Source organism: Sus scrofa, chromosome 3 (assembly GCF_000003025.6).
Source record: "Sus scrofa isolate TJ Tabasco breed Duroc chromosome 3, Sscrofa11.1, whole genome shotgun sequence".
Taxonomy (NCBI): domain Eukaryota; kingdom Metazoa; phylum Chordata; class Mammalia; order Artiodactyla; family Suidae; genus Sus; species Sus scrofa.
This window is the reverse complement of record NC_010445.4, coordinates 93,058,051-93,202,229: the sequence shown is the minus strand read 5'-3', so window position 1 is coordinate 93,202,229 and position 144,179 is coordinate 93,058,051. Positions and strand designations below refer to the sequence as shown.

The 144,179-nt window shown below is 41.5% G+C and overlaps 2 protein-coding genes and 2 pseudogenes across 2 annotated transcripts; 3 read left to right on the top strand and 1 right to left on the bottom strand.

Moving 5' to 3' along the window:
- On the bottom strand, positions 345 to 1,716 carry LOC100625098 (annotated as a pseudogene).
- On the top strand, positions 17,009 to 32,430 carry EPCAM (epithelial cell adhesion molecule). The gene is given in 9 exon segments (NM_214419.1): positions 17,009 to 17,095; positions 20,720 to 20,827; positions 21,109 to 21,349; positions 22,719 to 22,784; positions 23,891 to 23,954; positions 25,798 to 25,899; positions 27,198 to 27,398; positions 29,760 to 29,804; positions 31,977 to 32,430. Coding segments are annotated over 9 exon segments (945 nt in total). The 5' UTR covers positions 17,009 to 17,019; the 3' UTR covers positions 32,019 to 32,430.
- On the top strand, positions 38,674 to 119,272 carry MSH2 (mutS homolog 2). The gene is given in 16 exon segments (NM_001195357.1): positions 38,674 to 38,918; positions 47,243 to 47,397; positions 51,306 to 51,584; positions 52,756 to 52,902; positions 55,870 to 56,019; positions 56,491 to 56,624; positions 70,313 to 70,512; positions 82,605 to 82,714; positions 103,024 to 103,147; positions 104,826 to 104,976; positions 106,413 to 106,510; positions 109,075 to 109,320; positions 110,648 to 110,852; positions 113,000 to 113,247; positions 115,620 to 115,795; positions 118,951 to 119,272. Coding segments are annotated over 16 exon segments (2,805 nt in total). The 5' UTR covers positions 38,674 to 38,707; the 3' UTR covers positions 119,122 to 119,272.
- Positions 126,972 to 133,501, top strand: LOC100521660 (annotated as a pseudogene).

Here is a 144,179-nt window from a genome sequence, read left to right as displayed (position 1 = left end):
ATGCTAGTCGGGTTCGTTAACCCCTGAGGCACAATGGGAACTCTGCCCCCCTGTTTTGAATGCCTTTCCCATGTGTTGACCTGACAAAATTCCTGTTCGTCTTCAGGATAATTTGAGCATCTTCTTATCTGAAAAGGCTTCACTGTGCTCTCATGGTAACTTGACATTTCTTTTTTTTTTTTTTTTTTTTTTTTTTTTTTTTTTTTTTTTTTTTTTTTGCGTACCATATGAGTCCACTTGATCAGCTTCACGGTACGAAACAGAAGCAATTGAGCTCTGAACACACACTCACCAACCACCACTACAAGGAAACCGACCTATTTCTTACTAACCACTGCCCACGGTACCTTCTACTGCCGTCATCTTGACCTGCCTGAGTCCTGACTATGAATTCCTTGAGCTGCCTGACCCTGTCAGGCATGGAAAATATTTGATATAATGTTAAAATTCAATATACAAAACTATATACCATGTGATCAAAAATTTTTAAACAAAATGTTCTGCAACATTCTAAATATGAATAAGCAAATATTCTAGAAAAATAAATACATATATCTGGAATTATGGGTAATTACGGTTTTCTTCTTTTTGTATGATTTTCTTCTCTATGCTTTTAGATATCTTCCAAGCATATATGTATTTTTTAACTATAAATCATAGCATTCCCACTGTGGTGCAGCAGGATCGGTAGAGCACTGGGACAGAGGTTTGATGCCCAGCCCTGGGTTAAGGATCTGGCATTGCCACTGCTGGGCATAGGTCACAACTACTGATCAGATCTGATCCCTAGCAGGGGAATTCCATATGCCACAGAGCAGCCAAAAAAGAAAAAAAATTATAAATCAGCTTTGGGATTGTTTTTGTCTTCTGCCTGTTGTGTGCCCCCTGGGGGTTCACAGAATTTCCTGGGCCAGATATTCAACACGTACCACAGCAGTAACAATGCCAGATCCTTAACCACTCGGCCACCAGGGAACTCCTTGGTCGTTTTGTCAATTGATTTAAAAGATTGATTTAAGCATCTGCAATGATGACTTCAACCTCGACTTCTGGTTCAGTACTGATGCAACTGATCTGCTTAACAATCTCAGACAGACTGTGCAGGACAATGAGCCGCTTGTGGATTTTCATCTGAAAATGATCCCAAGTCTTAGACCTTCATCACAAGTAGTTTTCTCTGTAGTTACTCTCAGAGTCTTAGTAGGCATCCAGAGGAGTCCTTTCACTTTGAGATTGTTTTCCTTTGTGCCTCCGATCAAGTTAGCACTTACCTTCTCCAAAGACTTCACGTTGCAATTGGTTAGAGTGAGTCTAACTCAGTGAACTGACACCTCTGGCTCCACGGGAGTCTTTCTGGTGTCTTTAATAGCCATGGCTGTGGCACAGCTTGTTCCTTGGTGAGAGTGAGCTTGTGGCCAGGGCTCCACTGTAGCAGTGACCAGCGACCGTGTCTTCCTCAAAAAGCCAGTTTTGTTTTTTTCGACCCAATAGGATTGAGAGGAAGCTCAAGTCTACGTAGAGATGAGATCCATCAAGAAAAGCTGACTGCCCAGCAGGTGTCTGCTGCCAATCTTCACCTCTAAGTTTCACATCTACTGGAGATGTGTCAGTTACCAGCATCACTAGGAAACTGCTTCCATGGAGTTCCTGTTGTGACCCAGCAGAAACGAATCTGACTAGTATCCATGAGGATGAGGGTTCAATCCCTGGCCTGGATCAGTGGGTGAAGGATCCATTGTTGCTGTGAGCTGTGGTGTAGGTTGCAGACTCAGGCTCGGATCTGGCGCTGCTGTGGCTGTGGTGTAGGCTGGCAGCTACAGTTCTGATTTGACCCCTAGCCTGGGAACCTCCATATGCCGCGAAAGCGGCCCTAGAAAGACAAAAAAAAAAAAAAAAAAAAAAAAAAAGGAAACTGCTTCTAGCAGCCGGGCATCACTCTTGGGCAGTAGTACGCTGGGTTCCTGCCTGCTCTGCTATGCTCTTCCACTCTCTCTACTCTTGGGAAACGACCTGACTGCCCTGCCTGTGTTTATAAAATGAAGGCAGTCATGGTAATACCTGATACCGATTTCAAAATAGGAAAGTCCCCTGTACAGATGAGTGCTCAATTACAAGCTTCATTAGGAGTTGGTCAGAAGTTATTAAGTGCCAGAGTTTATCTGATACACAAATAAGCATTTCTGTTAGCCTTCATGACTTAGACATAAACTTTAGGGTTGACAACAGCATTCAGTGAGTTAATGCATATATTTAAGTTATGATTTCACAAATTTTTGAAATGTTGTCGTTTAAGGTCTAAATTTTTACAATTTCTTAGAATTGGACTTGCAGGAGTTCCCGTCGTGGTGCAGAGTTTAAGAATCCGACTAGAAACCATGAGGTTGCGGGTTCGATCCCTGGCCTTGCTCAGTGGGTTAAGGATCCAGCGTTGCCGTGAGTTGTGGTGTAGGCTGCAGACGTGGCTCGGATCCCTCGTTGCTGTGGCTCTGGCGTAGGCCGGCGGCTACAGCTCCGATTCCACCCCTAGCCTGGGAACTTTCATGTGCCGCAGGAGCGGCCCTAGAAAAGGCAAAAAGACACAAGAAAAAAAAAAAAAAAAAAGAACTGGACTTGCAGGAGAAATTAAAATATAATAATATGGTGCTTAATTATTAGCCAAAATGCTCTCTCAGGTGAAATGCATACTCACTGGTCTGCCATGAATGTGTTCAAATCAGAATCACTTTCTTTGCTGGTAAGGAGAAGGTCAGTATCTGGACCGAACTTTGGAGCCCTGAAAGAAAAGCAATTAACCTCCCGGAAAGCTTCTTCTTAGGATTTGTTTAGAAACTTCCCAGAATTTTGGCACCACAATGTATCTTTCTTCTGGAAAGCTCAATGGTGTACTTGTATCATTGTCCGGTATTAATAAGTAGCTCTTTATTTTTTAACTTCACCTGTGTCTGATTTCTCCCAACCAGGCTGGAGGTTCTTGAGAACAGGCCCTGTCTTTTACTTCCTGGATGCCATTAAAGCTTAGTACAGAGTTGTATAATTTAAGCACTTAGTATTAAGCATAAGTATTAAGTAAACAAGTTACAAATTAATCCCATTTCAAAGCCCTGTGCTTTACTGAAAAGCCACACTAATGTGTGCTCAAGGACAAAGATTTAATAAAATGATTGTATTGCCATGCAAAGACAAAAAAAAAAAAAAAAAAAAACCAAAAACATGCTAACTTAAACACTTCCCTCAAAGACATGCTTCTGTGCCTAAGATTCCTAACATCATTTGCATCTTTTGGATAAAAATGGTCTCAAGAAGGCCTGTATTAAAGTGTAAATATCTAGGAGTTCCCGTGTGGCTCAGTGGATTAAGAACCCAACATAGTGTCTGTGAGGATGCAGGTTAGATCCCTGGCCTCGCTCAGTGGGTTAAGGATCCGCTGTTGCCACAAGCTGTGGCATAGATCTCAGCTACAGCTCCGATTCAAACACTAGCCCAAGAACTTCCATATATCGCCGGTGTAGCCATAAAAAGAAAAAAAAAGTAAATATCTAACCTGGGAGATGTCACTCACTGGCACATTGTCTTTAATAGTTTCCTAGCAGGGAGGCTGGGCCTAGGATTGTGTCCCAGGAAAGAGCCAGAGAACCTAGCGTCCCACTGGGTTGGGGTGCAGACTGGGTGGACCACCCCATTGTCAGGCGTGACAGATGAGGGGTGGAGCCTAGAGCAGGAGTCCACTGGGCTGGGCCTCTGTAGGGTAGGGCCAGGAGTGCCTAACCAGGCCAGAGGGCATCTCCTGAATTCATCTGTAGCACAGAGCCTTTGCAAACTAACCCAGCACTGCTGGGTATGAACCAAGTATTAGAATGATTTCCCATGACCAAGAGGGACAAGGGACTGGCCCAAGGTTACACTCAGTGAGTGTTGTCTGACTGGGGACCAGGAGCTAGGTCAATGCTCTTTGCAGGCTGCTCGACTTTCAGAATGAGTGCTGATTCGGAGTTCCCTTCGTGGTGCAGTGCAAACGAATCTGACTAGGAACCATGAGGTTGTGGGTTCAGTGCCTCGCTCAGTGGGTTAAGGATCTGGTGTTGCCGTGAGCTGTGGTGTAGATCGCAGATGCAGCTCGGATTTGGCGTTGCTGTGGCTGTGGATACGCTGGCGGCTGTAGTTCAATTAGACCCCTAGCCTGGGAACCTCCACATGCCACGGGTGTGGCTCTAAAAGAAAAAAAAATAAGTAAGTGCTGATTTCATTGCAGTTGCAATGAGAACCAACGCAGGAAAGCAGTAGAGAATCAATCTGGGAGGGTTTTATTTATTTACTTATCTATTTATTTTGAAGCAAAGAAAGGTTTATTATAGGGGCAAACAAGAACGGTGGCTCATGCTTAGAAACACAAACTACCAGAGGGCTTCGCAAACTTAAGCCCTCAAGAGTGTGGTGTGGCCCTTGACCCACAACCAATATAATGTCTTTTTTTTTTTTTTTTCGTCTTTTTGCCATTTCTTGGGCCACTCCCGCAGCATATGGAGGTTCCCAGGCTAGGGGTATAATTGGAGCTGTAGCTGCCAGCCTACACCAGAGCCACAGCAACTCGGGATCCAAGCCGTGTCTGCAACCTACACCACAGCTCATGGCAATGCTGGATCCTTAACCCACTGAGGAAGGGCAGGGACCGAACCCACCACCTCATGGTTCCTAGTCGGATTCGTTAACCACTGCGCCAGGACGGAAACTCCGATATAATTTCTGAATTCTGAGAATTCTGTCCATAAACATACCTCTGCTCATGTGCAACATACCTATGCCTAAGTGTATATATATAATTCCAAGTTTGTTTGTTTTTTTGCTGTTTAGGGTCGTACCTAAGACATATGGAGGTTTCTGGGCTAGGGGTCAGATTGGAGCTGCAGCTGCTGGCCTACGCCACAGCCACAGCAATGTAAGATCCAGCCGAATCTGCAACCTACACCACAGCTCATGGCAATGCCAGATCCTTGACTTACTGAGTGAGACCAGGGAGCAAACCCTAATCCTTATGGATACTAGTCAGATTCGTTTCCACTGTGCCACTACGGGAACTCCCAAGGTTTTTTTCTTTTTCTTTTTTCTTTGGCCTCACCTGCAGCATGTGGAAGTTCCCAGGCTAGGGATCAAACCCAAGTCAGAACAGTGACCTGAGCCCCTGCAGTGATAACAGTGGATCCTTAACCCACTGTGCCACAAGGGAACTCCCAAGATTTTCTTCTATCAGCTGTCTGCTAGGGTGGTGGGCAGGAGTCAGAAGTCATCAGCATCCCAAAGTGAGTGGGAAGGTCATGGCTGCCAGACAGGGTCCCCGTCCCCTCTACCAACCCCCAGCAGGAAGCAGACAGGGAGGGTTCCTATGGTTAAAAGGGCTTGGCTGCTTTATCACCTTCATTCTTATGAGCGTTTTTTACAACAAGTAAGCAAAGTACAAAATATTTTATAGCCTCTGGGTTAGAAAGTACGACATCTCATTTCTAAGAATGAAGGCCCTCTGTAAAGATAAGCCCTAGAGCTCATTTGTGCCACAAATGTTTATTTCGCTAAGTTTTGGCTTCTAAGACATAAGCTTTGGGGTTGATGGCACTGAAGCTATGCAGTATGGGGAAAGAGTATGGGTTTTGGGGTCACACAGACCTTGGGTTAAGCCTTAGCTCCACCTTTCACCAGAGAGATTTTGGGCGTGACTTTGCTTAACCAGTTCTCTCATTTGTAAAATGGAGATAAGCGATACCTCTCTGTGAAGATTAAATGAGATAATGAAGAAAGCACCTTATGAGTATGGACTGAATGTTCATTTTCTTTGCTCTTCCTTTCTTTTTTTTTTTATTTCCCCCCTTTATTTATTTTATTTTTTGTCTTTTTGCTATTTCTTGGGCCGCTCCCTCGGCATATGAAGGTTCCCAGGCTAGGGGTCTAATCAGAGCTGTAGCCACCAGCCTACACCAGAGAAACAGCAACTCGGGATCTGAGCAGCGTCTGCAACCTACATTACAGCTCACGGCAACGCCGGATCGTTAACCCACTGAGCAAGGGCAGGGACCGAACCCGCAACCTCATGGTTCCTAGTCGGATTCGTTAACCACTGCGCCATGACGGGAACTCCTGCTCTTCCTTTCTAAATGGTCAGCTGAATTAACAAACCACTAAGGAAGATTTCTGACCATTGGCCAAATAAGGCTCTGAAAACCCTTGAGGGTAAGAAGAATCTAAAAAATAAGCTTAGGGGAGTTCCCGTTGTGGCCCAGTGGTTAATGAATCCAACTAGGAACCATGAGGTTGCAGGTTTGATCCCTGGCCTTGCTCAGTGGGTTAATGATCCGGCATTGCCGGGAGCTGTGATGAAGGTCGCAGACACGGCTTGGACCCCACATTGCTGTGGCTGTGGCTGTGGTCGGTGGCTACAGCTCTGATTGGACCCCTAGCCTGGGAACTTCCATATGCCGCGGGAGCGGCCCAAGAAATGGCAAAAACAAAAACAAACCAAAAAAACCCAGCATCATTTTATCTCTTCTCCTCGACGATTGGTTCTGAAAAACCGTTAGATAATTTTGGATCCCCTTAAGGCTTACTCATAGGCCAACTCTCACATCTTTGCCCCCAAGCATGCATCAGATAAACTTCTGTCTTTTTTTTTTTTTTTTTTTTTTGTCTTTTCTAGGGCCACTTCCCGCAGCATATGGAGGTTCCCAGGCTAGGGGTCGAATAGGAGCTGTAGCCGCCGGCCTACACCACAGCCACAGCAACGCAGGAACTGAGCCGTGTCTGCAACCTACACCACAGTTCACAGCAACGCCGGATCCTTAACGCACTGAGCGAGGTCAGGAATCAAACCCGCAACCTCATGGTTCCTAGTTGGATTCGTTAACCGCTGTGCCACGATGGGAATTCCTTACCTGTGCTTTTACATGGACTATTTCTCAGGGGTGAACCAGTTTGGGGACACACAGACGGAGCTGTGGCTGTGTTCTTATCTATATTTGGGTAATTCCACCAGTTAGCAAGCTCCATTCAACAGACCTGCTGCTTTCTCCTACAAAGCCTTTTGTCCCTAAGGATGGAAGCAAAGTGTGATATCCTGCATGTTAAGATGGCTTCCTAACCCTTCATCATTCTGAGATAGTCTTTGAGTTATTTGCAGCCTTTACACCCACATGCTATTTTTTTTCTGGGCTGTCTTTTTGACCAAAGGGGAGGTAGAAATTGGCCCTTAACAGTGCTCTAACTGTGTAAGGAGACTCAACTTACCACGCATCAGCTCCTAGCTGTATTCTAGCAAGTTCTGCCAGCTGCTGACCATGGGCGGGGGAGTTCTAACTGTAGGTTTGCTCTCTACAGGACTTTGCTTGTTTGTTTTTGTCTTTTCTAGGGCTGCACCCTTGGCATATGGAGGTTCCCAGGCTAGGGGTCCAATAGGGGCTACAGCTGCTGACCTACACCACAGCCACAGCAACACAGGATCCGAGCTGTGTCTGCAACCTACACCACAGCTCATGGCAATGCCAGATTGTTAACCCACTGAGCGAGGGTAGGGATCAAACCCGCAACCTCATGATTCCTAGTCAGATTCATTTCTGCTTCGCCACAACAGGAACTCCCCTACAAGACTTTATATCACCATCACCACCATCCCGCCCACCCCTATTGTAACCCGCTGCTAGTTCACCTGATTAATCCTGTGTGGAAATGGAAATATGGTCATTACTTTATCACAAAACTTTCCTACAAACTCCTGGAACTTCCCCTTCTTTTCTGACAAACCAGGAACCAAGGAAGACGGGACACATCCTCCCTCACCTCTTCTCTATCCGCTTCTTTATTTCCTTCTTTCACTTCCTTCTACCAATTCAAGGCAATCATTCTCTTACTCAGGCAGCCCTCAGTGACTACTGATCCTTAGCAGAAGGACAGGGGACAGCCTGGACTCCCCGGAACATTATCAAACTGGGTACATTCTGAGTCAGTATTGTGTACAGTGATGTGCGTTGTATGTGGTTCAGCTGGACTCTGACACTTGATAATTCATTCATCCTGCGTAGGAGTACCAGTGAAATGAAGTTTGTGACACTTAGTTCATTCTTATCATACATCTTGATTTTCTAGGGACATCTTAGGAGTTCTTATGGGAACATACAGATAATTTTAGAAAGGAAAGCAATCTAAGTGTGTGGTTTTTTCCTTTGTGGTTTCCTTATCATGCCTTGCATGGTAGAGAGACACTCACTGCCTGTGGTGGCCTGTTCCCTTCCTCTACCACCCGTCCTTTCTCTCCCAGTGAACCGTGGCTCACATATTTCATCTCTTGCCAAATAAGAGTCCTCTCCTTGCTGGAGACTACAAGTGGGGGCGCAGTGGGCCTAGAACCCAGGGGAGCAGACTTAGGGGTCCTACCTTAGGGGTCTCCTACTTAGTCTCAGGTCCTAAGACCCCTGTTCAAAAAAAACCTGCCAATGCATTCGTTCTCAACTAGCAACACGAGAACTCAAGGCTGCAGTCCTGTTGGACCCTGTCCAATTACCAGGAGAAAGAACTTCCTCACAATGGTTCATGTATACTCTGTTGCTTCAGAGATGTCACTAAACTGTCTGAAAAAAAAAAAAAAAGCTCTCAGGTTTCATAAGGGCTATTGCCAACACCATAAATGACCTGTCATAAAGACCCCACCCCTCTCCGAACCTGATAAGGCAAAGGTTAAGGTCCATCTCTGTTAGCTACACTCTTATTTCCTTCTGTCTAGGCCAGAATACAATTTCTGGAACAAACCAGTTCCTCTCTTAAGTGTCTCTAAGAACAGTATATTCTTTTTACCACTGTTGAATGGTTAAGTCGGAGTTTCCATCATGACGCAGCAGAAACAAATCGACTAGGAACCATAAGGTTTCAGGTTGGATCCCTGGCCTCGCTCAGTGGTTAAGGATCTGGCGTTGCTGCGAGCTGTGGTGTAGGCCGGCAGCTGTAGCTCCAATTTGACCCCTAGCCTGAGAACCTCCATATGCTGCTAGTGCAGCCCTGAAAAGCAACAACAACAACAACAACAACAGAAAAAGAATGGTAAAGTCATATGCAAAGTAAATGCACGGTACTTATTAATGATCATGACTTACTCATTCAAGTGACTCATGCATTCATTTAGCTAAGATGGGTCACCCCATGGCCCCTACTTTACCATATCCTTTCAGAGAGACCACATCTCCCACTCCCAAGATTCCACCACCACCACACTGTGGGGGCGGGCTGTCACCGTGAAGTTCCTGGACCTTCTTACTAACTATTCAAATCCACACAGCTCAGGCTGATTTCCAATCTCCCTCCCAGAACGTGTTAGATCAATCCCATCATGCTTTCTATCTTATTCTCCTCAGTCACTGCCAGAAGAACAAGCCCTCTGGGTCAACATTGGCCATTCATCCCAGAATCCCCAAGCATCACCTAATCTACTCCATCCCCTCCCTGCCCTCCCCAAACTCTTCCACCGTGCCCTTTCCAACTCCAGATCCATCACTATCAAACATTCCAGTAGCCTCCTCTCCTTTGAACATTCCCTCCATGTCCTGGCAGTAAGCGGACCTGTCAGTCCCTGATTATCCCATCTGCTCTGTCGCCCTTTCAGCTAGAAGGTACTGACATCCCAGGCACTTGAGGACCAGGGGGATGTGGTAGCTGTGCTGCTTGTCATTTCCAAGTGATTTCTTTCCTTCCCTGCTTCTGAACATCCAGCTCCTTTGAAGCCCCATCCTACCCTCTCTCGTCCTTCCAGCTCACGCACTCAAGAACTCCTATGGTAACCCACTGAGCAAAGCCAGGGATTGAACCCACAACCTCATGGTTCCTAGTCGGGTTCGTTATCCACTGTGCCACGACGGGAACTCCGTCTTTCTCCCTTTCTCAATGCAGTCCCTCCTTCAGTTATTCCTGGTCTCCCTACCCCATCAGTCTCCCCTCTCTCCTGGATCATTTAATCACTAACATATAGAAACATGTTATAGTCTCCCTCAGATCAATAAGAACCTTCCTTGAGCCCTCATGTCTCCATTTCACTATCCTATTTCTCTCATTATCTTGGAAAAAATTGTGCAAGAGTTACCTGCATCTGTTCTCCCTCCTTCCCTCTCCTCTTTCTCTCCCCACCTCCAGCTCCTCCTCCTCCTCCTCCTCTTCTCCTTCTTCTTGCCATACCTGAGACATGTGGAAGTTCCTGGGCCAGGGATAAAACTCACACCACAACAGTAATCCAAGTTGCGGCAGTGACAATGCCAGATCCTTCACTTGCTGAGCCACAGGAGAGCACCTGTTCTCTCTTCTTCTTTTTAGGGCCACACCCATTGCATATGGAAGTTCCCAGGCTAGGGGTCGAACTGGAGCTACAGCTACCAGTCTATGCCACAGCCTCGGCAACATGGAATCTGAGCCTCGTCTGCGACCTACGCCATAGCTCATGGCAACGCCAGATCCCTAAGCCACTGAGCAAGACCAGGGAAGGAGCCTGCATCCAGGGAAGAGCCTGCATCCTCATGGACACTAGTCGGATTTGTTTCCGCTGCGCCACGATGGGAACTCCGTCTCTTCTTCTTGACTGCTATTTCCTGTCAATATCTCTCCAAGATGGCTGAGATACCACTGGAACGACCAAAGCCAATGGACTCTTCTATGTCATCTGTCTTGATTTTTCAGCAGCATTCAGTACAGTTGACCATTAACTGTATTTTGAAAACCCTTTCCTCTTGATTTTTGTGATACCCCTCCTAGCTTATTCCTGCTCGGTTGGCCACTGCTCCTCCATGTTCTTTCCTTGCTCCTCCTCTTCATTTCAACCCCTAAGTGATAGATTACTTGTCCTGAACCCTTTTTTCTCTATCTCCACTCTCTCCCCAGTTGCTTCATGTACTCCTGTAGAATTTAGTCTTACACATGCTACACCCTACTTGACATCTCTGTTTGATTAAAGGATCACTTGGATTTCCCCATCCCCACCCCAAGTCCTTTCCTTCCCCAATTTTCCCCTTGTTGGCAAATGGCACCATCATCCCCCACAGCTGCTTAAACTAAGAGCCAAGGACTCATCTTTTTTTTTTTTTTTTTTTTTCCCAGTACCCATAGAAGTTCCCAGGGCAAGGATTGACCCCATGTCACAGCAATGACCTAAGCCACAGGCAGTGACAACACTAGATCCTTAACTGTTAGGCCACCAGGAAACTCCAGGAGTCACCTTTGATTCCTCACCCTCATAGCCCACATTGGCATTAGCAAGTCCTCTTTGCTCTAACTCCAAAAATCTCTCTCTCAGGTATTGATACTTCTCTCCATCTTTACTGCCACCACCTCTGTGCAGGTTAACGTGATTTCTCACCTGGGTGAAGCCATAGCCTTTCAATCCATCTCCCTTCTCACACCTGGCACACTTACAATGCATTCTCTACAAAGCACCTAGAATGTCTGTCCCTGCTTCTCTCCTTGCATTGGAATAAATGTCAAGGAGTTCTTTTTGAGACCCATTGGGTTAAGAACCTGACATAGTGTCCGTGAGGAATCAAGTTCGATCCCTAGGCCTCACTCAGTGGGTTAAAGATCTGGCATTGTCACAAGCTGTGGTGTAGGTCACAGATGTGGCTTGGATTCGACCCCCTAGTCTGGAACTTCCATATGTCGCAGGTACAGCCATAAAAAGAAAAAAAAAATGACATGCTTGTGTACATGTTAGATCCTAAGAAATCTACCAAAAAAAAAAAAAAAAGAGCTTCTAGAACTGATAATGAATTTAGCAGGATATAAAATCTATATAGAAAAGTAGGTAGGCATTCCCATCATGGCGCAGCGGAAATGAATCCGACTAGGAACCATGAGGTTGCGGGTTCGATCCCTGGCCTCGCTCAGTGGGTTAAGGATCCGGCGTTGCCATGAGCTGTGGTGTAAGTCTCAGATGCGGCTCAGATCTGGTGTTGCTGTGGCTCTGGCATAGCCCGATTGGACCCCTAGCATGGGAACTTCCATATGCTGTGGGTGCAGCCCTAAAAAGACAAAGGGCAAAAGACAAAAAAAAAAAAAGAAAAGAAAAGAAAAGAAAAGTAAATTGTATTTAGAGAGTTCCGACTGTGGAGCAATAGGATCTGTGGTGTCTTGGGAGAACTGGGACACTGGTTTAATATCCAGCCAGCAGGAGCCATCCTGGCTCAGGGGTTAATTAATCTGACTAGCATCCATGAGGATGTGGGTTCCATCCCTGGCCTTGCTCAGTGGGTTAAGGATCCAGTGATGCCATGAGCTGTGGTGTAGGTCGCAGACACAGCTCAGCAGCTCAGATCTGGCCTTGCTGTGGAGTAGGCCAGCAAGAGGGGTTTGCTGAGTGGTGGTCCGATTAGACCCCTAGTCTGGGAACCTCCATATGCCTCGGGTGTGGCCCTAAAAAGACAAAAAAAAAAAAAAAAAAAAAAAGGAATCAGGATGAAGAAAGGAGCTTCTATTTTTTTATTTTAAGCTTCATAGTACTATTTGACTTTTATGCTATCTACATGCTTTTCTTTGATAAAAGCAAAACCTTTATTATTTTATTATTTTAAATTATAATAGATATCACTTAATAAGCATCTACACATTAATGTCTAAACAGTGTGCTGAGAGCTTATTATGTATTGCTTTATATTTTACAAAAGAATTTCCAGGATAGAAAGACACGAAAGGATTTTTTTCATGGTTAGGCGTTTTGCTTTGGAGACAAAGTTAATTTTTTTAATGACAAATAAAATGACACGATAAAAAATTATATACAAAAACATACGCATATGTAGGAGTTCCCGTCGTGGCACAGTGGTTAACGAATCTGGCTAGGAACCATGAGGTTGCAAGGTTCAATCCCTGCCCTTGCTCAGTGGGTTAACAATCTGGCGTTGCCGTGAGCTGTGGTGTAGGTTGCAGATGCGGCTCAGATCCCGCGTTGCTGTGGCTCTGGCGTAGGCTGGTGGCTGCAGCTCCAATTCAACCCCTAGCCTGGGAACCTCCATATGCTACAAGAGCGGCCCAAGAAATAGCAAAAAAAGACAAAAAAAAAAAATACACATATGTAATAAGGCAGACTCTGACTATACAAATGCAGGCTATTTTTATAAACCTAATCCAAACTAAGTAATATAAGAGTACAGCCTGTGAAACCAGGTTCTTTAGGTTCTGTGAAAGTCATGAACAAGTAGCCTGAATACTAAACTGTTAACAAGGATTATCTAGGAGACAGAGGGGTTTGCTGAGTAATGGTCAAGAAGAACTTTGCTTCTTCATTCTAAGTGATATACTATTGTTTTCTGCTTATGTATTATTAATGAAAAAATCACAATTTAAAAACCAATAATCCTTTAAAGCAAATGTTTACACATTATACTTTCCACTAGCCATCTGCAAAAATAATATTCATTCCATTCTAGCTTTCATTAAATTACATCACACACACACTCTAAAATTTATGTTATGAAACTATGCTACAGAATATTAAATAAGTAATTTTCTTAAATAGCATCCCCATTTTTTTTTCTTTTTAGGGAACATGATACTAACTTTTCTCCAACTCTGTTTATATGTAACATATCTTTTTGACTTAGAAGCGTCTGTTAATATTGAAGAAAGTAATAACAAAATCTCTATTCTAGCAATACTTTGGATTAACCCATTACATCTTTTCTTAACCTGTTTCTCTCCTTTTCTATCCATTCTTTGGCTTTCCTGTTGGTTTTTAAACTGGGTTCTTAATTGATGGACTACAGGAATTTAGTAGAAAACTTTAGATACAATTTTAAATCTTGTATTTCTTTTTTAGTCAGATATTATATATCAAATTGACTATTGTGAAAATTAAAAAGCAACAACTGTAAAATTTAAGAACACTTTTAAGAGTATACTTGGGTAGGAACTCTTGCAAAAATATTAAGAAATGTTCTTAAATATGGCACTGGAACTACAAAAGAGTCTCAAAGCATAAAATGAGAGCAATGACAAATTGAGAAGGTGTTAAAGAGCTATAAAAATAAACGGTTACCTTGGATATATACTCAGATACTATGAGTCAGACTGGTGTGGTGTTTTGTCATTTATTTAATAATCATGCTTACTCAATTCACTTTATTGAAATTAATGTAATAAACAGCTGTCAGGTTATAAAAAGATGAGGTTTCTTTTGATTAGGTAACAGATTTAGAACTGGCAATGGAACATTTTGCAAACAAAGCCATAATAACCGGTTAGATTAATCTTGAGAAAAGTATGTCTAATTTTAGGGTTGGCAGTGTGCAACTTCCTGAAAAGATCCAAAATGCAGAAGATATTGTTCCTGATTTGATAGTATTACTCTTTTCACTTAAAGATTTTTTAAATTATGTTTTTATTTTTGGCTGTGCCCATGGCACGCAGAAGTTCCAGGGCCAGGGATTGAACCTGCACCGCAGCGGCCACCCAAGCCACTGCAGTGACAATGCCAGATTCTTAACCTGCTCTGCCACAAGAGAATTCCAGAAATTCTTTAACCTATCACGAAGTCCCAAAACTAGGTCTTGCTCAGATTTACAGGTTTAAAACATTGACAGGATTTCCTTAAGATGTCAATAATCAAATAGTTAAATAGGTTATTTAATGTCCAAGTAGAATCACATTATGCTGGTATTTACTGTATCAGTGTGATTATTTACATTAATCAAATAGCAATGGGAGAGTACAATACATAAATTATTGCTCTGTAAAAGTATAATTTTTGACTTTATATTTGTAAAGATTAATCAAATTTAGTTGAATCTTTATTTTTTCTCTTTTTTTTTAGGGCCTCATAAGGGCATATGGAAGTTTGTGGGCTAGGGGTGCAATCCTGGCCTATACCACAGCCACAGCAATACCAGATCTGAGCAGTGTCTTTGACCTACACCACATCTCACAGAAACACTGGATTGTTAACCCACTGAGCAAGGCCAGGGATGGAACCCACATCCTCATGGATGCTAGCCGGATTCATCACTACCGAGACACGATGGGAACTCCATTTTATTTATTTTTTGTAATTGGGCCTTTATTTTTTTTTCTTTTACTTATTTATTTTTTAATTTTCCCACTGTACAGCAAGGGATCAGGTTATCCTTACATGTATACATTACAATTACATTTTTCCCCCAGCCAATTGGGCCTTTAAATTGATTTTTCACTTTTCCTTTTTTGAACACTTTCTCCAATGATTTAAACAGAAAACAAACCTTAAAAAAAAAAAAAGCAGAAAATAATGATATTGCAGCTAACAAAAATAACACTAAAAATACTTAATACTTTACTAGTTTTTTTTTCTTTAAGGGCCGCACCAGGCCATATGAAGTTCCCAGGCTAGGGGTAGAAGGGAGCTGCAGCTGCTGGCCTTCACCACAGCCAAAACAACAGCAAAGGCAGATCCAAGCTGTGTCTGTGACCTACACAATAGGGGATCCTTAACTACAGAGGTGGGTGAGCAATTGAATAATCCACATCCTCATGGATACTAGTTGGGTTCTCTACCGCTGAGTCACAATGGGAACTCCCAATACTTTAATAGTTAATAAAAGCTTCAAGTTATTACAATTATTCCAAGAGTGTAACGGACAGCATGTTGTAATTTGAAGTCATTTGCATTGAAATAAATTATTGTCCTTTGTTTTCACTTCCTATATTTTCAAAGTACTCATCAATATTATTCTCTAATATTAATCAAAACCAAATAATCTCAGTTCCCAGCATTTGGTTCTATGGGAACACCTTTTCTTACACCTTCAAGTAATAAAAATACTCAAAAGAAATGAAAAGTATACATACCACCATATATAAAAGATGGATAGCAGGGACCTACTGTACAGCATAGGGTAATCTACTCAGTATCGTGTAATGACTTAGATGGGAAAAGAATCTGAAAAGGAATAGTTATATGTGTAACTGACTTACTTTGCTGTACACCTGTAACTAACACAACTTTGTAAGTCAACTATACTCCAATAAAAAAAATTTTTTTAAGGGAGAAAAGGATTATTGAGAACAATTATAAAGAACACACAGGAGTTCCCTTCGTGGCGCAGTGGTTAACGAATCCGACTAGGAACCCTGAGGTTGCGGGTTCGATCCCTGCCCTTGCTCAGTGGGTTAAGGATCAGCATTACCGTGAGCTGAGGTGTAGGTCGAAGACGAGGCTCGGATCCTGCGTTGCTGTGGCTCTGGTGTAGACCTCGCCTGGGAATCTCCATATGCCACGGAAGCGGCCCTAGAAAAGGCAAAAAGACAAAAAACAAAAAAAACCCAAAACCACACACACAAATGTGTCACCTCTAGATCTAGGGAGATTTTTTTTTTTTCTTCCAGTTTTAAAGGAGTAAAATTAAACGGCCAGGTAAGGTCAAAGGTCTTTTTTATTGTGGTAGGGAAGGTTCTCTGGCTTCCCTTTGTATTCCACTTCCATCTTCCTCTTCCCATCCCCTTCACTCTTTCCCCCAAGCCCTATTCTTCAAGGTTTCAGTGTCGTACTTTCTCTGATAAGAAGAAAGTCTCAGTATTTTCAAACTTTCTCCGTGGCCACCGCAAGAGGAAGCACCTGGCGGCGACTCCTTTCCAGCGCACACCTGGGAAGGGGGTGGCTCCCCTGCGGCCGCGCCCGGAGTGGGGGGAGGGGACGAGAACCTGTGGCCACCTCCTCCCTGCCGCCCCGGGCGGTGACTCACCGAGAACCTGCCCTCAGAGGTGAGCAGCCGGGGGCAGGGGCTGGGAGGCGGGGCCACCAGGTCGGCCAGGTCTGCTCCGCCCCGCCGCGCGCCCAGAACGCGCAGAAGGTCGGCAGGCTCGCATCTTTCCTCCAGCCCCAGGGCACCTCGCCGCAGTCCTCCCGACGCGGACCCACGCCTTCCAGGTTTCCTCACGCCGCCCCGCCGGCCAGCGAGCGCCCGGCACCCCACTCCGTCGGGGCGTCCTCCCGCGAGCCCCCGGCCAGCCTCGCGTCCCGAGCGCCCTGGTCCTCGGCGCCCGCGCACCATGGCGCCCCCCCAGGTCCTCGCGTTCGGGCTCCTGCTCGCCGCGGCGACGGCGGCGGTGGCCGCGGCCCAACAAGGTGAGGAGTGGAGTTGCGGGGTTAGGAAGACCGGAGGGTAGCGACTCTCAGCTCCCAAGGCGGAGACTGTAGGGAAGGGGCGGGCGGCCAGGCTTTCCCGCCGAGAGACGGACGGCGCCGGGCTGCTGGGGCCCAGGCCCTCTGCGGTGGGAGGCGGCGGGAAGGCGCCCACCTGCGCGGGCTGGAGGGAGCAGCCTCACTTGGCGCTCTGCGCGCCTCCCTCGGGAAATGGCTCGGCCAAGGCCGGAGGGGCAGACGGGGAACCGAGTGGCAGCGGACCTGGACTCCTCGACGCGCCCACCTCCAACGGCCCAGGCTCACTTGGGATTTTGGCGAGGCGGAAACTTGCTCCGGCCGCGAGGGGACTCCTGCGACAGCGACCTGAGGCCCCGCCCCTCCCCGGGCACCTGCGGCTGGCCCCGGATGTGGGTCTCGGGCGGGGATAAGTGGTTAAGGTGAGGCCTCCGGGGCCGTTGCGCACCTGTGCGCGGGAGGACGTCCTCCTGGGCCTAGACTACGAGGTGTGTGGGTCTTTTCCCTTTAAGGATCGTATCAGGAACGAGCAGTTTATTGTAGGGAACCCCGATCGAGCGATAATCCTAGAGTAAAAAATGTCGGCGTAATGCCACCACTTAAAGAGAATCCTGTAGTTAATAATAAGGTATATTTTTCTTTAGACATTGCTCTAAACATTGCCCTAAGCCTCAACACAGTTTTATATCTTAATTTTTCCCCTATATAATATCCAGAGTTTTTCGTTCTCTTTAGTTTTGAAAAGCACAGGTTTAAATTGTACAGAGCACTCTATAGCCTAAAGGTCGTACCGTTAATCCAAAATGTTGGACGTGTAGGTTGATTCCAGTTTTTCTTACTCGGGAATAAACATCTTGGCTGTCATCTTTTGATTTATTTGTAACGTAGTGGCTAACAGTGAAGTGTCAGCCAAAGCTTTCTGGAAAGACTTTTTTTTTAAAGGCCTCAGCGCACCTGCCCCCCCGCCCTCCGCACATAGAAGTTCCCAGCCTCTGGTTCAAATCAGAGCTGTAGCTGCTGGCCTACACCACAGCCAGAGCAACGCGGGATCCCAGCGGAGTCCGGGATCTACGCCACAGCTTAAGGCAATGCGGGATCTGAGCCATGTCTGCGATCTGAGCCACAGCTCACAGCAACAGCAATGACAGATCCTTAAGCCACTAGCGAGGGATCAAACCTTGTCCTCATGGATGCTAGTCAGATGCGTTTCCACAGAGCCACAAGAGGAACTTCTGGAAAGGCTTTTATATCCTCCCCCCCCCCCAACTGGCCTAATTCATTATACTTTCAAAATAATGCAGTTAGGTCAACTCATGTTTTTTCAGCTTCAGTCTGAGGCTAAATACTTAATCTTACATTGCTTTAAAGTGATATTCTGTAGGAATATGTTCGGAAAATCTGTACCTGCTTGGTCTCTTGTATTTCACATAGTTGAAGTGTAAATATGTACTCTGAGCAGGTATAGCATACTGCTGCATAAAATTTTAACTCTTTGAGGACAGCCATTATACAAAACTGAGTTTGGTGCTGGACAGATTATATGGGTGGTTCATAATGATTATACTTTAAACAGTAAAATTAAAGTCAACCTGAGATAGGAAGGATCAATATAAAAATTCTTTGGTCTGTCATAACAGGTTTTTGTTTTTAATGATTGTACTTGCTTAGCTAGACAAGTAAAAGAAATTAAATGGGGTTGCCAATTTTAAGTTAAAATGAACTTTTGAGATAGTCAAAGATAAAACTGTTAAACTGACATCAGTACCCAGGATGGGCTGCCTAATAGCACTTTCAAAATTGAGTGCTAGGTTTTAATTTAGGAAACCTGCATACAGAGGTGTCTCCAAATACAACTGAAAGTATGATTTTTCTAAGACATAGAGTTACCCAAGGGTTGAATATGTGCCCATTAAGGTGTTTTTTTTTTTTTTTTTTGGTCTTTTTGCCATTTTCTTGGGCCGCTCCCACGGCATATGGAGGTTCCCAGGCTAGGGGTCCAATCAGAGCTGTAGCTGCCAGGCTATGCCATAGCCACAGCAACACGGGATCTGAGCCGCGTCTGCAACCTACACCACAGCTCACAGCAACGCCGGATCCTTAACCCACTGAACAAGGCCAGGGATCGAACCCACGACCTCATGGTTCCTAGTCGGATTTGTTAACCACTGCGCCACAACGGGAACTCTGGTGCCCATTAAGTTTTAAAACAAGCATCTCTTATTAAGAAAATGGGTGAGAACAGAAGGGAAAGGTGAGTTAGTCACAGATCCTAGAACTGGAAATGCTGATTTTGGAGACGAGTCCAAGACTGACAGGCAGGTGTTCATCTAGCAGGACAAGAGAAGGAAGGAAGCTGAGTCTGGGAGTATTATGAAGGCAAAGCTGAATCTGGTGTTTGGAGGGTTTATTCCTGGTTTAAAAAATAAAAATGGGGGAGTTCCTGTCGTGGCTCAGCTGTTAACGAACCTAACATCTGTGAGGAGCCAGGTTCAGTCCCCGGCCTCGCTCAGCAGCTTAAGGATCCAGCATTACTGTGAGCTGTGGTGTAGGTTACAGATGCAGCTCAGATCCCATGTTGCTGTGTCTCTGGTTACAGCTCCAATTTGACCCCTAACCTAGGAAACTCCATATGCCATGCCTGTAGCCCTAAAAAAAACAAAAAAATAAATAAAAATGGGAATGTGTGCAAATTAGACTGTCCATACCATTTTCTTTTTCTTTTTATGGCCGTACCTGTGGCATTTGGCAGTTCCTAGGCTAGGGAGAGAGCTAGAGAGAGCTCCAGCTGAGGCCTGTGTCACAGCCATGACAACACCAGATCCAAACCACATCTGTGACCTATGCTTGCAGCTTGTAGCAACACCAGAACCTTAACCCACTGAGTGAGGCCAGGGATAGAACCCTCACAGAGGGTATCAAGTCCAAATCCTCACAGAGACAGTATCAGGTCCCCTACCTATCGAGCCATAGTGGCAATTCCTAGCCCGTGTGTATAATATTTGTAGTATTTAACATGGTGTCAGCCTCTCAAATTATAGCTGAAAAATAAAACATTCAGGACTTTTTTTTTTTTTTTTTTTTTTTTTTTTGTCTTTTTGCCTTTTCTAGGGCCACTCCTGTGGCACATCGAGGTTCCCAGGCTAGGGGTCTAATTGGAGCTGTAACCACCAGCCTACGCCAGAGCCACAGCAACTCAGGATCCGAGCGTGTCTGCAACCTACACCACAGCTCATGGCAACGCCGGATCCTTAACGCTCTGAGCAAGGCCAGGGATCGAACCCACAACCTCATGGTTCCTAGTCGGATTCGTTAACCACTGTGCCACGACGGGAACTCCAGGACTACTTTTTTTTTTTGACCATGCCTACGCATGTGGAAGTTTCTGGGCCAGGGATCAAACCCACGCCACAGCAGCAACCAGAGCTGCTGGCAGTGACACCAGATCCTAACCCACTGCGCTACAAGAGAACTCCCAGGACCTCTTTTTAAGGCTATGTGTCCCTGTAATTTGGGTACTGTTGCCAGAGCATAATTTAGCTGGGACGTCAGAGTTGGACCTTCATTTTTAAGCTGGATTTTTTTCTTCCCCAGGATGTGTGTGTGAAAACTACAAACTGACCACAAACTGCTCTTTGAATGCGCTTGGTCAGTGCCAGTGTACTTCAATTGGTGCACAAAATTCTGTCATTTGCTCAAAATGTAAGTAGAATATTATCATTGCCTTTAAGCTTTATTTTGACCTACACTTCTTGAGTGGATGTGTCTTGACTTGGAAAGTGTTTTTTGGCCTCAAATCAGGATCATGTTATTTTGTCAAAATTATTTCATCTCTGCAGCGTCTTAGGATTTAAAAAGGGACCATGGGAACTTGTATGTCTACCATAATCCTTGGCCATGGGAGTTTGGAGTAAACTAAATTATTTTTCCTTGAGCATAAAACTGCAGTTACTTTTCAGTTTGACATTAAGCTTTCTTTTCAGTGGCTTCCAAATGTTTGGTGATGAAGGCAGAAATGACTGGGTCAAAGGCTGGGAGAAGACTGAAACCAGAGAATGCTATCCAGAACAACGATGGGCTCTATGATCCTGACTGTGACGAGAATGGGCTCTTCAAAGCCAAGCAGTGTAATGGTACCTCCATGTGCTGGTGTGTGAACACTGCTGGGGTCAGAAGGACCGATAAGGACTCTGAAATATCCTGTTTGGAGCGAGTGAGGACCTAGTGAGTTGGGGTGGTGCCTATGTATTATTTGTTTTCACACTTTTCAGATTTGCTTGATTAAAAATTTTTTTTTTTTTTTTTTTGGTCTTTTTGCCGTTTCTAGGGCTTCATTTGGAGGTTCCCAGGCTAGGGGTTGAATCGGAGCTGTAGCTGCCAAGCCTACACCAGAGCCACAGCAACGCGGGATCCGAGCCACGTCTGCAACCTACACCACAGCTCATGGCAACGCCGGATCGTTAACCCACTGAGCAAGCGCAGGGACTGAACCCACAACCTCATGGTTCCTAGTCGGATTCGTTAACCACTGCGCAACGACGGGAACTCCCAGAATTTAGTTTTGAGTATATAATATGACTTCATGATTTAGATTTCAAAAGAGAAAAGACTAGACAGTTTAAAGCCCCCATCCCATTTCATTCTCCCAGCTTCTCAGTTTACCTCCACTGAACTAATGGTCACCAGTTTATTCCACAACTTTCCAGAGATCTTCTGTGAATTTACTAGCGATGTATATTTTTATTTAAAAATTTTTTCTTATGGTAGCATGCGCAACATAATTTTCCTTTTACATTTCTACTTAGCACTGTTCAGTATTTTAAAGTTGGATTAGTGCTGAATGTATATGAATAATTTAAGCTATTTGCTCACATTTGCTCATTTATGATGTTTTAAAGCAGGATAGGGTTGTTTTTAGAGATTTTGTAATAAAAAGGAATGGAAACACATTCTAGCTAGCTTAAGCCAAAAAGATTTTATTGGGAACGACTAGAAACTGGAAAGTTGTCAAGATCAAGGCAGGCAGTCTCTCCACTTCCGTCTTCTGGAGCCTCATGGCCACTTCTGTTTCTCTCAGTACCTTTTTGTCTCTTCACTTGAATATGGCCCAGCATGACCAGCTAAGCCTTAGCTTTATGTGGTCTTGGTTGTGGTGGCCAGAGGGTCCATGTCAGAAAGGATGAGTGGTTTTTTTTTTGGTCTTTTGTCTTTTTAGGGCCGCACCCACAGCATATGGAGGTTCCCAGGCTGGGGTCTAATTGGAGCTGTTGCTGCTGGTCTACGCCAGAGCCACAGCAACGCCAGATCCTACACCACAGCTCATGCCAACGCCGAATCCTTAACCCAGTGAGCAAGGCTAGGGATTGAACCGACAACCTCATGGTTCCTAGTCGGATTCATTTCTGCTGCGTCACGACGGAAACTCCAGAAAGGATGAATTCCTTATGAATAATGTGAGAAAGCCAAGGAAGGAACGAAGGACATATGTATAGAATAGACACTTTTTCTGGTAATTCTCCTGTAATTCCACTTGGGAATTTTGATAATTAGCTTATTGGGGTCAATCTGTTTTTTTTTTTTTTTTACTTTTTAGCTGGATCATCATTGAACTAAAACACAAAACAAGAGAAAAACCTTATGATGTCACAAGTTTGCAGAAGTAAGTGCTATTAAATGCCTTATATTTGCATAGTTGGTACTCAGATCTTCTATCTTGTCCTATTAGATAAGCTAAAACGAGTCTCAAAGCTTTTTCATATTTCCAAAAAGTGAGATACTATAATAATATTTTAACTTTAAAAAAGAGATGCAAGAATCATAGAGATTCCCATAGTATCCTTCATTCCTTCACCAAAGAATATATTGCCACATTTTCTTTTTATATGTGTGTCTACTTTCTATATCCATTTGAGCATGTATCAATGTTTCTCCCAGAACCATTCGAGAGCCAGTTCTGGATATCATACATCTTGACCCTAAATATTGTGGTATATGTTTTCCTAGGAACAGAAGGCATTCTCTTATGTAACTACTGTACAATTATCAGATTTAGGAAATTTAACGGTAAACCACATTCTGCCAGTTTTCCCAGTGTCCTTTGTGGCAGTTTTTTCCCCTCGAACCCAGGACCCAGTCTAAGGTCCTGCATTTAGTTGTTATTATAAGTGTTTGGTCTCTTTAAATGTGGAACAGTGCCTTGGCCTTTCTTTGTCTTTCATGACACTGATTTTTTTTTCCCATAAAATTAAATTTTTCATATTTAAATTATAACCCTTAACATTGATATTTTTTGAAGAGTATGGGCAAGTTGTTTTATAGAATGTCCCTCAATTTTGGATTTGTCTGTTTCCTCATAATTAAATACAGGTAATACACTTTTGACAGAAAAACTATTTAAGGTGATTTGTGTCTATTTCAGTACTTTGAGGTGGGAGGCACATGGCATTAGCTTGTCCTTTCACTCCTGATGTTAACTGTGGCAGGTGGTGTTTGCCAGGTTGCTCCACCTCTTCATAATTAAATATAATCTGTAGGTAGGTACTTGGCTACTGTGTAAATATCCTGTTTCTAGTCAAACTGGAACTCAACAGTTTTTGCATCTACTATTCTGAATCAGTTATGATGATAGTTGCAAGATGGCATAAAATTTTTTACAAGTTTGGTTAATGACAATTCTAGACCTCGAGCTATATGCTTTGTTAAAAATAAGTTTCTTAATGTTGTGTAGGACAGGCTTTTAAAAAACAGCTTTTTAATTATTTACAGTGCACTCAAGGAGGTAATCACGGATCGTTACCAACTGGATCCCAAATATATTACAAATATTCTGGTAAGATTTTTTTTTTTTTTTTTTTTCCTTAAGCAAATGGGCTTTAACAGAAAGTTGGTTGGACAGTGTAGTTTGGGTATGGTTTTTTGTTTTTTTGGACAATACTCAAAGCATGTGGAAGTTCTAGGGCTAGTGATTGAACCTGTGTCACAGTGGTAACTTGAGCCATAGCAGTGGCAATACCGATCCTTAACGTGCTAAGCCACAGGGAACTCCTAGGGTATGATTTTGATAGTGGTTTAAATTGCATTTGAATAAATTTTAGCCCTAAGCACTTATTCCTGCAAATCCCCTATTGTTGTTTTCCTTTCACTGTCTTTGAAAATCTCGGTTTACCCTTAAAGAAAATGTAATGTATCTTAGTATCCCCAACACATGCCAGTCTTTTTACTCTGGAAAAGAGTTCTGTGGTTGCTTTTGGCAGTTCTTTCTTTAAAATGCTTTGTTCTATTTTCTCTGGGTTTAGCAGTTAGTTTTTAACTAGCTAGCCCTTCCTTAACTCTTAAAACTCTGGTCAAAAAAGACAACTCTGATTGAAAAATAGTGTGATGGAAATCTTGCAAGACAGAAAATTGAAGTCATTTTTAAAATTACTTTTTGGAAGGGGTATAAAAAGTAATTTTATAAAAGCAGCACATGGTAAATATTACTGGGTTTTGGATTGTATTTCTTTATTTTAATTTTAATTTTTATTTTTGGCCATACCCATGGCATGTGGAAGTGCCTGGGCCAGGGATCATATCCCAGCCACAGCAGTGACAAGAGCCACCGCAGACAATGCTGGATCCTTAACCCCCTGAGCCACCAGGGAGCTCCAGGATTGCATTTCTTTAGCATTTTACATTAAAGTAGTTCAAACCAAATAAGATACTTTAATACTTTGTTTTAAAATTTAAAAATTAAAAATTTTTCATGGGTGGAGTTCCCTCTGTGGTGCAGTAGATTAAGGATCTGCTTTGTTTCTAAGGCAATGTGGGTTTGATCCCCAGCCCAGTGCACTGGTTTAAGGATCCAGTGTTGCCGTAGCTGTGGCTTGGACTCAGTCCCTGGCCCAGGAGTTTCCATATTGATGTGGGTATGGCTGAAAGAAAAAAAAAATCTTTTCAAGGGAATTTCCACATGTTGTGGCTATGGCCAAAATTTTTTTTTAATTTAAAAAGTAAAATCTTTTCAGGAAAAGAAAATTTTCTCTTTTTCTTCTTTTTTTTTTTTTTTTTTGCTATTTTAGGGCCACACCTGCAGCATATGGAGGTTCCCAGGCTAGGGGTCCAGTTGGAGCCTCAGCTGCCAGCCTATACCACAGCCATAGCAAAGTGGGATCCGAGCTGTGTCTGCAACCCACACCACAGCTCACGGCAACGCTGGATCCTTAACCATTGAGCAAGTTCAGGGATCAAACCCGCATCGTTATGGATACTAGTCTGGTTGGTTAACTGCTGAGCCACAAAGGGAACTCCAGAAAATTTTCTTTTGAATAAAAATTGTAATCATATTTGGTTGCATTGCTATTTTAATTCCCTTGGATAGATTTTAAAAACATCTCTAGGATTTTAAAATTATTAGTAATATGGAGTTCCCCAGTGGCTCAGCTGGTTAAGGATCTGGTGGTGTCACTGCTGTGGCACAGGTTCAATCCCTGGCCTGGGAACTTGCATATGCCATGGGTATGGCCAAAAAGAAAAATAAAATTATTAGTGATAAACTCAGTTACCCACTAATGGAAAGAAACATTCATACATGTAGATTACAGAAAAAAAAATCAAACAGCAAATATTCTGATTATTGATCAATGATATTCCTTGGTTATATTGTTAATTTGTATTTTTCATTTTTTTCTCCCCAGTATGAGAATGATATTATCACCATTGATCTGGTACAAAATTCTTCTCAGAAAACTCTGAATGAAGTAGACATAGCTGATGTAGCTTATTATTTTGAAAAAGATGTGAGTATGATCTTCATTTTATTTCGGTGTTTAGAAATGTAATATGTCTATCATGCCTCAGTGAATTCAAGATTATTTTATCTATTTCTCTATTAACAGATAAACTATATGAATATTCTCAAGTAATTCTCATACTGTGATTAATTTTGTCTTCCCTTTTGTTCACATGTACTTTCTCACTTGTTTGTATATTTTTGTCTCATCACCAAATTGTTCTGCCTAGAATATCTTCTCTCTTATGATTCTTCTTACCTCCTTGGCAGTTAGTTTGTGAGTATAGCTTTCCCCATGAACAAGAGACTATGTAAAAAATGCCGTGCAACTGGTACAATTAAAATCTTTGTTTAAACAGATTTACTGTATGTATACTATAGTGAGCTGTTTTCTTTTTCTTTTTTGCCTTTTCTAGGGCCGCTCCCACAGCATATGGAGGTTCCCAGGCTAGGGGTCGAATCAGAGCTGTAGCCACCAGCCTATACCACAGCCACAACAATGCGGGATCCGAGCCGTGTCTGTGACCTACACCACAGCTCCCAGCAACACCAGATCCTTAGCCTACTGAGCAAGGCCAAGGATCGAACCTGCAACCTCTTGGTTCCTAGTCAGATTCATTAACCACTGTGCCCGACGGGAACTCCCAAGTGAGCTATTTTCTGATGAAATCTGGGATTTGCTTCAAACTAAACAGGCCTAGGAGGAGGCTGGGTGGTCTGGGAGGATAGAAAGAAGAATAGATAGAATAAGGTTGGCCATGTGTTTATGTATTATTAAATCTGTGTAATAGGTGCATGGCACTTCATTATACTTCTGCTTTTTTTTTTTTTTTTTTTTTTTTTTTTTTTTGTCGTTTCTAGGGTCGCATCTGCGGCATATGGAGGTTCCCAGGCTAGGGGTCTAATTGGAGCTGTAGCCACCGGCCTACACCAGAGCCACAGCAACTCAGGATCCGAGCTGCATCTGTGACCTACATCCCAGCTCATGGCAACGCTGGATCCTTAACCCACTGAGTGAGGCCAGGGATGGAACCTACAACCTCGTGGTTCCTAGTCCAACCTCGTGGATCCTTAACCACTGAGCCATGATGGGAACTCCTACTTCTTTCTACTTTTTATAGGTTTTAAAATTCCCTGTAATAAAAGTTTTTGTTTTTGTTTTAATGTTTCAGTGGATGACATTGTTATCACCAAAACCATAAAAGATTTTGGCTGCAGTCCTTTTGGAATATGATTGGCATGTAACTCTATATGGCCATGGTAGGTTTCCTTAAATATTTTAAATTTTTCTCCTTCTCAATATAGGTTAAAGATGAATCCTTGTTCCATTCCAAAAGGATGGACCTGAGAGTAAATGGGGAACTACTGGATCTGGATCCTGGTCAAACTTCAATTTACTATGTTGATGAAAAACCACCTGAATTTTCAATGCAGGGTCTACAGGCTGGTATTATTGCTGTCATTGCAGTTGTGGCGATAGCGATTGTTGCTGGCATCATTGTGCTGGTGAGTATAGGACAAGTAAAATTTCATTTAAGGGTCTGTTCTTTCAAGAAAGGTGATAATGTGAAAAAGCCATGACTATGTTTCAAGACCCATTAACGAAACAAAAATCTTCATTGTTTATAATTCTGTGTACTGAATGAATCTATTGCATTTCTGATTGTAAGATAGTCACTTTGTGAAGCAAGAAGGGATGCTGATCTGAGAAAAGCTTGTAGCTGAACACGTCACGGGTCAGTTACGTTGCCATCAAATAGCAAATGTCCTTCAGTTGTCCTCACTGCACACGTTCTGACACTCTTGCCAGGACTAGTGCGAAATACCTGAACTCCCAAACCATTCAGTGGGATGAAACTATAGAACACAAAATTAAGGTTAACATACAGAAAGTTAAAGTGGAAAAATAGGAAGTAGTAGTTCTAAGGAAAAGGTTAGTAAGTTGAATTTAGCAGTGCTTCATGAGACTATTATCACCTGGACAGGCAGGATTTGTTCTAGATATGTAAGCTTGCCTCAGCATCAGGAAATCTTACCAGAACAACAGAATTCAGAACGTGACTTGAGAGTATATGAGAACTTACATTTTGGTTCAGTGGAATTATCTCACAGGGCTCTCTATCTGGAAGAAAACAAAAGTTGGATTCCTGCTTCACCCTACCAGGGCTGGCCATGCTGCTCAACTGTGTGAGTGGCACATTCTGCAGCATGGCAGTGGGAAAGGAGTCAGGCAGTGCAACTGTGTTCAAACACAGATTTTAGATGGACTATCGTTCAAAGTGGTGAAAAATAAAACAAGTCTCATAATGAATTTAGGAAATGTTTGTACAACCTTGTGGTAAAAGAAACCGAGTAAGGCAAGAAATCTGGAATCCATGAAGGAAGAGATACATATTTGACTTCATTGAAATTAAATATTTTGTATGGCAGGGATACTGTAAAATGAAGAATGTCAATGATAGACTCGGGGAGAATATTCACTTTGCATAAAACAAAAAAGGTGGGAGTTCCCATCGTGGCTTGGTGGAAATGAATCTGATTCCATGAAGATGGTAGATTCGATCCCTCGCCTCGCTCAATGGGTCAGGGATCTCTCATTGCCATGAGCTGTGGTATAGGTCACAGATGTGGCCCGAATCCTGCATTGCTGTGGCTGTGGTGTAGGCTGGCAGCTGCGGCTGGGCTTTGACCCCTAGCCTTGGAACCTCCGTATGCCTTGGGTGTGGCCCTAAAAAGCTAAATATATAAATAAAACAAAAAAGGTTATTATGCATACCATATAAAGAGTTCTTACAAACTGATGAAGGAATTAAAAAATGGTAACAGGTGTGAATGGACAGTTTATAGAAAAGGAATTCCAGATGGCAAATACGTGATGATAGAAATCTGATTGTCCTATAGAAATGAAATCACAAGTCTACAGGTCACAACCTGTGCATACATCCAGAGGAGAATGGATGAGTAAACTGGGGTATCCATGCTATGGAACAAAGTGGCTGTTAAAAAAGAGTTCAGTGTATAGCTTTTGATCTGGAAGGATTCCTGTGATAGTGGTACAGGCTGTGCGAAGAGGGAGATGATATTGCATGATCTCACTTTTTTAGACCAACAAAAACTTATTTGCATATAAACATATGTTTGTATTAGGATGGAACATGATGTGGAAGAATGCACACTAGGCTGTTAAGTTTCACTAAAGATTATTTAGTGTTTTCCCTGTAAAAGAAACAGTGTCTATGGATAGATTTTAAAATTAAATTTGTTCAGGAGTTCTCATTGTGGCTCAGCAGGTTACAAACCAGACTAGAATCCATGAGGATTCGGGTTTAATCCCTGGCCTTGCTCAGTGGGTTAAGGACCCAGCATTGCCGTGAGCAGTGGTGTAGGTCACAGTTTAGACCCCGAGTTGCTGTGGCTCTGGCGTAGGCCAGTGGCTATAGCTCTGATTTGACCCCTAGCCTGGGAACCTCCATGCCTCGGGAATGGCCCTAGAAAAGGCAAAAAGACAAAAAAAAAAAAAAAAAAAAAAAAAAAGTAAAATTAAATTTGTTCAGGAGTTCCCATTGTGGCTCAGTGGGTTACAAACCAGACTAGTATCCATGAGGATTCAGGTTTAATTCCTGGCCTCCTTCAGTGGGTTAAGGATCCGGCGTTGCTGTGGCTGTGGCCTAGGCCGGCAGCTGCCCTCTGATTCGACCCCTAGCCTGGGAACTTCCATATGCTGCAGGTGCAGTCCTAAAAAGCAAAAATAAATAAATAAATTTGTTCAGATCAGAATTATCTCCATTAAAAGCATATATGTCACTTTAGACTAATTTTTTGTTTGGGTAGCAGTTCTCAAATAGTAATCATATTTTTTCCATTTAGATTGTTTCCACGAAGAAAAGAAGGGCAAAGTATGAGAAAGCTGAGGTAAGTGGGTTATTTCATTAAAAGGCTCTTAATCACTAAACCTTCCAGACACTGATGGGTCTCAGTTACACTTGAGTCCCTTTATCGTATCATCTTTAGGGTCTCAAGAGTCTCATGATGCGAATTCTCTTGCGCAAGTTCCACAGCAGACCAGAATATATTGATTTCTGCCTCAGAATAGTGGATACGAAGCCTATGATTTTTATTTTACAAAGAGTCAACAATTAGTAGAATCTTTGGGAGGCATACTCTAGATTCACATTAGAGAAACTCAGTATGATTGATAACCTGATATAATAACTGTCTCTATGCCAGAGACATATAATCATTAAAAGTGAACTTGGGGAGTTTTCCTGTGGTTTAGTGGGTTCAGGATCTGGCATTGTCATTGCTATGGCTCCAGTTTGATCCCTGGCTCAGGAACTTCCACATGCTAGGGCGGGGAATTCCCTGGTGATCCAGCAGTCAGAACCTGGCACTTTCACTGCTGTGGCCTGGGTTCAATCCCTGGTCTGGGAATTGGGAACCCACATCAAATTGCTGCCAGAAGAAAAAATAAATAAGGTGAACTAGTACTAAGTAGTCCTGTACACTAGGTGTGGAAACCAAGTGTGAGATTGTTAGTGTGTTTCAGTCCCTTGGAATTGGCTATGAACACATTTGTCAATAACGTTTTCAGAGTCCCCACCGATTATTATTATTATTTTTTAGGCTGTGCCTGTGGCATGCGGAAGTTCCCTAGCCAGGGATTGAACGTGAGCTACAGCAGTGACAACGCCAGCTCCTTAACCCACTGAGCTACCAGGTGCTCCTCCCCACCAACTTTTGTATGTTGATTTGCAATTTATATGTGCTATATAGTAATATTTTACCAAATAGCATAGAAATGTAACCATACTGAAAAACATCCAGTAGAACTACAAAGTTCTAACATTAACTTCCCATGCCACAGTCATCTGGCTTACTTGGTTTGGTGACCACAGGTCTAGGGGATGGACTATCCCTGAACTGAATTGTATCCCGTAAGTGGGAATGACAGTGTAGTGTTGTGGTTAAGGGGAGTGTAGACCTGGGTTTGACCACTTAATAGCTGGGTGAGTTATTTAACTTCCTTTAAGCCTCCGTGTTTCCTTTGTCTGTAAGATGGGGATAATAGTAGAGGACCATTACAAAGATTAAACAAAGTCGTCTGCCTAAAGTGTCATTCCCAGGCTTGCCACACAGCAAGATGTTTACCAGTTGTTGTAGTTGTCATCATCTTGTCTCGGTTCTTCCTATAATTAATTGTGTGGCCTGAGACAAATCATCTAATTCTGAACTTCAATTTCCTCACCTATAGAATCAAAGATTGATAATAGAAAACGAATTGGGGAGTTCCTGTTGTGTGTGGCTCAGCAGAAACGAACCCTACTAGTATCCATGAGGATGTGGGTTTAATCCCTGACCCAGTTCAGTGGGTTAAGGATCTGGTGTTGCTGTGGCTGTGGCATAGGGCAGCAGCTGCAGCTCCAGTTTGACTCCTAGCCCGGGAAATTCCATATTGCCGTAACTGCGGCCCTTAAAAAAAGGAAAAAAAGTGAATTAAATTGGTTATTAATGTAAGAATGGTATACATTCATAAAAATCTTACCCATTCTTTTGTTTTGCTTGTTAGGGCCATACCTGCAGCACATGGACGTTCCCAGGCTAAGGGTTGAATCAGACCTGCAGCTGCCGGCCTACACCACAGCCACAGCAATGCCAGATCCAAGCCACATCTGTGAGCTACACCACAGCTCACAGCCTCACCAGATCCTTAACCCACTGAGTTGAGGCCAGGGCCACGCTGGATCTTTAACCCACCAAGTGAGGTCAGGGATCGAAACCTCAACCTCATGGTTCCTAGTCAGATTGGTTTCCACTTTGCCACAACAGGAACTCCCTTACCCATTCTTAAAGATGTAGCTTTCTGCTATATCCACCTGTCACTTTGGCCATCTTATGTCTAAAAAGCAATTTTTGAATCATGTACTCAATGTGTGCTTCTTGCAATATACCTTTTGAAAGATTTTTAAGTCATAAATGTGGAAGAGAATTTTCTTGCTTTTCTCTTTAATTTTAAAGCTATTTTCCAAATGACCAAAAGCCTGGAAAATTATTAAATATTTTTATCTCTTTTTCCCTCTATTTCAGATAAAGGAGATGGGCGAGATGCATAGGGAACTCAATGCATAACACCGTAATTTGAAGGGTAACTACAAGAAGGGAAATTAGCACAGGCTCAGATTACTAATGTGTGGGGCAAAGAGAAGATCTTTGAGGACCACTATTGTGTTAGTTAACATCGTATGTTTGTGATAGTTAAACCTGCATTTAAAATAGAAGCAGCTTGAAATTGACTTTACTAATCTTAAAATTTGACCACAGATGTCATAAGTATGCAGATTTGATATTAAACCCAGCATTTGGACTGCATAGTTTGAATTATTTATGCCTAGCATTGAAAGGTATGCATTAAATATGCTTCCACAGTAGAGTCTGAATGACTACTGTCTTACCCATTTGTGATTAAATGTTTGCCTGTTTACTTTGAGTCTTGTACATATAAACTTTTTTTATGAACTACAAAATAAAACATTTAAAAAATTATTTTCCTAACTTCATTTGAATCCTATTGAATCAAATTTCATAGTACACCTATAAGGCAATAGGTTAAGAAATACTCTGATGTTCGCTACAAATTAGAATTTGCATGAGTCCTTATGATCATGTATATTCAATATAAAATGTATAACCTGTAGTGTGTAATTTCTTTCCAGGAAAACCAAACTGTTTTATTCTGAACGCAACTAAGTTTCTATTTTAGACAAACTGGTATTTTGGTAGACGCTTAATTCCTTGAGACAGAATTTATGGATAGCATTATGAACCATGAATTCCATGGTTGGTTAAATTAGAAGCATCAGTTTTTCAACTGAATAATTATAGTGCATCCATGTTGTATTTTATATGAAGTTAAAGTATCCTGAAATATTTTGCTTTTGATAGGAAATTTTTAAAAGAACATTAAAAAAAATAGAAAAACTAGATTCAAACATTTACCTATGATTTTTAACCTTTCTGTAGTATATGAAAAGAACATTAAAGAACATATAAAAACTAGATTCAAACATTTCTATGATTTTTAACCCTTCTGTAGTAGGCAGAATTCTAGAATGGCCCCCAAGATTTCTTACCCCGGATATATTTGCTCTATGTAATCCTTTTCCCTAGAGTGTGGGCAGGGTCTGTGCATATGATGGGCTATCACCCCCAAGATTGTCCTATGGCAAAGGTGAGGGGATTTTGCAAATGTATTAAGATCCCTTAGGAGTTCCTGTCATGGCTCAGCCATTAACCCAACTAGCATCCACAAAGACCCATGTTCAATTCCTGGCCTTGCTTAGTGGGTTAAGCATCTGGTGTTGGTGTGAGCTGTGGTGTAGGTTGTACATGAGGCTCGGATCTTGAGTTGATTTGGCTGTGTCGAAGGCCAGCAGCTACAGCTCCATTCGACCCCTAGCCTGGGAACCTCCATGTGTTGCGAGTGCAGCCCTCAAAAAGACAAAAGACAAAAAAAAAAAAAAAAAAAAAAAAAAAAAAAAAAGATAAATGTTGTAATTTGTTAGGCACCAACAAAAAGTAGTAGAAAGTAATGAGAACTTTAAAGACAATAGCAATAGCAGATGTAAGGAAAAGCCACCACCCCAGGGCTGAGACTGCATAGAGAAGAGACCCTCTACTTCTGCTAAGCCCCATGCCCTGGGCTGGGACCCAGACCTTGTGGGTGAGGAGATGGTGGCTGCTGAAGAGCCGAGAAGTTGCTGGGGTGCTACAATGGCAGAACTTGTTGAAAACCTCTCTTGGGGAACTTGCTGGAAAAGTTTGCCCTTGAGGGTGGGAATCATCAAACTACACATGGCAACCTGGTCCACCACCTGTTTTCACACTGTCTAGGAGCTAAGAATGGTTTCTGCATTTTTAAGTGGTTGAAAAAAAATTGAAGGAATATTTTATGATATGTGAAAATTACATGGAATAAAAGTTTTATTGGAACACAGCTTATACTCATATTTATTGGGACTCATTATTATACTCATTTATTATACATTGTGTGTGGCTATTTTGCACTCCTGTGGTCATTGAGTAACTGACAGACCAAATGGGAGGCAAAGCCTAAATATTGCTTTAGTCCTTTACAGAAAGTTTCCTGATGGAGAGCTGTTCATAGGGAGGTAGCCTGCCATGGAAGACACTGTCTAAAGCTGCCTTTTAGAGTTGGGAGTGTGGGGGAGGTGCTCAGGGAAGCTGCTGGCGACTGTCTAAGGTTGGCGTAGCCCTGGTGCTGCTGGAGCTGGGCACTGGGGAAGGAGCAGGCGTCACAAGGGACACAATACCCTTTCCTCTTTCAGTGTCTTTCCAGTGCCCTCTACCGGCAGAGCTTCAGAGCAGGCACAAAGGGTGACTTTGGAGCTAGGAGGCAATAAATCTGTAACCCGATGCCTTCTAGGTTCTGTCCTAACTTCCGAAGCCACTCCTGCTAAAAGTAAACATTGACCAGCTAATAGCCAACTTCCCCAGTGCTGAATTGTTTGATCTCTCCACAGCTCACCACCACAATGACTACCCCATTTCCTACCCCTTGTGTGTTGCCTTCACATTTTCTTTGGCTTCACTGGCTTTAGTCCCCACCCCACCCCCTTTAATTTTTGTTTGTTTTTCTTCTACTGACTCTGAAATAGCGATGTTCCCAGGGTTTATCCTTCTATATTTCCTCTCCTCTCCTCTTGTTTTCTTCCTGGAGGATTTCATCATTCCATTGCTTTAGTTACCGTCCAAACCTAGATGATAACAAATAGCATCTCTATTCTTGGCCTTCATCCTGAGTTCTCCACCAAACTATGTTTCACTTAACTTGCCATTAATGATCTCAGCATCTTCCTCCAAAAACCTGGTTCATCTCTTATAGTCTCAGAATCTGTTAATGGCTTTGTCACCATGTACCAAGTTCTTTATTCTCTCTTATCTTCTCCATAATTTTAGTCACAGACCCTGTCATTCTCCATCAGGAGTAAATCTGCCTCTAATCTGCCTTCTCTTACGCATTTTCACTGATGTCTTTGCCATCAATCTATTCCCTCTCTAACCCAAATCCCACATTGCTCCCAGAATGATTTGCCTAAAGCTGATCATAGCACTTTTCTACCCCTCCCCCTGCCAGTCTAGCCCTGAAATGGATACTCTGCCCTTTTTTCGGCCCAGCATCTCATCCCCTCTTCCATCTGGGGAGAATGTTATGGAGCCAGTCTCCACCTCCCTCTGCTCTGAGCCTCCAGGGTACAGGAACGCCCATCTAGGACTTGGAATCTTGTGGTAAAAAGGAAGAACAGTTGGGGAAACTCTCATAGGCAGGGATGGGCTGAGACCAATGGCAGCCACAGGACTGTTGAGGGCTGGCCTCCCAGGCCTCTAATTATGATCACTGCCTGGCCTCCCTTGGTTCCTCCTTACTGTCCATTGCCATTACCCTGTTCTAAAACTACCACTTGCCAGAGTTCCCGTCATGGAGCAGGGGTTAACGAATCCAACTAGGAACCAGGAGGTTGCGGGTTCGATCCCTGACCTTGCTCAGTGGGTTAAGGATCCAGCGTTGCCATGAGCTGTGGTGTAGGTTGCAGACATGGCTCGGGTCCCGCGTTGCTGTGGCTCTGGCGTAGGCTGGCAGCTACAGCTCTTGATTAGACCCCTAGCCTGGGAACCTTCATATGCCACGGGAGTGGCCCAAGAAATGGCAAAAAGACAAGAAGTAAATAAATAAAAAATAAAACTACCACTTGCCTGGATTAATGTAATTTTTGGCTTCCCTTAATACCAAGCTTTCTTCACTCTCAATCCTTCTTCTGTATTATTCCCAGAACAATTAAAACAGTCACAATCTACCTTATGTCCCATTATACTCCAATATATCCAATTTTGCTGCATTCAAGTTTTTCTTCCCGTTCACCAAGTGTTCCTGTTCCTCAGCCTTTTATACCTTGCTTGAGTTTGACCATGCCTTTGATTATGTTCTTTATGTTTTTTTAAATTTAATTTTAAAATATTTTTATTTTTTTAACTCAAGGTGTAGTTGATAAACAATATTATCAGGTATACAATAGTGATTCACAATTATTTAATTTTTTAAGTCACAGTTTTTTAAATCTCACCTTTTTATTTTTTTGCTACACCCATGACATGCAGAAGTTCCTGGGCCAGGGATCCAACCCACACCACAGCAGTGGCCCAAGCCACAGAGCGGCAAGGCTTGATCCTTAGCCACTAGGCCACCAGGGAACTCCTAAAGGTTATATTCTTAAGTTCTTTCTTATGTCTGGAATATCCTCTACTTAGTCAAGTCCCAGCTTGACATCCCCTTCTTTCATGGAGCCTTTCTTAACACTTCAACCTCAGTTCTTTCTACTTTCAACATGAAGGGCAACAGGATATACTACCCACCAATATGCCACTTGAGCATAAGGATTATTATTATTATTTTTAGGACCTGCATCTGAGGCATACGGAGGTTCCCAGGCGAAGGGTCGAAACAGAGCTGTAGCTGCCAGACTACACTGCAATGTCAGATCCGAGCTGCATCTGTGACCTATACCACAGCTCACAGCAATGCTGGATCCTTATCCCACTGAGCGAGGTCAGGGATTGAAACTGCATCCTTGTGGATGCTAGCCAGATTTGTTTCTGCTGAGTCACTGTGGGAATAAGGATTATTTTGAGCTAAAGGCATCTGAGTCAACAGATGGAGAAAAAGCTCTCTTGCCTCTGCCTAAAAGGAGGGCATAAATTTCCCTTTGTGAAGGTATTTCCCCTGAACCATCACCAGAAATGGAGCAAAAAGAAAAACAAACAGGCATGTGAAACAGGAAAGGGGACAGATGCACTGACACTCAAGGCCACGTTATTACATAGAAGTGGTTATTGTGGAGTTCCCACTGTGGCGCAACTGGATTGGTGACATCTCCTCTGGAGCACTTCGATTCAGGTTCAATCCCCAGCCTGGCACAGTGGGTTAAGAGCTGGCATTGCCACAGCTGTAGTGTAGGTCGCAACTGCAGATCAGATCTGACCCCTAGCTGGGGAACTCCATATACTGCGGAGAGACCAAAAAAAAAAAAAAAAGTGGTTATTTTGATGCAGAACTCATTCATTTACAAACATTTCCTGTGCACCTAATACGTGCCAGGCCCTCTGGTGCACAGATGGTTAAGCTTACAGAGTCTGGAACTCTAGCTCTATCACTTACCATTAGCTCTGTGACCTTGGGCAAGCCACTTCACATCTCCAGGTTTCAATTTCCTCATTGTAAAATAAGAGTAACAATAGCTCCCAACATTTAGAGTTGTGCAGATTAATAAAACAGTAAGCACATGTAAAAATAGTCAATAAGTGCTAACGAACATTAGCCATTAATATAAATGAACATACTCATCTATGCTCTTTCCAGGTGTTTAGTAAGAGAGATAGGCGAACAGATATGTCTAAACCAATGCTGCAAATATTATAATAGAGATGTAACTACAATGGTACTCCAGAAGGTAACAGAACCAATTACACCTGGGGGACTGCAGGGCAGGGCCCTTCCAGAGCAGAGGGACAAGTCTGTGTTGGAGCCACATGTGTTGAAAGGGAAGGAAGATGATTGCTCCAGATCAAAGAGTTGGGGTAAGAACAGGGGGCACTGCAGGGAGTGGGAAATATAGTCAGCAGTCAAATGGTTCAAACTTCCTCTACTTCTGAAGCTATTTGAATTTTAACAGGCCAGTGGTCCAGAGCGTCCAGGGAGCTTTCTTGAAACATCTCAAGACCCCATCTTCCAAAATTCCAACCCATTATATGTGGGCGGGGCCCCAGAACGCCTCTGAAAAGCCCCCAGGGTAATTGTGCTGCTGAATCAGGGTTTGGGGACTGCTTTTCTGGGTGGATGGTGAGCCAAACAGGAGAGTGCAATAGCTTTTGTAAGGCAGCTTACTATGCAGGACATATTCTGATCTCCAAGTCTTTGTTCAACATTAAAAAACAAAGAACAACAACAAAAAACACTGATCCATTTTTATTTTTCACCTAAACACGTTATCTTCTAACAGTTTACTTGCTGCAAGTTTACTTAGTGTATTATCTGAATCCATTCATTAGAATATAAGCTCAACTAAGGCAGTGGCTTTTTTCTTTCCTCAGATCCTAGAAGTCTGGAACACAGTAGGTCTTAAGTTTTTGATTGAATGAATCAATTAAGGAACGGACGACATGAGAATTAGGCTAGTACGGAGCAGTAGGGAGGTTGTGGAGAAGAAACCTCTAATATTGATGTAGGCAGTTTTGCCTGAAAAGGAAAAGGGACGCGATTGGAGAGAGGGGCACAGGTCTAAAAAAAATACCGATAGAGTGGAAGGCTAGGTTTTCCTTGTTTTCAAGTTTCTTTCTGATTTCATGCTCTTGCTTCCGGGGCAGATAATATATTCAAAACCTGCCAGAATGTCCCACCTGGTCTTCTAATCTAGTTATCTCTCCACCTGGTTCCTTGCTCAAGCACGGAGAAAACCCGGAGAACTGAACTCTTTAAAGGATGGGCTTCTGGCAGGGTCGGCGCTCGACCTAGGCTCAAGCATGCGCAGTAGACAGAGTCACCAGCGTGCGCGGGAAGCTGGGCCGCGTCCGATTATGATTGGCTGTCACGGCGCACTCCCACCCACCGAAATACAGCGCTGAATGCTGATTGGGTACCTCCGCAGAGGCTGGACGCCGCACGGGGGGCGAGGGAGGGGAGGCGGGAAACAGCTTAGTGGGTGCGGGGTCGTGCAGTTCCCTCAGGCTGTTGGCAGAGAGATTCCGAAATGGCGGTGCAGCCGAAGGAGACACTGCAGCTGGAGAGCGCAGCCGAGATCGGCTTCGTGCGCTTCTTCCAGGGCATGCCTGAGAAGCCGACCACCACGGTGCGCCTTTTCGACCGGGGCGACTTCTACACCGCGCACGGCGAGGACGCACTCCTAGCTGCCCGGGAGGTGTTCAAGACCCAGGGGGTGGTCAAGTTCATGGGGCCGGCAGGTGAGGGCGCGGACCGCATGGGCTCTGGGGGAACCCCGCGGAGGGGGCTTCTTTCAGGAAGTGGGAGGTGGGGAGGCACTGGGGCGGGGACTTTGGCGCTTCGTGGGGCACTGCGCTTGCTCCTGGTCGAGTGGGGCGCCACCCACCGTCTGCCCTGGGTCTGCCCCTCTGCAGCTGTCCTGAATGGGAACTATAACAATCACTAGGTTGCCAGGCTTCGAGGCGTTTTAACACATTGTTCTATTTAATTTTCCTGCAGCTGGCGTGGGTGTCTGCTTCTCGGCCCGGGCCCCTCCTTGGCCCAGGGGAATCTCATCGCACACCGCCGCCAAACCTCTTTATCACAAATTCCATTCCAGGAGTGAGATTTAGAATAGAAGGGGTTTGGGAAGACCGTTTTATGTCACCAACGTGATTTTGCTTGTTGGGCGAATGTGGTTTATACCGCCCTTCAGCGCAGGGTTCTGTAGTGTCTGCTGTTGATAGGCGGTATCGCCAGGTGGTCAGGACCTCGGACCCTGGAGCCAGATTGCCTAGAGTCAAGTTGCGGCCCCTCCACTTACTAGCTGTGTGGCCTCGGGCTAGTCCAGTATGTCTGTGCTTCCTCTCGGCATTCAGTGCCTTCCATGACCCGTCCTTATGTTTCTAACATCTCTCTCCCTGGAAAGCTACAAACTTCTCAGCCTCTGTGAGTTAGATGTTCTCGATGTTTTTGTTAATCTTTTTTTTCCCCTGCCTGCGTTGTGATAATGGAATGAACATTCTAGGAGGAATAAGACATAGTACTGCCTCTGCCACATGCAGATGGGATGTTACTGACAAAAGATGTTCTTTCATTAGGTAGACATTCATTGAGTGCTGCCGGTATCAGGCAGGGTTATGGACACCAGGGGTACCTAGATGGAAAGGCAGTACCATATCCCCGCCTTCACAGAGCTCCCCCTAGTGGAGAGCAAGGCAGAAATAATTCCAATTCCAGGTCAAGAACTGTGGAGGATGATCCACAGCAAGTTGCTGAAGAGGCATAGAGGCAGGATTGCCCATGACTGGGCATGACGGGAACTGCGGGAGTTCCTGTTGTGGTGCAGTGGGAAACGAATCCCATTAGTATCCGTGAGGATCCAGGTTTGGTTCCCTGGCCTCGCTCAGCGGTTTAAGTATCTGGTGTTGTGAACTGTGGTCTAGGTCGCAGACGTGGCTTGGATCTGGCGTGGCTGTGGCGTCGGCCGGCAGCGGTAGTTCCCATTACACCCCTCGCCTTTGGACTTCCATATGCCAAGGGTGCGGCCAGAAAAGCCAAAAGAAAAAAAAAAAAAGGCATTATATGAAGGCTAAATTTCATTTGAGTCCTGAAGGAAACCCTGTATCCATTGGCAGTCAATTCCCCTTTTCCACCTGTCTTCTAAACCCAGGCAACCACTAATCTGCTTTCTGTCTCTAGATTTGCTTATAATATTGGTCTTTTGTGAATGACTTCTTTCACTTAATTTTTTCGTTTTTATTTTTGTGTTTTTTTTTTTTTTTTTTTTTTAAGGGCTGCTCTTGTGACTTGTGGAAGTTCCCTGGCTAGGGGTCATATTGGAGCTGCAGCTGCTGACCTATACCACAGCCACAGTGACACAGGGTCCAGGCCTTGTTTGTGACCTACACCGCGGTTCATGGCAGCACCAGGATTGAACCCTCGTCCTCTTGGACACTAATCGGGTTTGTTACCGATGAGCTACAATGGGGACTCTTAATATTTTCAAGGTTCATATGTGTTAATCAGTACTTCATTTCTTTTTATTGCCAAATAATATTCTATTGTATGGACATACCATATTTTGTTTATTCATTGGTTTATGAACATTTTGGTTATTTCTTGAACATATGCTTTTAATTTCCTGTACCTACTCTTTTTTTTTTTTTTTTTTTGTCTTTTTGCTATTTCTAGGGCCCCTCCCGCGGCATATGCAGGTGCCCAGGCTAGGGGTCCAATCAGAGCTGTAGCCGCCAGCCTACGCCAGAGCCCCAGCAACTCAGGATCCGAGCTGCGTCTGCAACCTACACCTCAGCTCACGGCAACGCCGGATCCTTAACCTGCTGAGCGAGGCCAGGGATCGAACCCGCACTCTCATGGTTCTAGTCGGATTCATTAACCACTGCGCCATGACGGGAACTCCCCTGTACCTACTGTTAACCTTCCTATCATGCCAGTGATGTGATGAGTCTTTTGTGGTGGTCTGGATCCCATATCCTCTTTTCATAGATGGTTTCCTGTTGATCATTTTTTCTCTCTTTGACTGGTTCGTTCTGTTTATATTTAGACTTAGTCGTATCTTTTTAGATACTTTTACTCTCTAACAACTAGTGATATGTTATTATAATAAAGCCTTGTGAGATGGGTTAGTATCTAGCTTCAGTTTATAGATAAGGAATCTGAGTCACTGAAAAGGAAGTCCTTTTGCATCCTTTGCTGCCAGAACTCAGCTTAGAAGCTATCTTTTCTTAAAAGCCTTTTTTTTTTTTTTTTTTTTTTGTCTTTTTAGGGCTGCACCCACGGCATGTGGAGGTTCCCAGGCTAGGGATCTAATCGGAGCTGTAGCCGCTGGCCTACGCCACAGCCACAGCAACAGCAACAGCAATGCAGGATCCAAGCTACATCTGCGACTTACACCACAGCTCACGGCAACGCCAGATCCTTAACCTGCTGAGCGAGGCCAGGGATCGAACCCGCACCCTCATGGTTCCTAGTCGGATTCATTAACCACTGAGCCACGACAGGGACTCCTTGAAAGCCTTTCTTAAGGCCCATGTTAAGTCTTACCTGGTTAGCTACCTCTCTTAGGTCCCCCACTCCCCCTACCAGGATCTTCTCCCTACCCTAGACACAGCATTTATTCTTTCTGTTTGTCTTTTTAGGGCCGCACCCACGGCATATGGAGGTTCCCAGGCTAGGGGTTGAATCGGAGCTATAGCCGCTGGCCAACACCACAGCCACAACACCCACCACAGCCACAACAACACTACATCCGAGCCGCGTCTGTGACCTAAACCATGGCTCACGGCAACGCTGGATCCTTAACCCACTGAGCAAGGCCAGGGATTGAACCTGCATCCTCATGGATACTAGTTAGATTTGTTTCTGCTAAGGCACGATGGGAACTCTGACACAGCATTTATTCTATTCTGTTGCCAATGGACTGAAAGCTCCCAGAGGGCAGCAAGTGTCTTAACTAGTCTCTGCCTCTGAATCCCAGCACCTGGTGCAGTGCCCACTTGTGGCAAACACATTGTCAGCTGAATGAAGATGAGGCCTCCAAGTTGTTCTGTACCAACCTTTGGTTTTTCTTCTATGCCAGGTGGAGGATGTGTAGCTCTCTTCCATTTCTCCTTACTTTACACTGGGAGGTCAGTCTTACTTCCCAGCTTTCAGACTTATAGCCAAGCTCTTCACCAGGAGCACAGATTATCTACCATCTGAATTTATCTGTAAATAAAACTTAAAATGCTTTGCCACCCAGTGTGTCACAGGAACTCCTTTGAGAGAAATAGTATCTTTGGAGGATAACCGGGATGGTTGGGCAGGCTCTCTGTAGATTAGTAATGGAAGTAGGGGAGCCCATGGGAGGAGGGGAATCACCTCTTTTGCCTCTTCACCCACCCCCTCTTAAGAAACAGGTTCACTGTTGTGAACCTGTTCCTGTTGAGTGTGTCTATAAAAAGACTGAAGTTTGCTGTGGATCCCTCTGCCCTGGGCCAGGCAGATGACATCGATGTGCAAAGTAGTCAGTAATAGGGAGAGGTGGTGCTTGTGGTTCTGAGAGTACTTGCTAAGCATTCCAATGCCAATGCTTCAGTGCTGGGTGTTCTACTGGACTGATTCAGGAACTGTTTCAGAATTAAGGGCTAGACCAGTGTTTTCTTCCCTCTCCTCAGAATTGTTTTTGCTGAGTTAGACTTCACATTTTGTCCCCCCCCTTTTTCTTTGGCCACGTCTCTGGTGTGTGAAGTTCCCAGGCCAGGAATCAAACCCATGCCATAGCAGCACCCCAAGCTGCTGCAGTGACTACGCCAGCTCCTTAACCCTCTGTACCACAAGAGAACCTCACGTTTTGCCTTTTATTTATTTACTTATTTTTCTTTTCATGACCATACATATGGCATATGGAAGTTCCCAGGCTAGGGATTGACTCAGAGCTGTAGCTGCCAGCCTATGCCACAGCCACGTCTACAACCTACGCTGAAGCTTGTGGCAGTGCCAGGTCCTATGCCCATTGAGCAAGGCCAGGGATCAAGCCCACATCCTCACAGACAGTATGTTGGGTTCTTAACCACTGAGCCACAATGGTAAGTCTACACATTTTGCCTTTTAAATGAAAGGATAATATAACAGTTGAAACTTATTGCTGTATTCATCAGAAGTTGCTGACTGATATTTGCAGTGACATTTATAAATGTCTCTGGGAGAATTTGATTTTGTATTAACTCCGGTTCAGTGTTTTCCTTAAGCAAGTTTTTTTTTTCTTTTCTTTTTTCCATTTGGCCACACGTGCAGCATTGGAAGTTCCTGGGCCAGGGATTGAATCTGAGCCACACCAGTGATTTATACCACTTATCCCCATTGCACTGGGCCAGGGATCAAGCCCTTGCCTCAGCAGCGACACAACACCGGATCCTTAACGGGCTGTGCTACGGTGGAAGCTTTTTTAATGATAATATTCCATCATATGAATAATGTTATTTATGTAGAACTGGATAGGCTGATAGGGTGTCCAGTCATTCTGGTTTACTTGAGACTGAGGGGGCTCCTGGGATGCTGGACTTTCAGTACTGAAACTGGGAGAGTCCTGGGCAAAATGGGATGAGTTGTTCACCTTGTGTGCTAGGCAAAAACAGGAAATAATTTAAATAGAGCCTATCATTCCACTGAGGTTTTAGCCCGGAGTGAGTCTTAATTGGGAGGTGTGTGTCTTTTGCAGCCTGGAGAGGCTTAGATCCCACGTATGCCTCAGAATGTGAGTACAGGCTTTGCTGAATGAGTAGCATTCAGAGTAAGCAGTTTTCATGCAGCTTGCTTTCTAAATACAAGCTAAAGAAACAGCATTCTGTTCAAATCTGTAAGGAAATGTTGCTGTGTTAAACTTGCTGAGTTGAAAACTGGCCTAAATAGAGTTTTCTTAAAAGTTTGAATTGATTGCCTATATTTTAAAGATTTGGGGGGGTTTCATGAAAAAAATTCAGATTTTGAGCTTCTTTTAAAATTCTGCGAATTTTTGCACTTGAGAATTCCTTGAAAGTCTGGAGTGACCAGGCTGACCTCTGCTCTCTGGCCTTTTCAATGGGAATGTAAGCTTCTAATTTCCTTTATTAAATGGTTTCTTATTCAAAATGCAAAAAAAAAAAAAAAAAAAAAAAAAATTCCGCGGAGTTCCCGTCGTGGCGCAATGGTTAACGAACCTGACTGGGATCCATGAGGATGCGAGTTCGATCCCTGGCCTCACTCAGTGGTTTACGGATCCAGCGTTGCCATGGGCTGTGGTGTATGTTGAAGACACAGCTTGGATCCCACGTTGCTGTGGCTGTGGTATAGGCCGGCAACTGTAGCTCGAAATCAACCCCTAGCCTGGGGAACTTCCACATGCCACGTGTTCGGGCCTAAAGAACAAACATAAAATAAAATAAAATTCTCCACAGTTGGAAACTGGATAAATTAGTGGGTTGGAATTGATGGCTTCTTCTTCTGACCCAGTGAGTCTAGGTTTTTCCTAAAGCCTGATGTACTTTCCTCCTTTTGTCACCGTTCCACATTCCATGTGGTTTTTTTTCTTTCTTTTTTTTGGCTTTTGTCTATTTAGGGTATCCTTGACGGGTCCCATCAGAGCTACAGCTGTGGCCTACACCACAGCCACAGCGACATGGGATCTGAGCCGCATCTGCAAACCTACACCGCAGCTCACAGCAATGTCGGATCCTTAACCCACTGAGTGAGGCCAGGGATCGAACCCATGTCCTCATGGATGCTAGTCAGGTTCATTAACCACTGAGGCAGGGTGGGAACTCCTCCAGGTTGTTTCTTGAAGTCACTTGTCATCTGTCATTTGTGTTTTCGTCTTTTGGTGTTCTCTGCTCATTTGATACCTGCCTGGTTTCTGTAGATAAATGTTTGCCAGTTCTGGATTAGATCATAAAAAATGTTCTAGGGAGTAAGTTTGGAGAGACAAGATTTGAGCCAGTTGTCAGAATGTCTGTGACAGTGAGGATTCTTTTCTAGTACTTAAAACTAATGAACTGATACTGAAAGTATCAGCTGTGTTTTGCTATACAAAACAATCATGTTATTTAATTAATCTTTAAGCTTATTTCTATTTGATATTTGTACTTGATATGATCTGTTGTTAAATTAGGTTAACTCTTTAAGATCTAGAATTGTCAGAATAATCTACAGGTATATTCTGGATTACCTTTAGGTGATTAATTGGTATTACCTACGTTATATGAACAGTGAGTTTTAATTCCATTTGATGATGTGGGTGATTTTATGTATAAAGAAATTGGTATTTACAAATCAAAACTAGGGTGAAACACTGTATTGCATCTGAGACGGGTTCTCAACTTTGGCACTGTTGATGTTTTGGACTCAAGAACTAATTCATTGCTGTGAGGGGCTGTTCTGTGCATGCTTAATAGCATCCCTGCCTCTGCCTGCTAGATTCCATTATTACTCCCTTTCCCCCAGTGGTGACAACCTAAATGTCCCCCAGACATTGACAGATGTCTGCGAGGGGAGCAAGATCATCCCAGCTGAGAACCAGTGATGTAAGATGAAGACCAGAAAGTCTGAAAACTCTGTGGACTGAATAGGGGAAATAGATGCACTCATACTTTATGGATGGTAGGGTTCATTGGCACAGCCAACCAACAGGCAATGTCTATCAGAATCACACATATTATCCTTTGATAAAACCAAGTTGGAGGGTTTTATCTCACAGATATACTGTTTGGAAAATGAAACACAAGGTTATTCATGCACCATTTTGTAATAATAAAGGTTGGAAGCATATATGTCTATCAGTAAGCTAAGTGAATTGTAGAAGTTCCTTAGAGTCGTTGGAACATTTGCAGCTGAAACAGGAGCTGATTATGCACTGATGAAACTTTCTCCAAAATACTATATCAAAGTTTAAAAAAAGAACAGTGTGTGTAGTATACAATTATTTATGTAAAAGGGAAAAACCGGTGCTTTATATTTGCATATGTGTGCATACATAGACTGAACATTTTCTATAAACTGGGAATGCTTGGGGGATGAATTAGATGTATGGGGACAGTGGTGAAAGGGAAGTTTCCTTTGAACCTTTGATTTTTTTTTTTTGGTCTTTTTAGGGCTGTACCTGCAGCATTTGGAAGTTCCCAGGCTAGGGGTCAAATTGGAGCTGTAGCTGCCGGCCTATGTCACAGCCACAGCAACACAGGATCCAAGCTGCATCTGCGATCTACACCGCAGCTCACGGCAATGCCAGATCCTTAACCCAGGGAGCCACAAGGGAACTCCCCCTTTTTCTGATCTGTTTGAGTTTTGATTTGTGTTTCTCTAATAATTAGCCGTGTTTAGCATCTTTTCATGGGCGCTTAATTTAGCCCATCTGATCAATAGGCTCTTAACCATACAGGCAGGACCAAACTGCACTCATTTTATCGAAATGCCACACAATCAAAAATTTTTTTTTAATCATAGGGCTGGACATGCAGCCTATGGAAGTTCCCAGGCTAGGGGTTGAGTCAGAGCTGCAGCTGCCAGCCTACACCCCAGCCACAGCAATACAGGGTCCGAGCTATGTCTGTAACGTACACCACAGTTCATAGCAACACCAGGTCCTTAACCCACTGAGTGAGGCCCGGGATCAAACCCGCATCCTCATGGATACTGGTTATATTCATTTCCACTGAGCCACAATATAACACCTTATGTAAAAATTTTATTCAAATTTGTGAAAAATAAATAAGGGACACGTAGGGTTAGCTAAATATTTGTTTACTCGTTTTTTATCTTTGTATCATCTCCATTTTTTATTTTGATATGTAGGGTCCACGGGTATATGGATGTGTGTGTGTATCTACACCACTTTATACCCTTCATCTACTAAAGTCCCTAGGATATGTAATAAGTGCTTGATAAGCAGTTTATTGAGTGAATGAATTACTGGGAGAATAACGTAGCTTGAGGAGAGAGCATTGTCTTAGGTCTCAAACACGTAGGACTTCAAATCCTCAAATCTGTAACAGGGTTTGTTTTTTTTTTTTTTTTTTTTTTTGTAACATGTGTTTTTAATATTTCTCTTTAGGAGCAAAGACTCTGGAGAGTGTTGTGCTTAGTAAAATGAATTTTGAATCTTTTGTAAAAGATCTTCTTCTAGTTCGTCAATACAGAGTTGAAGTTTATAAGAATAGAGCTGGAAATAAGGCCTCCAAGGAGCATGACTGGTATTTGGCATTTAAGGTAATTATCTTCCTTTTAAATTTAGTTGTGTTTTTTAAGAGTAGAGAAAATAAAAATGTGAGAAAATTCTGTGTTGCTTTAATGTTTTAACCAGACTGTGACAGTAATATGCTTTCAGAACTCTAATATTCTTTAGCATGTGTTTTTTAAGATCAGTTTAATAGCAGTTCAGAAATTCAGTAAATCCTTATTATGAGTATGAGTACTTTGAGTTTTGTCATTGTCCCTGAAACCTAAATAATAAATAGCCTGTACATAAAGCTGAATACCCAAGATTTGGTTTTACTATTTTCGAAGTAATACCACACAAATTTACATATCCCAAATATCTCATTTATAGACATTTGTAATGTGTTCATATCTTTGTATGTGTCTTTCATTAGATTGTATTTTTTTTTTCTTTAAGGTCTGAACCCGTGGCATATGGAAGTTCCCAGGCTAGGGGTTGAATTGGAGCTGCAGCTGTTGGCCTGTGCCACAGCTACAGCAACTCGGGATCTGAATTGCCTCTGCGACCCATGCTACAGCTCGCAGCAACACTGGATCCTCAACCCACTGAGTGAGGCCAGGGATTGAACCCTTATCCTCATGGTTACTGGTCAGGTTCTTAACCCGCTGGGCCATGGTGGGAACTCCTATTCTCGAAAGGGGGTAAATATGTGGTACAGGGTACAGTACTATGGGCTTTAGTTGGGCAATCTCATTTCTTTTGTCCTTTGTCCCTCTAGGTGACCTTCACAGATTTCCCAGCCTTCTTGTGTATCTTTTTTTTTTTTTTTTAAAGAAACATGGCATTGGCATGTGGATGTTCCCAGGCCAAGGATCGAATCTGTTTCTTTATGAATAGTAAAATTAGAAGGTTTTTAAGATGTTTTCTGTCCTGAAAGTCCTATGAAAGTTTTTTGTGAAGTTTAACACAGTATTTAAACATTTGATGTTGGTGCTGCTCCAGATATAATATTCTTCAATATTAGTTCCATATTGCCTCCCCTCAACCCCCACCTTTGTAAATTTAGACATTTACTGAAGAGTATATCTGAGAGAATTGAGCATTCTACTGTAATGGAGTTTCCTTGAATTTTCATTGTTACTTTTTTTTTTTTTTTTGGATTTATGGCTGCATGCGTGGCATATGAAGTTCCTGGGTCAGGGATTGAATCCTAGTCCAAGCCACAGCTGTGACCTATGGCACAGCTGTAGCAACGCTAGATCCCACTGCACTGGGCTGGGAATCAAACCCATGCCTCTGCAGTGACCCTTGCCATTGCAGTTGGATTCTTAACCCACTGCACCACAGCTAGAACTCCTCATTGCTAGAATCCCTCATTATTGAGAAGAGTGGAACTTAGGGTTTTATCTTATGTTTTGAAAGATTGTAATGAAATTGAGGGTATAGCAAAGTGATGTTTTTCTTTCTCATTCATCACAAAATTCGGTTGGCAGTAACCACCAAAATGTGGAATTGTGACTGTCAGCCCATCGCACCTTATCTCCTTTGTGTAACAACAGAATCCTTCCAGATGAATTGTTTTTATTTCCTGTCAGGGAAAAAAAAAACTTAAAATATGTTTCTTTATCGGATTAGAAGGTAGTATCTTTATCCTAATATTTTAAGAAGTTCAGATCTAAAACTGCTAAAACATTTTATTTTACAATTTTTAGCTCTTTGATTTTATTGTAAAGTATTAGTGATATTCGGAGTCGTTGACGTTTAGGATTGTCATGTCCTTCCCTCCCCCCATGTTCTCAGTAGTATGTTCAGAGCAGGAAAGGACCTTAGATACAGGCTAGTTCGGAAATTATCAGTCTAATCATTTTCAAGAACCCTTGAGACCCAATTTTATTAGCTACTGATTCACGTTTGAGGGTTTTTGAAGGTGTGCTTCATAACCTGTGCTTGTAAATCCAAAGCATGTGTGTGAAAATGTGTTCACATTTGCCGTTGAATCAGTGCTTTGAAAATTTGAATATCATATAACACAAGTTGGTCATTTCATTTTTTTTTTTTTGTATTTCTCCTTTTTATTTTTTTTAATTTTAATTTTTTTGTCTTTCTAGGGCCGCATTCGTGGCATGTGGAGGTTCCCAGGCTAGGTGTCTAATTGGACACCTACATCTGCCAACCTATGCCACAGCCACGCCATAGCCATGGCAATGCCAGATCCAAGCCGAGTCTGCGACCTACACCACAGCTCATGGCAATGCCAGATCCTTAACCCACTGAGTGAGGCCAGGGATCGAACCGCAACCTCATGGTTCCTAGTTGGATTTGTTAACCACTGAGCCATGATGGGAACTCCCCATTTCATTTTTAATCTAGATTTTGTTTGTTTATTTATTTACTTATTTATTTTTTTGCCATTTCTTGGGCTGTTCCCACGGCATATGGAGGTTCCCAGGCTAGGGGTCTAGCTGTAGTCGCCGGCCTATGCCAGAACTACAGCAACAGAGTCACATCAGCGTGGGATCGAGCCGCGTCTGTGACCTATACCACAGCTCACGGCAGTGCTGGATCCTTAACTCACTGAGCGAGGACAGGGATCGAACCCGAAACCTCATGGTTCCTAGTCGGATTTGTTAACCACTGAGCCACGACGGGAACTCCTTGATCTAGATTTTAATCAACAATCCAAAGAGTTACAGGATATTCAGAACCACATTTTGAAAAGGTAAAACAATCATGATTATGATGCCAAAGACAGTTAAGAACTGTTGATGTCTTCTGGTTGCTTAAATTTTGCTGTCACTGTGCTTGTTTGGACGATTTCTGATTATCTCACGGTTCATCAGTTGCCACAGAAATGCCTCATGTTAATAACAACCTGTCAGCTTCCGATCATGTTGAAGAACTGTCACCCACCCACTTATCACAGGTGGAGCCAAAAGCAAAGGAACTTGACCCTTTAGTTAGCTTGTACAGTCTTAAAGACACTTGTAATCTTTTTGAAATATCGAAAATAGATCAAGGACCCTTTATTTGGAAATTGTTGATCTAGAACAGTTTTTGCATTTTACAAATAAATACATTGATATAGAGAGATGACTATCCAAGGTTAATATTTAAGCTAATAATACTGCTCTCTTGTGTAGTAAGAGTGAAATTGCACTCTGAAAATTCTGATATGTGCAGCCAGTAGGTTAGTTTGGCAGAATGTAGAAATTTAGGCATACTATTCAGAGGATTATCACTTTGGGTGCCTTAATGATGGTGTGAATGAGTATAAGCCTAGCTGCCAAATTTCAAACTGAAAATCACTTGGATACTATGATTTTTATTTTATCTTATATGTAAATATAAATATGTACATATATTTTTGTTTTTTTGTCTTTTCTAGGGCTACATCCGTGGCATATGGAGGTTCCCAGGGTAGGGGTCTAATCGGAGCTGTAGCTGCCAGCTTACACCATGGCCACAGCAACACGGGATCCAAGCCACGTCTGCAACCTACATCACAGCTCATGGCAATGCCGGATCCTTAACCCACTGAGCGAGGACAGGGATCGAACCCACAACCTCATGGTTCCTAGTCGGATTCATTAACCACTGAGCCATAATAGGAACGCCTATTTTATATTTTTATATTTTTTATTTTTGTTTGTGCCCATGGCAAATGGAAGCTTGTGGGCCAGGGATCAAACCTGTGCCACAGCAGTGACCCATGCCACTCCAGTGACAATGCCGGATCCTTAACCCACTGCAGTACAAGAGAACTCTGATTCTGTTATTCTTAGATATGGCCAAGTGTTCTGAAAATAATTGGAAAAGTAGGGAGGGCGCCTTATAGGAAATGTAGTAATGATAATTGGAATACTGAAATAAAGTTCTTTTAGGTTGGGTAATTTTTATTTGCTAGTAAAATTTTAAAGTACATTCAGCAGTTTCTTAAAATTTTTCTTCATTTGCTTAGGCTTCGCCAGGTAATCTTTCTCAATTTGAAGACATTCTCTTTGGTAACAATGATATGTCAGCTTCCATCGGTGTCGTGGGTGTTAAGATGTCTACAGTTGATGGCCAGAGACAGGTTGGAGTTGGATATGTTGACTCCATACAGCGGAAGCTAGGACTGTGTGAGTTTCCTGATAATGATCAGTTCTCCAATCTGGAGGCTCTCCTGATTCAGATTGGACCGAAGGAATGTGTTTTACCAGGAGGAGATACTGCTGGAGACATGGGAAAACTGAGGCAGGTAAGGGAACTGAGTCTAGTAATAGGGAAGAATCCAAGGCCAGGAATGGTTCTAATTAACATGATACTCCTTTATTTAAGGAAAAAAATAACGTAAAAGTAAAAAAAAAATTTTGAAATCTAATTACAACAATGTTTTGAGGAATGTCTTGATGTTTGACAGAAACTTTGTGTCTTGTTTGTTTGTCCTTTTTTTAGGGCCACACCACGGCATATGGAGGTTCCTAGCCTAAGGGTTGAATCGAGCTGTAGCTGTTGGCCTACACACAGCCATAGCAATTTGGGGTCCGAGCCGCATCTGTGACCTACACCACAGCTCACAGCAATGCCAGATCCTTAACCCACTGAGCAAGGCCAGGGATCGAACCCACATCCTCACGGATACTAGTCGGGTTTGTTTCTGCTGCACCTCAATGGGAACTCCTGATAGGACTTGTTGTTTAAGACTTGTCCTACCTCAGATCATTTCCTCCTCACTACTGCCCCTCCCCTCCCCTTCTTTCCAAAAGAGTAACTAATGCCATCTTAAAGGGATCATAGTTGGTGAAAGGTGTGCTTTCATAGCTGGGGAGGTGCAGATTGAGGGAGAGGTAACTTAGGACCATTTAAAAGAAAATTGACTGTTTTAGCATAAGTATGTCATATAAGTGCAATTCTTCTGGATTATTTTTTAATAGTTCTAGTGAAACTTTAGCTTCTTATTTTAACAAATTCTGAGTGCACTGTTTATTTGTATGTCGTTTATTATTTAGATATTTAAGGGGTGTTGTATCCCCTAAAGATTCTTTTCCTCTTTTGGGCCCCAAATACCATAAGAACTGCTTGAGAGATGGTAAACCTATGATGGGTATTTTTAGTGTAGACGGTATCTAGGTAACTTTCTCTAGGTGTTATTTCGTTAGAGTTTTTATTATTGAGGCTGTTCCTTGAAAGCTTTATGTGAGCCTGATTTTTAGAAGTTTCCATGAAAATTTCTTATATAGATTTTTAAAATACATGTTAATGTGTAGGTTACCAACGTCTTCTTGCATGTTGTGTAAAAATTTAATTTAGATTAATAATTTGTTATTAAGCTGTTGTTACTTTATATTTTTCAATGATATTGCTTTCCTTTTCTTATTGCTTTCTCATTCCTTTTCTTCTACTAATTTAAAATATTTCTTATAAAATAGGTTATTCAGAGAGGAGGAATTCTAATCACAGAAAGAAAAAGAGCTGACTTTTCTACAAAAGATATTTATCAGGACCTCAACCGGCTGTTGAAAGGCAAAAAGGGAGAACAGATGAATAGTGCTGTATTGCCAGAAATGGAGAATCAAGTATGTAGATTACAAATGTGAATTTACTCTTAAATGGTGACTCTTTAGAAGGTTACCTGTCATCTATATCTCAAAGCTGAAACTGTGGATCACTAATAGGCAAGCTTACTTTGTCTATGATGAAGCTTATGAAAAACTGAAGGAATGACTAGAAAAATTTAAACGTAACCTTAAATATAATTTTATTATATTTCTACAACATGTATCCTTGGGATGAGGAAGAGTTTATTGTTGTATTGGTCTCACCTGAAAGAGCTTGACTCCTGTCCACCTAAGCAGGTGAGGTACCATATTTGTTTTAGGGGGAAAAAGATCTCTCAGAGTTTTATGAGAGTTCCCGTGGTAGCTCATCAGTAGTGAGCCTGACTAGTATCCATGAGCATGTGAGTTTGATCCCTGGCCTTTCTCAGTGGGTTAAGGATCCAGTGTTGCTTGGATCCCACATTGCTGTGGCTTTGGTGTAAGCTGTCAGCTGGAGCTCTGATTTGACCCCCAGCCTGGGAACTTCCATATGCTGCAGGTGTGGCTGTAAAAAGCAAAAAAAAAAAAAAAAGTTTTATAATGTATGAGTTAGGGGGTCTTTAATAAATCACTTCACTTTTCTGAGAGGTATTTTCATAATCTGTCTTAAAGGATTGTTACAGAGATTGGGAAGTAATAAGAGTAAAATATATACAACATACTTGCCTAATCAATGTTACATTTACACAGTTTGACTCAAAAATTGGCACCGATGATGTATGTTCAGTGGTAGAAATGAATATGCAAACAATGTAACTTTTATGGGATTTTCAGTGGTTGAAGTTTATCTTCAGTGTTTCAAATCTTCTAGGTAAATATGGCTTGAGAGATTTACGGTGAGAGTAGAAACTTGATGGGTTATTTGTGGATCACTGATAAGTAAAATGAAAAATTGTTTATTTATGTAAACAGAGCAAGCTATAACGTCTTCTAATTTTCAGAATTGATTTCAAACTGGAATAAACTGAGACTATTATGATTTTACAGTGATTATCTATGTCTGATCTTTATAAATTAAGTTTATCTGTTTTACATTTTTATGTGTGACATAATCAAAAGCCAAAATATGTGAGCAGTCATTCCTGTATAGAGATTTCTTGACTTATGATGCTTCAACTACAGTTTTTTTTACTTTACAATGGTATGAAAGTGATATGCTTCAGTAGAAACTCTGCTTTGAATTTTGACCTTTTCCTGGTTAGCAATATTTGGTCAAATCTTCTTATGATGCTGATTAGAGCAGCAAGCAGGCAGAATATTGAGCGGCAGCTCCCAGTCAGCCATGGGATCACAAGGGTTAAACCACCGAACTATGCTGTACCCATAGAACCGTTCTGTTTTTTTAGTACGGTATTCAATAAATTATGAGTTATTCAACTTTATTGTAAAGTAGGCTTTGTGTTAGATGGTTTTGCCCAGCTGTAGGCTAATGTAGGTGTTCTAAGCACACTTAAGGCAGGTGAGGCTAAGCTATGCTCTTCAGTAGGTTAGGTGTATTAAATGAATTTTCCATTTGAGATGGGTTTACTGGGATGTAACCCCATCATAAGTCAAGGAAGATCTGTTTTAGAGAAACTTACTTCATTGTTGAAAATTGAAAAAGAAGCTTTCAGGGATACTAAAAGGTGTTTTTTTTATCTGTGCCTTGTGTTAACATGGCAGGAGATTCTTTCTTTTCTTTATTTTTAGGGCCACACTGGAGGCATATGGAGGTTCTCAGGCTAGGGGTCGAATCAGAGCTACAGCTGCCAGCCTATACCACAGCCACAGCAATACCAGATCCGAGCCGTGTCTGTGACCTGTACCACAGCTCACAGCAACACGGGATCCTTAACCCACTGAGCAAGGCCAGGGATTGAACCCTCGTCCTCATGGATGCTAGTTGGGTTCATTAACTGCTGAGCCATGACGGGAACTCCAGCAGGAGATTCTTTGACAATCTTATATATTTGTTAAAGTTTGTCAAAGGCAGGTAAAATCTTCAGTTAGGAAATATACGTACACTAACAGTGAATCTAGTATCCATTGTAAGTAGAATTTATCTTTGGGCTATCAGTTTGATGTCCTTTGCTTCTTTATTTAGTGTTTAACAACATTGGCAGTTTATTTAAACTTATTTAAATATACATATAGGAAAGTGCATATGTCATAAGTCATAAAATTTAAGTATCCAAATACACAGCATCAATGAAAGAGTATAGTATTAGTATTAGGATATTAAAGACCCCCCCTTTTTTTGTCTTTTTATCCTTTTAGGGCCACACCCACAACAAAGGGAGGTTCCCAGGCTAGGGGTCGAATTGGAGCTGTAGCTGCTGGCCTATGCCACAGCCACAGCAATGCCAGATCTGAGCCAACTCTGCGACCGACACCAAAGCTCACGGCATGCCGGATCCTTAACTCACTGAGTGAGGCCAGGGATCACTCATGGTTCCTAGTCGGATTTGTTTCCGTTGTGCCAAGATGGGAACTCTTTAAAGACCCTTTAGATGTTTCCTTCCAGTTGTTACCTCTATCAAGGGTAACCTGGTTCTTACCTCTGACAGTGTGGATTAGTTTGGTTTCTTTCATTCAGTATTATGGTTGTAAGATTTATTTATACTGTTGCATGTCATCGTGGATTGTTTGTGCTTGTATCTGTTGTTGTGTAGTGCTCCACAGTGTGAACATGCCAGGCTTTATCTGTTTTACTCTAGATGGACTTCTGCATGATTTCCACTTTTCGCAATTATAAATAGTGTTACCGTTACAGTAAGTTTTCTTTCTGAAAGTCATTTTCTAGTCTTAAAAGTTTATTTAAACTTCATCTGATTTTCTTGCTTTGGATTGGGAAAGAATACCAGGGAAAATGATAGTGCTCAAGATTTATTTTCATTTTGCTATTTGTTTACTGAAAATCTCTAGAATTCTAGAAATAGCCATCTTTTGTTTTAAATTCTTCCTTAGGTTGCAGTTTCTTCATTGTCTGCTGTAATCAAGTTTTTAGAACTCTTAGCAGATGACTCAAACTTTGGACAGTTCGAACTGACTACTTTTGACTTCAGCCAGTACATGAAATTGGATATGGCAGCAGTAAGAGCCCTTAACCTTTTCCAGGTAAAAAAATACATGGATTGAAAATATTGAATGGTATAAAAGTGTTTCCTTTGATACATATATTGAAGACTCTTATTAAGGAATTTAAATATTTTGAAATGATATCATACTTAAAATAGACAAATAGTTATATTTTTCTAATTGCAAGCTGTATAAATAGTATTTGTCCTAGCTTTATGAATAATTGTGTATTAACTGCAGCTTTTGAAAATTAAATCCTAAAAAGTTTTATGTCTAAAACTGCAGTAAATTATAAAGTGGCTTTGGTTTAGGGAAAAACAGAGTAGAAAAATCAGATCTAACAGGTTGAAAGTTTGATTTTAGGATGAGAAACTTTTGTGTACATTTCTCATTTAATATTTGAAGAATGTTAAGTGTTCTTGTTCCCAAAATTACTTAATCATTTTTCATGGCATAGTAAGGTTTTCCTAATGAGCATGCCATTCTTCTGTTTCATTTTTCATTCACTAGGGTTCTGTTGAAGATACTGCTGGCTCTCAGTCTCTGGCTGCATTGCTGAATAAATGCAAAACCCCTCAAGGACAAAGACTAGTTAACCAGTGGATTAAGCAGCCTCTCATGGACAAGAACAGAATAGAAGAGAGGTATATTACTCACGTACACTTTTGTAAGCTCTGAGAAACTTACTCCGTGTGCTTATACTACTTGTTGTAACATGCAATTTGGCACCTATATTTTATTATTTTATCATCTAACTGCCCAGAAAGCTAACAAAGTAATAGAGTAGCAATGATTTAGATAGGTTAAATAACTAATTTTTTTTTTTTAGGGCCTCACCCAAGGCATATTGAAGTTCCCAGGCTAGGGGCTGAATTGGAGCTGTAGCTGCCAGCCTACGTCACAGCCACATCAACGGTGGGATCTGAGGCTTGTCTGCAACCTACACCACAGCTCACGGCAGTGCCAGATCCTTAGCCACTGAACAAGGCCAGGTATCAAACTTGCATCCTCATGGATACTAGTCAGATTTGTTTCCACTGAGCAGTGACAGGAACTCTCCTTGTTTTCTTAATAATGTTTTTTTTCCCACTATGAAAAGGTAAAATTTTATTAGAGAGATGGTGTGATAATGTCCTCGAGCATGAAGTTGGGAGTCAGATTACCTTGGTTCATATTAAGGCTCTGCCACTTATTAGCTGTGTCATATTTGGTGTTATTCAACTTCTGTGTGTCAGTTCATTTTTAAAATGACAGTAATAACACATCCACATCATAGGGTTGTTTTGAGGATTGATGATTTTATGAGGATAATGATTTTATCATTTAATGAGTTTATGTATAATGTACTTTGAACAAGGTTTGGCACATAGGTAGCATGTACTCTATTATTCTAGAAAGAATTTAAAGCAGCCTATGTATTTCAGAGAAATCTTTTTATTTTTTGGGCACACCCACAGCATATGGAAGGCCAGGAACTAAACCCTAGCCACTGCAATAGCAGTGACAGTGCCAGATCCTTAACCCATTGTGCCACAAGGGAACTCCTCAGGAAAATCTTTAAAATTGAGGGGAAAAAAGTTATATAGTTCTGCTGTCCTAATATAATTAGTATTGGAGTACATTTTATTTTTATTTTTGTTTTTAATATATGTTTTAAACTTCTCAGTGAAGTATAATGTACATAAGAGCACAAATCCTAGGTGTGCAGCTTGAAGGATTTTTACAAGGTGAACACCTTGGTAACAACATACAAGTCAAAAAACAGCATAACTAGCATCCTGGAAACTCCCCTCAGTTCTCCTGATAGTTACTACCGCTGTCTTACTCCAAGAGTAGTCACTGTCCTTCTGATATAGGTTAATTAGTTTTGTTTGTTTTTGAATTGTATGTAAATACTTTTTTTTTTTTGTCTTTTCAGGGCTGTACCTGTGGCAAAGGAGGTTCCCAGGCCAGGGGTTGAATCAGAGCTGCAGCTGCCTGCCTAAGCCAGAGCCACAGCAGCACCAGATCCAAGCCGTGTCTGTGACCTACACCACAGCTCATGGCAATACCGGATCCTTAACCCACTGAGTGAGGCCAGGGATTGAACCCACGAACTCATGGTTACTAGTCAGGTTCATTAATCACTGAACCACGATGGGAACTCCTGCATGTATATAATTTTGAATAGTGCACTCTTATGTTTGACAGTTTTTAAAAAAACATAGCTATAATCCTAATAGTTTTGTACCCTAGTTTTTTTCTACTAGTGCCTATTGTATTTTTTAGTCCTGTTCATATTCAGTATTTTAAATAAGTACATGATATCTTACAGGATATACTTTATATTTTTCAATAATTAGGTTATTTCTGTTGTCCTTATTGTGTACCTAATGTATTCAGTTTGTTAAATTAAGATAAATTGCCAGAATGGGTAAGAGAGTCAGTATTTTTATGGCTTTGATGTTGTGAAATTGTTCATGAATTTGCATACCTATGAATTCTGAAGGTATACAAAAGCATGATGATCCTTGATTATATATATGGGACTATACGTATGCCATGCAAACATAATTGATCAGTTTCATAAGAAACCCTATAGATAATTACCAAGCTAAGTCTAAAGGGTCTTCCAATAAAAGTAACAGGGAGTTCCTGTGTGGCTTATCAGAAACGAATCTTACTGGCATTCATGAGGATGCAGGTTTGATCCCTGGCCTCAAACAGTGGGTTAAGGAACCGGCGTTACCATGAGCTGTGATGTAGGTTGCAGACGTGGCTTGAATCTGGTGTTGCTGTGGCTGTGGTGTAGGCTGGCAGCTGTAGCTCCAATTCGATCCCTAGCCTGGGAACCACCTTATGCCTCGGGTGTGGCCCTAAAATTAAAAAGCAAAAACAAAAACAAAACAATCACGAGGTTAGAGAATTGTGAGTATGTTGATATTTCATTGAAAATACAGGAGTTCCCATTGTGGCACAGTGGTTAACGAATCCGACTAGGAGCAATGAGATTGCGGGTTCGATCCCTGCCCTTGCTCAGTGGGTTAACGATCCGGCGTTGCCGTGATTTGTGGTGTAGGTCTCAGACGCAGCTCGGATCCTGCGCTGCTGTGGCTCTGGTGTAGACTGGCAGCTACAGCTCCAGTTGGACCCCTAGCCTGGGAACCTCCATATGCCACAGGAGTGGCCTAAGAAATGGCAAAAAGACAAAAAAAGAAAGAAAATACAGAAGTTGAAATGCTAGGGCAATTTTCTGAAGTCTGGTTTGTTGGGAAAGAGTGGGATTTAGTAACTTAAGAAGTAGGAAGGCTTGGAGGAGTTCCCACATGGTGCAGAAGGTTAATGACTAGGTACTGTCTCTGTGGTGGCATGGGTTTGATCCCCAGCCTGGCTCAGTGGGTTAAGGATCCAGTGTTGCCATAGCTGTGGCATAGCTTGTAGCTGTGGCTCAGGTTCATTCCCTGGCCTGGGAATTTTCATATGCCACAGGTGCAGCCAAAAAAAAAAAAAAGAAATTTGGAAGGCTGGATTACTTGCATGTAATTGAGGCAGTTTGCAATTTTTATTTTAATTATTTGTGAATAAGTAACTATATTTACATGTGTCAAAATCGACCAGAACGGACCAGAAGGCTATTCGGGGATGGGTCTCTTACTTGTGTTTCCCAGTTTCCCAGGACCTTCCTCAGTGCCTCTGTTCACAGCTTCAGGGACGCATTTCCTGCTGTGCGTTATGTAAATTGCCAACACCTGCCCTGGGAGCAGCCAATCTTAATCAGTTTCTTGAGTATCCTACCATGGAAAGTCTGTACCTAGACAAATAAAAGTTTGTCCTTTCTCATCTTTTAGCTTTTCTTAAAAAAAATTAGGTAATTTAAATAATTCTTGGAGTTCCTGCTGTGGTGCAGCAGAAGTGAATCTAACTAGTATCCAGGAGGGTGCAGGTTCCATCCCTGGCCTTGCTTAGTGGGTCGGGATCTGGAGTTGTTATGAGCTGCAGTGTAGGTCACAGACCCGGCTCAGATCCCGTGTTGCTGTGGCTGGGGCATAGGTCAGCTGCCACAGCTTTGATTCAACCACTACCCTGGGAACTTCTGTATGCCACAGGTGTGGCCTAAAAAGCAAAAAAAAGAAAATAAGTAAAATAAAATTTAAAAAAATAATTTTTAAGCTCTAGGTCATTGGTTGTATTTTTAACTTTGGGCTTGTGGGAACAGAGCATGTGTCAGTGGTACTTTCTGGCTTAACAGCTAGAGCATGAGTGTATTTAGACCCTTCAAAAAAACCTCAGATGTCACCTATTTACTATTAGCAAAATAACAAATTACTCAGAAAGCAAGATATCAAAATTTGGCTTTCTTTTTTTTTAAGTGTAAGTAAAGGTTACTTTCATAGGACATAGCAGTAATTTCCAAAATCTGATGGCCTTCCAAGACTTATTAATTGGAAATAACATTTGTACGAATGGCTTTATGATCAGAATATGATCTGCTTTTCTGCACTTGAGGGATAAGAGGAAATGTTTCTTCTTTTTATATATATTTTTGGTCTTTTTAGGGCTATACCCTCGGCATGTGGACGTTCCCAGGCTAGGGGTTGAGTCAAAACCACAGTCGCAGCCACACCAGATCCGAGCCACATCTTCGATCTACGCTGAGGCTTATGGCAATGGTGGATCCTTAACCCACTGAGTGAGGCTAGGGATCAAACCTAGTCAGATTCTTAACCCCCTAAGCCACAATAGGAACTCCTCTGTTTTTTGTCTTGGGAGAATCTCTTTTTTTAAACCAGCAGTTAGGAAGACCTGTGGTTTTCAAGGCCAGAAACTTGAAAGGAATTCCACAGAGTAGGAAGAAAAAGTTATACTCCTTAAGGCAGGCTTTTGTTGGGATATTCTCCTTTTTTTGTCATCCTTTCTTAATTCCACCTACTGTGGTATCTCAAGCTTTTCTAGTTTAAACCTTCCCGAGGTTCTCAGGGCAAATCTGTTGTTTCCCTCTCTAAGCATGTCAGGCTGATCTTTCTTCAGAATTACACATTAAATCAAGTTTTTTCTCTTTCTTACTGTCATTGTTTTGGGGTGATTTTCCATCCTCTTGAAACTCTAAGTGAGAAGTTAATTTTAAAGTATGTGGCTGTGGGGTGAATTCTGCTAAGGAAACTGAAGACATCTCTTTTCCTTCTGTTTTATTAAAGCAGACATAGCGACAGTTGTGACTAGATCTTTGAGTTCAATGCATACATCTTATCCAAGACTGTAGCCCAGGGACAGGTTTAGGAATAATGATGAAATTAGGGGAGTTCCCGTTGTGGCGCAGTGGTTAACGAATCCGACTAGGAACCATGAGGTTGCGGGTTCGGTCCCTGCCCTTGCTCAGTGGGTTAACGATCCGGCGTTGCCGTGAGCTGTGGTGTAGGTTGCAGACGCGGCTCGGATCCTGCGTTGCTGTGGCTCTGGCGTAGGCCGGTGGCTACAGCTCCGATTAGACCCCTAGCCTGGCAACCTCCATATGCCGCGGGAGCGGCCCAAAGAAATAGCAAAAAGACAAAAAAAAAAAAAAAAAAAAGAAATTAGGATTACTTGGAAGTTCCCCTGTGGCACAGCAGGTTAAAGCTCTAGTGCTGTCACTGCAGCAGCTTGGGATCTTCTACATGCCACAGGTGCAGCCAACCCTCCCCCCCAACACATACACAAAACAAAAGAAAATAGGATTACTTTTTTGAAAGTTGTTGTCAAGCTATTAGAAGGAAGAGAAGACTGGTATCTACTTTATGCCTGGCACTTTGCTAAGTATCCCAGGTTCGTTAGCTGTGACACGGTGGAGACTGGCTTTAAAGTTAGGCTGGCTTGAGTCCAGACCCCATGCCCCTACTGAACTATATTCTTGCCTTTATCAATTGTATTTACTTTGTTTCAAGTTGGAGTTTAACATTAGAAATGAAATGGGAGTTTCCTGTTGTGGCTCAGCAGAAATGAATCTGACTAGCATCCATAAGGACATAGGTTCCATCCCTGGCCTTGCTCAGTGGGTTGCTGTGGCTATGGCGTTGCTGTGGCTATGGCGTAGGCTGGCAGCTGCACCTCCGATTTGACCCCTAGCTTAGGAACCTCCATATGCTGCAGGTGTGGCCCTAAAAAGACAAAAAAGAAAAAAGCAATGTATTGTTTTGGCTTTTATTTAAGTTATATACATGGAATCCCTTTATGTATTATAGTGCTTATTTTTCCATTCATTAAAGCCTATTTGAGAGTTCCCATTTTGGCTCAGCAGTAACTAACCTGACTAGTATCTGTGAGGATGTGGGTTCGATCCCTGGCCTCACTCGTGGGTTAAGGATCCTGCGTTAAGGAAACTCCTTTTTTTCTGTTTTCTGGGCTAATCTGTGGTATAGGTTGCAGATGTGGCTTGGTTCTGGCATTGCTGTGGTAGCGGCATAGGTTGGCAGCTGTAGCTCCCTTTTGACCTGGGAATTTCCATATGCTGAGGGTGCAGCCCTAAAAAGACACACACACACAAAATAAATAAATAAAGCCTATTTGCACTGAGACTACAAATACTTTTTATTTATTTATTTATTTATTTTTTTTGTCTTTTTGCCTTTTCTAGGGCCACTCCCACGGCATATGGAGGTTCCCAGGCTAGGAGTCTAATCGGAGCTGTAGCTGCCGGCCTCCGCCACAGCCACAGCAACATGGGATCTGAGCCACGTCTACGACCTACACCACAGCTCAGAGCAATGCCGGATCGTTAACCCACTGAGCAAGGCCAGGGATTGAACCCGCAACCTCACGGTTCCTAGTTGGATTTGTTAACCATTGCGCCATGACAGGAACTCCTACAAATACTTTTTAGCTAATAGCTTAAATAGTTTAATCTCCAGTGAGAATTGATGTATTATTAGCTTTTAGAAGTTATTTTCTAGATAGTTCTTCCTTTTGTGTTTTATCTAACAATCAAATTAGAAATTATAGTTAAAAATGCTATCCATATTGCTATTTTTTCACTTATTTTCTAGTGGGTCCCAAGAGTCCTCATGTTTGCTTCCACACTAGGACTATTGTTATTATTACTGTTTTTGGTATCTTTCTGGAGATTCATCTGAAGCCTTGGTAATTTTCCCATGTTTTTTCAGTTAGACTTCTTCAAGAACATTGAATATATGTTAGCATATGAAGTAGTTCACTCCTGAAATTGCTGATACAATCATATGCGTATGTTGAATTTGGTGTTCTCACTGCCCTCTAGTTAAAACTGAATATTTCTTTTTATGTGAAATTTAATATGATTAATGTAGAAGTCTAATCTTATTAAAAATATGTCTCTAAATAAAAGTGACTCCTATAAATGTAGAGATGATGGTGCTACTTATGGGATAATATGTCTTGCTTCCTAAATCAGTGTACTCCCAGGATTTCTAGACTTCCTCCAGGCTATATTAAGTATCTTCTTGTGCAAGGATATCTTTAGTTTGTAGTCTGTATTCTGTGCAGACTGAGAGGTCTGGAGGTCATACAGTGAGTGTAGTTTCTTTACAACAACAAAGCGTGACTCTGGCCTCTGAGGAAGAGCAGGAGAGCTCTCACTCCACTGCTTTCCCACCACCATTTTCTCTGTTTCCAAATCAAGTTTAGTGGAAACTCCTTTTTTTCTTGTCTCTGGGCTAATCTGCTGGTCCCTTTGAATTTTATTTGCCTTTCGATCCAGTCTGTACCACAAAGGCAGCCTTTTTACCAGTGCTTTCCTGGGAGGCCATAGACCTTGCCCTGTTGGTCCTTTGTCATCCTTGCCTCTTTTCCTTGAGCTTTCTTTCTCAATTAAAAGCTGCTGGAGTTGCTGCAGGTGTGACCCTAAAAAAATAAATTTCAGTTTCAAAAGGTTTAAAAAAAAAAAAAAATAAGTTGCCAAAGTTGTCTTGTGGTACAGCAGGTTAAGGATCCAGTGTTGTCACTGCTGTGGCTTGGGTTGCTGCTGTGTGGGTTCGATCCCTGGCCCTGGAACTTCCACATGCTGTGGGCATGGCCAAAAAGAAAAAATTATTAGTGGTAAACTCAGTTACTCATTAATGGAAAGAAACGTTAATATATGTAGATTACAGAAAAAAATTGAACGGTGACTCTTCTGATTATTAAACAGTGATGTTTGTTGTGGAAGATCACACAGTGCTGATTGGACCCACTGTACTTTCAAGCTGTCTAGCTTTCACGCTGCCTGGTATTACTTTACTTACCTGGCTCATGGCCGTGACCATTCCAGCATTTTTTACCCTTTCCCTTCAGCTGCCTGCTGCATGTAAGCATATGATCTCAATGATTGTTACAGTCAAAAAATGTATCTATGTATTTTCAGCCTTTTACTCCCTGGCTCTTTCTCAGAAGAGGAAATAATGCTATTTCCTTTCCACAGCCAACCTTCCCATTTTGCCTCTGGTTAGTTTTTTTTCCTTCCCATTCCTCTGCTTCAGTTTCCTTCCAGTGCATCCTGTGCCTTTCTTCCTTCCAGTCTCTGCTATTGCTGCCCCACCCATCCTTCCCAAATATTTTCCTGAAAATTCTGTTTTTAAATCCCCTCTATTCAAAATATAGACAGATGAAATACTCCCTAAATGTGGTTCCCCAGCTCCCATAGGAGTCCTCTGCTTTCTTATTCGTACTCATTTCATTGCTTTTGTATTTCACTTGTAGCTCAGCACTAACTGTGAATTGGAACGTGTCCTTCTCTTCCGATAGACTGAATATTCCCTCTCTTTTATATTTTGCCATGCTTTTAACCCCCCCTTTTGTAATTTTCTCAAGCCTACCTAGCAGATTATCTGCTATTTAATGTATCAAATGAGTGGTCCTGTCTCATTATGTCATGTGAATATCAGATGAAGAAGAGACTCGGAGTTCCCGTTGTGGGGCAGTGGAAATTAATCCGACTAGTATCCATGAAGATATGGGTTCAATCCCTGCCCTCGCTCAGAGGGTTAAAGATCCCACATTGCTGTCGCTGTGTTGTAGGCTGCCAGCTGAGGCTCTGATTTGACCCCTAGCCTGGGAATTTCCATATGCCATGGGTGCGGGCCCCCCCAAAACAAACAAACAAACAACAAGAAACTGACTCAAAAACTTATAGTTTAGGTACCAGATTTGGTTTTAGCCATATAAATATCCTGTCATGAAAGTCTGCTCAACTGTTTTTACAGTAAGAGATCAGAGATGCTAGTTTTAAAGAATGGACAGAATGTTGATTTACTAAAATGCCAAAAATTTTAAGATCGATTTCATGATTTTTTTCTTTTGGAATTTTAGAGATTAACTGACCCTAAAAATTATCTTGTATTCCAGTCAATTTGCAAGTTAATATATCAAATTGTGACAGCTGAGTAATGCTGAGTAGGATTGACAGATATTTTCTGCTATGCCAACAATAACTTTGGTACTTCCGAAATTGTGATTTAAAAGTGATTGTCATGGAAACAGTTAGTAGAACAGTCTTTTTAAAAAAACCTTTTCTTAGCCAGAACACAAACTAATACTGTAATTATTTCTGAAATGGCATATCAAATGAATTTGTGAAACTAGCAATTTTTTAGACTCTTAATGATATCCAGACCAAAGACTGAGGGGGCTGTGTATCTTGCCTCATGCTATGTATTTTAGAAGCTTTTTTATTCCCTTGCTATTTCACGCTGTGCTCATATTGGAGTTTGATGCTCTTGAACAATGTTGGTTACTTGTGATTCTGTGGTCAGTTTGAGAGGGAACAATGATAAGATACTTGGAACAGGAAAGAAGCATAGGGAGATTCTTGATCAGAAATACTTTTTTTCCTTTCCAGGCTGCACCTGTGGCATATTGGTGTTTCCAGGCTCGGGATTGAATCAGAGCTGTGGCTGAGGCCTACACCACAGCCATAGCAACACCAGATCCAAGCTACCTCTGTGACCTACCCCACACATTGCAGCAAAGCTGAATCCTTAACCCACTGATTGAGGCAAGGCATTGAACAGGCATCCTCTCAGACACTATGTTGGGTTCTTTCTTTTTTTTTGCTTTTGCTTATTAGGGCCATACCTACAGCATATGGGAGTTCCCTGGCTAAGGGTCGAATTGGAGCTGCAGCTGCTGGCCTACACCACAGCCACAGCAACATGGGATCTGAGCCACGTCTGTGACCTACACTACAGCTCACAGCAATGTTGGATCCCTAACCCACTGAGGAAGGCCAGGGATTAAACCCACATCCTCATGGTTACTAGTTGGGCTCATTACCACTGAGCTATGATGGTGGGGGGAACTCCCTATGTTGGGTTCTTAACCTGCTGAGCCACAACAGAAACTCCAGAAGTATCTTCTCTACGGATTCTTACCATTTACTGAGAGTGGCCTAAAGATAAAGGGAATTTTAGGATAAGAAGAGACGGAGTTCCCACTGTGGCACAACGGAATTGGCAGCATCTCTGTAGCATCAGGATGCAGGTTCAATCCCAGGCCCAGTGCAGTGGGTTAAAGGAGCCAGCGCCAGTGCAACTGCAGGAATTGTTGTTGCAGCTGTGACTTGGAACTGATCTCTGGCCCAGGAACTCCATGTGCTGAGGGCAGCAAAAAATAAAGCATAATAATTTTTAAAAACGGGTAATAGAAAAAGATAGATGAGGAGGTAGGTCAGCCAGCATTAGGTTTCCTTCATCCTTTTCTTGACCCCCTTAAGCCTCTTTTCCTGCTTTATCATGAGAATGCAGCAATTTCTCACGATTGTTAGGACTGAAAACTTTTCACACTGTTCCTTAAAGAAGAATCACTTGAGAAGCTCATTGCAGTTTCACATGTGGGCCCCAACTCCCTCTGGGGATTCTGGATTATCCACCTGCACCTCTGAATGATTTTGATGTAGGTCATCTTGGATCAAACTTAGAAGCAGAGGCTTAGGTAGCAAGGCCCAGATTCACATTATTGGATTGTGTGGTTTGGCTACATCCCTTACTCAGTTTTGCTTTGTTTTTAAAATCTATAGTACAAGCCATAGAAATCTTTTTTTTTTCTTTCTTTTTTTTTTGTCTTTTTGCCATTTCTTGGGCCTCTCTCTTGGCATATGGAGGTTCCCAGGAGAGGGGTCTTTTTGGAGCTGTAGCCTCTGGCCTGCACACCAGAGTCACAGCAACTCGGGATCCGAGCCGCGTCTGCGACCTACACCACAGCTCACGGCAACGCCAAATCCTTAACCCACTGAGCAAGGCCAGGCATCGAACCTGAAACCTCATGGTTCCTAGTCGGATTCGTTAACCACTGCGCCACGATGGGAACTCCCATAGAAATCTTTTTAAGAGCATTAAGTGCCAGAATTACTCTCTTTGTTCGTAGCCTGTGACTGGTTCTTAATACAAGTTTAGTAGCAGATTCTGACTGGTGTGAGATGATACTTAGTAGTTTTGATTTGCATTTCTCTAAAAATCCATGATGTTGAGCATCTTTTCATGTGCTTTTAGGCCATCTCTCTGTCTTTTTTGGAGAAATGTCTGTTTAGATCTTCTGACCATTTTTTAATTGGATTGTTTGTTTTAACCCTTGAAACCCTAATCTCTGGCAAAAAAAACCCCAAAAAACAAATAATGGTCCATTTCTTCTTGGGAGACTTATGCTTTAATCTTCCCCTCCTAAGAAGGCAAAGGTAGGTAAAACTTAGACCCACCCAGCAATTAGTGTTCTACTAATTTATCCTATTTGAAATGACCCATGAATTCTCTTCATTTAACTTAGTTTAGTTTCAGGTTACCAAAATCTGGAGAGGCTCTTATAGATAGACATGCCCAAAATATAAATATTTCTATAGTTTCCCTAAAAGCCCTGTTTTCTCTCTCACTCTTAGAGATCATATAAGGTTAGAGTTCCAGAAAGCCCAAATAGATTATTAACATCTTAAAAGCACAAGAAATACCAACTCCTTCAAGACAGAGAGCCTAAACAATTACAGAAGACTCATCTTGGTACTATAGTGGAGCCTTTAGGGACCATTATTCTCCAAATCTCTTGGCAGCCCTTATTCTTGAAAGACAGGCACCATAGGGCCCCACATACTAGCAGACAACCACCCTGGGATTGCCCCCTAGGTTCTGGGATCAATCCTGTAACTTTTGGGCCCCCCATGATAGTGGACAGCCACCATGGGATCATGCCCACAACCTTTGGGCCCCACAACTTTCCACTCCCTGTCCCTGTCTCTGTGCTCACAGAAGTTTCCTCAGTCTCCTGGTTGGCTCCGCCAATTGTCGGGCTGTACCCACAGGCCCGCAAGGCCCTGTGTTTGCCCAGCTTCAAGACTGAAGAAAGAGCCTGGAGTCAGCTACAGAGATTTCAGTGGTGTAATGGATGGGGGATCTTATACATCTCAAACAAGGTCCCAGAGTGATACCTTACCCTACCTGCAGCAGATAGCAAGCAGGACGTGGTGACAGCCTTCACTAAGGGGATGTGTTTTAAGGAGGATATTTTGCCTCCTGCGATATTTGCACATGTGTGTGTTGGGCCATAATGATACAAACGTATTTCTTGGAGTTCCTGTTGTGGCTTAGCAGTAACAAATCCAGCTAGTATCCACAAGGTCTTGGGTTTAATCCTTGGCTCTGCTCAGTGGGTTAAAGATCGGGCATTGCTCCGAGCTGTGGTATAGGTCACAGACCTGGCTCAGATCTGGCGTTGCTGTGGCCGTGGTACAGGATGGCAGCTGCAGCTCTGGCTCGATCCCTAGCCTGGGAACTTCTATATGCTGCAGGTGTGCCTCCCCCCCAAAAGACCCCACGTATTTCTTGCTGTGGATTACAGGGAAAAGATGGAAAGTCACTGACTCCAATACATTACAAAAGCAGTGTGAGCTGTTTATAGGTTTTTTTTTTTTTTTTTTTTTTTTTTTTTGTCTTTTTAGGGCCACACCTACGGCATATGGAGATTCCCAGGCTAGGAGTCTAATCAGAGCTGTATTTGCCGGCCTGTGCCACAGCCACAGCAACGCAGGATCTGAGCCACATCTGCGACCTATACAACATCTCATGGCAACGCTGGATCCTTCACCCGATGAGTGAGGCCAGGGATTGAACCTGCAACCTCGTGGTTCCTAGTTGGATTCTTTTTCACTGCACCACGATGGGAACTCCTGTTTATAGTTCTTGAAACAAGGTTCTTATATATTGATTTTTGGGAAGTAATAAACTTATTTCAATTTTTGTTAGAAAACTTTGGCTTTTTGCTCTGAGGTAATTTTAGAATATACTTTGAATTTATCAGACCTTCTGATAGAATAAGTATTGGATTTGGCAACGTTCTTGGATTGTAATTCTCCTTCATTTAAGATCATTATTTACATGTGCAATAATGTGTCAGTATCAACAGTGTCCCAATAATGAGATTCCTCTTTTTAAGACACCAATTTGGAGTTCCTGTTGTGGTTTAGAAGGTTAAAAACCCGACTGGTATCCATGAGGACATGGGTTTAATCCCTGGCCTCATTCATTGGGTTGGGGATCTAGTGTTGCCGTGAGCTGTGGTGTATGTAGTTCGCAGACAAGGCTCGGATCTGTTGCTGTGGCTATGATGTAGGCTGGCAGCTCTGGCTCTAATTCCACCCCTAGCCTGGGAACTTCTTTATGTGCCAGGTACTGCCTTAAAAAGACAGAAAGAAAGACAGACAGACAGACAGACAGACCACCCGTAGCCTGGGAACTTCTTTATGTGCCAGGTACTGCCTTAAAAAGACAGAAAGACAGACAGACAGAAAGAAAGGAGGAAGGAAGGAAAAGAAAGAAAGAAGGAAATTTCAGTCAAACCCGAGCCCTCTTGATACTGAGCCATGATGGGAACTCCAAATAATGTCAGTTTGATGAAAGGCAAACAAAATTGGTGTTTATTTGTTTGCTTTTTAGGGCCACACTCTCAGCATATGGAGGTTCCCAGGCTAGGGGTTGAATCGGAGCTACAGCTGCGGGCCTACACCACAGTCATAGCAATGCAGGATCCCAGCTGTGTTTTTGACCTACACCACAGCGCATGGTAACGCCGGATCCTTGACCCACTGAGCAAGGCCAGGGATTGAACCCACAACCTCATGGTTCCTGGTCGGAGTCTTTTCCACTGTGTCACGATGGGAACTCCATGGGTATGTTTTAGTATTATGTGATACCACCTAACTAATCAGAAACTGCTTAGATCACACTGTTGTCGAAGTTTCCGTCCTCCACAAAAAGCTGACGTTTCAGAATAAATTCAAGCTTCTTACACCGAGCTTTTTGAGTTTATCTAGTTGAGGCATATATATACCTTGTTGACAGATTTTAATTTCATACTAAAATGCTAAGATTAATTCTAGTATAATTTATTTCAGATTAAATTTAGTGGAAGCATTTGTAGAAGATGCAGAATTGAGGCAGAGTTTACAAGAAGATTTACTTCGTCGATTTCCAGATCTTAACCGACTTGCCAAGAAATTTCAAAGACAAGCAGCAAACTTACAAGATTGTTACCGACTCTATCAGGGTATAAATCAACTCCCTAATGTTATTCAGGCTATGGAAAAATATGAAGGTAACAAAATGATTTTGTTTTTGTTTTCCTTCCCTCTCAGTCTACTTAACAAATGTGCTATCCTTATATAGTTGATTCTCTGACTCATATTTATTTTTCTAATAACAGGTTTATATTGACCTTATCTACATTGAAGAAGCCAGGAGTCGTGAGACAATTTAGAATTTGTTTTTTTCGAAATGGATATTAGGGTCGTGGGGTTTATCAATAAGCCTGTTGCACTAAGAATAGCAGTTGAACAGGGTTTGATTATTGAAGAGGACTCACAGGACCCCAAATGACAGTGCTTACAAATGTATGGTTTATTACAGGAAAAGGATGTAGTCTAGCAGCCGTGCTAAAGTCAGGATAATCCATCGCAGACAGAGACTGTCACAGCAAGGAGGCCAGGGAGGTCAGGTGCAGTTACCTGTGGAAAGGTCCTTAGTGAGATGCACCTCCTCAGATTAGGGACCACTCATTTGCACAGAACACTTTGGAGTTGGAGAGCCTAAAATAGAATCTTGCTGGGCTTTTTTTAATATATTGCTGGTCTTGCGGGTGTAGTCCTGTTCTGTGACTGGCTTCCATGGCAGAGCTTCTTGGGGCCTCACTGAGACCAGGGGCAACTCATCAGTCACAGACAATGCTGGTGAGCTGAGTGAACCACTGTGAATGTCCTTGGACTTATGATTACAAAACAATATGATTAGTATGTTTTATGCCTCTACCAGGGATCATTGCCATGTAGAAACTTTAAGAAAACAGTGCAGGCGAATTCAAGGCCTATTGGAATTAACCCTTCCAGCACGCTTGTGAAGGAAGGTTAAGATAGAATGTCTTGGTGGTTAACAGTTGAAGTCAGAGTGTAGTTACCTGAAGAAAGTAAGAAAAGTCGCATATTAGTTAACCAATATAGGATTGGTGGATAAAAGCACTTGCTATTCAAAGCATGGTTTTTACGTGAGCATGTTTCTACAACAAATATCTTAGTAAGTCAAAGTTATATGTCTGATACATATAATATCCACTGGTGGCCTAACAGTTAAAGACTTGGCATTGTCACGGGAACTGCCCTTTCAGTATTATGAGAAAGCTGTATAAATATTTTCATGGGTAGACTTTACAAAATATGACAGGTACAAGATAAGTATAGATTTAATTTAAATTTTATGGTAACCTTTCCTCTTATTTATCTAGCAAAGTGTAAAAGGGTAGCTAGCTGCGTAGCTTTTTGGGGTACCACTGTATAAAAAGTATTCTGATTCTAGTCAGGGCTTCTCATTAGACTGATAGGGCTTAAATGCCCTTGCATTTAGTTCCACCAAAGGGAAATTAAAGAAATGGTCTTTAATCTTTTTCTGTATCACGTATGTTTAGTGTGGTTTAATTTCCTGCCTTGTGCCTCAATTTCCTCATCCTATAAATGATTATCTTCTGTTGCTTTGATGTTCGGACTCTGTCTCCTCTGGCCTCATTTCAGTAGAATCAGCTGGAAGAGACAAGGGGGTTGACCAGCATCAGGGATGTAATCAGAATGTAATCTTGGAGACAGGCTCTCTAAACAATTCACTCTTAACCACCTAACATCAGCTGTTTTTAAATTTTTTTCTTTTTTTTTTTTTTTGGCCACACTCACGGCATACAGAAATATCCTGGTCAGGGATTGCACCAAGCCTTAGCAGAGACAATGCTGAATCCTTAACCACTAGGCCACCGGGGAACTCCCTATGCTACGTTTTCTTTTCTTTTTCTTTTTTTTTTTTTTACGTTTTCTTTATCAGTTGTCTGTTGATGGACACCTAGGTTGCTTCCTTATCTTGGCAATTTTAAATAATGCTGCTAGGAATATTGGGGGTGGATCTTGTTAAATTGGTGTTTTTGTTTTCTTCAGATATATACCCAGCAGTGGAATTGCTTGATCATATGGTAGTTCTATTTTTAGGTTTTTTTTTTTTTTTTTTTTTTTTTTTAGGTACTGTTTTCCATAGTGGCTGCACCAATTCACATTCCAACCAACAGAATACGAGGGTTCCCTTTTCTCTACATCCTTGCCAACATTTGTTATTTGTGGTCTTTTGGTGATGGGTGTGATTGTACTCTGACAGGTGTGAGGTGATATCTCATTGTGGTTTTGATTTGCATTTCTCTAATGCTTAGCAGTGCTGAGCATCTTTTCATGTGCCTTTCTGTTTTTTGTTTTTTTTTTTTCTTTTTTTAAACTAGAATGGCATTTTGTGGAGTTTAGTACAGCTCCTTAGCCTGCTGATTTCATAGAAAAAGCCGTGAGGGTGATTTATGAGGAAAAATCAAATGCCCTGTGTTTAAAAGTAAAATCATGAAATTATTAAAATTTTTTAAAAATATATTTGCTGGAGTTCCCATTGTGGTGGAGCAGAAATGAATCCGACTAGGAGCCATGAGGTTGCGGATTCGAACCCTAGCCTTGCTCAGTGGGTCAAGGATCTGGCGTTGCTGTGAACTGTAGTGTAGGTCGCAGACGTGGCTGTGATCCTGCGTTGCTGTGGCTGTGGTGTAAGCCGGTGGCTACAGCTCTGATTTGACCTCTAGCCTGGGAACTTCCATATGCCACGGGTACGGCCCTAAAAAGCAAAAATTAAATAAATAAGTAAAAAATAAAAAATATATTTGTATATTGCTAGAAATTGAATGTGTTCTGCTATCTTGTGATGTTTTTGGTTTTGATTAACTCTCAGTTTAATATTATTTTAATGTTATTCCTGGCGAAGGTAATAAAGTAAATTCACAGACAGCAGAGGGCAGCAACAGTATAGAAAGTAGATTTGTGTTGAGTGATAAAAGCTCTCCTCTAAATAATCTTTCTCCTATAACAAAAAGCTATTTGAAAAATATACTTGGCATCCCTTATTTCTCATGTCTTTTTTTTTTTTTTTTTTTTTTTGCCACACCAGCGGCATATGGAAGTTCCCAGACCAGGGATCAAATCCAAGCCAAAGCTGTGACCTACACATCACAGCTGCAGCAGTGCTGGTATCCCTAACCCTCTGCACTGGGCCAGGGATCAAACCCACCCTGCTGTAGAGATAACATTGAATCCTTAACCTACTGTGCCATAGCAGGAGCTCCTATTCCTCATGTCTTTTAAAATTAAAAAGTGAGGAATTCCTTGGTAGCTCAGTAGGTTAAGGATCAGGTATTGTCACTGCTGTGGTGAGGGTTCGATCCCTGGCCCCGAAACTTCTGCGTGCTGTGGTTGGGGTTAAAAAAAAAAATGTTGGCATTCCCGTTGTGGCTCAGCGGAAATGAATCTGACTAGCATCCATGAGAATGAAAGTTCGATCTCTGGCCTAGATCAGTGGGTTAAGGATCCGGCATTGCTCTGAGCTGTGGTGTAGGTCGCAGATGCAGCTTGGAACCCATGTTGCTGTGGCTGTGGTGTAGGCTGGCAGCTACAGCTCTAATTCGACCCCTAGCCTGGGGACCTCCATATGTCTTGGGTTGGGCCCTAAAAAGCAAAAAAAAAAAAAAAAAAAACCCAACAAAAAAAACCAAACAATTCCTAAGTATCCAGATTATTTTGGTCCAGAATTTTATTGTAATAGCTGTCATACTGCTCACACCCAAGTAGTGATCCTTTTCTGTTTTAATATATTTAAAAACCTTACGTGTGATGTTTTCCCTCCCGTAGTCTGTGCATCCTCTTCATTGAACCCATATTAATCTTTCTGAGCACATCTGATCATGTCATTTCTTCCCTCGGGTTCTGAACACATTAATTTGCTTCCCACGACCTATCAGAAGAAGCCCCATTCCTGTGCCCAGCTGCCTGCTGCTACTTCTCAGTCAGCCCCCCTTATACTCCCTTCCCTCCCCTTGTCCTCACTGTCCTGGTTCCCTGTCTCGACTGCTATGGTCTCTGCTGCATGTTTTCCTTTTGTCTTAAATGCCCATTACTGCCGTGTCCACTTGATGAACCCCTACTAATACTAAGATTGAGCTCAAATGTCACCCTTTCTGTGACACCTTCTCTGACCTCCTCGTGCAGTTAGAGGTTTTTTTTCCCTCTGGTTTTCATAGCACCTTGTGTTTATCTTCCTTGCTTTTTAACTCTAAATAAAACATAGTAAGTTAGTCTAATAATAATTCCCCCTTTTAATCTGATGGCTCAGTTTTCTTCTAAATGGAAGATAAGGATATGAAAGCAATTTATTTGGCATTTCTGAAAAGGAATCTGTTTTACTAATGTAGCACTTTTTAAACATTAACCTATAAAGCTATAATTTAAGATCTGGTTGGATTTTGTACTTTCTTTGAATTTCTTTCTTTAAATTTCTCTTTATTAGTTTATAAAAGCAGAGTAAATTCTTTGTAGTAATTATTCTACCATCCAGAGGTAGTCATTATTAATATTTTTGTATATTTTGTTTCAGTCTTGAAATAAAATTGGACACAGTTTGCTATAATAACTTACTTTGACAATGAAGACTTATTCTAATGTAGTTCATATATTAGGAAACAGTTTGAGTATAATGTAAATTTTGTGTTTCTTGTGCACATTTTGCCCATGGGAAACACTGGATGAATGCCGAAAATTGCACGCAGCTGAGCCGAGCGGTGTAGGAATACACAGAATGTACACACACACACACACACACCCCTCATACATCTGCCCTGACTTCAGTTCACCTTAATGAGCCACACTCATTGGCGTTTTGTGTTAGAACTTTGCTTCAGACGACTCTCACCATTTCATAGTAACTCGCAAGCTGCAGCGTTTTCGAAGTCCACCTTCATAATTAAATATCTTGTCTTTTGTGAGGTAAAGTGCATTATTTATTGTAGTATTTATGCATTGTTTATCCATTTAATTTGTGTAAAACTGTATAACTTACTTTGCTCCTCTCCTTTAAAATTTTTTTTTTTTTAATCTTTTTCTAGGGCTGCACTCTTGGCACATGGAGGTTCCCAGGCTAGGGGTCTGATTGGAGCTGTAGTAGCTGGCCTACGCCAGAGCCACAGCAACGTGGGATCTGAGCCACGTCTGCAACCTACACCACAGTTCACGGCAACGCAATATCCTTAACCCACTGAGCCAGGCCAGGGACCGAACCCACAATCTCATGGTTCCTAGTTGGGGTCATTAACCACTGAGCCACAATGGGAACTCCAAAGTTTTATTCCTTTTTATTACAGTTGATTTACAATGTTCTTGTCAATTTCTGATGTCACAGCAAAGTGACCCAGTTATACATACATATATATATATATATACTCATTCTTTTTTTTTTACATTATCCTTCATCATATTCCATCACAAATAGTTAGATATAGTTCCCTGTGCTATACAGCAGGATCTCATTGCTTATCCATTTCAGATGCTGTAGTTTGCACCTACTAACCCCAAACTCCCACCCCCTCCCCACCTCTGATGTTTCAAATTTGTGTTTTTCTGTTAGTGAATTCCTAAAACTTTTTCTGGGTCAGGTCAACTCCCAGTCTAACTCTAGAAGAGAAAACTCTGTTTATCTTTTTATCCATCCAGACTTTTGCCTGCTTGTCTGCATTTCAATGGCAAATAATTATATATTGACAAATTGCTTTTCCAGGGAGGTTTTACTAATTTACACTTCTAGTCACAAAGTTTACAACATCCTCACCAGCACTGTTTTCTGCGGCATGCAGAAGTTCCTGGGCCAGGGTTCAAACCCTCACCACAGCGGCCATCCAAGCCACTGCAGTGACAATGCCAGATCCTTAACCCACTGAGCCACCAGGGAATTTCCACTTTTTTTTTTAACGGTGATTAGTTGGTGTGTTTTGGTGATTAGTTAATACATCTTGTTGGAAGTGTTTAGTGGAATTGGGGTGCAAGGTCTTTTGAATGGAAGCACAGAAATGCAGAGATAATAGGACTATTGGCTCAGAAATAGAACTGGGAAGTGAAAACTTATTAAAGGTAAGATTAAAGATGGTGAAGGTAATGATCTAAGTATTAACGGGAGCACAGGAACAAAGACATTTAAATCAAACTCTAACAAGGTAAGATGAGAACATTGCCATAAGAATTGATGTGTGAGAGGAAGGAAAAATAATGTCAGGAGGTCAGGAGTGTAAAGGAAAACTGCCTTCCCCCCGTCCTCACATCGTTCTGAGTCTTTCTCCGGTATGTCTCCTTTAGAACTGACACACAGCACTTCACCTCTGGTCACCAAACGTGTGCAGGTTTTCCCTCAGACCAAGTGATTTTCTGTGACACTTCCTGGGTGTTCGACGGTTTAACTCAATTCGACTGCCTCTCTGGAGATGGCATCAGAACCCACAAGTTAGGGGCTCAATCCCACAAGATTGGCACCCCCCCCTCAATCCCCACCACACACATAGACGCACACTTAAGATGCTGGTCTCAAGCCCAGGTATAACCTGTGCTTCTGACCAACCGGTTATAGATGAGGTCCCAGTGACCCCTGCCTGGGTTTAATTAATTTGCTAAAGCAGTTCACAGGACTCAGGAAAAGACTAACATTTACCCGTTTTTTGATAAAGGAGACAGGCGAACAGCCAGATGAAGGGACACACAGGGAGAGACTGGGAGGGTCCTGAGCACAGGAGCTTCTGTCCTGTGGAGTGGGGGGGCATCCCCTTCCTGGTGTGTATGTGTTTGCCCACCTGAAAGCTCTCTGAACCTACCCCCTTCCCCAACCACCGGGATTTTGGGAGGCTCCCTCATGTAGACATGATTAACCCCATTTCCAGCCACTCTCCCCACTCTGGATGATGAGGTAGGGGAGGGAGTGAGGGTAGAGCTGAAAATTCCAAGCTCCTGATCTTGGTTTGGTCTTTCTGGTGACCCGCCTGCATCCGGGAGGTATTCTGGAGCCCACCTCCGGTCACCATATTAGAACAAAAGATACTCCTCCTTCTTTTATCATGTAGGAGGTCACAGGGCTTTTAGGAGTCTTGTGTTAGGAAGGGTCAAAGACGGATACTAAAACAAGAGATGCTCCTAGTGTTCGTATCACTTAGGAAATTTACAAGAGTCTTAGGTGCTTTGTTTCAGGAACCAGGGCGGGGCAGGACAGAGACCAGTATATATTTTCTGTTATCTCACGGAGACTAGCTTAGTGTAAAATGATGCTCTTAACTAATCAGTGGAATCAGAAGTCCTCATGGGAAAGAAAATTATTGTTTTGTCAAAATGATAGTAGTAGTAAAGGAAAACAAGGGGTGTCCAAGGAAGTATTTGCAAATGAAGGAACCAGGACAAGGGGCTGTGCTCAACAAAAGGGACCGTGTGACCAGAGAGTCTGAAGAGAAGATGAGTAAAGGGAGAGGGCCTGGGTGCTGAGGGAGGATGAAAGGCCGAAACTATGGGGTGGCAGTGAAGGAGTAACGGAGATGCCCCTGTGTTGCAGGTCATTATTCAGAGCGATTAAATTATTTCGGTATTTTACCATGATTCACTGGCACTTCTGCTGTTGGCTTCTTTGCTAATTTGGTAATTTGTTAGCTCCAGCCTCATAGTTGGTGAATAATGTAACCTTTCATTAGTAGCATCTTGCCAGCCTTTTTCCCACTTACATGGATTTTTAAATCCATTTCATAAATATATTTAAAGGGTCAAGTAAAGTTTAATTGTACTTTAAGTTTCTGGATTGGAATTAATAGTACAAGAAAACTATGTTAGATAGTCAAGGGCACGTGGGTGTAGAATAAATTTTTAAATCTTTGTTAGTTGAAACTCATATCTGTTTATTGGCATTTACCCAAATATTTATTAGAACAGGAATATTAGTACTAACTTTATAACTAACTGTAGACTTAAGGTGGGTTTTCCCAGTCATAGACTATTTGGAAAGTCTGATTCAGTAGATTTTGTGACTAGTGGTAGGCCTCAGAGCTGAGTTAGTGTCAGGAGGACACGTGTAGGGAGACACTGCATATCTGTTACCCAGAAGTATCCTATAGTTCATTTTGATTTTAGTGTTACTTGCTCATTTAACTTGATTAGAAAGTCTTAGTATCTTTTTCTTAATTATTTTGCCAGCCATTTCCAGTTACTTCTCAGTTACATTAAATAAAATGTAAAAGATTTGTGAGAGAAAGGGTTTACCAGTAATTTAGGTGCAGTTACAGCCAGTATACCTAGCAATCTCACCTTGGCCAGGCACAGATCTAGGAAAAGATCTTGTGATGGGAAGTAGAGTGCCTGGAATGTCGTTGGTGTCTGCCTGTGTTCATGAGACCAGGCATTGCAAACACAGGTGTTTAAAGGGGCCCAGCAGTTTGTAGATATCTATTTTGGATATTAACCCCTTATCAGATAAATGGTTTGCAGCTCTCCTCTTCCATTCCATAGGTTGGTTTTTCACATTGTTGTTTCTTTCTCCTTTTTTTTTTTTTTTTTTTCTGTACCCACCAACATTTAGAGGTTTCCAGGCCAGGGATTGAACCTGTGTCATAGCAGCAACCCGAGCTGCTGCAATGAGAACACCAGGTCCTTAATCTGCTGCACCACAAGGGAACTCCATCACTTTGATTTTCTTTTGTTGTGCAGAAGCTTTTTGGTTCGATGTAGTCCCACCTGCTTATTTTTAATTTTATTGCTCATGCTTTGGGTGTTATATCTAAAAAATTGTTGCCAAGACTTATGTCAAAAGGCTTTCCCCCAATGTTTTCTTTTAGGAGTTTCATGTTTTCAGGTCTTAAAAATTGAGACATTTAATCCATTTTGAGTTAATTTTTCTGAGTGGTGCATGGTAAAAGTCCAGTTTCATTCTTTTACATGTGAATATCCAATTTTCCAGCATGGTTTATTGTAGAAGATTCTTTTCTCCATTGAATATTCAGCACCATTCTTGAAAATGAAATCTTCAAGGAGTTATAAATGAATCTTCAGGGGCTGACAATGAATTGAGTTCTTAGAGAAATTATTTAATTTGATTACCTGGTCATTCCACATTTTGATGCATCTGAGAAGCTAAAAATTATTTCCCTGTGCAATCTTTGGTATTTTGCTAGTTGACTATTGTGCATATCAGAAGTATGACCAGTGACTGATTGCTTCATCAATCCCTTCGTAAAGTCATTCGTTTGGCATACAGATATCAGTTGCCTACTTTGTGCTAGGCATTGTTCTGGTAGGTACAGTGGTAGATGTGACAAGTGAGGTCCTTGTTCTAATGGCGTTCTGTAATAGTGGAAGGGTAGAGGGAGGCAAACAACAAGTAAATCAGCAAGAATTTCATATAGTAGTAAGTACAATAAAGAAAGCACAGGAGTTACCGTTGTGTCGCAGTGGTTAACGAATCCGACTAGGAACCATGAGGTTGCGGGTTCGATCCCTGCCCTTGCTCAGTGGGTTAACGATCCGGCGTTGCCGTGAGCTGTGGTGTAGGTTGCAGATGCGGCTCGGATCCCGCATTGCTGTGGCTCTGGCGAAGGCCGGTGGCTACAGCTCCGATTCAACCCCTAGCCTGGGAACCTCCATATGCCGCGGGAGCGGCCCAAGAAATAGCAACAACAACAAAAAGACAAAAGACAAAAAAAAAAAAAAAAGAAAAAGAAAGTGTCTATAGCTTGACCTGTGAAGGAGTGAAGCTAGGGTGATTAAACACAGAGCTAGAGGATAAGGGCACTGTTAGGAGGTGAGGCTTGAGGTTCTTTTTCTGTGCTGTGGACCTTTTTAGCTTCTAATAAAGTCTGTGAATCCTTCTCACAATAGTGTATTTAAATGCATAAAATAAAACACAGAGTTGCCTCGGGAGTGGCTCAAGAAAAGGCAAAAAAAAAAAAAAAAAAAGAAAGAACACATAGAGTTAAATAAGAAACCAATTATATTGAAGTATACTTAACCAAAATATAAAACAAATTCTTGAGAAATATGTCCTTTTTATTAATGCATTAAATAACATGATTTGAGTGAAGTTCTACTCATTTCTTTATTAAAAAAAATTTTTTTTTTCTTTTTTGGGCTGCACCTGGGGCATATGGAAGTTCCCAGGCTAGGGGTCAAATCAGAGCTGCAGCTGCTGGCCTGTGCCACAGCCACAGCAACTTGGGATCCAAGCCGTGTCTGCGACCTATGCCACAGCTCACGGCAATGCTGGATCCTTAACCCACTGAGTGAGTCCAGGGATCGAACCCGCAATCTCATGGTTCCTAGTCAGATTCGTTTCCGCTGCGCCGCAACAGGAACTCTGAGCTATTATTTTTAATTAAAACCATAACTAGTTGAGAAAAAAAAAAAAAAACCCAATTGGAAATTGGCGATTGAGGCTAGTACAAATTACAAATACGGGAAGGAATTCAAGATGTTAGTGAAGACTTGCAGGATATGGAGCAGGTGAGGAGAGAAGAGCCCTTAACTTGGAGAAGTGCTGCAGCAAGGTGGACCTGTGTGTTTGAGGGGCTACAGGACATGTTGGGGATGACAGGTTCTGAAGTTTATACAGGTATTTCTGTAATAATCCTGCTTGTATTTTCTTGGAAAACCTTACCTTCTTCAATGTCATGTGCTGGAAAACAGAACTCACATAAAAAATAAATCAGGTAGAACTCAACTTATATGAAAATTTTAAAATGATTAAAATTTAGGAAGCATTAACAGACTTCAGTAAAAACAGTAGCCTCCATTGCATTTGTACTCAGCACCAGCATCGGGTGACTGTTTGCATCCTTCAAGTCTGGGGCTCTTGTTTCCTCCTTTCAGATAGATGCCCTTTGAGAGTATTTTTTTTCTAACAACAGTCAGTTTCAGCAACGTTAAAAAGATCTGAACCAGGGTTTATAGAATTCAGTTAAAAAATAAAATTTAAACACTGGCAAATGTTTTTGTACCCTTCGTCTGTACTCAGCCTTTCCACACATTTTAACAGTAGAAAGTATAATGGCCATTAAGCTAGCTACTCTGAGGTCTTTGTGTGTTGCTAAGCTTAATCTTTAATTGGATGAAAGCTTGCCCTTTTCTCTTTGAAACTTTAATGAGCTAGGGAAAAAAATCATTCATGAATCAATACCACTACTGTTTTGCTGCCATCTTTACCAGTAGCGTATGAGCTAATTCAGAATAAAGAACTGGGCATTGTAGCACCACAGACATTATGTGGGCAAAGTGTTGTTTATAGACTAATGTTTCACACATAACGTACTATTTTCTAAATGTGTCTAGATACTGTTGTGATTAATAATAAAATATGAGTTTTTGTAATGGTTTTGCACTGACTTCCATCCTAGCTTTTTCATCCTTTTCTCAATCAGAAACTACCGATACCTCTGGAAAAGGTTGGAAACAGTTGCTTTGCTGTGAAATGCAGTATGCTAGAGATCACTTGCGGAGTTCTTCTGAGGGAATGTGTTAGAGATCAAAAATAAATAAATAAATAATAATCCTTGTGTTAAAACCAGTAATAATACGTGGTAACTCTTGCCAAGCTTCTGTTAAGTGTCAAGTAGTGTACATACAAAGTGTTACCTCGTTTATTCATCTTCTGGGTGGCTGTTATTATTACTCCCATTATAACAGACAAGGAAAAGCAGGCTCCAGATCACAGAGCCAGTCGGTCCCAGAACAAGGATTGGCTCCTAGATCTCTGCTTGTGCCTTTCACACTGTAGACTCTGCAGTTCCCTTCTCACATAATTCCCAGGCTATGCTCTTCAGTAACATCAAGCAAAGTTCCAGTGTAAATACTTGGCTTGATTTAACCTCTGTTAATTGGAACACTGTATTGTTCATGGAAATTAGGGATTTATAAGGTAAGTTAGAGGTATTTTATTTTAATGACTCCGACTTTGGGTTATTAAATCTATAAAGAAGTGCATTTCCCTTGGTTGTAATTAATGTCACATTTCTGCATCTGTAGTACCTCTTATGAAGGAGATTACAGACATGCAGGGGAGGCAGTGTTTTATTGGTAGGAAGCTTTGAGTGCCAGATCACCTCGCTCTCTCTACAAGTACTAAACACATTTGAATTAAGATACCTGAGTAAGTAGTAGCTTCAGAGATTTGCTGCCCTGTTTGTGCTTTTTGGATCAAATGCTTCTCATTACCACAGTCAAATTTTTATGATTTATAGTTTTCTATTTTAAAGATAGGACCTATTTATTTGCTTTTATTTTTGCTTTCTTTTAGGACAACATCAGGCATTGTTGTTGGCAGTTTTTGTGACTCCTCTTATTGATCTTCGTTCTGATTTCTCCAAGTTTCAGGAAATGATAGAAACAACTTTAGATATGGATCAGGTATGCAATATCTTCTTTGATTCAAGTAGCAGAATAGTTTTGAAAAGCCAAGGCACATCAGAAAACTTTTCAGAGTTCTCTTTTTAGTATTTAATTTTGGCATTTTTGCAAGGTACCTTTGAGACAGTGGATGTAAGATTAAGAGACGGGAAAAGGTTTTTAAACTTTTTTTTCCTTCATAACAGTCATTTCAATAGATGCAAATGAAAAAAGTTTTTAGGAGCTCCCTGGTGGTTCGATAGGTTAAGGATCCAATATTGTCACTGCCGTGGCTCGGGTTTGATCCCTGGCCCAGGAACTCCGTCATGCTGCAAATGCCACCAATAAAAAAAAGGGTTTTTTTGTTTTTTAAATAATCATTTCAGTGGATGAAAATTAAGAGAGGGAGTGACTATTGGGCATAAGTGGTCTGGTTAAAGGAAATTTCATAAATAAAATATCTCACATTTGCAAGCTGAGTTATGTTTTAATTCCAAGAAAGAAGGAAAGTTATAGTCACTGGGAAAGGGGAGAGGATAGAGGTAAAATAAGGAACATAAGAGAAGTCTGCCTCTCTCGTTTGTTTTCCATGTAAATGCAGGGCGGGTTAGAGCATGTGTGTGTCTGTCTCCTGAATAGTTGTTGATATACGAAAAGTTAACCGTGACTGTAAATACTAATATGTTGAAATTTTTCTACACTAAACTTCCTGTTAAAAATGATTGTGTGGGGAGTATGTGCTTACATTATTTTTATTAAAGAGTAGATTCTTTCCATTCTTCTTAATAATTAGATTTATTGGAGTTAACATTTGCCATATGTGATGTTGGTTTGTTTTTACTGGATCACTAACTTTAAAGAAATTAAACCTCATTTACTCTGTGCTTTTTGGATTTTAGAAGCACACGAGTGTGTGTGTAGGTATAAACGCTTTTCTGGTAATACTTTTGTCAGTGATAGGGCACTCTTCCATTTACTTGTCGGTTAAGCAGTCAGAAAACTTTCTTCATTCATCCTTTGTTTAGAAAAACTTGTGTTTTAGCTCTTTTTCCTCTGTAATGCTGCTTTTAGTAGAATGGTTTTAAGTGCACCACTGTGATCATTGGGCGGCAGAAATACTGTTCATCTGGACATTGAACACTGCTCCCTGCAGCTGAGGGTGTGGCCTTACCTGTGATTGGGCAGAGCTGGATATTTGTAAACAACCCTTTAAGTGAAAGTATGTAAATGTGCAGCTCCTGATGGCTAACGAAATTCTAATTAAAATAGGTGGGAAAACACAATTTGAGCGTTTCTGTATTCCCACAGCTGTACACACTTGAAGAAACCCCAGAGGCCAGGCAAAGCTCTGATGAAATGCTGCAGCTGATTTTGCCCTTGTGGCCACCACCACCATGGAGTTGCTATCTCCCTGCCTTAACACTGTGGGTCTCAGCTGAGTGCCTATCAGAATGACCTGGTGGGCTTGCTAAACCAGATTGCTGGGTTCCATTGCAGAATCAGATTCTTTAGTTCTGGGATGGGGTTGAAGAACGTACATATCGAACATACACCCAAAAGATGCTGCCTGTCTGGGGACCGAACTTTGAGAACTACTTAATACCCTTAAAGTGCAGTCAGATCTCAAAGTGAGAGGAGAATGAGTGTGTGATTTCTTCCCACCATTTTGTAACCTGTCTGAAATGCTGTCCTCTCTGGCAGTCACGGGGCATTATCTGGCCCCAAAATTGGTTTGTATAGCTGAGAATGTTTAAGGGTTTCTTAAAATTTGTAGCCCCCCTATCAGTGTACAGATTGCCCTGCAGCTATCTTCTTATCTGGCCTGTTGGCCTTCACACCTTTATAGCCTGCCCAGCAGATGCAGAGGCCCTGCCTTTTAAGCCCACCCTCTTCCTCCCCCTTCCCCACTTTTGGACAGTAACAGTTGTTTTTCTGCAATAAACAGTTTTATCTTCATCATGTGCAAGGTAATAGCCATATTACTATGATGATTACAAAAGGCAGCAGAACGATAAAATCTTGGATACTTTTACTTTATATTAAGCCTTTGGTTTTTTTTGTTTTGTTTTGTTTTGTTTTGTTTGTCTTTTTGCCTTTTCTAGGACCGCTCCCTCGGCATGTGGAGGTTCCCAGGCTAGGGGTCTAATCGGAGCTGTAGCCACCGGCCTACGCCATAGCCACAGCAACGTCGGATCTGAGCCTCGTCTGCGACCTACACGACAACTCACGGCAACGCTGGGTCCTTAACCCACTGAGCGAGGCCAGGGATCAAACCTGTGTCCTCATGGATGCTAGTCAGATTCATTTCCACTGAGCCATAACGGGAACTCCTATATTAAGCCTTTGGGATCCCTCCCTCCCTCTCTTCCTTCCTTCCTTCCAACTATATAGATCCAGCCCTTGGGGCATATATGTGCTTGACAGCAAATAAGCCAAAACATTCTCTAAAAAATGATATACAATTGGTGGGATTTTGTTTGTTTTTGGCCATGCCCGTGACATGAGGAATTTCCTGGGCCAGGGATCAAACCACCATAGTGATCACACTACATCCTTAACTTGCTGAGCTACCAGGGGTCTCCACTTGGTGATTTATTGACCTCTCCTTTGTAGTTTTCATATAGTGTGCTTGTGGATAGTTTTTCAGAAAGATACTGAAAATACTAGAATCCAAGTTCCCTAGTGGCCTAATGGTTAAGGATTCAGCGTTGTCACTGCTGTGGCTTGGGTCAGTCCCTGGCCTGGGAACTTCTGCATGCACGTGGCAGAAGTTAAATAAAATAAAACACAGAATATAAATTTTTTATTTTTATTTTTATTTTTTTTTTGTCTTTTTGCTATTTGTTGGGCTGCTCCCGTGGCATATGGAGGTTCCCTGGCTAGGGGTCGAATCGGAGCTGTAGCTGCCAGTATACACCAGAGCAGCAACGCTGGATCCGAGCCGTGTCTGCAACCTACTCCACAGCTCACGGCAACGCCGAATCGTTAACCCACTGAGCAAGGGCAGGGATCGAACCCGCAATCTCATGCTTCCTAGTCGGATTTGTTAACCACTGCGCCACGACGGGAACTCCAGAATATAAATTTTTTAAGTGTTTTCTTTTGTCTTTCTTCCTTTCTTTTTCTCTCTTTTGCTTTTTAGTGCCACACCTGCGGCATATGGAGGTTTCCAGGCTAGAGGTCTAATTGGAGCCACAGCTTCTGGCCTACACCACAGCCACAGCAACACAGGATCTGAGCCACATCTCTGATCTACAGCACAACTCACGGCAATGCCAGATCCTTAACCCCACTAAGCAAGGCCAGGGATCGAACCTATATATATCTTCATGGATACCCATTGGGCTCATTACTGCCGAACCAAAATGGAAACGTCCTTAAATTTTTTTTTATTATTTGATGATTTTCTCCTCACAAATGTAACACATGGTATTAGAACAGGTGGAGCCATATGATGCAAATATACAGGCAGAAATGACCATCCTTGATAATGTCTCCTTCCATCTTTTCAGATGAACAAAATTAGTAGCCTGGTGTGCTTCCTTCATCAACTCCCTTATGTTATCCTTATTGTGGGTTAAGGATTTTCACTTTGATCTGAAATGCTTAACACATATCTGTTATACTAGAATTTGCTGTGACTGTAAAATAGTAGTCATTGTTAATTCTTGAATGATGCTGTGGGATTAGAGTGTTTTAAGATTTTATAAGTATCTGGAAGAGCTTGGATTTTGGGAAGGTAAGCAGTGCAGTTGGAATGATATAGACTGGAAAAGAAGAGGTATTTTGTCCTGATTTCATTATTGTCACTTTAGGTATGACCAGCCCCAAGTTTTTAATCCAGGAAAGTAGAATATTAAGTAGTTAACTTTGTAGAGAAAAAACTTAGGTTCATTGTTTAGGGAACTGCCTAACTAAACTGACAAAAAAAAAAAAAAAAAAAATGGCAAGAGAACAGATTTTTTAGGTAACCAAAGAATGTGTCTCAAGGAAGCTGTTAGACTTTGGGACTTATATGCTATCTTAATAGAGGACGGGAAAGGGAGAAAAGAAACTTACTGGAAAATAAATGGCTTTTAGGAAAGATAAATGAGCCTTTTGGAGAATAGATGGAAGATATGGTAGTTTTATTTGACTTCCCTGGTTGTGAGACTTTTGACAGTTGAATTATTTGTGCTTTTTAAGGAGATAAGAGAGTTCAGAAATAATGTCTACTCTCAGATGCTTTCATCTCAGTGTAATTTTTATGCCACAATAGCATATTCTGGACCCCTTCACGTTAAATACTGTGGTGATAAGTCGTGAGTTGTGGGTTTCTTTCCTTTTTTTCTGAGTAGATTATTTGGGATTAAACTTAATATCAATTAGGACTCTTTATTTTGCTGGTAACCTAAAACTCAGTATACCTTGACTTCTAAAATTTAAAGTCTAGAGATAGGGTATGCTTTGTTTAGAGTTGCTTTATTCAGCAGCTTGGTGAGGCCATCCAAAGGACCTAATTTCTTAGTCTCCTTTATTTTTTTATGGTTCTAATTTTGACATAAGATTGATTCCTCTTGACTGTAGGATGGCTCCCTACCAGTAGCAGTTTGTGCCACATCCCAAGAGTCCTGCAGTTTGCCTTGATGGAACTGTTTAAGCAGTGACTGTGGCCAGCTCAATAGAACATGCAAACTAGTGCATTTGGAGTGGATAAGCAGTGAGATCCTGCTGTATAGCACAGGGAACTATATCTAGTGACTTGTAATGAAACACGGAGGATAATGTGAGAAAAAGAATGTGTGTATATATACATACATACACATGTATGACTGGATCACTTTGCCATACAGCAGAAATTGTCAGAACATTGTAAATCAACTATAATAAAATAAAATAGGATGTGGTGGTTGACTTAAGATAACCAGGGGTAGATTATTTCTCTAGTTGGAGATTTACAGCACTGTCAGGAAAGGGAAGGAGGGAGATAACTGTTATAAGACCCCCCAGCCGTGTCTCCTAGAATTCTGTCCTGTAACTGTAGGCTTTCCGTTTTAGGATCTTTTAAATGAATCCGATTTCTAGTTAAAACCTGTTCTGGAATCTCTAGGGAGTTGATCTAGTATAATAATCTTCTTTATTCTCAGTTACAAATCTTCAGACTTAGCTTGGGTTATAAGGTGAATTCAACCCTTCAATGTCATTCTAGATATTTGTAATGAGTTGAGGCATTTCAATTACATGACTCAGAACCACTTTGAGAAAACCTCAAGAGGATATCAGTTGTTTCGTGTATGATTTCATATTTTCCAGCTCTGCACCTAGGAGTTCATGTGATGAAGGGAACAGTCATTTATATGAGTGGGTTAATTTTTATTTTTTTCTAGGCTTAGCTTTTTATTTATTTTTTTTATATAATGATTTCTATTTTTTGCATTATAGCTGGTTTACAGTGTTCTGTCAATTTTCTACTGAACAGCATGGTGACCCAGTCACACATACATGTGTAGGCTTAGCTTTTTATATAAATGCTTAGATGTTTTTGTAATATCTTTTTTTTTTTTTATTTTTTATTTTTTTGGTCTTTTTGCCTTTTCTAGGGCCACTCCCGTGGCATATGGAGGTTCCCAGGCTAGGGGTCTAATCCAAGCTGTTGCTGCCGGCCTACACCAGAGCCACAGCAACCAGGATCTGAGCCGTGTCTGCAACCTACACCACAGCTCACGACAACGCCAGATCTTAACCCACTGAGCAAGGCCAGGGATCGAACGTGTAACCTCCTGGTTCCTAGTCAGATTCATTAACCACAGCGCCATGACGGGAACTCCAGATGTTTTTGTAATATCTACAGATTTTCTATGTTTTTGTTTGTTTGGTTTTTGTTTTTCTTTGTCTTTTTGCCTTTTCTAGGGCCGCTCCTGCGGCACATGAAGGTTCCTAGGCTAGGGGTCCTATCGGAGCTGTAGCCATTGGCCTTTGCCAGAGCCACAGCAACATGGGATCCGAGCCAAGTCTGTGACCTACACCACAGCTCATGGCAAAGCTGGATCCTTAATCCACTGAGCAAAGCCAGGGATCAAACCCACAACCTCATGGTTCCTAGTCGGATTGTTAATCAGTGCGCCACGACGGGAACTCCCAGATTTTCTATTTTGAAGTAAACATAGAGCAAAACTACCCCAACAGGGTTCCAAAAAATCGATGATTTTTCTTGAAAATAGTAAGCAATAGTATGGAATTCCCTGTGGCTCAGCAGATTAAAAATCTGCTGTTGTCTCTGGTCATTGCTGTGGCTTGGGTCCCATCCCCGTCTGGAGAACTTCTGCATGCTGTTGGCATGGCCAAAACGAACAGGTAGACAATATTAGTTTATTGGGTGATTTGAAGATGTATTACATTTTTTAACCTTTTTATATATATTTGGACTGTTTTATCTTGAGTCTTAGTTTTCACAAATACTTATTTTTGATAGTTCATCTACTATTGGAAAAGTAGTAACTTCACATAAATTTTTATTGAAAATACTGGGACGGGAGAAATTGAGATATATTTTAAAAGCCGCAATTGCATAATCCTGATACAGTTATATTATTGAGTAAGTTATAAAGATACTGCATATAAATGCTTTAAATTTTTTGTTCTTGGGGGAGTTCCTGTCGTGGCTCAGTGGTTAATGAATCCCACTAGGAACCACCAGGCTGCGGGTTCGATCCCTGGCCTCACTCAGTGGGTTAAGGATCGGCATTGCCATGAGCTGTGGTATAGGTTGCAGGTGTGGCTTGGATCCCACGTGGCTGTGGCTGTGGCTCAGGCTGGTGGCTACAGCTCTGATTAGACTCCTAGCCTGGGAACCTCCATATGCTGAAGGTGTGGCCCTAGGAAAAGGCAAACAGACCAAAAAAAAAAAAAAAAGACGCAGGGTGGCAGATTGTATAAAAAAGCAAGAGCTTACAAGATGCTGCCTACAGGGCTCACCTTAGGGCAAAGGATACATACAAATTAAAAGTGAGGGGATGGAAAAAGATATTTCATGCAAATGAAAAAGACAGGAAAGCAGGAGTTACAATACTCATATCAGACAAAATAGACTTCAAAACAAAGGCCATAAAGAAAGAAAAAAAATTTTTTTTTGTTCTTGGAAACAAAAAGAAGTACAAAAAAGGGAAGTATTCATATTCTACCACCTAGAATTAACTGTCAAAACATGTTGACATTTTTGCTTATAATTATCCTTTTAAAAACCACACTTTTTGTAAAACTGATAACCTATATAAAGCAATCAAGCAGTACAGAAAGGTAGATCAAAGTTTAAAATATCCTCCACAACTACCACTCCAAAATAACTGTTATTAACATTTAGTCTCTTCTGAAGTATGGGCAGTATTGAAGGTTTAGAGGACAGATATTGAAATTTTGTGTTTTAGTCCCTTACAATGAAGTATTGTTCCACTCAAAATCCTAGCAGTGCCCCCATTGAGAGACAGCTAGTGTTACAGCTAATGGTCTTTTTATGGTTATGTACAGACGGATGCATAGATAAATTAGAGAAAGGAGCTCATACTTCAGATGTTACTTTTATTTTTATTTTTTATTTTTTTTAGGGCCGCATCCACAGCATATGGAGGTTCCCAGGCGAGGGGTCCACTTGGAGCTGTAGCTGCTGGCCTGTGCCACAACCACAGCAATGCAGAATCTGAGCCGTGTCTGCGACCTACACCACAGATCATGGCAACGCCAGATCCTTAACCCACTGAGCGAGGCCGGGATCAAACCCGAAACCTCATGGTTCCTAGTCGGATTCGTTTCTGCTGTGCCACAAGGGGAACTCCACTTTTAATTTTAAAAGGATCCAACCTAGTGTAACAGGAAAAAAATTGTGGGAATTGTTGAGCTTCAGATGAATGCTTTTTTTTCACCAGTAGAGCAGGAAAATAATCTAAAACATAGGTTAAAAGAAACTTAAATAATGGGAGTCCCCATCGTGGGTCAGTGGAAACGAGTCTGATTAGTATCCAAGAGGACACAGGTTCGATCCCTGGCCTCTCTCAGTGGGTTAAGGATCAGGCATTGCTGTAAGCTGTGGCGTAGGTCAACAGACTTGACTTGGATCCCGAGTTGCTGTGTGGCTGTGATGTTGGCTGGCAGCTACAGCTCCAATTCAGACCCTAGCCTGGGAACCTCCATATGCCGCAGATGTGGCCCTGAAAGGAAGGGAAGGAGGAAGGAAAGAAGGAAGGAAGAAACTAACTTAAATTAGCAGTTCCCATTGTGGCTCAGACAGAGAGTTAAGACCCTGACTAGGATCCATGAGGATGAAGGTTCAAGCTGTCACATGCTGGGTGTAGGTTGCAGACTAGGCTGGGATCAGGTGTGGCCCTGGTGAAGGCTGGCAGCTGCAGCTCTGATTCCACTCCTAGCCTGGGAACTTCCATGTGCCGCAGGTGTGGCTGTAAAAAGAAAAACATAAATTAGAAGGAATATGAAGATAGGAGATTTCAATGTTTGAATTTTGGAGAGTATTAATTACCTGCTCTGAAAGTTGAGCAGCTGATCATTCTTATGTATGTGCTTCCACAGAACTTCCCTCATACCTTTAGGTTTTTAATTGTTATATTTTTACATTGCCCAGGTCTAAAATATGCACAATATGTCTATAGCCTTAAGTCTAGTTTCCAAGCTTTCTAATGTTCATGTTTATATGTAAATAGGTTCAGTCCTCACCATATCCTTTTACCATGGCCTCTTCATTCCTGAGTTTATTTTTTTGTCTTTTTTTTTTTTAGGGCCACACCCCTGATATATGGAGGTTCCCAGGCTTGACATCGAATCAGAGCTGTAACCTCTGGCCTACAGCACAGCCACAGCAACTCTGCATCCAAGCTGAGTCTGCGACCTACACCACAGCTCACAGCAATGCCGGATCCTTAATCCACTGAGGCCAGGGATGGAACCTGCATCATGGGTGCTAGTCAGAGCCACAATGGGAACTCCCATTCCTGAGTTTAAAATGTTTGATTCCACTTTTATGTGGCTAGATTTGTTTTTCAGGTGATTTGAGTTTTTTAAAAATTAATTTTTTTTTTTGTCTTTTCTTGAGCCGCTCCCGCGGCATATGGAGGTTCCCAGGCTAGGGGTCTAATCCGAGCTGTTGCTGCCGGCCTACACCAGAGCCACAGCAACGCAGGATCCGAGCTGCGTCTGCAACCTACACCACAGCTCACGGCAACGCCAGATCCTTAACCCATTGAGCAAGGCCAGGGATCGAACCCGCAACCTCATGGTTCCTAGTCAGATTTGCTCACCACTGAGCCTCGACGGGAACTCCAAAAAAAATGTTGATGGATGTTGTAGTCCTTGAATTAGTTCATGATTAATAAGAGTACCTGTCTTTCAACTTTATTCGCAAACAAATCATTATTATAGTTACGGCCTTCCTAAACTTTGATGGTGATGCACTGCTGTCTTCTGACATTTGGTGTTCATGTAATGTCTCTTACCGCTTTGATTTACCGCCACTTCCTCTGCCCCACCCCCTCCCATCCCTGCGTTCCAAATGGTCTGCTCTTCCTGCCTGGACTCCTGAAGAATTACTTGTTCCTGTTTTCTTCCCTTCCTCCCTTTCTTTTCCCACTTCCAACTAACCCCTTTCCTATCTGGCCCCCTCGGTATTTACCCTTTATTCCTTCCTTCCCCTTTCTTTATTTCTATGCACTTCCTTTCTCAGTTTCTCCACCCACGTCCTTCTTTTTGAGGTATTTGAAAAGTTTAAAATTTGATTGTAAAATACTTGTCATACTAATATAATCAACATTTGTATGCTCACTGCAAAATCTTGTTTGCATACATCCCTCCACAGAATTTCATGCTGTCCTGGAATTGGTATTTATCATTTTCATTCATTTCATTACTCTGATATGTACTATTGATTATTTCTAAACTTTATAAATAATACTGTCTTGTCAGTATTTTGACTGAAATTGCACTTAATTTAAGGATTAACTTAAAGGAGAATCAATATCATTATAATATTGAGTCTTTCTATCCATGAACATTATATCTTCATTTTTTTTCCTTTCCAGTGATTACATTTTTGGAGGTGAATTTGCATAAATTTAACCTTTTTTTGGGCCATGTCCGTGGCATGTGGAGGTTCCCAGGCCCGGGATTGGATTCTTGCCATAGCAGTGACAACGCTGGATCCTCAACTGCTAGGCCACCGGAGAGCGCCTACAATTAACCATTTTGTAATAGTATTATGAAATAGTAGCATACTATTCATTGGTATTTAGTACATTTACACTGTTGTGCAACCACTACCACTTAGTTTTAAAGTATTTTCATTACCACCAAAAGAAAACCCATACCCATTAGCAGTTACTCTTTGACATAAGTTCCCCAGATGCTGACAACCAGTAATCTACTTTTTGGTCTTTGGACTTGCTGTTTCTAGACATTTCTTACAAATGGAATCATACCATATGTGACCTTTGTGACTGGCTTCTTTTACTTAGCATGACATATTCAAGGGTCATCCACATTGTAGCTTATATCAATACTTCACTCCATTTTATGGCTCAATGATATTCCATTGTATAGATATATTGTTTATTCACTTGTTGATGGACATGTAGGTTGATTTTACCTTTTGGCAATTATGAATAGTACTCCTTTGAACAGTCATGTACAGGTATTTGCTCAGTTCTTTTTATGTATACACCTAGGAGTGATATTGCCAAGTCATATAATAATTTAATGTTTGACTCTTTGAGGAACCAGTAAACTGTTTTCCGTAGTTGCTGTACCATTTAACAGTCCCACTAGCTATGAGGATTCCAATTTCTCCACATTGTTGATAATACTTGTTATTTTCTGTGGGCTTTTTTTGTTTTTTGTTTTTCTTTTTACGGCCGCACCTGCAGCATATGAAGCTCCCAGGCTAGGGGTTGAATCAGAGCTGCAGCTGCTGGCTGACGCCATAGTAACGGCAGATCCGAGCCACATCTGCACCCTACACTGCAGCTTGTGGCAGTGCTCGATCCTTAACCCCACTGAGTGAGGCCAGGGATCCAACCTACCTCCTCACCGACACTATATCAGATTCTTCACCTACCGAGCCACAACGGAAACTCCTATTTTGTTGTTTTAATAGCCATCTTAGTTGGTGAGGTTGTATTTTATTGTGGTCTTGATTTTCATTTCTCTGATGTTTAATGATAAATAATCATCTTTTCATTTCTTTGTTGATCATTTTATGTATTCTTTTTTTTTTTTTTTTTTTTTTTTTTGTCTTTTTGCCTTTTCTAGGGCTGCCCCCATGGCATATGGAGGTTCCCAGGCTAGGGGTCTAATCGGAGCTGTAGCCACCGGCCTACGCCAGAGCCACAGCAATTCAGGATCTGAGCCACGTCTGTGACCTTCACCACAGCTCACGGCAATGCCAGATCCTTAACCCACTGAGCAAGGCCAGGGATCGAACCTGCAACCTCATGGTTCCTAGTCAGATTCGTTAACCACTGTGCCACGACAGGAACTCCCATTTTATATATTCTTTGGAGAAATATCTATTCATATCCTTTGGTCATTTAAAAAATTTTTTTAAGTTTTTTTTTTTTTTTTTTTTAATCTTTTTAGGGCTGCACATGCGGCGTATGGAAGTTCCCAGGCTAGGGGTTGAATTAGAGCTGTACCCTCTGGCCTACGCCACAGCCACAGCAGTACCAGATCCAAGTTGCATCTGCGACCTACACCATATTTCATGGCAACACTGGATCCTTAACCCACTGAGTAAGGCCAGGGATTGAACCTGCGTCCTCATGGATACTAGTCAGGTTGATTACCGCTGAGCCATGATGGGAACTCCCTCCTTTGCTTATTTTAAAATTGAGTTATTTGTTTTTCTGTTGTTGAGTTGTAAGCTTTCTATTTATATATCTATATTTTTTGACCGCACCTGGGGCATATGGAAGTTCCTGGGCCAGGGATTGAATCCAAATCACAAGTATGGCAACCCCAGATTCTTAACCCACTGTGGTGGGTCAGGGATTGAACCCAGCTGCCATAGAGGCCACACTGGATCCTTAACCTGCTGTGCCACAGTGGGAATTCCCTCTTTATATTCTTAATACTAGACCCTTTTCCTAGGAGATATATATTTCTTTCTGAGTTTTTCTGTTGCCAGAAGTTATTCATACTGATTGCGTGTTATTTTAATTTTTTTATTTTTATTTTTTATGGCTGCACCCACAGCATATGGCAGTTCCCAGGCCAAGGATTGAATCTGAACTGCAGCAGCAGCCTATGCCACAGCTAGAGCAACCCGGATCCTTTAACCCACTGTGCTGGGTCAGGTCCTTTAACCTTCCACCACAGCGACCTGGGCCACTGCAGTCAGATTCTTAACCCACTGTGCCATAGTTGGAACTCTACTTATTATTTTTGAAAGCACTGCTGTATTTGCAGATAGATTCCCTATTTATTTTCAATATAATTTGTTTATGCTTCTCCTGACACTTCCCCCTTTTCATTGTTTGTTAGGGAATGTGTTACTTTTAAAATCCCGTTTTGTATCTTTTTTTTTTTCCATTAAATTCCATCCTTACATATATATATTTCATCTATTTTGGTTTCTTTGCAACCTCTTAGTTGAGTGTTCACTGGTTTTCCAGCCTGTTCTTTTTTAGTAAGCATTTAAAGATTATACTTTTCCTTCTCTGTGTTGTTTTAGCCAAATGAATTCTATAGATTTTGAGTTACAATTTCTTATTCAATTTTAGTCCTTTAATCCTTCATCATGTGATCTTTGGTTTGTCATTTGCTTAGAAATTAGTTTTTTAAATTCCAAGCTTGTTTTATATGTCAGTTTCATAAAAGTTTTACGTGTATTTGTGATTATATGTACTCCCTAATTTTGGTTGCAGAGTTCTCTATATGTCCATTAGATGAAGCTTTAGTTATTTTGTTCATGTTGTCTGGACACTTGCTAATTTTTGTTCTGCTGAGTTACTGAGAAATGTAGATTTCTTCATATAGTTTAATTCATTCATTTTTGCTTCACATGTTTTCAAGGTACAGAGCTGTCTTTTTTTTTTTGGTTGAGTTGAACTTTTATCATTTTTTAGGGACATGTAAATGAAAGTAATGTTTGTATTATGTAACACTTGCTTGGGACTTTTTTTGTCTGACAGTAAGAATGCAATGCTAGAGTCCTTTTTTCGTTTTTACATGGTATACCTTTTTCTGTCCTTAGTCTTTATGGTTTAGGTAAAACTTATAGCTTTTTTATTTTAAAATTTAATTTGATAATTTTTTTTTTAAGTGGCAATTTGGATTTATTTCTACCAAATTATTTTGTGATTCCTGTTCTCCCTGGTTCTTCTTTCCCATTCTCTCTGTCTTTTATATTTGGGTTTTAAAAATTGCCATTTTTGCCTCTTCTCATGTTCCTCCTCTATCCTCTTACACATGACTGGTTTGAAGTTATTTACAATTTTTTAAAAATGTGTGTATTAATTCATCAAAGTCAGAAACCTATCAGCATCTTCTCATTTGTCTCCCCAGATACTAGGACCTTAGGATACCTTAGATTACATTTCTTCATTATTGACTGGTTTTTTTTGTTTGTTTGTTTTGGTTTTTTGGTCTTTTTGTCTTTTCCAGGGCTGCTCCTGAGGCATATGGAGGTTCCCAGGCTAGGGGTCCAATTGGAGCTGTTGCTGCTGGCCTATGCCAGAGCCACAGCAACGCCAGATGTGAACCATTTCTGCGACCTACACAACAGCTCATGACAACGCCAGTCCTTAACCCACTGAGCGAGGCCAGGGATCGAACTGGAGACCCCATGGTTCCTAGTCGGATTCGTTTTCTGCTGTGCCACAACAGGAACTCCTGGCTGGTGTTTTAGTTCTATCTTTTTTACTCCTTAGATTTCACTTTCTATAGTCTCTAGATTTGACTATGTGCTTAGCATTTTCTTTGCTGTCCATTTCTTCTCCCTGGGTATTCTCTAGGAGTTCCTTTATTGAGGGGTCTGTTAGGTTTTGTGTATTAGAAAATGTCCGTACTTCACCCTTGTTCTTGAAGGATATTTTGTCTGGTTGACCAATTCTACATTGACTGCTGCTTTTCCTTAGTACCTATAAATTGTGTTGTGCTGCCCTTTGGTTTACCCTATTATTGTTTCTTAGACTTGGTCCCAGGTATTGGTTCCTTTTTACTATTCTGGGTCCAAAAGAGGATTTCTTTTTTATTTTTCCTATTTGGATTTCCTCTGTTTTCTTAATCAGAGGATTCATGTCTTTTATCAGTTCTGGAAAATTATTAGTCCTTATCTTTCTGAATGTTGTGTTCATTCTCTTTTTCTAAAGCTGTGCTAGGACAGGTGTTAGGCTTCACATTCTTTTTCTGCTGTGTGTCTATGCTGCTCTCTTTGTGATTACTTCAGATGGTCTGATTTTTTCAGTTCTAGTAGGTTGTTATTGTTTTTTTGTTTTTTGTTTTTTGTCTTTTTGCCATTTCTTGGGCCATTCCCGCAGCATATGGAGGTTCCCAGGCTAGGGGTCTAATCGGAGCTGTAGCTGCCATCCTATGCCATCCTAAGCCAGGCCACAGCAACGTGGGATCCGAGCCGCATCTGCGACCTACACCACAGCTCATGGCAACGCCTGGTCGTTAACCCACTGAGCAAGCGCAGGGACTGAACCTGCAACCTCATGGTTCCTAGTCGAATTCGTTAACCACTACGCCACGATGGGAACTCCCCTGTTTTTTTTTTTATTTTTTTATTACTCAAATGAATTTATCACATCTGTATTTGTGTAATGATTATAACAATTTGATTCCACAGGATTTCCACCCCACAGCCCAAGCATATCCTCCCTACCCCAAACTGTCTCCTCCAGAGACCATAAGTTTTTCAGTGTCTGTGAGTCAGCATCTGTTCTGCAAAGTTCAGTCTTCCTTTTTTCAGATTCCACATGTCAGTGAAAGCATTTGATGTTGGTGTCTCATTGTATGGCTGACTTCACTTAGCATGATAGTTTCTACGTCCATTCATGTTGTGAAAAATGCTGGTATTTCGTTCGTTTTAATGGCTGAGTGATATTCCATTGTGTATATGTACCACATCTTCTGGATCCACTCCTCTGTCGATGCACATTTAGGTTGTTTCCATGTTTTGGCTATTGTAAATAGTGCTGCAATGAACATTGGAGTACATGTATCTTTGTGAGTTGTGGTTTTTCTCTGGGTAGATGCCCAGCAGTGGAATTGCTGGATCAAATGGTAGTTCTATGTTTAGTTTTCTGAGGAATCTCCATACTGCTTTCCACAGTGGTTGCACCAATTTACATTCCCACCAACAGTGTACTAGTGTTCCTTTTTCTCCACACCCTCTCCAGCAGTTACTGTTTGTAGACTTTTTGATGATGGCCATGCTGGCTGGTGTAAAGTGGTACCTCAGAGTGGTTTTGATTTGCACCTCTCTAATAATGAGTGATGTTGAACATCTTTTCATGTGTTTCTTGGCCATCTGTATGTCTTCTTTGGAGAACTGTCTGTTTAGATCTTCTGCCCATTTTTTATGGGTTGTTTGTTTTTTGGTATGGAGTGCAGAAGGTGTTTATAAATTTTGGAGATAATCCCTGTCAGTTGATTCATTGCAAAGATTTTCTCCCATTCTGTGGGTTGTCTTTTTGTGTTGTTTAGGATTTCCTTTGCTGTGCAGAAACTTTGAAGTCTGAGTAGGTCCCATTTGTTTATTTTTGTTGTCAATACTCTGATAGGTGGATCTGAGAAGATGTTGCTGTGGTTTATGTCAGAGAGTGTTTGGCCTATGTTTTCCTCTAAGAGTTTGATAGTGTCCGGTCTTATATCTAGGTCTTTAATCCATTTGGAGTTTATTTTTGTGTATGGTGTTAGGGAGTTTTCTAATTTCATTCTTTTCCATGTGGCTGTCCAGTTTTCCCAGCACCGCTTATTGAACAAGCTGTCCTTTCTCCATTGTATAGTCTTGCCTCCTTTGTCATAGATTAGTTGGCTGTAGGTGCATGGGTTTAATTCTGGGCTTTCTATCCTGTTCCACTGATCTGTATTTCTGTCTTTGTGCCAGTACCATGCAGTTTTGATGATTGCTGCTTTGTAGTATAGTTTGAAGTCCAGGAGCCTGATTCTTCCAGCTCCATTTTTCTTTTTCAGGATGTCTTTGGCTATTGTGGGTGTTTTGTGCTTCCAAACAAACTTTAAAATATTTTGTTCGAGTTCTGTGAAAAATGTCCTTGGTAATTTGATAGGGATTTCATTGAATCTGTAGATTGCCTTAGGTAGTATAGTCATTTTGATAATATTAACATAACTCTACCAATCCAAGAGCATGGTATATCTTTCCATCTATTTGTGTCGTCTTTGATTTCTTTCATCAGTGGCTTATAGTTTTCAGAGTACAGGTCTTTTGTCTCTTTAGGGAGGTTTACTCCTAGGTATTTTATTCTTTTGGATGCGAGTTCTAGTAGGTTGTTTAACAATCCATGTATTTTTTTTAAATTTTTCCTTTATGGAAATTATTTGGTTTATTCCTATGTCTGCCTATTCTTTTTTTTTTTTTAAAGTTGTATCTTGTTCTTTGCCTATCTGTTCCATTCTCTATTTATACTTCTTTAAACATTTAAAATGTACTTAGGAGTTCCCGTCGTGGCGCAGTGGTTAACGAACCCGACTAGGAACCATGAGGTTGCGGGTTCAGTCCCTGCCCTTGCTCAGTGGGTTAATGATCCGGCGTTGCCGTGAGCTGTGGTGTAGGTTGCAGACGCGGCTTGGATCCCTCGTTGCTATGGCTCTGGTGTAGGCCAGTGGCTGCAGCTCCAATCGACCCTAGCCTGGGAACCTCCATATGCCGGGAGTGGCCCAAGAAATAGCAAAAAGACAAAAAAAAAAAAAAAAAATGTACTTAATATTCCATTGCTAAAATTTTCTTGGCTTTAAATCTGCTCCTTGCCTTTTTTCTGCTGTCATACCTTTTTTTTTGACTCTCTTACTCTTGGTGGCTTGTTTCCTTGTTTGTTATGTATAGATTATGAATCCTCATTTATCAGGTTTCTTTCTATGAACATCATACAGGTAAATCATAGATCTCCTCAGATAAAATTTGCTTTTGCTCTTGCTATATACCCTGCAACGTAATTAACTCAGGAACACTTTTAAAGTTAATTTCTCAGCCTGAAGCTTTCTGCACTTGTTAGGGTGAAGATTTAGCTGCTGAAAAAGAAACCTCAAATAAGTAACGGTGGCTTAAACAGGTACAGGGGTTTAATTTTCTGTCATGACAAGGTGGGAGAGCAGCACAGGGCTGGCAAGGATAGTAACGCCACTGTTTCTGCCTCCTGGCTCCTCCCTTATTTCTCCCACATCATTAGGATGTTGCCTTCATCTTCAGGGTTCAGGATGGCTTACTACCTTATCTTCTTTCCAGCCACTGGGAGAGGACACATTCTGGAAATGGTACACCTCATTTCTGTTCACATTCCCTTGGTCAGAATTTGATCATATGCTCACAGTAGCTGCAAGAGAATCTGGAAAATGTAATCTTTGTTCTTAGTAGTTCTGTGTCTTGTGAAAAGTTGTCAGTTCTGTCTGCAGAAGGAGGGCATCACGGAAATGGCCACAACCAGCAGCCTTTTTCACTGCCAAGACAAACGGCAGACATTTGAAATCCCAACCCCAGGGAAGGCAGGCTTTTATTCACATTGTCAGAGAGATTCTTTTTTTTTTTTTTTTTTGCTTTTTAGGGCTGCACCTGTGCACATGGAGGTTCCCAGGCTAGGGGTCCAGTCAGAGCTACAGCTGCTGGCCTATGCCACAGCCACAGACACAGAGAATCCGAGCCAAGTCTGCAACCTACACTACAGCTTACGGCAACACCAGATCCTTAACCCACTGAGTGAGGACAGGGATTGAATCTGAAACCTCATGTTTCCTATTGGATTTGTTTCCACTGCACCACAGTGGCAACCCTATCATGCACTAAGTTTTTAAAATGGTCCCCCAGCCTTGCTTTATGCTGGGGACTCTCCACTTCCCAGGAGCTCAGATGTCTAGTTTTCTCTAATTTAACTATATCTTTATTTGAAAAAAAACATGCTTATAGTATTTTATCTAATATTTCAAGATAGTGTAGCTTTTGGGTTTTTTTTTTTTTTTTTTAAGGTCTCTAGTATCTCCCATATTTATTTTCTCCTCTAATTACTTTAATCTCTCATGTGAATTCTCTCTGGTTTTATCAAGTCTTTTCTATGTCAGTACAGGTAATTTGATTTAACAGTATCTCTTCATAGTTGTCTTTATTTGTATTTTAATAGTATTGTTAGGGTCTGACCCTTTCTCATTCTGTTTATCTTATTCCTTGATTTATTATCCCATTTTGGAGTTCTAAGCCTGGGTTTATTTTGTTCTGTCTCCTTTGTGTAGTCTGATGTAATGGGTGTGTGTTTCTGGTGCTAGGTAGGTAATATTGGAAAGATAGCTTGTAGAGCTCATATGTTTGTTAGAACACCTCACTTCTAGGTTAGAACACTTAGTTCGGTGATAGTATTCTCTTACCCCAGATCATTTGGGAGAATAAGGCACTGCTGAAGGGTACCCCATTTGGTGTGTGGCCTAAGAGTATTTCATAAGTTAGAGCTGTCATAGCTTCCCCTTGCTTCACTTGGGTCTCCCAGCAGCACTTTCAGAAGAGTATTCCCCCATCTGTGGAAGGAAAATGAAGGATACCCTTCACCTTTCTTCTCTCCAGATTGGGATTCTTAGTGAGAATTCTCAGGGTTTTGTTGACTCACCAGTGGATTTCTGGAAGGTGGGAGTGAAGATAGGAACTCATCCTAGCTCTGCCTCACTTCTCTTTAAGTTTCATTGGAAAAAGGCAGTTCTAGCATTGTAGCATTATTTTTTTCCTTGGAGTTATCATAAGTTTTGGTCCTTCTTTCTAGATCATCTTCTTTGTGTGTTTAAATAACTATATAATATTCTTTTGATGTACCATTATGCAAATATTGTGATGATTTATTATTTCCAGGTTTTGTTGTAACAGATAAATCTGTAGAGATTTAATTCATCCCTGTGTTGTTTGCTTCTGTTGCATTATTTCCTCAGATTGAATTCCTACGAGTAGAATTGCTCTGTCAGAGTATAACATATATCCTGAGTCTTGTGGCATATTGCTTTTTCTTTTTTAAAGATTATAACAACTTAGATTCTCACCAGAAATGAAAGAGTATGCTAATTTCACTGTAGCCTCATTAGTATTTGGTAGTTTTTTTTTTTCCTTAAGAAAAAAGCTGTAGAATAATATCTTAAGCCTGCTTAAATATTCATGTCTTTTATTGTTATGGAGCTTTAGCAGTTTTTATGGATTTAGTTTACTATTTTCTCATTTGTGAGTTGTATGTTTTTAAGCTTGCCCATTTAATGACTTGATATTGTCATACATGCAAACAAGTGCCTTTTTATAAAATGTCAACCTTTTTTTTTTTTTTTTTTTTTTTCCCCTGTGCTTTAAGGCCACACTCATGACACATGGAGGTTCCCAGGCTAGGGGTCCAATTGGAACCTCAGCTGCTGGCCTACACCACAGCCATAGCAACAAGGGATCTGAGCCGGGTCTGTGCCCTACACCACAGCTCATGGTAACAGTGGATCCTTAACCCACTGAGCAAGGCCAAAGATTGAACCCACATCTTCATGGATACTCATGGTTTGTAGCCCACTGAGCAACAAGGGGAACTCCCTTTTTAATAGTTCTTAATGTCTGTAAGGATAGACTTCACTCTCTATAAAAATACTCTTTCAATATTTTTTGTTTAAATTTCAGTCATTTTGTTTTATTTTAAAAAGGATTTCAAGAGCTAACTTTTTGAGATTCCTAAAATGGATCCTTGGTTTGGGCAAAAGCTACACATTCTGTTACAGTCTTTGAACATTATTTAGGGAAAAATACAAATAAAAATAATGAATACTGGGTGTTCTCTTGTGGCACAGCAGGTTAAATATCCAGTGTCGTCACTGCAGCAGCTTGGCTTCAGTCCCTGGCCTGGGAACTTCCACATGCCAAGGGCATGGCCAAAAAAAAAGAGTGCTGTTAGTGACAGAAGCATTGTTATTAACACTATTGTCTGTTTCATGTGAGTAATTTTTGTATGTCTAGACATCTGTTAATAAGTAGAAACTCCACATAGTTGTGACTAACTTAGGGATAGTGAATCACTTAACTCAAAACGTTAGTGAAATTTAAATAAGCAAAATACTTTCATGATTTCCATCTTTACCTATCATTGATAACATTTAGCTACCCTTTGTTCTGTCTATAGGTGGAGAACCATGAATTCCTTGTAAAACCTTCATTTGATCCTAACCTGAGTGAATTAAGAGAAATAATGGATGACTTAGAAAAGAAGATGCAGTCAACATTAATAAGTGCAGCTAGAGACCTAGGTAAGAATGGGTCTTTGGAGGTTTGAATAATTCTTGCATCTGTATAGTATCCACACTGGAGCCAGAATTACTTTTGTAGAAGACACGCAGTTGATCATGCCACTTCCTTGTTTAAAGTGCCAGCCCCTTTTTCTACTGAATAAAATTAGAAACACTTAAAGCTTATGTGCAGTGTTCTTTATGTCTGGATTCTAGCCTTCCCTTCCAGATTCATCTCTTACTAATTTCATTAACCCAGGATGACCCCATGTTCCTGCCAAATAAATCACCTGATATGCCTTTGCATCAAGTCTTTTAAATAAAACCTGTTTTAAATGTTACCTCCTCTGTACGCCTGATTCTACTGGAAATAAATAATTGACTGCTTTGGCTGGGGTTCCCAAGTACTTCATTAATATTCACCTAAGGAGTTCCCATCATGGCTCAGCAGTTAACGAAACTGACTAGTAGCCAAGAGGACTCGGGTTTGACCCCTGGCCTCACTCCGTGGGTTAAGGATCCGGCGTTGCTGTGAGCTGTGGTGTAGGTCACAGATACAGCTTGGATCCTGTGTTGCTGTGTTTGTAGTGTAGGCCAGCAGCTGCAGCTCCGATTTGACCCTTAGCCTGGGAACTTCATGTGCCATGGGTGTGGCCCTAAAAAGACACCCCCTCCAATCAACTTAAAAAATTAATAGTTTTAAATTTTCTAGATTATTAATTCTCTAATTAGTCTCATATTGTTTTCTTTTTTTGCTCTGAATTTATAAACCTCTTTGTTCTGAGCATCTCACATGTATGCTGAACAAATAAATCTTAGCATAGTAGAAGACCCCTCAGAACAGTAATACTCTTGTATATGTCTGTGTCAACACAGATGAAAAAATTTACAAATAGCTTCCATGGAGAGTCCATATTTGGACTAGATCCTAGATTTAAGAATCTTTCCCTTGAAGGATATTGAAATTTACCCTCCTCGTTTCATATGTCTGTGTTCTGTCTGTGGTCTCTTTCCTTCCTGGTCTTTAGTTGTTTGCTGCTTCTAATATTCCATAGTCATGCTTTGGCAAATAGGTTTGTGGATACTGTCTCTTTTGGGGTCTAAAGATCACATTGATTAATGAGTTCGAGGACAATCATAAAAACTCGAAAATCTTAAGTTCATAGTCTAGCTGGTTGATTGTTGCTTATTTTGTGGTTTCCTACACTTAGCACAAAGTCCATGTCCTAGTGTTTTTGTTTTTGTGTTTTTAAGCTTTGTTATCAGAGTCTCAAGTTTTTGTTTGCAAAGTGTATTTATTTTCTTGAATTATATTTTATATTAGTTCCAGAGAAATGTTTCAGTTAACTAAAGAACCCTCATGCAGAACCCCTCAAGGGCAGTGGTCTCTCCTCATGCCCACAGCATCTAGAACAGGGTGTGCCCCCAGTGCTGTGCTCTGCTGCTTTGTGAGGCCTCCGCATCACAAGCCAACATTACTAAGGGCATCTAGTATTTTATAGATATCCTTAATCCATGTAGTCTTTAAGCGAAGTGGAAAGTTAAGTGGGGTGCGAATCTTTCCCAGTTGGGTAATAATAATAATTTCCAGTATAGTCATGTAATAAAAGTATATTTTTTACTATTTAGATTTAAGTATTTTAAACATTTACATTGAAAGACGGCTGTCATACTTTTTCTCTTTTTCCTTATCATGAAGGTTTGGATCCTGGCAAACAGATTAAACTGGATTCCAGTGCACAATTTGGATATTATTTTCGTGTAACGTGCAAGGAAGAAAAAGTCCTTCGCAATAATAAAAATTTCAGTACAGTGGATATCCAGAAGAATGGTGTTAAATTTACCAACAGGTTTGTAAGCCTATTTTAAACTAAGTCTTTAATAGTCCCATGAAACTATTCTTTGATGAAATGTGAATGTACTATGATATGGAAGTTTTAACTTATGTTCATTGATATAAGGCATAAGGTAAGATTGAAGCCTTTTTTTTTCTTGCAAGAGGTTGATCAGGTATCCCAACACCATTTGTTGGTTAAATAATTCATCTTTTCCTCAATGTCTGAAATGGCACTTTGGGTCTTTTGCCGGGGGCGGTGGGGGGTGCACCTTTGGCGTAGGGAGGTTCCCAGGCTAGGGATTGAATTGGAGCTGCAGATGCAGGCCTACGCCACAGCCATAGCAATGCAGGATCCGAGCCGTGTCTGTGACCCATACCACAGCTCATGGCAATGCCGATCCTTAACCCACTGAGAGAGGCCAAGGATCAAACCCGCATCCCTATGGATCCTTGTCAGGTTCGTTACCACTGAGCCACAATGGGAACTCCCTTCAGCATTTATTATTTTAACCTGTAATTTTTGTTTTCTCTTTAAATTGCTCAATAAGATTGTTTTCAAAACATTTTCCTTACTTTGACAACTTTGAGTATCAAAAGACAGTTTACTACAGTAATGAGAGAAACTGGTGTGTGTGTGATTTAATTTATTGAAGTACAGTTGATTTACAATATTAGTTTAGGAGTATAGCATAGTGATTCAGTATTTTTATAGTTTATACTCCATTAAAAGTTATTACAAGATAATGGCTGTAGTTCCCTGGGCCACACGATACGTCCTTGTTGCTTATCTGTTTTATACATAGTAGTTTCCATCTCTTAATCCCATACCCTTAATGTGCCCCTCTCCCTCCCCTCCTCCCACTGGTAACCACTAGTTTGCGCTCTATGTCTCTAAATTTGTTTCTTTCTTGTTGTATTCACTACTTTATTTTTTAGATTCCACATCTAAGTGATACTGTACAGTATTTCCCTAACTTATTTCACTGCAGATGTCAGTATTTCATTCTTATAGCTGAGTCTCACACACACACACACACACACACACACACACACACACATATCTTTATCCATTTGTTGATGGGCATTTGAGTTGCTTCCATATCTTGACTGTTGTAAATAATGTGCTTGTGAGCATATTTTAAAAGGGGGATGGCCTCTATCCTAAATAGGGATGAAGACTTACTCTATTTAAATATTTTTGGAAAGGTAATAAATCAGAATTTTACTCAAGGCAATTGTTATAGCAAGAATTGTGTCAGCGGGCCATTCCAAACAACATAAATGAATTTCAGCCACATCTGCCCCTAATGAGTTGCCCATTTTCTACTGATTTCCCTTTTATTGTTTTGATGCTTTATAGGGTGATAGTCTGGATATATTTTATGTAGTACAGGTTGCCTTCAGTGGATGCTTAAATATTTTTAATAATATCATTATCTTGATTTGTAGTAAATTGACTTCTCTCAATGAAGAGTATACCAAAAATAAAACCGAGTACGAGGAAGCCCAGAATGCCATTGTTAAAGAAATCGTCAATATTTCTTCAGGTAAATTTAATAAAACCAATAAATTAAATGTTCTGAATATGACCTGGTTTTTGGTAATGGAGAAAACGTTGGAATGTTTGAAGAGTGTTGTTTTGTTTTTTAACTGTTACACAGTGTGACTGTTTATTATATTAAGCTCCCTATAAAATAATGTGTGCTGTGTTGTGGTAGGAAAATTAACTGGAAAATTACTCCTGAACCTAGAAAGATGAGCTCGTGCAGTCCAAGGGATGGGAATATTCTGAAAAACAAAGACATGCAGAAAAGCACAAAACTTTCTGTAGCTGTAACAAGGAAAAGAAACACCAAGGGTTATAAGGCACTGATAGCTTAGATTACCGCTGGGCTCATGCTCTAGGTTATAGAAGTAAATACTACTGAAAAGCAAATAGAAATTACATAGGAAGCAAGCTTTTTTCGATGCTCTGTGCCTTTTTATAGATTTCCAGAGTCTATTTTAGAGGGCACTATTAGAGATGATTTGTCTTATAATTGAAGGGACAACACATAATTCTGTAAATTGTTTTACAATTATGAATTTTTCTAGTAAATTAGAAACATAAAACTTTTTAAAGTATATTTGTGTTGAGATGAATGAGATTTGTAAAGATTACATTTTTGCTTGGTTGTATCAGACAGCTATAGCGTGGTAATTTTCTAGTTGAATTATGTTCCTGAGCCTAGACTGCATTTTTAAGGACCTAAAAAACACTACATATCCAACCTGAGAATTTTTCTCAAAAATAACACTAAGTACTTATTCATTAAGCCCCTAGTAGGTAAAGCTGCTAGACTTCAACATTTAAATGGAAGGTTTTGTGTTTGGAGTCATCTTGAATTTAAATGAAACTTCTTCTTAGTCTAATATATACATTATAAACTACCTTTATTAAAAATGTAATGGGCTGTTTTTTATAGTTTTCTGTCTTGCTGTTTAACCAGAAAAGGTGATGCTCTTGAGCGCAAGGCGATGAGAGATACCAAGTATAGACTCTTGGTTAAGAGGCTTTTTGTTTTCTTTTTTATTATTATCATTATTATAAACCTATTCTTTGTTGGTATGTTAGAGATTTTATAAGTTAAAAGTAACTTTACTAAATCTTCCACTAGTATTTAAGTAATTCTCACTGGTTCCTGTTGCTACAGGATACGGTAATGTGAACTCTCCCCCTCCCCCCTTATTTATTTTTGTCTTTTTGCCATTTTTTTTGGGCCGCTCCCGCGGCATATGGAGGATCCCAGGCTAGGGGGTCTAATCGTGGAGCTGTAGCCGCCGGCCTACGCCAGAGCCACAGCAACGCAGGATCTGAGCCGTGTCTGTGACCTGCACCACAGCTCACGGCAACGCCGGATCCTTAACCCACTGAGCAAGGCCAGGGACTGAACATGCAACCTCATAGTTCCTAGTCGGATTCGTTAACCACTGAGCCACGACGGGAACTCCCTCCCCCTCCCCCTTTTTTAATAGATATATAAATAAGAATGAATTTAAAAGTGGTGAAACAGTAAGAATTATTTGTTTTTGGCTATTAAGTTCATTTTTATTTTCAGAAAATCTCTTTTATGGGGAACAAGGGAATCAATGATGAGTCAAATTTCTTGCCATTTGATTAAACTCATAATGTTGTATTTTTCTAAAATTAAACACTGTTCTCTTGACTGTCTCTTGAAGCTTCTGACACATTGATGTCCATGTGATAGTTCTACACAACGCATGTGTCTGTTACACCAACCCCTCCAGCCTATTAAAATTTTAGAATCTCTCCTGAAGAACTTGATCATTTTTATTACCTAATCATGCTTTGCCTAGCACATGTCAGGAACTGTTTAGTGTATGTAAAAGCTTTTAGTTTGACTGCTCTAGCAGAGTGGAATCTTGTTGAAAATGTTTTAAGTGACAATTATGGATCTAAATTTATGCTAAAATTTAACTGCCTAGAAAAAAAATTCAAGTAACAATCTTGCCAGTCACCGTATATCTTATAACCTGGCGTTTGCAGGTTTCTTATGATAATTGTGAAATGCCATCCTGGTTTCCGACTCTTAAAATTTATAAGTGCACTTCAGATATCACTGCACCTTGCTTTTCTCACCTTATTGATATATCATGAAAGTTTTTCCATTAAAGCTTTTTCTTATTTAGTTTTATTGTAGGTTTTTTTGGTTTGGTTTGGTTTTTAAAACCTCTACCTAATTTCTTTATATAAGCAGCTATGGGTTTTTATATCTTAATGAGTTTTGGAAAGGAGGGCATCACACTCAAGTTCTAAAATCTGTTCGTAGATACCATGGGGAGATGTGACAGCACATTTTTAACCTCATGTTGTTTTAGGTGTTCCGCTCAAGTTTAGTTGTGGCAAACCTGTGTTAATTTTTTTCAATTATATAAGTTTGGAAATGGATTTGGAATTCTCAAATGGGAGAGTGTTAAATTCATTCTTATAGCTGCTTATATATTTTTAAAATATTTTATGTGTGTATATATATGTATACACACACACACTCACACACACACTTATTTTTTTCTCATTCAGTATTCCTATGAACATTTTGTTTTTATACAGGCTATGTAGAACCGATGCAGACACTCAATGATGTGTTGGCTCAGCTAGATGCCGTTGTCAGCTTTGCTCATGTGTCAAATGGAGCACCTGTCCCATATGTGCGGCCGGTCATTTTGGAGAAAGGACAAGGGAGAATTACATTGAAAGCATCCAGACATGCTTGTGTTGAAGTTCAAGATGAAGTTGCATTTATTCCTAATGATGTTCACTTTGAAAAAGATAAGCAGATGTTCCACATAATTACTGGTAAAAAACCTAGTTTATGGGCTTTCGAGGGGTATTTTATGTTGAAATGGAATTATGTGTTTGTGTGTATGTATTTTTTCTTTTTGCTTTTTTTAGCTCTACCTGGGCCACATAGAAGTTCCTAGCCTAGGGGTTGAATCAGAGCCACAGCTGAGGGCTATGAATGAATTAATTAATGAACAATGAATGAACAGAATGAAACCACTGTTGCAGGAGTTCAGCACATTTAAAACTGAACATCTTCATTCTCAAAACTCACCTTTGGACCAGACCTTTCAACAGTGAGGTCATTGAACATCAAGCAGAATTAGCTAGTGGAATGGCCTCAGGGTAGCAATTCTTTTAAAGATGTAGGAAACAGGAAAAAAGTAGACTTGCTTATAGGCTAATGTAGCATGTCTCAAACTAAAGTGTCTTGAGAGATCTTAACCAGATGCTAGAAAAGAAAAGTGTTGGGTTGGGAGTGGTGGGAGTATTTCAGCAAATGTATTTGGAAATAATGATTATATTTTATTTCCCCAGATTTTCAGGTTCATATAATCTAACCTACTAATTGGTAAATTGTACATTTTCCAAATGTAGGGTCGTGGTTTTGGGTTTTAGTGTGGAGTTTACTTGATTTGGAATATATGATCATACTGATCCATTCGCTGATAGATCCATTTATTAATTGAATTATAGTGTTTAGGGAGTTACCATTGTGGCCCATCGGTTAACGAACCCGCCTCGCATCCATAAGGATGAGGGTTTGATCCCTGGCCTTCTCAGTGGATTGAGGATCCAGCATTGCCGTGAGCCGTGGTGTAGGTTGCAGACGTGGCCCAGATCCAGCATTGCTGTGACTGTGGCATAAGCCGGCGGCTACAGTTCCGATTGGACCCGTAGCCTGGGAATCTCCATATTTGAAATGGGTGTGGTCATAAAAAGACAAAAAAAGGAAAAAAAAAAAAAAGAATTACAGTGTTTAGTTAATTCATCATATAGGCCCTGTACTGCTTTTCTAAATGTTATAATTATCCTACAGGCAGCTTTGTGAGTTGTGGGGAAATGTCTATATGGTCTTTCTAGATCATAGTCAAATTGTAGGTAAGATACATTTTTCATGGGTCTTCTTGATGAAGGGCCTAGCATAGGCTTGTCTGAAGAGAAAATATTGTTTCAGGGAGTGGTGTCGATGCCTTTGGGCAGCTGTGGTCTGCTTTCTTGCATACCGTATCACTTGACCCAGGTAGTGAGTCAGTAATGTGCAATTTAGGACTAATAGTCAACTTATTAGTAGCAACAATGAGTTAACACTCTTGACTTGTTGGTATAATTTGTTTTATAGGTCCCAATATGGGAGGTAAATCAACATATATTCGCCAGACTGGGGTAGTAGTTCTTATGGCCCAAATTGGGTGTTTTGTGCCGTGTGAATCAGCAGAAGTGTCCATTGTGGACTGCATCTTGGCCCGGGTAGGGGCTGGTGACAGCCAACTGAAAGGAGTCTCCACATTCATGGCTGAAATGTTAGAGACTGCTTCTATTCTCAGGTGAGTGCAATTCCTAGTCTCCTAAAAGTGGAAATGGATGGCCCTGTCCTGTGAGAAGTAAATCTGCAGATTTATCTATAAAGCGTCTATGATCTTTTATCTAGGTTAATCATTTTTCTGTGAGCTTTATGCACTTTTTTATTTTTTTCTGTTAATTGCCACACCTGAGGCATATGGAAGTTCCCAGGGGTAGGGGTTGAATTAGAGCTGCAGCTGCCAGCGCAACCCCAGATCCAAGCTGCATCCATGACCTACACTGCAGTTTGCGGCAGTGCCGGCTCCTTAACCCACTGAGTGAGGCCAGGGATTGAACCCACATCCTCACATACAGTATGTTGGGTTCTTAACCCTCTGAGCCACAATGGGAACTCCCCTTTATGCACTTTAATCTTGAAAGGGTGATTGATGATAGTTGTGGAAGACTTCTTTGATTTTTTTTTTTTAAGTTGTCTTCTTAAGGTTTCTAGTAATTGTTTACCTTTAAATCCCTCCACACCCATTCTTTTGCTTATGCTGTTCACACTATCTGGAATGGTCCTCTTTTGCCCTTTTACCCAAGTCCTTTCTAATCTTTATAGGCCCTTAATGACGGAAATTCTACTTCTCTGATGACTTTCCTTGTTATGTGAGCCTAAGGTCGTGGGTTTCTTTGAATTCTTAGACTGCCTATAATTTATTAGCTTTTATTTTACAGATTATGAAATCTCTTGTCTTTGCTTCATTTTTTTAGGAGCTTCCTTGAAGACAGGGAGGCACTGCCTTCTGTTTCTTGGAGTCTTCTAAAGTACTCTGCATATAGAACATCCTTAGAAAATTATGTGTTGATTATTATTTGGGGAATTATAAAACCAATACACATGTTTTTAGTAATTAGTCAACAAATTAATATCCACAACCTAAAAGATTAAATAAGCAAAAGGTGCCAGTGGCATTTTATAGAGAAAGAAAGGAATGACCAATAAGCACATGAAGAACTATCAGATTCTCTAATTAAAAAAAAATTTTCCCTCCGCTTACATTTGGTTAAAGAGAAAAGAAGGTGCTAACACCTACTACTGGTAGGGCTGTGGCAGGCACCCAGATTTACACGCCCACCAGCCATGTATGCAAGTGTTCATATCACCACACTCTTGTCCCATCTTCATGTGGTATTATTATTATTTTTTGATTGTCAAGAAATGAATCATAGCTGCCTTAGTTGAAAATTCTTAGATCATAATTAATGTGATTGGTAATTTAAAAAATATTTATTCACCATTTGTTTCTGATTATGTCAATTCTTTGTTCGTGTCCATGGCCATTTTTTTTTTCTTTCTTTCTTTCTTTTTTTTTTTTTGGTCTTTAGGGCTGCACCCACAGCATATGGAGGTTCCCAGGCTAGGGGTCAAATTGGAGCTACAACTGCTGACCCACAGCCACACCACCACCAGACCCAAGCCACATCTGTGACTTACACTGCAGCTCACGGCAATGCCAGATCCTTAACCCACTGAGTGGGGCCAGGAATTGAGCCCCTCCCTGTGCTCATGAGTACTGGTTGGGTTTGTTACTGCGGAGCCACAATGGGAACTTTTTTTTTTTAATGCCCATTTTCCTAGTTGAAGTTCTAGTGCTTTTCGGTGACTTTGTTGAATTTTTGTGTATATTAAGATGATCTGGGGAGTTCCCCTTGTGGTTCAGTAGGCTAAGAACCCGACATAGTACCCATGAGGATGTGGGCTTGATCCCTGGCCTTGCTCAGTGGGTTAAGGACCCGACGTTGCTGTGAGCTGTGGTGTAGATTGCAAACACAGCTCAGATCTGGTGTTGTTGTGGCTGTGGTATAGGCCGGCAGCTGTAGCCCCTATTTGATCCCTAGTCTGGTAATGTCCCATATGCCACAGGTATGGCTGAACAGGGGAAAAAAAAAAAAAGATAATCTGGAAGTTTCCTTGTGACTAAGCAGGTTAAGAATCTGGCGCTGTCACTGCTGTGGCTCTGGTTCAGTCAGTGGCCTGGGAACTTCCACATGCCATGCGCATGGCCAAAAAAAAAAAGATAATTTGTTACATTTGTGGCACATTTTTCTCATTGTATTGCTTTAATTTTGTTTTTTGCATTAACACATACTGTGTCATGGGAAAAGTTCATGTAATTATGTGTTTCAGGTCTGCAACCAAAGATTCTTTAATAATCATAGATGAATTGGGAAGAGGAACCTCTACCTATGATGGATTTGGGTTAGCGTGGGCTATATCAGAGTACATTGCAACAAAGATCGGTGCTTTTTGCATGTTTGCAACCCATTTTCATGAACTTACTGCCTTAGCCAATCAGATACCAACTGTTAATAATCTACATGTCACAGCACTAACTACTGAGGAGACCTTAACTATGCTTTATCAGGTGAAGAAAGGTGAGTGCGTACCGCTGGTGTGATGTAAATTCAGTGTTCCTATCCTTGGACTCATTAGTAACTGTCTTAGTAGTCTACATTAGGATGAATTACTGATGCTTTGACACAACACACTTACCTCTTAATTTAGTCTGGGGACAGGGACATGGTATATTACCTTTGTTTCTTTGTCTCATAGTAGAACCACTCATTTCAAAACAGTTGCACAAAGAATAATCTACTCTTGAGCATCATCACAAGGATGCTGTACTCCCTCCATGGCAGCTTGTTTTCTTGTCAAATTAGCTACTAGGTAGTAACTATTAGGTAATAAGCTTTGACCTACTAGGACTCCAACTGTTACTGTTTAGCAAAATTTTTTTTGTCTTTTTAGGGCCGTACCCGCAGCGTATGGAGTTCCCAGGCTAGGGGTTGAATCAGAGCTGTAGCCGCCGGCCTACACCACAGTCCCAGCAACCGGGATCCAAGCTGCGTCTGTGACCTACACCACAGCTCACAGCCATGCCAGATCTTTAACCCACTGAGCAAGGCCAGGGATCAAACCTACATCCTCATGGATGCTTGTTGGGTTCGTTAACTGCTGAGCCACAACGGGAACTCCAGTAGATTGAAATAATCTGATTATCTTTTTAAGTATTATATAAACAGGTTGACTTAAAGCTGGGGTTTCCAGAAATCTTGAAATTGTTAGTAGTTGCAAGGTAGGAAATGACTTACTTGTTGGCATTTTCATCCTTTCAGAAGAGTTTGTCATTCATTAGTGGGTCTAGCAGCTAATCAGATGACTGAGTTGATGAGATGAACACACTATAAGGTTTTTATTGCTTTAACATTTCACCAATCATCAGAATAGCTTTTTTGGAAGGCTTTCTCATTTTCCATGAACACATTTTTCTGCACTGGTGCATGTAACTGAAATACTATTTTTGATTCTTTGTTGCTTATGCTTCATAGGACTCTTATTGTGCGTGATAGAGAATAGAGATACTTTTAGTTGGACCTGGTATTTAGCATGAAGTTGAGGTTTTGCTTTTTAAAAGTGTTTTTTTGTGATAAAGAGATGGGTTCAGAATATTTAACAAGACCAGATAAAGTTTGGAGAAGACAGGAATAGGTTCAGCCTTCACTATGGCTGTTTACCAAACATTTGCTGCTTTTTTGTTTGTTTCTCTAAGTTGTGCAAAATATCCAGCTCCAGAATGCATAGTATATATAACTAGGCCAAAAGAAAATTGACAGTTGAGGCAGAAATGGGAGCTCCATGATAACTCTTCGAGCATCACTTTTGTTAAGCATTCATTAGGAATGTCTTAAGTCAGTTCTTCTCTGCAAATGGGCATGAAAATTATCTACCTAGTCTCTAAATCTACTAGAATATATTTTGTTGTGTTTTTTATCTTTTTAGGGCTGCACCTGCGGCATTTGAAGTCCCCATGCTAGGGGTCTAATTGGAGCTGTAGCCACCAGCCTACGCTAGAGCCACAGCAACACCAGATCTGAGCCTCGTCTGCAACTTGCAACACAGCTCACGGCAATGCTGGCTCCTAACCCACTGAGCGAGGCCAGGGATTGAAGCTGTGTCCTCGTGGATGCTAGTCAAATTCATTTATGCTGAGCCACGAGGGTAACTCCTACTAGAATATATTCGGATCAGAAGTTTCATTGTCATTTGAAATGTATTTTGAATTAAATTCTCCCCCTAATTAGTGACACTTAACATTTACCTTTTTTTTTTTTTTTTTTTTTGTCTTTTTGCTATTTCTTGGGCCGCTCCCGCGGCATATGGAGGTTCCCAGGCTAGGGGTCAAATCGGAGCTGTAGCCACCGGCCTAGCCAGAGGCACAGCAACTCGGGATCCGAGCCGTGTCTGTGACCTACACCACAGCTCACGGCAACGCCGGATCGTTAACCCACTGAGCAAGGGCAGGGATCGAACCCCCAACCTCATGGTTCCTAGTCGGATTCGTTAACCACTGCGCCACGACGGGAACTCCCAACATTTACCTTTTTATCCATAGTATGTTAGTTCCTCCTTCACGAAATGAGAAAACCTTAGAGGTGCTGCATTGATTAATATTTCTTGAAATTCAGGTATTTGCCTAGGCCTTTGAGGAATATCTATCAAGTCTTTTCTCTGCTGTTTTTATTTTTCCTGCTACGTTTGTCAAGGATAAAACAGAGCATTTGTGCCAAGTCATAATCACTTTTCAATTAAAATTTCTTTATCTAAGTTACTCTGAAACATTTGGCTGATGTATTTGAAACAATACCAAATTAAGTTTACTAATGACAAAGAGAGAAAGATAAGCTCCACTTACAGAAATTGCTATCTCTGCCTATCCTGCCCCTCACACTTCCCAAATTTCTTGTAGGTGTCTGTGATCAAAGTTTTGGGATTCACGTTGCCGAGCTTGCTAATTTCCCCAGGCATGTAATAGAGTGTGCTAAACAAAAAGCCCTGGAACTAGAGGAGTTTCAGAATATTGGGGCACCACAGGAGCATGATGAAATGGAACCAGCGGCAAAGAGATGCTATCTGGAAAGAGAGGTTTGTCAGATTATTTTTGTAGGTTTTTTCCCTTTATGATTCTTTTTTTTTTTTTAGTTATTATAGTTGATTTACATTGTTGTGCCAGTTTCTGCTGTACAGCACTGTGAGCCAGTCATACATATATATACACATTCTTTTTCTCATCATGTTCTATCCCAAGAGATTGGATATAGTTCCCTGTGCTATACAGTAGGACCCTATGTGATTCTTATGTTTATTTACTGATCATGCATCATTGGCTTCCACTTCGATTTCTTTGCATGGCAAAAAATCCATCTCTCATTTTGGTTTTACCACTACAAATATTTGCACGATTGAAAGATAGCATTTCAAGTACTAGATTTTAAACGTAGGGGGATAGGAATATTAGTGTAGGCTTACAATACTTAGTTCAAAGGCATTGTAGAGGTCTGTGTACATCTCTGATTACTTATAAACAAATAGGGCAAGTCCAGTTAAGTTTCGTCTTTACTCGGTGCTTAGTTAAGATGATAAAGGAATGGACATAGTTCCTGCCCTCCAGTTGTTCAGAAACCAGGCAGGGAGGTAGTAACGTGGAACATGTCCTAGAGAATATGACACATGTTTACTCAGGACAAATCTCTGTGGGCAGAATGCTTCAGTTTTTGTGGGAGAAGTGGATCTTAACTTGGGCCTTCTGAGTGGTGAGTGAAATTTAGGCGTTCACACAAAAAGGTATAAGTGTATTTTTTAAAAAATTAAAGGATTATACTTTTCGGAATTAACAATGAAAGAATCTTAATTCACTTCTGGGTCCTGGTAGCGTTTACTGAGGTTATGCATAATGTCACATTTTTAGCTTTTACTCAGTGAATTTTTTGTTCTTATTTGAAGGATAGACGATGTTACAGTAATATCTTTTAAGCTTTTGAGCTTAAAAGATAAGGTTGTATCTGTTGTACCTATACAAGCAGGAGAAATGATAAATTTGTTTTCAGGAATGTTTTATGACCTCTAATAGTTTTAAGTATATTGCTTTCCTGGATATTAAGTGGTCTTTATTTGTGTCAGCCCCACAGCTATCAGTGACCCAGGATTAGGTTAGACTTTTTTTTTTTTTTTTTGTCTTTGCTATTTCTTTGGGCCGCTCCTGCGGCATATGGAGATTCCCAGGCTAGGGGTCGAATCGGAGCTGTAGCCACCAGCCTACGCCACAGCCACAGCCACAGCAACGCGGGATCCGAGCTGAGTCTGCAACCTACACCACAGCTCACGGCAACACCGGATTGTTAACCCACTGAGCAGGGGCAGGGACCGAACCTGCAACCTCATGGTTCCTAGTCAGATTCGTTAACCACTGCGCCATGACGGGAACTCTTTTTTTTTTTTTTTTTTTTTTTTTTTTTTTGTGATCTTTTTGTCTTTTTAGGGCTGCACTTGCAGCACATGGAGGTTCCCAGGCTAGGGGTCTAATTGAAGCTACAGCTGCTGGCCTCCACCAGAGCCACAGCAACGCCAGATCCGAGCCATGTCTGTGACCTACATCTTAGCTCACAACAATGCTGGATCCTTAACCCACTGAGCAAGGCCAGGGATCGAACCTGCAACCTCATGGTTCCCAGTCAGATTTGCTTCCACTGTACCACGATGGGAACTCCCAAGGTTAGACTTCTTTATATAATCCCTGGCTTTTGATTAGAAGAAATCATATACTTTTTGTTTTGTTTTGGTTTTTTTGCTGCACCTATGGCATTCAGAAATTCCCAGGCCAAGGACTGAGCTTATGCCATGGGCAGTGACAATCCCAGATCCTTAACTGCTAGTCCACCAGGGAATTCCTAAAGTCATATACTTTTGATAATATTAATTCTAATGAATTTTTTTTTTTTCCATTTTTGGCTGCCCTGTGGCATACGGAGTTCCCAGATCAGGGAAGATCCAAGCCACAGTCGTGACCTAAGCAAGATCTGCAGCAACACCAGATCTTTAACACACTTTGACAGGCTGAGGATCAAACCTGCCTCCCATTGCTCCCAAGATACCACTGATCCTGGTGCACCACAGCAGGAACTCCAATATTGATTTCAATGAATTTTGAAAAAAATTCTAAGCTGCAGGAGACATTTAACACATGATTATCGATGTTAATCTAGATTTTATTTTTATTTGAAAAAAGGCACTTGTTATTTAATAGAGATGTATTTTTTTCTTTATCTTATCATTTGGATTATCTGTCTTTGACATTTAAGGTACTTATTACCAACTGGCTCCCTGGTGAAGTTCGGCTTCATACGCAGGGATAAACATTACATCATTTGCCAGTTACTGGTCTTAGTACTTTATACGTAATAACTCTTTAATCTCACAGCAGCCCCCTGTGTGGTTGGTAATATGATTGTCCCCATTTTACGGAGGAAGAATGTGTGTTAAGGAATTTGCCCATGGGTCGCATGGCAAGTAATAATCATGTTCTTTAGAATGGCAATAACTAGGGCAGTAAAACAAAGAAAGAAGAAACGTGTGTGTGTGTGTGTGTGTGTGTGTGTGTGTGTGTGTGTGTATTAAATTTCCAGTGACTGTTTATATCTTACAGTATATGTAAACCTTGAGTTCTTTTTCCCCCCCAGAAGGCTATTTATATATCTATAAGTGCTGAGGGATTTGGGAACTACTAAAATATTCAGCCTCTTTGTCCTTAGCAGCTGAAAATATTTTTATGACTACCCTTTTGATGACTTGCTATGATGAAATGTGGTCAGCTAAGGGTTTTGCTATAAATTCTAGATGACGCTCACTTAAAATTTAAAGAATATTTAGGAGTTCCTGTCGTGCACAGTGGAAACGTATCCGACTAGGAACCATGAGGTTGTGGGTTTGATCCCTGGCATCACTCAGTGGGTTAAAGGATCGGGTGTTGCCGTGAGCTGTGGTGTAGGTTGCAGACATGGCTTGGATCCCGCTCTGCTGTGACTGTGGTGTAGGCCGGCAGCTGCAGCTCAGATTCGACCCCTAGCCTGCGAACCTCCCTATGCTGAGGGTGCAGCCCTAAAAGGACACACACACACACACAAGAATGTTTAAATATCGGGTGGCGTATTAGATTGAAATTTAATGAAACAATTTATTACTATTTAATGTGACTTTTAGAGAAGTCATTTTAAAGACTAATGGAACGTTCATGTGTTTTTCAGCAAGGTGAAAAAATTATTCAGGAGTTCGTATCCAAGGTGAAGCAAGTGCCCTTTACTGAAATGTCAGAAGAAAACATCACAATGAAGTTAAAACAGCTGAAAGCTGAGGTGATGGCAAAGAATAATAGTTTCGTAAATGAAATCATTTCACGAATAAAGGTTACTACGTGAGAAAATGCCCTTAATGGAATGAAGATAATATTGATAAGCTCTTGTCTTGTAATGCTTTTGTATTGTTTTATATTAACCCTTTTTCTATAGTGTTGGCAATTGATGCTAATGAGATATCAAGGCAATAAAATATTTAGTATACTTTGCTCTATACTTTGCTCTACCTGAGTATATTTTCAAAGAACTTTATTTTGAGAAATGAGAGCTGTAATGAGGAATACTTAAATGGACATGGGCAATAGTAGACGGTATGCTGGATTTTATAAATAAAATCATGTAGTGTTTTAATATTTGATATGTATTCTATTTCTTTGTAATAGGACTTTAATACGTACTTAACTCCCGAATGCTGTGGAAACAACAAGTAGCTCAGAGGTTTTGTGGGAAAGAAAGGGATCTTAAAGCTAGAAGGAACCATGGAAATCATTTCCCCAGTGTCCATCTGTTGGCAGGAGCCACGCTGGCTGCATATGCATTAGCCAAGGAACTTATTATAAAATCCAGAGTCCTAGTGTGATCCTCCACCCCAGCTGCCAGTCTCCCATCCCTGGTCTGTGATGAGACTTAGAAATCTGGATTTTAACAAAATTTTTCCGATTGGGAACCTTGATTAAGTCTACTTTTATTTTTCTAGGTGGAGAGGTTAAGAGTTTAATGGCTGATCCTGCTGAACATGAGAAGAAAAAGACAGTCTTTTAATAAATGGTGATTAGATGATAGGGTATTTATATAGGAACAAAATGAAATTGGACCCCTATTCCCCTGTCATATATAAAAATCCAGTGAATTTTTTACCTAAATGTACAAAGCAACACTACCAACTTTTTTTGGCGTTCTTTAGAAAATAATACAGGAGAAATTTTATGAATATTTGGGAAATATGAAATTAACTTCGGGAGAGATTTCTTAAGTCATAAACACCATCCATGAAGTTTAACACACTTGGCTTATTGAAATCAAGAACTTTTCATTAAAGGCATTACAAAGTGAAAAGACTGTAACATGGGGGTTGGGCACTGACCTCCGTGCAGTCAAATCCATGTATAACTGTACAGTCCTGCCATATGCACGGTTCCACATTCGTATATTCAGCTACCTATTGATCATGTAGTATTGCAATATGTATTTATTGAAAAAAAACCCAAGTCAATGCACACATTTCAAAACCATGTTCAAGAGTCAACTGAAGATCTATAATGGGAGAACACATTGGTACCACATAAAATATCAAAGAATTTATATCCAGAATCTGTAAAGAACTATAAAAATCAATAAGCAGACACAACTCTTAATACATCTCATTAAGAGAACCCAGTTAAGGCAATGGATCTGCGTAATTTTCCAAAGAAGAAACACAAGTGGCCAGTAAGCACATGAAAAAGATGCAGGATGTCATCAGGGAAAAGCACATCAAAACCACTGTGAGCTACCACTTTACACCCATTAGAACGGCTAAAATAAAAAGACAACCAGCATTGATGAAGATGTGGAGAATTCGAAACTCTGCCACACTGCTGTGGAAGTGTAAAATGGTATATACACTTTTGGAAAGCAGTCCGGCATTTCCTCAAACAAGTATTATCAGATGACCCAGTATTCCATTCCTAGGTGTATATCCAAGAGAAAGAAGAGAAACGCAAAAAGTGGGGACAACCCAAATGTCCATCAACGGATTAATGAATGAGTATATAAAATATAGGTTATCTATACAATGGACTGTTAATTGGCCATAAAAGGAATGAAGGACTGATACATGCTAAATAAAGCTAGAATGAGCCTTGGAAACATTAGTGAAGAAACCAGTCATAAGAGTATGTAAACACATGATTCCGTTTATGTGGAAGTCCAGAATAGGGAAAGCTATAGAAATAGAAAGTAGATAAGCAGTTGCACAGGTCTGGTGGATGAGGAATGGATTGGTTGGGAGGTGACAGGATAGCTAAAAGTATAGGTTTTCTGTAATTTGAAGAAACATGCACCCCAGTGTTCATTGCAACATTATTCACAATAGCCAAGACATGGAAGCAACCTAAATGTCCACTGACAGAAGGATGGATTAAAGAGGATGTGAGGTATATATATATATATATATATCAGCCATATGTATACTACTCAAGCATAAGAATGAATGAATACTATTTGCAGCAACATGAATGGACCTAGAGATTATTAAGTGAAGTAACAAAGACAAAGAGCATGTATCTCTTACATTTGGAATCTAAAATATGACACAAATGAACTTACCTGTGTATGTATATTTTCCAATTATAGTTTTGTCTGGATATATCCCCAGGAATGGTATTGCTGGATTATATGATAACTCTTAGTTTTTAAAGGACTTCATACTGTTTTCCATAGTGGCTGCAACAATTTACATTCCCACCAACAGTGTACAAGGGTTCCTTTTTCTTAGATAAAACTTGAGACATCTAGAACAAGACAGGAAGTCCAGTCTCACCACTTTTATTCAAAATAGTTTGGAAGTCCTAGCCATGGCAATCAGAGAAGAAAAAGAAATAAAAGGAATCCAAATTGGAAAAGAAGGAGTAAAAAACTGTCATTGTTTGCAGATGGCATGATACGCTGCATAGAACATCCTAATGCTACCAGTAAACTACTAGAGCTCATCAATGAATTCAGTAAAGTTGCAGGATACAAAATTATTAATACACAGAAATCCATTGTGTCTCTGTATACTAACAATGAAAGATCAAAAACAAAGAAATAATCCCATGTACCACAGCATCAAAAAGAATAAAACAAAAAACAAAAAAAAAAAAACCCTAGGAATAAATCTACCTAACAAGGCAACAGACCTCTGAAAATTGTTAAGATAGTGATGAAAGAAATTGAAGATGACACAAACAGGTGGATTGGAAGAATTAATATTGTCAAAATGTCTATACGACCCAAGGCAATCTACAAATCCAGTGCAATCCCTATCAAATTACCAGTGGCATTTTTTTTTTCTTCACAGAATTAGACAAAATAATTCTAAACTTCGTATGGAAACACAAAAGACCCAAGTAGCCAAGGCAATCCTGAGAGAAAAATGGAGCTGAAGGAATCTGGCTCCTTGATTTCAGACTATACTACAAAGTTAGAGTTACCAAAACTTTATAGTATTGGGACAAAGGCAGAAATATATAGATCAGCGAAACAGAGTAGAAAGTTCAGAGATAAACCTACACACCTATGGTCAATTAATCTACAACAAAGGAGGCAAGAGTATAAGTGGAGAAAAAGTGTCTTCAGTAAGTGGTGTCAGGAAAACTATAGCTACACGTAAGAGTGAAATTAGCATTCTCTAACACCACACAAAAATAAAACGTAAAATGGATTAAAGACCTAAATGTAAGACCAGATATTATAAAATTCCTAGAGGAAAACATAGGCAGAACACTCTGACATAAATCGCAGAAGTATCTTTTTGGATTCATCTACAGTAATGAGAGTAAAAACAAAAATAAATGGGACCTAATTAAATAAAAGCTTTTGCATCACAAAGGAAACCATGAAAGAAGACAGTCCATAGAATGGGAGAAAATTATTTGTAAATAAAGCAATAAGGGATTAATCTCCAAAATATACAAACAGTTCACGCAGCTCAATATCAAACAACCCAATCAAAAAATGAGATCTAGAAGTTCCCTTCGTGACTCAGAAATTAACAAACTGGACAAGAAACCAGGAGGATCCCTGGCCTCACTCAGTGGGTTAAGGATCCGGTGTTGCTATGAGTTGTGGTGTAGGTTGCAGATGTGGTTTGAATCCGGCATTGCTGTGGCTGTGGTGTAGGCCAGCAGCTACAGCTCCGATTAGACCCCTAACCTGGGAACCTCCATATGGTTCAGGTGCAGCCCCAAAACAAACAAACAAACAAAATAAAAGATCTAAATAGACATTTCTCCAAAGAAGACAGATGGCCAAAAAGCACATGAAGAGTTGCTCAATATCACTAATTTTTAGAGAAACACAAATCAAAACCACAATAAGGTATCACCTCACACCAGTCATCAAAAAGTTTACAAACAGTAAATGCTGGAGAGTGTGTGGAGAAAAGGGAACCCTCCTACACCATTAGTGGGAATGCAAATTGGTACAACCACTGTGGAGAACAGTATGGAATTTCCTTAAAAAACGAAATCTAGAACTACCATATAACCCAGCAAGCCCACTTCAGGGCATATGTCTAGAAAAAAACATAATTTAAAAAGATACATACACCCCAATGTTCATTGTAGCGCTATTTACAATAGCCAAGGCATGGTTGCAACCTATATGTCCAACAGGCGAATGGATAAAAATGTGATTATAAAGGAATATTACTCAGCCATAAAAATGAAATAATGCCATTTGCAGCAACATGGAGGGACCTAGAGATTATCATACCAAGTGAAGTGAGCCAAAGACAAATATCGTATGATATCACTTATATGGGGAATCTGAAAAAATGATGCAAAAGAACTATTTACAAAGCAAATAGTTTGACAGACTATGAAAACAAACTTATAGTCACCAAAGGGGAAAGATGGTGGGGGTGGGGGATAATAAATGAGGAGTTTGGGATTAAATGTATACACACTATTATATATAAATCAGATAATTAACAAGGGATACCACAGGAAACTCTACTCAATATTCTATAACGCCTAAGAGGTAGAGAACTGAAAAAAAATGGCTATACATATATGTATAACTGAATCACTGTGCTGTACACCTGAAACAAACATAATATTGTAAATCAAGAATACTCCAATATAAAATAAAAATTAAATTAAAAAAAAAGTTCAGGCATTTTACCCAAAAGGAAATCTAAATGATCTAAACCAATGAAAACATCTTCAATCACCAGTCCAAAAAATGAAAATGAAAACCACGTGGAGTTATACCCTCCTGACTCTGCCCTCCTCACCAGACTGATGAACATTTTTCTGGCCACACCAGTGCAATGCAGAAGTTCCCTGGCCGGGGATTAAACCCACACTACAGCAGGGACCTGAGCCATAACAGTGACAACGCTGGATCTTTAACTGCTAGGCCATCAGGTAACTCCAGATTGATGATCATTTAAAATGTGAAAATATCAGAGTTCCTGTCATGGCTTAGCAGAAACAAATCTGACTAATATCCATGAGGATGCAGGTTTGATCCCTGGCCTTGTTCAGTGGGTTAAGGATCAGCTGTGGTGAAGATCGCAGACCTGCTCAGATCTTGCATTGCTGTGGCTATCTATGGCATAGGCTGGTGGCTACACCTCCAATGCGACCCCTAGACTGGGAACCTTGAGATGACATGTGTGCGGCACTAAAAAAGACCAAAAAAAAAAAAAAAAAAAAAAAAAGTGAAAATGTCAACTATTGGTGAGGATGTGGCCCAACACTGTGTAAGAATAATACAGTTGGGGAGTTCCCGTTGTGGCTCAGTGGTTAACGAATCCGACTAGGAACCATGAGGTGGCGGGTTCGATCCCTGGCTTCACTCAGTGGGTTAAGGATCTGGCATTGCCGTGAGCTGCAGTGCAGGTGGCAGATACGGCTCGGATCCAGCATTGCTGTGGCTCTGGCATAGACCGGCGACTACAGCTCCAATTTGACCCCTAGCCTGGGAACCTCCATATGCCTCGGTAGCGGCCCTAGAAATTGCAAAAAGAGGAAAAAAAAAAAAAAAAGAATAATACAGTTGGAAGCATGCATGTGACTCAGGAATTCTCTTAGATGCATCTTCTAGAGAAACTTATACACACTGTGCTATGATGGGTGTACAGGAATGGTTTGTGAGGGACCCAAACTGGAAACACCCCAAAAATGAAAACAATAGTTACCAAAAAATCCATAGATGGAATCTTAAAGACAGATAGCAAAAGAAATCACAGAATAAAACAATAGTTTTTCTCCCAACTATACAGAGGTAAAGAATAGGTAAATACTGTTTAGTGGTACATTCATAGGGTGAGACTATGATTATTGCCAAACTATGTCATTATATTTTAATTATTTTGGCATTTGAATAAATAAAAATTTAAGGCCAATATGCCCTTTAAAATGCTCATCTTAACTTACCACACCCTTTTTCATCATCACTGATAACTAAGAGTAAGTTACATCAGTTTTTCTTTTCTGGATATCAAAAGCTTAGGGAAAAGGCACATTTATAGAGAAAAAATTTAAATGTGGACATTTGAATTGGTTTATAAAAATACAATTTTTTTTAGTATTTGGAAAAATGGAAAACTTTTTAAATACAATTCAAAAGGCAGTTTTAAAAGTCTAGTGAGATATTTCATCACCTGGTTAGCCTTGAACGCGTGTTTTTAGACTGCTGCACCAAAACATGTATGAAATGGAAATTAACCGTGGTTTTAGCTGTTAGGGCTAGAAGAAGTGGGGTGTGTGTAGGGGGGTGTTGATTCTAAGAAATCGTGTAGTCCCTCAAGCTCTGGTAAATCAGGCTGCTTTCATTTCTCTAAAAGAGACTTAATGTTTCGTTCTAAGATGGTTTTGAAAATGAAAAAACGCATCATAGACCTGTTGTTTCAGATGTTTTAGACTTAAGCGGCGCTTATTACATGAATATGCTAATGAAGCTTCCAGGCTCCTTCCTTTTGGAATGGTAGATGGAAAGCAAAAGATAAACTAATTTCTGACCTGTCAAAAGACAGTTGCATTTTAACATTCTAATTGCAGTGTGCTTTGGTTTTTCTTCTCCACTCAAACACGTACTTGGAAAATACCAGAAAAAAAGCTGAATCTATAAATATTATCCAAGATTTAGAATTCATCCATACTGTTACCATGAAATCTGTTGGCCACATAACCACGTTTCTGAGAAAATGAAAGGCTTTTTTTTTTTTTTTTTGCATTCTTTAAAAAGTTAGCACTCAGAATCCATCCAAGATGCAATTGTTTTTATAATTAGATCGTTTTCCCTTAAAATACTCTTTGGAGGGTAAAAATTGTAACAGAACAGAAGAAAGATGTTTTAGAATATATTTAAAGGATAACTTTTCCCCTAAAATCTTAACATTCCACATACTAAGTAGCACATCCTGTTAGACTTCATGAGTATTAAATGCATCTTCTATCCTTGGTCTTTCTGCATTTAGCTTTTTTGGGGAAGTATGTTTTTACCCACAGCATATGGTATGAGCTGCTGATTCAGTATTGAGCAGCTCTTTAAAGCTTGTTAGTTATATTCTGTTGATTAAGATGGTGTGCAGAATAGTCAGAAGGAAAACCAGTCCTGGCCTGAAATAAATTAAACGACGTTAATCAGCTTATGGGGAAGAACAAATGAGGAAAGAGGATTTTCATGTACAAAGGAAATCTCTATTATTGCCTTGCTGGGTCAGTGTGTGTGGGTTAAGGAGAGAGGGTGTGCCTGGCGAAGATGATGAAAATGTCCAGAAAGATGCACATATTTTCAGACTAAAACTGGAAGTGGAGCCCAACTTAAAATATCTGTTTTCTGCCTGATGTGCTCCCTATTCCGCTCGCCTTGGTAGAGCTGCTGCTTTCTCTCCTTATTCTGCTCCCGAAGGTACCTACCTGGCCAGCGTGTGGGTGTCTGAACATTGTGGTGCAGAGTGAGGATACCCGGGGGACGAAGCCCCTCGCAGACAGCATCTCTTTGCAGGTAGCCCTGCCTCCTGTTCTCTGAGGAGGGAAATGGGGAGCCTTGCCTTGCCTTGCCTTTGACACAGCAGCCTCCCCACGGTCCTGGAAGCAACAGTGTTTCATGTGTCAGACAACATTCAGAACCTGATCCAAATTCAATGGATGTTAGCATATTTTCGCTTTGGCATGTGGTTTGTCCAAACAGAAGTGCCCACACACATCTCTGATCCAGCTATGTGGGAAACCCTGCAGTGGTGTGAACAATATGGGATGCTGGGCAGCCTCCACTGGACCATCCTGATCTTATTTCTAGACTTCCACGCTGTAGCTGCCTTTACTTCACCACTAAAAGGTAAAGAATGAAATTATAAACTCCCTGAAATGGTTAAATTTAGAAGGAAGGAAAATTCTGGTGGTGGACAATTTCTTATTCTAACAGAGTACCAGGGGCCATGAAGTCCTTGGAATTCATTAGAATCAACCAGTCAAGTGCAACCATAGGGATGAACCCGTGTTATCACACTGTTACGATTGCATTTATTTCCTGGAATTTGGTTGACTCTTATCAACAAACATTCTAATTAGCAGCCACTTTAATTTGATGAATGATTTTGAATGCAGATAGCTTAAGATCAAATTCAGTTAAATCTAATGAAGACAATGCAACTGCTTTTCTGTTCAGCCACTGATCTGAGATTTTATAATGCATTGCCCAGCTAGCAATGCATTATGTTTTATCAGTTGTTTCTTGGCATAATGATCAGGACTGCGTATTTATTATCAATTTCTAATGTGATGTTTTATTGCTTAAACATTGTCTGGCTCAGCCAAATCCATCATGAAAATGACTTTCCACACTGAATCCTTAATGCTACAAAGTAGATGAACAGTGTGGCAACATTAAATACTTTGGGAATGTCTGAAAAGGGCAAGGTGCTATGCTGGGCTCCTCAAAAGACTTATCCTCTTAAGCAATATTGAAAGGTGGGTACTTCTATTACCTGTACTTCACACAAGAGAACACTGAGGCTCAGAGGCTCTGTAACTAGCCCAGGGCACACAGCCAGGAAGTGGCAGAGCTGGAATCTGAACCCCAGCAGCGTGTCTCCAAAAACTGTCTTTTTCTCTGGCATTGCTGCGGCTGTGGCGTAGGCTGAAGGTGCAGCTCAGATTCAATCCCTGTCCCAGGAACTTCCATATGCCCTGGGTACAACCATAAAAAATAAAAACAAAAACAAAAACAAAATCTGTCTTTTTTTTTTTCCATTTAAAGGTTTAACATATAGTTAGGAATCTGAGCTTGCACAAGGGATAAATTTAATCTTTCTAAATATCGTTTAGTGTCAAAATGAGTGATGTAGCCAACACGACAGGAGTTCACCAAGACAGAAGAGGGGGCGGTACAGATGTTAAAAGGTACTATTTCTAATTCTCTCGGAAGCTGGTTCCCCCACGGAAGGCTTCTCTCTTGGTGCTGTGGACCCAGCAAGAGGCATCCACCTGGGGCCCTGGGGCCTGTCTGGGTCATGGCAACTGGATGGCTGCTCTCCAGGGCTTGTTAACCCAAAGGAAACCGAGCAGCTAAGCAGCTGCATTCTTTCAGAAGGTCACCAGTCACTGAATGCTGACATCCAGCCAAGGGAGAGCACTGTACCCTGTTTGGATAGAGGATTACGTTTGAATGAGAAGAGAGGTGGTCAGCCAGAAGCTTGCAAAATGAGGAGACGGAATTAAAATGTCAGCAGTGTTTGGACCAACACAGTAATGCTTGCTGCACTCAGATGTTCTGATCACTTGACTTGGAGGTTATGCGTGTTCTGTCTTGAGCCAGGAATGTTTCATCCGGCCTGTGGGGAATAACCCCAGAGGTTTTCTCCATCGCTCAGCTCTGAATACGTGCTTCGCGAGTCAAGGGCTGAGTAAGCCTGCACAGATCAAGATACGGGCGGGTTAAACTGAGAGGCAACGTGGCGCATCTGGAAGGCTTTGAGTTGGATGAATCCTTGCTTCATCATTCAGCTGTGTGACCGGAAACTGCCCCTCTTGCATTTCCTCTCTTCTGTAATTTAAGGGGGTTGCGTTCCTAAAGTTCTCAATTCCACACCTTGAGGGACAGACAGGTGCAGGGTACAGAGAACAGCAGGTTAAGATGAAGGCCCCCACCTAAAAACATTCAAAAGTTTAAAACACTGCTGGCTAGTCACTTATGATGGAGCATGATAATGTGAGAAAATAGAATGTGTACCTGTATGTGTAATTGGGTCACCATGCTGTACCGTAGGAAAAAAAAAATTGTATTGGGGAAATATTAAAACAAACAAACAAAAACTAAAAACACTGCTGGCCATGAAAATAGGTCTGCAGGTCTGATTTTGTCCCAGACCTGCCAGTTTGTGCCCTTTGGGCTGGTGGCTAATATTTCCGGATTACGTGAAATGACTTTTTCCTACATGCTCTAAAAGAGCTCGAGCTTCAGCTGCAGTTCGTCTAAGCCAGCAACCAAAGAGGTGGCTCGAGGTGGTGTCCCCCCGCCACCCGTCCCCCTCGAACGCCATGTCAATCATCTAGCTTGTAATTCTCTAATCAGCAACAGAGCACTTTGCTGCTTTATTTCTTACTATTAAGTGTGATCTTAGCATCCAAGTATGTTGAGGCTTAGAAACATTCCCTGATGATGCTTTTCCCTGAAGCCCTTTTGGTGACCCTCCCACTAGAATCAGACATGGAAAGAAAAGACCCAATGAATTCCAAGCAGATAGAATGGGGAAGGACTTCTGGTTACCTGAGAAGAGACGTGCAAAGTGGTCAGAACTAAGTGGCCCTTCCAAGCCTCTTTCAGCTCCATGAGCTTAAGTTTAGGTTTTGGGGAGAGCAGAGGTGAGGAGATAAAGTCGGTTGTTTCCTTCAGGATTGGCTATGACTTAAGTAACCTTCAAGACTGAAGAATAGGAGTTCCCGTCATGGCTCAGTGGTTAACCAATCTGACTAGCACCCACGAGGGCACAGGTTCAATTCCTGGCCTCACTCAGCTGGTTAAGGATCTGGTATTGCCATGAGCTGTGGTGTAGGCCACAGATGCGGCTCAGATCTTGCATTGCTGTGGCTGTGGCATTGGCTTGCAGCTACAGTTCCATTGTGACCCCTAGCCTAGGAACCTATATCTGCCTCGGGTGCAGTCCTAAAAAGACACACACACACACACACACACACAAAAAAAAAAAAAAAAAAAAAAAAAGGAAAAAAAAAGACAGAAGAATAGTAGCTTGAGTATGAAGTTTCTTTAAAAAACTAAAAATAGACTTCCATATGATCCAGCAGTCCCATTCCTGGGCATATATCCAGAAAAGATGAAAACTCCAATTCAAAAGGATACAAATACCCCAGTGTTCATAGTTGTACTATTTACAATAGCCAAGACATAGAAGCAACGTTAAGTGTCCATTGACAGATGAATGAGTAAAAAAAGATGTGGTACATGGATACTCTAGAATACCACTCAACCCTAAAAAAAGTATGAAATAGTGCCATTTGCACCAACATGGGTGGACCTAGAGACTGTTATACGAAGCAAGTCAGACAAAGACAAATTCCATATGATATCACTTTTACGTGGAATCTAAAATATGGCACAAATGAACTTATAAAACAGAAAACAGGAGTTTCCGTCATGGCTCAGTGGTTTACAAATCCGACTAGGAACCATGAGGTGGCAGGTTCGATCCCTGGCATCGCTCAGTGAGTTAAGGATCCGGCATTGCCGTGAGCTGTGGTGTAGTTTGCAAACGCGGTTCGGATCCCACGTTGCTGTGGCTCTGGCTTAGGCTGGTGGCTACAGCTCCAATTCGACTCCTAGCCTGGGAACCTCCATGTGCTGCAGGTGCGGCCCTAAAAAGCAAGCAAGCAATCAAACGAACAAAAACAGAAAACAGACATAGAAAACAGATTCACAGACATAGAAAAGAACCTTATGGTTACCAAAGAAGAAAGTGGATGGGGGGAGGGATAAATTAGAAGTTTGAGATGAACAGATGCACATTACTTTATATAAAATAGATAAACAACAAGTACCCACTAGATAGCACAGGGAACTATATTCAATATCCTGTAATAAAACCGTAATGGAAAAATATGAAAAAATATATGTGTGTGTGCATATATATATATATATATATATATATATATGAAGCACTTTGCTGTACACTAGAAACTAACACAACGTTGTCAATTACTTATACTTGGGGGAACAAAAGAATGATAGCTTGATGCAAATCTAGACAGCAACCAGGTGGAGGGTGGGTATCCCCAGAATGATGCATGGAAAGAAGAAATGGGATGAAGGGACCTGCTGCATTTGAGTGCAGTGAGGTGAGTATGGAGTGAATTAGTAACAGCTGCAAAGAAAAAGCAATTGACAAGAGGGGGTGGGATTACTAACTCCAGGAATATCCAAACTCTAAGTATCCTGACAGTACACTGCCTACCTCAACTACGAACTTTAGTCATTCAGTCATAATAATTTAAACACCAACAAGTGGTTGAAGAAAAAAAGTTAAAAACAAGACAAACCTACTGCATTTGTGATGGAGGAAGGATGTGAGAGAATAAATCCACCACTCTTCCTAAAAGATAATGTCTGAAGTTGGAAAATAAAGAAATGGCAGTATAAGAATGTTAAAAATATGTAGATAAAGGCTAGAGGATTCCAAGAGCTGAAAGGGAACAGGGCAGCCCTGGACGGGACTGTTATTTTTGCTGTGATTTGTTTTTTTAAAACTCTACTTACTGCTTTGATAAAAAAAGATCAGTGTTAAACTAAAAATGAATGCAGAAAAACAAAACTCCCTAAAAGACATTAATGATATTATTCATTTTGCATATTGACTCCTTAAGAGAAATTCAAGAAACACAACATCATACTTTCTCCCCAAATAAGCTGCTTTATGATGTAAGTGTTTTTTGTTGTTGTTGTTGTTTGTTTTTTTGGGTTTTTTGCTTTGCTTTTTAGGGCCATTAGAAGTTCTCAGTCTAGTGGTTGAATTGGAGCTGCAGCTGCCAGCCTAGCCACAGCCACAGCAACACAGGATCCAAGCCATATCTGCAACCTACACCATGGTTCAGGGCAATGCCAGATCCTTAACCCCCTGAGCACAGCCAGGGATCAAACCCACATCCTCATGGATATTAGGATGCCCCCCTATGGAAACTCCTGATGTAAGGTCCTTCTCTTGGGGACAATATAAATTGACAAAAAAATCTATCTTAAATCAAGGAATATCTGGGATTTCCCATTGTAGGGTTTGTCCTGCTCAGTGCATTAAGGATCCAGTGTTACTGCGAGCTGTGGTGCAGGTCCCAGCTGAGGCTTGGATCTGGCATGGCTGTGGCTGTGGTGTAGGCTGGCAGCTGCCACTCCAATTGGACCCCTAGCCTGGGAGCTTCCATATGCCATGGGTGTGGTCCTAAAAAGAAAAAAGAAAAAAGATGATGAAATATCTAATATTACGAAATACCTTCAAGCACCCTATTAAAAGCCCATACTGATTAAAGACCTGAATGTAAGACCAGATACTAAAAAACACTTATAGGAAATCATATGCAGAATACTTTTTGACATAAAATCACAGCAATATCTTTTTGGATCCACCTCCTAGAGTAATGAGGGTAAGAATAAAAATAAACAAATGAAATCTAATTAACTTAAAAGCTTTTGCACAGCAAAGGAAATTATAAACAGAATGAAAAGACAACCCACAGAATGGGAGAAAATATTTGTAAATGAATAAACCAACAAAGGATTAACCTAAAATATATAAACATCTCATACAGCTCAACATCAAAACAAACAAACAAAAAAACCAAAAACAGGAGTTCTCGTCCTGGCGCAGAGGAAGCAAATCTGACTGGGAACCACGGGGTTGCGGGTTTGATCCCTGGCCTTGCTCAGTGGGTTGAGGATCCCGTGTGGCTGTGAACTGTGGTGTAAGTCACAGACGAGGCTTGGATCTGGTGTTGCTGTGCCTATGGCATAGGCTGGCGGCCCTAGCTCCGATTCGATCCATAGCCTGGGAACCTCCATATGCTGCAGGTGCAGCCGTAAAAAGAAAAACAAAACCAAACCCCAAACCCTAAAACCAAACCAACAAAACCCAAAAACAACCCAATCAAAAAGTGGGAAGACTATCTAAATAGATATTTTTCCAAGGAAGACGGACAGATGGCTACAAAGCGCATGAAAAGATGCTCAGCATCACTAATTTTTATAGAAATGCAAATCAAAACTACAATGAGGTATCACCTCACATTAGTCAAAATGGTCATCACGGAAAAGTCTACAAACAGCAAGCAAGGCAGCATCAAAGGTGAAGCAGGATGTGCCCTCACCAGGGGGCTACAACCCTATCAACGACAAGCAGAATCTTCCACGTTGGGGACTATCGGGCTACAGCAAGTTCGCTGTGGGCATTGGGACTTTGCTCTTCAGATACTGGAGCATCGTGAAGTGGAACCGCGAGCACAGGTGCCTGCAGATAAAGGACGTTGAGGCCCACATTGCATTGATGCCTCTGTTTCAGGCAGAGAAGGACTGGAGAGTTCGCCAGATGCTTTGGGAGAACTTGGAGGAGGAGGACGTGCCCGACGGGCAGGTGGGCGAGCCCGTGTTCCACACAAGGCACTGGGTGACCCCAGTGATGGATGAGCTCTCTGGGCTGCGCACCAATGAGGAGATTCTCAGCGCCACCTATGGCTTCAAATGGTACAGGTAGGAGCCTGCGCTCCTCAGGACAGCAGACCCCAGCCCCTCCCCACTGGAGAGAAAAAGCTCTCAGGAGACTGGCCAAAAAAAAAAAAAAAAAAAAAAAAAGTGTACAAACAGTAAGTGTTGGAGAGGGTTTGGAGAAAAGGGAATCCTCCTACACTGTTGGTGGGAATATGAATCAATACAACTAATATGGATGACAGTATGGAGGCTTCTAAAAAACTGAAAATAAAAATATCATATGATCCAGTGATCCCACTCGTGGGCATATATCCAGAGAATACCATAATTTGAAAAGATGCATGCATCCCAGTGTTCATTGCAGCACTGTATACAATAGCCAAGCCATGGAAGCAACCTAAATGTCCATTGACAGAAGAATAAAGAAGATGTCAGATATATATATCTCCAATGGAATATTACTCAGTCATAAAGAATGAGATAAAGCCATTTGTGGCAACATGACTGGATCTAGAGATTATCATACTAAGTGAAGTAAAGCCAAAGTATCACTTCTTTTTTTTTTTTTTTGTCTTTTGTTGTTGTTGTTGTTGCTATTTCTTGGGCCGCTCCCGCGGCATATGGAGGTTCCCAGGCTAGGGGTTGAATCGGAGCTGTAGCCGCCAGCCTACGCCAGAGCCTCAGCAACACGGGATCCGAGCCGCGTCTGCAACCTACACCACAGCTCACGTCAACGCCGGATCGTCAACCCACTGAGCAAGGGCAGGGACCGAACCTCATGGTTCCTAGTCGGATTCGTTAACCACTGCGCCACGACGGGAACTCTCAAAGTATCACTTCTATGTGGAATCTACAAAAGTGATACAAATGAATCTATTTACAAAGAAGAAACAAACTCACAAATTTTGAAAACGAACTTATGGTTACCAAAAGGGGAAAGAATTGGGGAGGGGGATAAATTAGAGATTTGGGATTAACTATACACACTATTATATATAAATTAGATAATGTACAAGGACCTACTGTAAAGCACAAGGAACTCCGCTCAGTATTCTATAATAACTTCTGGGCGAAAAGAATCTGAAAAAGAATGGCTCTATGTATGTGTCTAACTGAATCACTTTGCTATACATCTGAAACTAACATTGTAAATCAACTATACTTTAATAAAAATTAAATTAAAGAAAAGAGCCCATACCTAGGGCTGGGGAGGCAGGGAGGGAAATGGGGGGTGAATATTAATGCCCATCTTTCTTTATGGGGGGTGGGAATACAAATGTTCTAAAATGAGATCATGGTGGAGTTCCTGCTGTGGCGAAACAGGATCAGCAATGTCTCTGGAGGGCTGGGACACAAGTTTGATCCCCGGCCTGGCACAGTGGGTTAAGGATTTGGTGTTGCTGTGGTGAAGGTCACCACTGTGTTTCAGATATGATCTATGGCCCAAGAACTCCACATGCCATGAAAAGTAGCCAAAAAAGAAAAAAAAAAGAAAGAAAGGAAAAAGAAAACAAACAAACGAGATAAGGATGTACAGCTACTATTAAAAAAATTTAGGAGTTCTCTTTGAGGCACGGTGGAAACGAATCTGACTAGGAACCATGAGGTTTCGGGTTTGATCCCTGGCCTCACTCAGTGGGTTAAGGATTGGTGTTGCCTTGAGCTATGGTGTAGGCTGGCAGCTGTAGCTCTGATTGGAGCCCTTTCCTGGCAACCTCCATATGCCGGGGGTGCGGCCCTAGAAAGACAAAAGACAAAAGACAAAAAAAAAAAAATTTTTTTTAAATAAAATAAATGAAATGAAATCATGGTAGTAATTGTAAAACTCTGTAAGTATGCTGAGTTAAATATGTTAAACAGGCAAACTATATGGTATGTAAGTTTATATCTCAATAAAGCTGTTTTAAAATAGTTGCTTAAATAGGATGTAAAAATAATTATGTCTGGCACTCGGTTTACTCTAATAACCTATTAGCTAAATACTATTATTATTATTATCATTATTGTTATTATTATTTTTAGGGCCACACTCATAAGGATCCAAGCCGCGTCTGTGACCTATACCACAGCGCACAGCAACACTGGATCCTTTTTTTTTTTTTTTTGTCTTTTTTGCTATTTCTTGGGCCACTCCCTCGGCATATGGAGGTTCCCAGGCTAGGGGTCTAATCGGAGCTGTAGCTGCCAGCCTACGCCAGAGCCACAGCAACGCGGGATCCGAGCCGCGTCTGCAACCTTCACCACAGCTCACGTCAACGCCGGATCGTTAACCCACTGAGCAAGGGCAGGGACCGAACCCACAACCTCATGGTTTCTAGTCGGATTCGTTAACCACTGCGCCACAACAGGAAATCCCAACACCGGATCCTTAACCCACTGAGAGAGGCCAGGGGATCAAACCTGCAACCTCATGGTTCCTAGGTGGATTCGTTTCTGCTGTGCCACGATGGGAACTCCCACATATCCTTTTTTAAAAAATATTATTTTTCATCATGGTCTATCCCAGGAGACTGAATAATTCCCTGTGCCGGGGATCAAAGAGGCAACACACAGAGATGGGCTGGATCATTGACCCACTGTGCCACAGCGGGAACTCCTACAGTAGGGACTTTTCATTTGGTGCTTTGGGAAGATGACGTCTCCTCTTCTGCCCACCATCTTCAAAGCACCACCTTGTCTAAATATTAATGTTTTTGTCGTTATTTATTAATGTATTTCATCTCAAAGCATGTCTTGGCTTCTATTCTTTCCTGTGCAATAAGTTCTTTGGATGCCACTCTGTTCTGCCATCCTATTTCCCCTGAGTCCAACTAAGCTCAAAACTCGGGACCCTGTCTGTCTTGCCTCTTGTCCTCAGCATAGCAGGCATGGAGCAGTTTCTCAGGAAACACTTGTGCACAGGGCCCGAGCTCCTGGGGACCTGGGTCACTGACATCTTGGGGCAGGGACTCTGATGTGGCCCCGTGCAGCTGCTTCTCCCTCTGGGCTGTCGTGAGGGTAACAACATTTGAATGCCCTTGAATGTCAGCATGGAAGGAACAAGGTGACTTCCCACAGGATACAGAGGGCGGTGACGTGTCCCTGTCCTCATGGCTGGTTGGTGGCAGCCCTGGCCTGAGGGTGAGCCTCCCGACCCTCTGGCGCTTCCTCTGACCACAGTCGGGCACTGATTTCCAGGTAGAGCCTCTGCACGCAGGGTCATTAAGTAACATAGAAATGGAGGATGTGTTCTTATGTATTCAGAAATTTTCCTCCCCTCCTCTTGGGATTGATTAACTTAGCTGGAAATAATGAACTTGAACTGATTTCTGAGCACCAGCTCTACGTGGTAATTACTCTGCTTGTTCCTTGTTGGCAGACTTGGGAGACCTTGTACTTACGAAGATCTTCCTTTTTTTTTTTTTTTTTTTGCTTTTTTCCCCTCCCCCCTCTTTTTTGCCTTTTCTTCTTCTTCTTCTTTTTTTTTTTGGCTGCCCTGCAGCATAAGGATGAGCCTTTTGTCTTCCCCACTCTCCCACAGTTTTTCCCTGAGTGTGAGATCTGAACAAGCCAGAACATAAATGAATTGGAAAGAAGCAGAGTTTCGTTTTTCGAGGAGTGGTGTCCTCTTTCTCAAGGGCAGCGCTGGTGGTGCCTCCTTTCCTTTGGGGAAGAGATTAGTGTTGGGCCACATGGTGGTGGTGGTGGTGGTGGGGTGGCTGCAGGGGACGAGTGGCTAGCTCAGGACCTGCAGTCACTGGCCAGACTCCTTCCTTCCCACAGTCCTCTGACAAAGGCCCCAGGGGCACCTCCACAGGTTTTCTGTGGCCATTTCTGTCGACTTTTCTCAATAAGTTTTTGTGTCTCCATTAATGACCTTGTCTCTGAGACCACTTGGAATGAACCCACATCTGTCTCTTTGTTCCTCCTTATGTGAAGTCGACTCCTATTTATTCTCCACTGGCCTCACTGATTTCAAAGGCTGACCTTCCTCAGGGGTTGGTGAGCAATTCCATCGACCTGGCGGGGAATGTGGAAGCATCCTCTCCTCTCAAGGAGTTCCTGTTGTGTCTCAACAGTAACGAACCCAACTAGTATCCATGAGGATGTGGGTTCCATCCCTGGCCTTGCTCAGTGGGTCAAGGATCCAGCGTTGCCATGAGCTGTGGTGTAGGTTGCAGACAGGGCTCGGATCCCACATTGCTATGACTGTGGTGTAGGCTTGGAGCTGTGGCTCTGATTGGACCCCAGCCTGGGAACTTCCATATGCTGCACGTGTGGCCCTAAAAAGCAAACAAAACAAGAAAACAACCAAAAGCAATCTCCCTTCAAGCAAGTGCCATGGCGTACCTGTCCAGCTTCAGTGGACACCAGAAGTTCCAGGTGACAGCATCCTTTGGGAGCCCTGGGGACGTGGTCTTAGCTTGAAGATGTTCTCTTGTGCTTCCCACTTGGGCACTGGCAGCACAACAGCCAAGTGAGGAAAAGCCCAGCCTCCTTGGCCTGAAGCTGAGTTCCTTCTCCTCCACACATAGTTTTACCCTCTCTCGTTCCTTCCTGGAGCTTCCAGATCCCTGCCATGCTGACCCCATCTTCTCCCCAACAGCCCAAAGTTCCCGGAGCACCTTGACCACATCCAACAGTCTGACCCCAAAGTTCTTCCTTGCCCACAAGCAATTGGAAATTCCAGTGATGCCTGATCCCTGCTCTACCAGGGCTAGCATCCTCCTGGCCTGGTTTCAGTCCTTTGCCCTTCCTTCAACCAGCCCCCACTTCAGCTACTTCAGCACCAGCTCCTGCACAGGTGGAGTCTCAAGCTTGTGGCAGGGGCCCCTTTTCCAAGAGGGCTTCATTTCATGTAACTGTGACAGTCCTTGGATGATCAGAGCTGGGAGGGTCTTCAGACAACTCCATCAAATTCAAACACTTGATGGAGATGTCAAGAAACCCAGGCTCAAGGCCACACAGGTGGTATAAAATGGGTCTGCCAGGAATGCCTTGTGCCTCTACCACATGGTGATGGGAGACACTTTGTGTCCCCATCCCTTGTGTGGTGGAGGGAGGTGGGAGGCTGTCTTCCAAGGAGTCTTCTGCAGACTCTAAATCCACTTTGGCTGTGATATTTGATGCTCTAGGTTTGTTCGCCACCCCCTCTCCACCTTTCTTGGTGAAGCCCCTCTATGCAGTTCTGAAGGGGCTGCAAGTCCCCCATTGTCCTGGCCACAGAGGTGGGCCAATGAGCCAAGCTTACCACTAGAGTTCATACCCAGATTTTGGGAATGAGAAGCTCTCCTTCCTCCAAGGTTGGGAGGTTGCTTGTCTGGAACTGTCCATGTGCATGCCCTGCCCCTTCTTTCATCTTCCCTCACCCTCCCAGCCATCACATGGAGCCCAGCAGAGGCAAGAAAAATTGAATCGACATCACAGAGAGGAGAGCCATTGGATGCTGAGGGAAACGTGCAAAAACAAGCCGACCACGTTGTTGGGGTCCCTGGGGTTTCTGAGACCAGTCCCACCCTTGGGTTCCGAGTCACCCAGCCAACCAGTTCCCTTTTGGCTAAGTTACTTTGAGTGCAGTTTCTTTTGCTTGTAACCAAAGGGTCCCTGCATGATTCATACACATTTTTTTTTTTCCTGAGCCAGAATGAAAACCCATGACAACCAACTCCTAGTGGGCCTCAAAAGAGACATAGGAGACTCATGCTTCTGTGAATTATTCAAGCATCCACTATTTCAGGCAACTCTGATGTGAGTTAGTTTGCAGCATCGTGCAGACCATAAATATGGCTTTGCACACATGGATTTGAATAAAGTGGGTTAGATCAGTAACATGTGACTGCATCTCTTTCCTAGACTGACACTTCTAGAGAACAACCCTTTCAGTACAGAGAGCCTAGAGATAAGCCCACTCACCTATAGTCAACTCATCTATGACAAAGGAGACTAGAATGTACAATGGAGAAAAAATACTTGCTTTAATAACTGGTGCTGGGAAAACTGGACAGCTACATGTAAAAGAATGAAATTAGGACATTCTCTAACACCATACACAAAAATAAACTCAAATGGATTAAAGACCTAAATGTAAGGCTGGATACTATAAAGCTCTTAGAGGAAAAGAGGCAAGAACCCTCTTTGACATTAATTGCAGCAATATCTTTTTTTTCCAGCACCTTCTAAAGTAATGAAAATAAGAATAAAAATAAACAACAGGACCTAATTATAACTTAAATGCTTTTGCAAGCAAAGGAAAGCACTAAAAAACCAAAAAGACATCCCACAGAATGGGAGAAAAAACTCACAAACGAAGCGACTGACAAGGGCTTAATCTCCAAAATACACAAACAGCTCATGCAACTCAATATCAAAAAATAAAAACAAACCAAAAAACCCAAAAACCCAATCAAAAACTGGGCAGAAGACCTAAATAGACATTTCTCCGAAGAAGCCAGACAAATGGCCAAAGAGCACATGAAAAGATGCTCAACAGCACTAATTTTTAGAGAAATGCAAATCAAAACTACAAGGAGATATCAACTCACACCAGTCAGAATGGCCATCATCAAAAAGTCTATAAATAATAAATGCTGGAGAGGGTGTGGAGAAAAGGGAACACTCCTACACTGTTGGTGGGAATGTAAATTGGTACAACCACTATGGAGAAGAGTATGGAACTTCCTCAGAAAACTAAAAATAGAGCTACCTTATGATCCAGCAATCCCACTCCTGGGCATATATCCAGAGAAAACCATAATTCAAAAAGATATATGCACCCCAATGTTTATTGAAGCACTATTTACAGCAGCTAAGATATGGAGGCAGCATAAATGCCCATCAACTGAGGAATGGATAAAGACTATTACATTATATTACATATATAATGGAATATTATCCATAAAAAAGGATGAAATAATGCCATTTGTAGTAACATGGGGGGACTTAGAGATTGTCCTACTAAGTGAAATAAGCCAGAGAAAGACAAATATCACATTATATGATATATATACAATGGAATATTACTCAGCCATAAAAAGGAACAACATAATGGCATGTGCAGTAACATGGAGGGACTTAGAGACTATCATACTAAGTGAAGTAAGCCAGACAGAGAACGACAAATATCATATGATAGTAGTTATATGTGGAATCTAAAAAAAGGATGCAGTTGAACTTATTTATGAAATACCAACAGAGTCACAGGCTTAGAAAACAAATGGTTATGGTTACCAAGGAGAAACTGGATGAGGAGAGATAAAGTAGGAGTCTGGGATTAACATATATGTACTACATACATAAAACAGAGAATCAACAAGAAGCACAGAGGACTCAACTTAATATTCCTTAATAACCTATGCATCTATGCAGGAAAAGAATCTGAAAAAGAATGGCTATATTTATATATATACATACAAATGCATAATGGAATCACATTGCTATACACTTGAAACTAACACAACATTGTAAGTCAACTACATGCCAATAAAATTGAAAAAAAAAAAAAAAGGAGAGAGAACATTCTTTTCTCCATTGTTCCATTTACACAGCATCTGGCCTATGGCCACACTGAGTACTCACTTAGAATGAAATACATACATGCAAAACCCTTCGCTCTGCCTCTGGTCCTCAGAACTTTAACCTCATCTTCCACATCTATAAACTGAGGATAATAATAGAATTTATTTAATGTACCTATCTATCTAGGGAAAATCAGAATTTTTTCCACTTTCTTGGGGAAGAAAGCCAGTCCATATTAACTTACACAGAAAGAGCCTTCTGGGGTTGGAGCTGCTGGAAACAGAAGCAGTGCCTCCTGGCCTCTCTCCCTCCCTCTCTCGTCCAGGGCTGTGTGATGCCGGCCTCATCCTCGGGTTCCTTCGTGCGCTGGGGAGGACATGGCCCTTGACAGACAGCAACAGGGTCAAGTCCTTGTCACTCTCCATGCAGAGAAAAAGAGCCTCTGTCTTCAGGGTCCACATCATGTCAAGTCCCAGGAAGGCTTCTAATCACCTTGACATGAGGCAGAGGCCACCAGGGCAGTGCTGCCAGAACTGTGCGGAGTGGGCCAAGAGTTTCCTGAGGGGAGATGGGAGTGGTACCATGATGCATGGAGGTGAAGACGGGGTGCTGGGCTAGGGAAAATGACACATGTCCACACACTTCTTCCTGGAGACTTGTGAGCATCAGAGGAGATAACAGGCCCGGGAAAAGCAGAGCACAACATCCAGCTCTTAGCAAGTCCCCAGCAAGTGTCAGCAGCTGCTATGGTGGGGGAGGGGCAGGAGGTGGGGGGAGGGGGAGAAAGTGGAAGGAACAGGAGCAGGAACCTGTACCTCTGCCTTGCGGGGCGGGGGGGGATGGCGGGGGGCGGGGTGCAGAGTCCGCCTCAGCTCGGGACTTAGGGGGTGACCCTGAAGGCTTCGCTCCATGGAATGCCCTCGTTTGGCCTTTAGCTGCTCCAGGGGCACCTGGTTCTAATTCCCACAAAGGCCCTGTGATCAAAGGCCTCACAGGCCTGAGGAGGAAGGGATTTCTGTGCTGAGGCACAAAGAGTTAAAATCCCTGAACCCACAAAGGCCAGAGTTGGGGAAATGATTCAAACATCTGGTAAAGGAATGCTGACTTGGAGCGTGACGGGGTGGCTGGTGGTGCAGTGGCAGGAGGAAGGTTTTGGAAAATCATTTTCTAGGAACCAGAAGCCACTGAGCTTGGCTTGGTTTCCAAGTGGAAATCAGCCTAAGGCCCCAGAGGGGTTCGTCAAGGGGGGGGCTCCCAACAGTATGCGGTGGGCCTCGCGTGGAGATCCAGGGAGACCTGTGCCTCCTGTCCTTGGTCTGGGGGGGGCTTTGCTGAGTGTGGACAGAGAAGACGGCGGTGGGGTGGGGTGGGGAAGAAGGGAACAAAGACCAGCGAGCCCCTGGTTTATGCCACATGCTTTGCACATGTGATCTCACTTAATCCGCACACAAACCTGTAATCCACACAGACTCAGCAGGGGAGGCTCAGGAAAAGGATGTTACTTGCCCAAGGTCACTGAGCTCACAAGTGATGCAAGGACTTGTCCCCACCATACCTCTGGCTCCTATGAGCTGGCTCACGGTGATAGCACCATCACAGGCAAGCCGGCCTGCTGATGTAGGCACGGTGGGTGATTTCCACACTTACCTGCTAGTAAATGAAGGTTCCAGAGTCGAAGGCATCTCCCAAACTCGCATGGCTGGTAAGTGGCAGAGTTGGGTCTTCTGTCTCTAAATTCTCACCACTGCACAATCCCACCGGCCGCATGGGCAGCATTTTCTCCGGAATCTTGCTGTCAGATTCCTCCTGCAGGGTGGGGAGTGGGCTGCGGAGATGATGCGTGTTTCATTCATCCTTTGATGGGCCCTTGTTTCTCACTGAGGCAACAAAATTGGTGTGAATTTCCTTTTTCGCCAGCTGAGAAATGCAGCTCCATGCTGTTTATCAGGCCCTTTCTCAGGGAGAGATTTCCCCCCATCTCCCCCCGCCCCCGAATCCTTCTAGGGGTTGACTTAAGTGTAGGCAGAAGGCAGGAGGTGGGGAGAGGTCTTTAAGGGGACCAAGGCAGCCTGCTGATGCTGCAAAGCTCTGGCTTAATTGACTCTCCTGGAAGCCTGTTGTGTAGGGAATGCCTGGCCTGAGGCAGCTGCCCTTAATGTATCCATCATCTCCTCATTTAGCTCATTTTGTTGGTTTCCAAATCCCTCACGGACAGCCCAATTAAAATCTTGGAAAGATCTGGACTCTGTACATTGTCCTCAGTGGAGCAACTGAGAGCAGAGCACAGAAAAATGAAAGCCGAGACAAAGCCAGGGCCCAGGTTAAGATAATTGAAATCTGAGGCGTGCAGAAAGGAAAGCAGTATCCTGGGGGTCCGTCTCCAGGAGAGAAAGAGAAGTGTTTGTATCCAATCAGATGGAATCCTGGCAATTACCTTCTCCTGGAGCTGGAAGAGAGGTCTGGACGTGTTTGATCTCCCAACATTTTCTCTGTCCTTTGCGTAGGACACTTTTCGTTTTTCTGCCAAGTTATTTGTATCCTGGTCTTAATATTTAATTTTCACTTCTAGATGGTCTTTTCCTGGAGTTCCCTGGTGGCTCAGTGGGTTAAGGACCTGGCACTGGCACTGCTGTGGCACAGGTTCAGTCCCTGGCTGGGGAAATTTTGCACGCCGCAGACGCAGCCAAAAAAAGATTGCACTTTCCTGTATCTATGTCTATAGACAGTCCCAGTGGCTTGTCACAGAGGGTACTCAATAAATGATGTCATAGAGCTACATGGCTGGATGGATGGGTAGATGGGGGATCAGTGGATGAATGGTTGGATGGATGGTCCAGGATAAGCTGTCACAGGAAAAGCAGAACTTGGAGACTGACAAAGGGAGATGAGAATGGACCTGAATGGTCTGTGCTAGACACCATGCTTGGCACTTTATAACATTTCAGTTAATTTTAATTTTGATTTTCTTTTTTTTTTTTTTTGCTTTTTAGGGCCGTACCCACAGCGTATGGAGGTTCCCAGGCCAGGGTTCAAATCAGAGCAACAGCTGCTGGCCTACGGCACAGCCACAGCAACGCAGGATCCAAGCCATGTCTGCGACCTACACCATGGTTCACAACAACGCGGATCCTTAATCCACTGAGTGAGGACAGGGATCAAACACGGATCCTCATGGATCCTAGTTGGGTTCGTTAACTGGTGAGCCGGGAAGGGAACTCCCATTTCAGTTA